Source organism: Phoenix dactylifera, chromosome 3 (assembly GCF_051530095.1).
Source record: "Phoenix dactylifera cultivar Ajwa chromosome 3, Ajwa_hap1_PhDact_Kaust_v1.1, whole genome shotgun sequence".
NCBI lineage: Eukaryota > Viridiplantae > Streptophyta > Magnoliopsida > Arecales > Arecaceae > Phoenix > Phoenix dactylifera.
Window position 1 is genome coordinate 1782007 of NC_143192.1, and position 102549 is coordinate 1884555.

At 37.0% G+C, this 102549-nt stretch overlaps 7 protein-coding genes across 9 annotated transcripts; 3 read left to right on the forward strand and 4 right to left on the reverse strand.

Annotated features, from left to right (window-relative positions):
* Positions 1-12631: 12631 nt before the first annotated feature.
* Positions 12632-15347, reverse strand: LOC103708723 (putative serine/threonine-protein kinase PBL25). Of its 2 annotated transcripts, XM_089929393.1 has the most exons (7): positions 14985-15346; positions 14720-14920; positions 14541-14609; positions 14118-14177; positions 13953-14015; positions 13549-13871; positions 12632-13418 (listed from the first exon to the last, which is right to left on the reverse strand). In XM_089929393.1, exons 1-7 carry the CDS (start codon positions 15211-15213, stop codon positions 12981-12983), a joined length of 1383 nt encoding a protein of 460 aa, XP_089785519.1. In that variant the 5' UTR covers positions 15214-15346; the 3' UTR covers positions 12632-12980. The 2 variants fall into 2 exon arrangements, with proteins under 2 accessions (XP_089785519.1, XP_089785520.1); XM_089929394.1 differs by lacking the exon at positions 14118-14177 and having other exon boundaries at positions 14985-15347.
* A 3713-nt stretch (positions 15348-19060) lies between these two features.
* LOC120110023 (E3 ubiquitin-protein ligase ATL23-like) lies at positions 19061-19465 on the forward strand. Its single transcript, XM_039123985.1, has one exon. The coding sequence runs from the start codon at positions 19061-19063 to the stop codon at positions 19463-19465; it is 405 nt and encodes a 134-aa protein (XP_038979913.1).
* A 1811-nt stretch (positions 19466-21276) lies between these two features.
* Positions 21277-35083, forward strand: LOC103708679 (uncharacterized). 2 transcript variants are annotated; one of them, XM_008793724.4, is made up of 13 exons: positions 21277-21535; positions 21667-21727; positions 30492-30598; positions 31283-31351; positions 31467-31521; positions 31658-31705; positions 31844-32001; positions 32208-32446; positions 32714-32804; positions 32887-33015; positions 33150-33303; positions 34526-34620; positions 34708-35083. In XM_008793724.4, exons 1-13 carry the CDS (start codon positions 21350-21352, stop codon positions 34888-34890), a joined length of 1575 nt encoding a protein of 524 aa, XP_008791946.3. In that variant the 5' UTR covers positions 21277-21349; the 3' UTR covers positions 34891-35083. The 2 variants fall into 2 exon arrangements, with proteins under 2 accessions (XP_008791946.3, XP_088573524.2); XM_088717398.2 differs by having other exon boundaries at positions 32714-32771.
* A 2559-nt stretch (positions 35084-37642) lies between these two features.
* On the reverse strand, positions 37643-50271 carry LOC103708680 (Mannose-P-dolichol utilization defect 1 protein). The gene is made up of 8 exons (XM_008793727.5): positions 49870-50271; positions 47255-47408; positions 47043-47115; positions 46787-46853; positions 46513-46572; positions 42030-42090; positions 41019-41060; positions 37643-38241 (listed from the first exon to the last, which is right to left on the reverse strand). Exons 1-8 carry the CDS (start codon positions 50020-50022, stop codon positions 38135-38137), a joined length of 717 nt encoding a protein of 238 aa, XP_008791949.3. The 5' UTR covers positions 50023-50271; the 3' UTR covers positions 37643-38134.
* A 3341-nt stretch (positions 50272-53612) lies between these two features.
* Positions 53613-56584, reverse strand: LOC103714528 (NEP1-interacting protein 1-like). The gene is made up of 5 exons (XM_008801810.6): positions 56238-56584; positions 55298-55476; positions 54333-54416; positions 54073-54240; positions 53613-53973 (listed from the first exon to the last, which is right to left on the reverse strand). Exons 1-5 carry the CDS (start codon positions 56425-56427, stop codon positions 53851-53853), a joined length of 744 nt encoding a protein of 247 aa, XP_008800032.3. The 5' UTR covers positions 56428-56584; the 3' UTR covers positions 53613-53850.
* Positions 56585-65694: 9110 nt separating this feature from the next.
* Positions 65695-77560, reverse strand: LOC103714529 (calcium-dependent protein kinase 33). The gene is given in 9 exon segments (XM_089929395.1): positions 65695-66116; positions 66200-66299; positions 66908-67054; positions 67056-67279; positions 67356-67471; positions 67687-67839; positions 67915-68058; positions 70049-71327; positions 77346-77560. Coding segments are annotated over 8 exon segments (1620 nt in total). The 5' UTR covers positions 70725-71327; positions 77346-77560; the 3' UTR covers positions 65695-66056.
* Positions 77561-88813: 11253 nt separating this feature from the next.
* LOC103714530 (aconitate hydratase, cytoplasmic-like) lies at positions 88814-101801 on the forward strand. The gene is made up of 20 exons (XM_008801812.6): positions 88814-89452; positions 89563-89667; positions 89800-89960; positions 90564-90656; positions 91763-91948; positions 92085-92246; positions 93190-93334; positions 93485-93627; positions 93710-93766; positions 93878-93957; positions 94095-94170; positions 94710-94895; positions 95955-96022; positions 96116-96234; positions 96330-96451; positions 100048-100146; positions 100239-100718; positions 100854-100952; positions 101065-101307; positions 101414-101801. Exons 1-20 carry the CDS (start codon positions 89158-89160, stop codon positions 101486-101488), a joined length of 2994 nt encoding a protein of 997 aa, XP_008800034.4. The 5' UTR covers positions 88814-89157; the 3' UTR covers positions 101489-101801.
* Positions 101802-102549: the final 748 nt, after the last annotated feature.

Consider the following 102549-nt stretch of genomic DNA (forward strand, 5'->3'; position numbering starts at 1 on the left):
TGAGAGACAGGTCAGATTGAGTAAATTACCAACTCTAGAAAATGCACCATTATCTAGTTTCAAGAAAGATGTGCCCTTCTGCCCAAGACTTTCCTTCATTGGTAGTGTCTACAGTAGGCCTAGGGTTAGGCTCTGATTAAATGGAGCCCAGCTTCTGTGTTCATGGAACCGCAGGCAAGGTTGTGGACATTGAATGGCCTTAGGATTCAGAAGTCACATGTGTGCAACTGGCACTGACCCACCCAAGTATAAATCATACCAAACCTTTTTCTTGTTTTTAACAATGTGTTTTAATTAATGTGCTCCATAAACCATTCATCTCTTCTTGGACACCATTATTGACCAGCATAGCAGTCATGGTTGGTTATTATTAGGCCAAAGAAGTTTATAAAACAAAATTTTCTTTAACTTCAGCATTGACCTCTTGGAGTAAAGGAATTAGTAATTACGATGTTACAATAAAATCTCATGATTCTGAGCATTCTATAACTAATAGATATATCGGAATACTACTTCAAAAATAAATATTATCTTTTGGGCATATATGTGGAAAACAATTGTGTTTTTCTTTTTCTATCGTTGAAGAAGATGACCGCCGGGCTTTTCATCCAAAAATATGGAAATCGTGTCGAATACTTGGTACACATGCTAGGGTTCTAACATGAATCTTCCTCTTATCTGAAGAGGGGGCGGCTGCTGGACTATAGCTTTATTTACTGAAGTAATTTATATGTTGATATTTAATTATTGTACGATGTTATTGCAAATGATGAAAGTTCGTAATATATGCTTAGGTATGGTTTTTTATAAATAACTAAAATTTTAAGTCCACGATTGTTTGAGGATCTTAATCTTGGAGGAAAGGGAGAGGTAAATAGTCGAGATCAGGATAATAAAAACATGATGGAAACTAGAACTAGGATTATTAAAACATGATGGGTAATATGAGAAGCATATGTGGACCATGATCTTTAGTTAAATAGTTATCAATATTTCACTTTAATTGTTTGTCTAAGAAATTTGACCAATATGTACTCTTTAATTTTTTTTGATGTTAATTTAACAAAATGTCACTATTATAAGGAAATTGATTCCACTCTGATTTCAAACAAATCTTCATGACAAGAACTAGTCATGCAGAAACAGCATATTTTAGCTTTGTTTTTTTTTATATTAATGGAAATGGAGGAAACAAGATGCTTCCCCAAGATTTATTAAAGAGCAGGGAATTCATACCCCCCCCCCCCCCCCCCCCCCAAAAAAAAAAAAAAAAAAAAAAAAACAGAGAGAGGTTGGCAGAGAAGAAATTTAGGAAGGGAATGCATGAGAAAGAGAATAGTTCAGCATCAATGATTAAAAAAGGTTGAGTAGTCGCTATAATTGCACCAAGCTTTTCCTAAGCATAAATTACCCAGCATCACAATATCTGTTGAAGAACCGATGTTAAAGAAGCCTTTCGGAAAGAAAGATTCTTGAGTTTCTCTCGTGCCAAATTTGCGAAGAAAATGCCATGGGAGTCGGTCCCAACCCTTTCCTATGTTTAGAAGAAATCCACTAGAATATTTTACCTTTGTTTGACCACACCTTTTCTCTGCCTTCAACCACATAATTTGAACCCATGGAAAGAAAGACACATCATTAGTTGGAAAGTGATACGTAATGAACTTAAAAACAAGTATTCTATCATGTGATTATGTAATCAAATTTGTTGTCATTTACCGAGGCTTGACCTGTCGCGCTTTATGATGATTGGGAACGTAGAAGTTCTACAAGTTGGCAGAATGTTATGCAATCAAATGAACAAATAATGGCCAAAAGGACAAGGGGAATGCATGCATGTTATTATTCAAACTTCGCTTGGAGAGGGGGATGCATTAACTTGGAAGGAGGAGAGAAGGCATTAAAAGAAGGATTCTGTATATAAAAGAATGAAAGCCCATTTGCTGCTCTCCTAAAGAAAAAGAAAAAAAGCAAATAGAAAACCCATTTCTTACTTCAGGCTCTGAAGACAAAATCACAATCTTAACAAAGAAATAGCTGGAAAGTAATTTCCCAAGCCAAAGGTAACAAAAGAAGATAAGAGAAAGAGGGTAAATAACCAGAAGAAAGGAGAGAGGGTAAATGGAACTGGTGGAACTTGAGCTCAAATGTTATCCATTTGTTGATAATGAAAAGTCTAATTGTCCATCACTTAAATATTTTTGAAGATGAAATCTAAGAAACTCGATTTATGTAAATAGTAAAGTATGCGTACTCTAGTGAACTTTCTCCATTAAAAAAAAAAGAAAAAAAAAGAAGAAAAAAAGAAAACTCTAGTGAAGTGGGCACATGCTAAGTCACACCCCTCTTTTAGGGCGAGAAGATTTTTGGTTTTGAGTCTTGCGAGATGGGTCCCTAAAATTTGGAGGTAAGAGGTAATTTAAGCCATAAAGCCCTTCTCTTCCTTTCTCTCACTTATTGTAGGAAGATCCATCCCTAGATCAAGGTATCATAGTATAAAGTCTCTTTTGTATTTTAAGAAGCTTGGCATGTTTTGTAATCGGGCCAAACTCCAATTAACTTATTTAATGAGCCAAACCAAAGGAGCTCATATACATCTCATTTAAAATATAAATGAGGGAATAAGATCCCTTGGTGCCTTCAGGTACATACATTAAGCAATTTTGCATCATTATATTTTATCGTAAAATCTTATTTATAATATAAACATTAGTTTGTAAGTAGTAATTAGCATAAATATAATGCATAATATATGTTAAAGTATTTATTTTTTCCTATTTCAAGTTTAACAAAGCTAAGTCAAAACAAGCCGAGCATGGCTCTAAATCATCTCATTTAATTCTCGAGCAAGCCAAGTTCAAGCAAAACATGACCTGCTTACAAATAGCTTATTCTTTCGAGAACCCTAATTATGGTAATATCTTTATATCATTGATCATTGGCAAGCGCGAGTGGTAACTCTTGTTTGAGTTCTTTATAGCTTTATCTTCTAAAGTAAATATTTAGCCTCAAGTTATCTGCTCTAAATTTGCTCCATACATTCTTACTGACATCTGCACACACTTTTTTGTTGTTGAGAAATTTAAGTTATTCTGACAGAGGATATATTTTATAAATTTTAGGTAGGCTGTAGTGCTTGGTGAGGAACAGGTATTATTTTTGGTCTCCAGTTGGTTTGGGTCTAGTCAGACATGCTTGAATTTGATATATCTTTGATACCATAAGCTTTATTATACTCAATGTAGTTTGAATGGATTGTCAAGTTAATCCAATCCACTTTCAGCTCTACTACTAGTCATCATGTCACAGTTCAATCAACTTTAAGCATGATGTTATACGAACTAATTTATTATATCTAGCTCCAAATCAAATCACATCTTTCCACATTATTTTTTCCTCTTAGAATCATACCTGACAGCAAAATCGAAGCCTGCATTCTTGTTTCATGTCATAAAATAAGTGATTCCGGATAATCAACTGCGAAAATTTCAATCATTTGGTAGCAAATTCAGAAGAATCTGCAGTCGGCCAATTCATCACTGCATGCATCCAAGTCCAAGTATAGAACACCCAGAATTGCACAACAATTATCCTAAAGTTCAGCATGTTCATGGTGTATACCCCATATTTACTGTGCAGAGCTCACAAAAGGCACCATATCCGTTTGACTCTGCCTTGCCCTAGTTAGCTTCCAAGCAGGTGGATCTAACTAGGCCTTGTGATAAAAATCCAAGATCCACCAAACATTTCCATGACAGGATTTTAATATAAACTTAGGCATTATTTTTTATCATCCCCGGTCGGCTTATTGGATGAAGCCATTATTTCTTTATTGGGTGGCATTGGATGAAACCAAACTGTGTTGTATATAGTGAGATAGGTTGGTCAAATGTCATCCATGGATGTTACTGGACAAATTACTATTATATAAGGTGATGACATCCATGAACAAAAATCTCACCCTTAAGCATTGAACATGCACCAAACTAAATATATATAACATAACTCTTTGGTATTATAATGTTTTGAGCAAGTTACTATCTGGGATGGGTTCATTCGACTAATTTCCATGATTAGGACAGCTCACATGGTTTGATTATTTTGGCATGTCGTATCAATCTCAGTTGAAGAAGAATTTCCTCTTTAATTTATGTATGAAGTCTAAAAAGTTATTGCTTTATCCCATGAATTTGCTGCATAAATCTTGTATGGATCTTGGCCAGCAGCTTCACAAAGCTTAGAGGGGGAAGAAACCAGTTCCTCCTGTTCTTGAATGAGAAAGCTTCCTTCTTTATTTGTTTATAGCCTTTCAATTAAGGTGGCTGGAGACTTTATTTAGATTCAAAGCCATAGAGAACAATGGCTTGTGCATATCTTGTTCACTTGAATTTCTTCACCAACATGATCATCCCTAAAAGATTTCTTCCTCGAGCTAATATTAAAGAAGTTTGAGTTGTTTCTATATTATTGGAATCAATATCAAGAGGATTAACATGCAGCTTTGAGTAAACAGACTTTAGCTTCTTGTTTTTTTTGTTTTTTCTAGCGAGCTGAAATGGAAAAAGAATGTTTGTGATCAAGGTATAGCCTTAAATTAATGCTGCTTATAGAGATATTCACTTTTCCTATGGTTATTGGATTGTTTGGCTCATGACTTTCATCCAAAACATTGGAGCCACCACAAGCTGCTAATGTTGGCCAGAGATTGTGTGCACCAGCTAGGTTGATGAAGGAAGATCGAAAGTGATCAAACCATAAACCAGCCATGTAGTTTTCCAATCAACACCTTGCTGCTGGCTTAGCCTTCTCACACAAGGTTGTTTAACTTTACATGTTCATGCTTCTGGTTTTCTTGGACCTTTAAGATTGATATGGTTTTGAAAAGATGATATCTGTTAAGAAATGATCCAATATCAACATTCAAAGAAAGATTTACATTAAATATCAAATGCGGTATACGTTAAGATTCAAGACATTTTTTTGAGTGAGAAAAAGATTCAAGACTTCAAATAATCTAAATTTTTTGTTAGTGTAAGTGATTTCAGTCATCTTAAAAGGAAAAGCAGGTAGGGAGCGACAAATACTAGATTAGAAGATTAATAAGGAATGGAATTTCAAGCCTACATTGTTATGCATTAATAAATAAATAAATAAAACTTGTTATGACTTAGAAGCCAAAAAATTTATACTACTTGTTAGTAAATATTATATCGAGTAATAAATTTTTCCCCTTTGATGAACCACTGGTCGGTGCTGCAACAGGGGAAAAAACCTAGAAGACACTAGGCAGTCAAAGGAAAAGCTCCATGCACCATGAAATGATTTGGCTAGATCTTCATGAACCTCACCAACCTCTATAAATTGCAATAATCCCCTTGTGCTTCATGGTATGAGGAACTCTATGTTAACTAAACAGTTATAATCTACTTCCTTTAATTTGATATGTTCTATTTATTTATGTAATTTGGTTGGAGAATTCGGTACGGTGTACAAGAGTTCATAATAAACAAATGTTGATATATGGCAAGAATTTAAACTTGATCTACCAGATTTGACTTCTAAGTGGTAGGCCTAATTTTTCCCCTGCTAAACTTGGCGTGTACCTAAGATGCTTCTCTTCAGGGAGTCTATATTCAGACTATAAGATTATTAATAGGTTAACCAGACCTAATATCAGACTGCAGCCATCTTCAGAGCATGCACTTTGTGATTTAGGAGAGGCCATGTTTAAGAGGTTTCAAGCTTGATTCATCAAATGACTCTGGTTCTTTTGCAGACTAGTCTTCAGAACATTATACTTATGTTTAATTACTATAGCAATTAATGTTCAACCTGTAATCTGTAGTAACTTGGCTTCAACCCAATAAAATGCATTCATTTCAATCAATCAAAATCCCTTTTTCTGAGTATTTTTGCAGAAATGGGCCTTGTTTTGCAGAATAAGACCTACATTTACATGAGAATGGGATTCGAAGCCATGCCCTTAGAAGGTGCACTTTCTTCATTTATTGCAGAAAGAACAGAAGTTGTAGAAAAATATTGTTATCTAGAAGAAAGTACAAGTCCATGACACTGTGAAGACTCGTATTAGACAAATTATTAGTTTATTCAACAGCTTAAAAAGCAATGTTTAACCACTTGGAACCTGTTTGGATATTCCTCCAAAAATCACACACAGAGAGAGAGAGAGAGAGAGAGAGAGAGAGAGAGAGAGAGAGAGAGAGAGATAGTATTTCAAGATGATAAAATTTTCCATCACAAATCATATCGATCAAAGGTTAGACAATTAAAATAAAGATGATTTTTTTTATATTTTTAGTTAATTTTTTGTTTCTTTTAGAAGTAGTCCTACTAGACTTAAAAAACTATTTTCTATTATAATCTCTTTATTTTCTCTTAGATTAATTATATCTTGTGAGAATTGGGAAAGTCTATGAGTCTTAGAAAATCTCTACTATAAAAATCCCATGTACTCCTTTCATTGGCATTATAATCAATTGATTAAAAATTTTTTAACCTTTCTTGTGAGTGTTCTTGATTTATAAGACTATAGCAACCATTATGTGACTCAAAAGCTATTCTTTATTGGTGCAGCTGTGGAAGGCTCTACATAAAGTTAGTACGACATCGATGGGGTTGTGAGATTGGTAAGACTCAAGTCGATCAAGTGATTTGGTTTGCGAGAATCCAAATTATCTATCCCAGTTTAATTTATCTAGGATAGATAAATTATACTTGTAGATATACCTCTTTTGCTTCTTGTGTTTCAGTTATCATTTATCTATGTCAAGTTTTTGAGTTTGAATTACTTTTATAGTTATTTTCTTATTTATTTTTTAATAATTAATAAAAATATAAAAATATATTTATTATTTTTTCTTTTTAGAAAATTATAATTTTCTTAGGTAGGATAGGCTTTGCTTGATAGAATATGCAATGGTGGTGGAAACACAAGAACATGGAAAGAAAATACTTTATATAAGATAATGGAGTAGTACAACTTTTCTTCAAAGAGGAATACAATTTTTCTCTCTCAAGCCCTCTCTATCTACCACTCCTTTCTTTTTTCTTCCATGCATTCTTCTTCATGATAGCCACATATTTATAGGCACTAGAAGTGACCTTTTAACTCCCCTAATAAGTACATCATAATGAGACCTTTTAGATTATCCATATGACCCTTTGGATACTTCATATGACCCTTTGGATACTTCATATGACCCTTTGAATTCCTCAGCATAATTAAGTTTATCAACTTCCAACACCCCCCCTTAAACTTAATTGTTCTTTCTTTATCATACCAAGAGAACTTTTAAACTTGATGAAGAGGTCTACTTTCAAGGGTTTAGTGAATATATCAGCCACTTGATCTTGAGTCTTCACATATTGTAGCACTACCTCTTTATTCTTCACATGTTCCCGGATTGAATGAAAACGAATATCATTATGTTTACTTCTTTGATGATACACCGGATTCTTTCCTAGTGCAATGGCTGATTTGCTATCAATGTTTATCTTAGTGGGCTTCTTTTGCTCAGAGCCAACTTCCTTTAGCAACTTTCTTAGCCATATTGCATGTGATACACATGCAGATGCAGCAACATATTCAGCTTCACATGTAGAAAGAGTAACAATAGGTTGTTTCTTTGACATCCATGAAAATACTGCATTTCTCATAAAAAATGCGAATCCAGAAGTACTCTTACGGTCATCCATGTCTCCAGCCCAATCACTATCTGAGTAGCCAACAAGTTCAAAATTATCAAGATGAGAATAAAATAGTCCATCAGTAATAGTACCTCGGATGTACCGAAGAATCATCTTTGCTGCCTTCCAATGCATTGATTTGGGCTCTTCCATAAATCTGCTGACTAAGCCGACTGCATATAATATGTCCGGCCTTGTACAGGTCATATACCTCAAACTTCCCACTAAGCTTCTGTAGAGAATAGGGTCAACAACCTTTCCTTCATCTTCTTTTGATATTTTTGCTCCACAATCAACGGGGGTGCTTATAGGATTACAATCTTCCATTTTGAATATCTTCAAGATTTCTTTAGCATAACCTTCTTGGGATATGAAAATTCCTTCTTCATGTTGTTGGACTTCCAAACCAAGAAAGTATGTCATGAGTCCCATGTCTGTCATCTCAAATTCCTTCATCATAGCATGCTTGAATTCTTCAATCATTTGTGGATCGTTACCTGTAAAGATGAGATCATCCACATACAAACAAACAAGTAATATGTTAGAATTTTTTTCTTTTTCATACACAGCATACTCAGAGGAACATTGCTTGAAGCCGTTTGCTTTGAAGTAGCTGTCAATCCTTGAGTTCCAAGCTCTTGGAGCTTGTTTTAAGCCATAAAGTGCCTTCTTTAGCTTTAAAACCTTCTCTTTGCATTCCTTCTTCACATACCCTTTAGGTTGCTCAACATATACTTCTTCTTCAAAAAGGCCGACTTCACATCTAGTTGGTAGATTCTCCAATTGTTTTGTGCTGTTAAGAAAATTACCAGGCGAATTGTCTCCATACGAGCTACGGGAGCAAATACCTCCTCGTAGTCAATCCCGGCTTGCTATTTGTAGCCTTTAGCTACTAAGCGAGCCTTGTATTTTTCTATCTTTCCTTCTGCGTTCTTCTTTACCTTTCATTCTTTTGGATTGCTTTCATTTCTTCATCCATGGCCGTCTTCCAGTTTTCATTCTTTACTGCTTCTTCAAAAGAGATTACATCCTCATCAGCATATAAACAAATGAGATTAAGAGGTCTTGTTACCTCATAGAGATCTTGAATGCTTCTTGTCTTTCTGAAATCCTCACTTAAAGATGGAGATCTCGTGCTAGGTGAAGAGAGAGGTGAGGAATCTTCAGCTTGAGCCTTTTCATCTTCTTCTTCTTCTTGTACTTCCACCAAGTTGGTGCTCCAATTCCAACTTCCTTCTTCGTTGAACTTCACATCTCGGCTTACAATAGTCTTCTTTGTCTTTGGATCAAAGAGTCTATATGCCTTGGACCTCTGGTCATATCCTATAAAGATGCAAGGATAACTCTTATCATCAAGCTTGCTTCTTCTTTGATCTGGGATGTGTGCATAGGCAATACAACCAAATACTCTTAGATGAGATACATTTGGCTTATAGCCATTCCATGCTTCTTGAGGGGTTCTTCCATCAAGATTCTTTGTTGGGCAGCGGTTGAGGATGTACACCGCACAATTTACGGCTTCTGCCCAAAACTCTTTTGGCATTTTCTTTGTGTTCAGCGTGCTTCTCACCATGTCAAGAATGGTTCGATTCTTCCTTTCTGCTACACCATTCTGCTGGGGTGAGTATGCGGCAGTTAAGGTCCTCCAAATGTCTTGAGATTTGCAGAATTCTTCGAACTCCTTCGAGGTATACTCTCCTCCTCGATCTGATCTCAAAGCTTTGATTTTGCACCCAGTTTGGTTCTCCACAAAAGCTTTGAATTTTTTGAATATCTCCAGGGCCTCCCGTTTCTCCTTCAAGAGATACACCCAAGTTTTCCTGCTAAAGTCATCAATAAATGTTAGAAAATAACGACGACCTCCAAATGAGGCCGGTGTGATGGGACCACAAATATCCGTATGGATGAGTTGCAAAGGTTTTTTGGTTCGATGAAGTGACTCCTTTGGGAAACTTGTTCTTGACTGTTTTCCAATAATACATGCTTCACTTATTTCTTCACAAGTATTCTCCATGAGAGGTAACCCCTTCACCATCGCCTTTGAGGAGAGGAGCTTCAAAGAGCTAAAGTTCAAATGCCCGAACCTCAAGTGCCATAGCCACATGTTATTCTTCATGCATGCACTTAAGCACTTTGTATTGATATACTTAATGTTCAACACGAACATTCGGTTCTTGGTCATAGGTACTTTTGCAATCAACTGATCATGTTTATTCAAGTACAGGCATCCTCCTTTCATGCAAACATTAAAGCCTTTTTCTAATAATTGACCAAGACTTAAGATATTTGTTTTCATATTAGGCACATAGTAAACATTAGAAACGAACTGTTGAGAACCATCCTTGAGTTGGATTAGGATCTTACCTATCCCCTTCACTTGAATTTTTGAGGCATCTCCAAAAGAAACGTTGCCTTCCACTGTCTCATCTAACTCTTTAAAGATATGTTTGTGCCCACACATATGATTGCTTGCACCGGTATCCAAGTACCATTTATTCTCATTGGAGGCTTCTTCTCCCTTCTCTGCTAGTAGTAGCACACCATTTTCTCCTTCCTCTTTCCTTGCATAGTTGGCCTTCTCATGCACTTGATTATTCTTATTATGGTAACATTCTGAGGAAAAATGACCATATTTGCCACAAATAAAGCATTTAACATTTCTTTTATCATACCTTCGTCCTCCTCTTGAGAAACCTCCTTGCCTTTTTCCATCTTGAGTGCTTTCTTCATTTGATGGAAATCCTAGGCCTCCTCGTCCTCTGCCACGTCCAAAGGAACCTCGTCCTTGTCCACGGCCTCGTCCATGATGATATCCACGGCTGTAACCATGACCATGGTTTTTATGTTTGTCTTCGTCAGTTGGGCATTCCTTCTTTTCACTGATAGTGAGCTTGCTTTTTAGGGCTTGCTCCAAAGGTTCTTCTTTTCGCAACAAGATCCTCTGCTCATGGACTTGTAGAGAACCCATGAGCTCATCAATTGTCATAGTATCCACATCTTTGGACTCTTCAATTGCTGTCACAACATAGTCAAACTTTTGATCCAAGGATCTTAGGATCTTCTCCACCACACGCTTGTCCTCTATATTCTCACCATTTCTCCTCATTTGGTTTACAATAGATAGAGCCTTTGTGAAGTAATCCGAAATGGATTCTCCTTCCTTCATCTTCAAAGTCTCGAACTCGCCTCTCAATATTTGGAGGCGCACCTTCTTCACTTTCTCAACACCCTTATGGGCTTTCTCGAGGATCTCCCATGCTTGCTTTGAGTTGGTAGCACCAGCAATCTTCTCAAAAGCGGCTTCATCTAAGCCTTGATAAATAAAGTAGAGAGCCTTCTTATCTTTCTTCAAAGTCTCTCGTTGTTGCGCTCTATCTCCGTCTTCTTCATAGCCCTTTTCGACTATGTCCCAAATATCTTGAGATCCAAGTAATGCCTTCATTTGGATACTCCAATTCATAGTTGGTATTGGTGAGACGAGGAATAGGAAGCATCCCGGTAGCCATGACCTGGCTCTGATACCACTTTGATAGAATATGCAATGGTGGTGGAAACACAAGAACATGGAAAGAAAATACTTTATATAAGATAATGGAGTAGTACAACTTTTTTTCAAAGAGGAATACAATTTTTCTCTCTCAAGCCCTCTCTATCTACCACTCCTTTCTTTTTTCTTCCATGCATTCTTCTTCATGATAGCCACATATTTATAGGCACTAGAAGTGACCTTTTAACTCCCCTAATAAATACATCATAATGAGACCTTTTAGATTATCCATATGACCCTTTGGATACTTCATATGACCCTTTGGATACTTCATATGACCCTTTGAATTCCTCAGCATAATTAAGTTTATCAACTTCCAACATTGCTCAGGTTCTAAAGAATTTATTCTAGCAGTCTGTACCCCGGGTGGTTTATTGCTCATAGGCATCTTTAAAAAAATTCTTCTACAACTTAAATTAGGTCAACTCTTTTATCTTGGCAGACACCATATGGACATGATTGAACAAATCCTAAAATCCTTTGGACAGTTCACAATCCAGCACATCAAATCCTTTACCCTTTTCCTTTTGGTGTTTATAGTACAATTCTTTTTCTGTATTGAAAGAGTACATGGATTTGGGAATAGATAGGTAGTGGTTTGGGTGGGTTTGATAGGCTTGGAAGTGGAGCATGCATGCACTGCATATAAGTGAATGATATGGGCTTATTTGGTGATTCTACAAACAGGAGTTTTTTCTTTAGGTATAGTGGATTATTTATCATATATGAATAATATTCCAATATATTCTATGTTATATATATTACATGCTAATGATTAGTATAATAATGTAAACTAACACTATTTAATTGCATAACATAGAGATGTTATCTTATTAAAACATGATAACATATTATAATTGTATTATTATGTTATGTTGATTTATTATTATATTATAACATATAAGCTATAACAAATTAATATATATTATAATATAATAATATTTTAATAATGTATAGTTAATACCAATAAAATATTATCAGTATTATTTTTGCATTATCTTGTAATAATATTATATAGTATATTATAACAAACCAGAATATATTATTCAAGATGTTAACTTGACAAGATTTGCTTTGTTTGCTCAAGATTTTGATTGTCTAAATATAGAAATTAAAAGTATTCCTGATGAATCCCCATAATAGATGTACTGGGAGTGAGAAAATCATTCCTAATCTCCAATCCTGATAAACAAACATGGTCTAATAATGAAAGAAGCTTTCTAAATAGATGCTCAACCAAACATAAGTTACTCTATAATGTACCACTTTTCTATGTTTAACCAAATATGCAAAAACCACTTTTCTAATTATCAACTTTCTAAAAAAATTATTTCAGTAAAGAAAATTTTTTTCCATGAACCAAACGTGCACCAGTGCTTTTACCCCTTCAACCCTTCTTTTTCATTTAGCCCCTACCCAAAAACAACATTCATGGAGAGACAGACTATCACATCCATAGGAACATCCAAAAATATTATCGCCTCAGATTGTACTTCTTTCTTCAAGAAATTTACTCGAGGCTTCAAAAACATAAAAACTGCTTAACCTTTAAACCATTTTGTTGTTATTTGGAGCTCAACTTTTTTAGAAGCCAAGGTTTTCAGTCCTTGCTCTCAAAGCTCCTAACAAGTATGCGGAAGGAATGTCTACTCATATACATATAGACTGTAAATATGAAATGATAAAAGTTTTAAGTAGTTTGGCAGTGTTCTTCTTACAATAACAATCAGCCGGTTGTTGTACTCGCACAGATTCCATCAGTTTCTTCCTCATAAATCCCTGCTAACTCACCCTTCTCGACGACGTCGGAGCTGATGCTATCGACGTCGAGGCACCTCATACTTGCACTATGGATCGTCAGATCATCTGTCTCTAAATGAAATCTTTGCAACCCAACACCATCAATGCTGAAACTATTGGATTCTTCGCTTGCTATCGATCTCCATGGACCCCTTGATAGTTGATTCTGAGACAAGGATGTGGAACTTACTGCCTCTAGTTCTTGCACAACTTGGCTCATAGTTGGTCGATCCTTAGGCTTATCGACGACACATCTGAGGCCTAATTGACCCATCTTGAGCATCATCTCCATGTTGCATGCTTCCAGTGGCAAATTGCCATCTACTATCTCTTCTACAATACCTTTCTCTATGCTAGGCCTTGCCTATGTAATGAAGAGCACCCACAGATTAGAAGTTTGCACATCATTTTAAAAGAATAAGCTGAATCATTCTTGTTATCTATCACAATCTTATGCTTGGTCTATGCAGGATATAAACTCTCAGATCACTCACCCAATCAATGATATGGCATTGAGATTGTGGCCTTGAGGTATCAACTGCAGGTCTTGCAGCCACAAGTTGCAAGAGTATGACTCCGAAGCTATAGACATCACTGAAGGGAGTCAAGTGAAAGCTGGAGCAGTAGGCTGGATCAAGGTAGCCAGGTGTTCCCTTGATCTGGCTACTAACATGGGATTCGTCGCGGACAGGCCCTGATTTCACCAACCCAAAATCTGAAACCTTGGCTTCGAATCGGTCGCCCACCAATATGTTGCTTGGCTTGATGTCCCTGTGAATTATGCTCGGGCGGACGCCTTCATGAAGATGAGCTATGCCTATCAAGACAATTTTTCTTCCTTTACCTATCAAATAAATAGTGATTGGTAATTGGTGTCTCCAGAGTTCATATGACCTACCTTTTGCTGCTCCAATGGCTATGTTTACTCTTTGCCTCCAAGTTAAAGTTTTCCTTCTCCTTCCTACAAAAGTCATTGGTTACCCCTCACATTAGTACTTTGAAGTGCGAAAACCAAATATTTATGATTTTTCCATGTAGGAAATGAAAGCAAAACCAATCTCACCAGCTATGTATTCAAGTAGAGAACCATGGGGAACATATTCATAAACCAATATCTTTTGATCTGCATGATGGAAATAGAATAGGGGCACAGAAAGCTTTTAGCTTGGGAGCGAATACAAATAATTTGGTAAGCTTTATGGTTCTAAACTTCTCAAAAGCTTTATGATTTCAAGTGCCTACCGTCCATTCTTTAGTTTCAAAACTTCTCATTGGAGTAGAGAAATAATAAAATCGGCACATCAGTTTTTGGTTAGAATTATATGTGGCATATCAATTGGCTAGGATTTGATTGTAAACTTTTGCCTTCACCTAAAGTTGAACAGGTAGATTCTGAAAATTTAGTGCTACAACAACAACAACAACAACAAAATCCGCAGGTAACCTTGTCAAAGATCTAGTTTAGATTTAAGGCTTCAGGTGATACCTGCTTCTTCACAATAGCCAACCAAACCAACAAGATTCCTGTGCTTGACCCTCGAAAGCAGCTCCACCTCTGTTCCAACGGCATCTCTCTTTGTTAGCAGATTATTATTGAAATCAAAGATTGACCATAAACTCATGCAGCTTGCATTCAAATTTCCAAAGCATAAAGAACTACGATACCATTTCTGAACTCTTGAGTACTTGGATATGAATCAGCATGTGGTTTCTTGACAGCAAGAGTTCCTTCTGAATCAAAAATGCCCTCGTAAACATCCCCGAAGGCACCCGATCCAAGCAAGCACTCGTTACTAAAAGACTTGGTGGCCTTCTCTAGTTCGGCAAGACGGAACCGCCTGAGTTCTACCTTTTCCTGTCTACTGTCTGCAAAAATTTGCATCAAATTAGCATAAGGATGATATAAGCAACACTCTTCATAGATTCTCACATAGTAAGGGAGGGATCCTCTGATCACATCCAGAAGCATTATTCTTCTTGTTTCTTCTGAAGTAACCCCTCTTGATGCAGAAGTATACACATAAGCCAGTTAATGCAACTGCTACACCTGCAACAAATGCCACCCACAATTGAATACTAGGAAATCTAGCTGGGCCCCTGGCAACCTCTGCGAAAGCCGGCAATGGCGAAGCCATGGGAGACAAGTATTGAAGCTTCATGGTTCCCTCGATAAGATGTTAATAGGATCCTGTTCTCATCTTGAAGTGATTTGAGAATAAGAAGCAGGAGAATGGAGCATGCAGGTGAAAGCATCCAGAAGGCAGTCTCACAGGTCCTTGCTGAAAATTTTAGTATGTTGATTTGAGTCAAGATGTAGACTTGGTCCCTTCCTAGGACGGCACATAAGCCAGTAGACTAGAGTAATTTATTATGAGGTGCTCAAAAGATCACTACTTTTATATCCTAATTACTCCATCTCCGAATTAAGAACTGAGGAATGATAGGCCAGAGGAAATAAAATGGTAAACTAAAGTCTGGTCGTTGGACGAGCTACATCATGGAAATGAGATTAGTATGGAGGGTCACAGAGACCAGGGAAGGGAACTCTTATTTTCATGTAATCTATTAGAAAGAAAGCAATCCTGGTATTTTTTTTCCCCCTTCTTTTGATTATTTTACTATTAATTGGGAGATTATGACATCAAGTCATGTCTTCTTCTTCTTGTCTCTTGTATCATTTTAGTTTGTTGCATCATTTTGTATCCTCCCACTGTTTTGGACTTAGAAGTTTTCTTAGGCCTATCAATTGGATTCTTAGAAATCATAAAGAATGGAGAAATAAATTGCAGGTAATAGAATGTGAATCAAGGAAAAGATAAGCATGAGGTATTAAATAGGTACTTTATTTTGCAGGCCACAAGCATGTTGGACACTGGAATTCATCATTTAAATAGCTCGGTTTTTTTTTTCTTTTACCGGAAATTGTTGATGGTTTTGATTCAAAATCAATAACAACACAAGCACCCCCTCGAACATTGGGATTATGTGTTGGTTGTGCTCCATGCATGGGCTACAAGAGTTTTTTCTTTTTCTTTTTCTTTTTTTTGGTTACATCGGCAACTCACACACACCGGTGTGAGCACAGCCCAAAAGGGCTAGAAGAGTTAGGGGTAGAAATATAACCTGAGCAAGTTAGGCATAATTGGCAAGAAGGGGTTGAGGATGCAAGAAATGAGAGAGAGTACCAGGGTTGCACTGTATCAATGGGCTTGGCTATCCTTGAAAGTTAATCCAGTAGCCTTTAATCCAAAGCCCATTTTTGAGACAGCGACACATGGGCTGGCTAGAGTAATTAATTAATTAATTAATCATAAGGCCCCCAAAAGCTAGAAAAATAAATTATTTTATATTATTTTACTTTTTTTTCTTTTTTCATTTTATATTAACAAAAATAATAACTTGTTGGTACACATGGTGATCTTCTTTCTTGAAAAAGTAGATGTCACTGACAATGGAGTTGCAAGATAGAAGGACGAAGCAATAAAAAAGAACTCTCATACATAATGGAGAATAGAACTAGAAATTGCAATGAATTCAAAATATTCTTTATAATTGCTACACTTTTCTTTCTTATTTATCCTCAAACCTTTGTAGCCTTTCTACAAATATCTCCACATTTATTTCTTGCAAATAAGAAAAATAATAAAATATTTTTATAATATGCCTCTTAATAAGATATATGACTCATCTTGATGTTAGCTGACTCAATAAGATCTCCATGATTATTTTCTAATTAGTAATTTAGTAAATTCTAAGAGGCCCAAATTTAAGAGTAAGACAAGTCTTAAACTTAACTAATTTTGGCCTTCCTAAAAAATTGACAAGTCATACACATCTTACTGTTCCTTCTCTCTCACGTACATAAAATCATCTTGGACTCTCTCTATTCATACTTTAAGGTAATCCATACGTTTTCTTCTATTAGCATAAAATTTTGACAAATGAATTTTTTTTCTAATAATAGTAGAACGCTACAAAATAAGAAACGTTTTTTTTTTAACTGTACAATCTTAAAAAATCTAAAACAGCCGATTCCTATTCTAAAACTATTTAAAACATGTGGAACTTCATATGAACATATACGAAGTTTAGTACCTTGAAGTATGTATAAGTTATTTTTTATGCAAATATTATTTATTATAATAATAACTATTTTTTATTAGTCATAAAAGAAGCTTACATTAAGTTATGATTTTATATTATAAGAATACAGCATCACAATACTCTTTTGTTCTCATATTAAATGGACTGGGGAGAGAAATCACTCCCTTCTTCAAAATTTAAGAAAAAACTCCGAAAAAAATCTCACGAGAGGCCACGTAATTGATGACTGCATGCCACAACTGACTTAGGATCGAATCTAATGCCAGAGTCTTTATTCGTTCGGTCAGCATTCAACATATATTGGTTCAAGAACGGGTCAACCAAGTTGATGATATACACATCATCACTTGTTTTGGAAATAAACTAAAATGAGTACTACTAGACCGACATGCACAAGTTGCTATGGCTGTATTGTATGACTCATGAAAAATGTTGTCCTAGTATAGTCCTTTTCAAATACATACAACTTGGATTTCTATTTTTGATAATTTTGCTACATATAGCTCCGTGATAAGGAGCTTATGGTGGCTTGCACTTTAAAAAGAAAAGCACCACTGAAGCTCCAGCGGTCTCAACTTCAAGTGATTCCTTAGGGCTTGTTTGGTTCGCGAAAAAATAAAGAAAAAAAATGTGATCAACAGGAAAGTAATGAGATGCTTCTTGTTTGGTTGAAGTTTTTATTTTTTTTCAAAAAAAACTCTTTAGCATTAAAGATCTAATTTTTATTAAAGGTATAATAAAAATTATACATAACTTTTTCAGAAAAGTGGATGGTCAACTAAACATAAGTACTTTAGAAATTTGTCACTTTTTCATGATCAATCAAACATGCCAAAATACTTTTCTAGACATACTCTTCCTAGAAATTTGTTTTTCAAAAATTATATTTATAAGAGGAAAAATGTTTTCCGTGAACCAAACGGGTTCTTAGTGCAAGCCTGCAAGTATTCCTGGCGTGAAATATTTGCCCAATGACACCTCGTCACACGTGTGCCTGTGCATGCACACCAGCTGGGTCCCACGCCAAGCGCTCATCCCTGGTGCCGCCACGTCCCCAAAGCCAAGCACCTCACCGGCATCAGAATCCCGCAAAAAATCGTGCACCTCGAAGAATCCACCCAAGCTTTTAGCTGCTAAGCTGGCACTGGACATGTCGGCATTTCTTCGTTGAGTTTGCTGAGTTATCGTTGGTTTTAACGATGACATTTTGCCACGCGGCTGCCAGCTCAGCAGGGAGGCATTAATGGCACAGCAAGGCCTGCCTAGGTGCCGTATCCTGCACGAAACAACGATTCACCTTCCACCATACTAATCTGCTATTGGATCACCATCTGCACAAATTTCAAAGCACTACGAATCATACCATACATAAATCTGCATAGATGAATTTTTCTTCGCACATTTTTAATATAAATATATTTTAAAAAAATGAAGAATAATATATTAAGAGCATTTTAAGCAGCTTTTTTTTACTGATCCATAAATTTTTCAAAGTGATCGATCATGAGGTTATCTAATTTATAGCTCTATCAGCCTTCCCATAAGCGTGCTAGTTTATGGCGGGTAAGACGGCATGGGCACCGCCGAAGCCAGGCGAGATACGCTGGACGCCGCCAGTTAATACTGAATGCAACTTTGGTACGTTCCATATTAGGATTCCAGAAATTAGTAAATATTTGACGAGGGCCAGGTGCACCCCACTCTTCTAGATACAGTGTCGGTGCAGCACCAAGGACGGTTCACCGGCACCATCCGCGGCCCATCAGACGGCCGTTCTTCGTTTCCATGGCGCCGCCTGGCAGAAATAAATAGCGAGGAAGAGCGGCGCCCCTCCGTCGTCACTCCGAAGAAACTAAGAACGTAAGCAAAGCCGAGAGAGAGAGAGAGAGAGGGAGAGGGGAGATGACTTGGATCGTGGTCTTGGCTCTGTTTCTGGTGGGCACGTGGATGAGCCTGGTGTTCTTCGTGTACGTGTTGATGCTGTCGTGCGGGGGGCTCTGGGCGGCGGCGGAGGAGGCGGCGGCGGCGGAGGGGAAGGAGAGAGGTTTGACGGAGGAGGAGCTGGAGAAGCTGGAGGAGGGGAAGGTGGGGGCGGGGGGTGCGGCGGAGTGCGCGGTGTGCCTGGAGGAGATCGTGGAAGGGCAGGTGGCGCGGGTGCTGCCGGGGTGCCGCCACGCCTTCCACCGCCCCTGCGCCGACGCATGGCTCCAAGCCCATCCGGCCTGCCCCCTCTGTAGAGCTCGCCTCCTCCCCACTCCCTCTCAACCCCAACTCCAAGTCGCTTCTCCTCCTACTCCTCCTCCTTGATGCCAATATTACTCTCTTTCAGTCACTAGATCACTTACCAATATTACCACTGTATTTTTGTGGTTCTCTCTACATTCATATTTAGGTTCTAAGTATTTGTTGCGATAGAAGAAATTCTTTGTTATTTCTTTTATTAATTGGAGAACTAATGTAGGAGTTTTTCTTAGTGGAGTGATTCGAGATTCAGGTTCTATGTACGTAGTTTTGGTCTATTTCTTCATCTTGCTGGATTTATGTTTTCTTTGTGCCTCGTTTTGTTGTGTCTCGGTTGATGATTTCTTCAGAGGATTTTTTGGAACGTACTCTGCATTGGAGTGCCTCAAGAAAGCTCTTTTTGTGAGTTGTTGTATTTCTTGTCCGTTCTGTTGAGGTTGGAAGTTTGGAAACCAAGCAGTCATACTGCGTGCAATGGAAACTGTAACATCCAGGCCTTTTAAAGCCTGATACCGAGGTGGGCCAGGTCAATTTGACCGGCCCAGAGCCTGCTTTTGGCCTAGAAAACAAACAAACAAACAAAAAAATCAGGAGCCGCATGTGCTCAGCACGTGCGACATCTCCTTCCTTCCGACTTCGCCAAAGAAATCTGGTGCCAAGGCAGATTCCAGCCTGCTCCATCTCTAGTTAGATCTCTTCTTAGGTTCTTTTCGATCCCACCAAAAAATCTAAGCCTCCAATCGAAGCCCATGGCCAGATTTCTTCAAATCCTTCTCCGATTGCCAATAGTCGTTCGTGCCGCCACCGCTGCCATTCACCACTGGAAAGCTAGGTAAGAATTCAGAAATCCTTGGATAATCCTTCTCTCCCGCTTCCACAACCTAATGTTGTAACCCATTGCTTACAAGTAGGGCTGTCGATGGGCCTAATGACCTGGCCCAATAAAAACCAGGTGGGTTTAGAATTTTACCTTGGAATCCCAATTTCGCTCAAAAAATTTAGCTCTTAATGAATAGGGCCTAGCCTAACTCGGACCTAGCCTAGCCCAAACATTTTGCAAAGCCAGGGTGGGCTTGGGTTTGGGACCATTGGTACATAGTCTTCATAGAAAGAGGAAAGTAGAGAGATCTATTTTGGACCAAATGATGTTACCTGTAAATTTGAAGCTTATCACTTTTAATCCAGATATTCCGTCAAATTAGTGGAAGTCAGACGGTTGTGTATTAACCAGCATATCAAATAAGAGTCTTAGTGGACTGCTTTGATCAATTAACAACCAACTTAGATCAATTTATTACCACCAACTTGGCTAATTTGATCAATTGACGCTCCCTACCATAATTATCCGAACCAAATCGACATGGACTCAGCGAAGGGCCTAAGTGACTGCACACTGGTCCAACTGCAGGTTAACCAGCTAGATCAAAGTCAAGAAAATTTTAATAATTTAAATTAATTACAACTATATTGATTATATTTTATATATCATGATAATATCGCAACTCAGCAATGCATTTTATTGGATTAACTCGTTTACTTGAAAAGATTATCCAGTTTATTGAAAATCCACCAAGTTGAGCCCAACCAAATCAGATTTAGCAGCAAGTTCGAGCATTTAAAATCAAATTCGGTCAAAACATTAGATAGAACTAAATTTAAGTTGGTCCGATCCAATTTTGATGGCCATTTCCCTTGCCCTAATAGGCATTATATGTACATACCTTAATTTTTATTAGATTATATTTAGACAATTAATTACAATATCCTCATTCAAAAATTGGACCATCACATTACACATGAAGATGCATAAAAAGATGACAACTTGTGTGAGTCAACCAAAAAAAGCACAACATGATGACCATGCTCCTCCCTCCACCACAACTACAAATAGTAATTTATTATTCAAGTTGAGAAGGTAGCGGAGGAGATTTGGGGGTAGCCGTTGGCGCAATGTGGGCTACTACGAGTGCTGCCGTCTCCGGGGTCGTCGGCGCACGCTTCCCGCCTCTCCTCATCCGGGATGGCTACCGTTGCCGGGCCGGAGCCTCCTCCGGTCCCAAGCCCAACCGGAAGAAGGTGGTCGTCGTCGGCGCCGGCTGGGCCGGCCTCGCTTCCGCTCACCACCTCTCCAAGCAGGTCCTCTCTCTCTCTCTCTCTCTCTGGGCACTGGCTTTTGTTAATCCAATTTGGAAAACTAAATCAAGAGGATCCTTTCATTAAGTTTTCTAGTCTTCTTGGTGGTTTTTACGATGATAACTTGGCTTCAGGGGTTTGATGTTACCCTTCTCGAAGCTGGGAGCGGCCCCGCTGAGGAAGTTGGAGTGAGAGGTAAGCTGGATGTTGCTCTGGTGTTTTCTTTTAATAATTATCCATATGAATATTTATGCTTGTTGATTTTCTTCGGAGAATTTTAAACTTATCGATTACATGAGATCCGATGTTAGGAATTAAGTTGAAATTAGGTATTCCTTGTATCAATTTGGTGGACTTTTTGTTGCATCTTTTTATTTGCTTCCTTATTTTGTTGATTTTTTAATTCAAATTTTTTGATATTATAATATTTGATCTAGGGAATTAAGCAAAAATTTGGCATCTGCTCACTTTTTTTGCAAACAAAAACACATTTTTTTGAATTTCAAATTGATTAAAGAAAAACTTTAAAAGTTTTATTTCTTAAGGTTGCTAGTTAGGGGAGTCATAGTATTCTAGCTTTCTTCACACCGAAGGAAAATCCTCTTGTCACCCTTTCTCCTGGTCCCCTGACTGAGGTCGTACTAGCAGCAAACATCGTTCTTTTATCTTTTAAATTTGTGAGGATATGCGAAGCTGCTGTTGTAGAAATTTAATCAGGTGTTCTACATAAGGGAGGTCACCATTCCATAATCGATTTCCTTACTTATCACTGCAATTTACCAGGTAGGACCATGATATTAGAAGTACTTGTTCTATTAGGCATGCAGGATATAGTTAATGAAACGAGTGGAAAGAAAGTTTCCTTTTTTGCAAGGAAAATGGTCTTCGAAAGTAGTTTTCTTTTCAGAAAAGGTTTTCCATTTTTTTGTTACAAAAATCCAGAAAAGCTTACCTCTTGAATTGCACCAAAATCCTTTGGACAACTAAAGGTAATATCAGGGATTCTTCTGGAAAAATAGGGTTGGCTTTTTATTTTTTGGTTTCTTTTCCGTTTCCAATATCCAAACATCAAGAAAAGAACATGAAATGTGTGGTTTGGTTTTTCAACAAAGGTAGTGATGGTCTCTAGGCACGACATGTTCTAGCCTGTGACATTGTTGGGGATACATGCTGAAATCTACCCTGATGCCCTAGAAAAGAATTCTGAGCAAATGTGCATGTGAAAATTTTACCAGCAGAGAACATGGTAGTCATTAACAACAAAAGTTTGCAACTATGTTGGAGGAGAGAAAGCTGCCTCTTTGTGCTACTGATATGGAAAGTGTGATATCAAGGTAGGCAACAAATGCTACACTGCATAACTACCACAGATGAGGGAAGTTGGCTATTTGCATCATTCCATGGATGAACATGTCTAAAAAAGCTATTTTTTAGGAATTCTTTTCGAGTACCTAACATGATATCCATGTGAATCCACCTGATGTCTTGAAGGGACAATACATGTCATCAAAAAAGTTGAAAGAGAGGCTGCTCTAGGATTTAAGCCAAAGAAGTAAGAACGATGATGCATGCTATCTTTTTCTTCCAATTACAATTGCTATACGTGCTAGAATATCATTGTAATCCTCTTAAAATCATTCATCATCAACAAGCATATATCTTCCAAGAATTTCAATAATTGACTTAGTTTTATTGAGTTATTTATGTAGTTCGAGAACTCCTTTGGATGACATAATCAACACAACTTGCCTAAAGAGACGAGGTTTACCTTTCATGCTTCCAATGGAAGAATTCTAAGAACCATAAATTTGATTATCTAGAATCGAGTTTTCTTCACAACCTCTTTTTAGGTCTGTATTGTTAAAGTCACATGGTCAAGATAATTGGCCTTGACCATAATCTTGACTAAAAAACCTTGTCAATTACTTTGATCTGAATTTATGGATCAAATCATGAGCCAACAAAATTTAGGCTTTTTTATAAAATGTAGAAGGCGAGCTATTGACTGAATGTAAAATATTTGAGGAATATGAGAGTGATGGTGTTTCTTGAGTATTTGTAAATTTTCTTTGGCGATTGACAAGAAAAGTATCAAAATGATTACAAGAATTTAAAAATATATAAAAAATTTATAGAGATACAATCATGGTCATTAACTGGATCTATGAATCCTTGTCAACACTATTATCTTAATATAGTTGAAATCTTGCAAAACATTTTTAATTGAACTATCTTTCCTAATAGGGCCTATTGTTGATTGATTTTCATGATTTTTGTAGGATCTTCAAGATCTTCTGATTGATTCCCATTTTTCGTTTGCAACCAAATATAATGCTTCTCGAGACATAGGTTCTTTGAAGATTCAAAATGTTGACGGTGAGAGGCAATGAATCATGTCATAAGCAAGCCAAGCACCACTTTTCATGAACAAAAGCCAATTTAATTTAGTGGTAGTGGAACTTATGGCTCAATATTTAGCCTCAATGCTAGACTAGTTACAATCCCAGGAACAACTGAACACCATAATAGAAAAATTAAAGAATAAAATTGGAATGACACACTAAGATTTAATGTCGTTCACCCAAAATCCTGGCTACGTTCACCGAGGAAGCAAGAGATCCGCTATAGAGTATAAGGCTTCTTACAAAAGCCAACAAATCTTGCTGAGGAAGCTTTATGGAAGAAGCACACCATTGAGAGGCTGCCAGATGTCGAGACCTGAAATAAACCACCAAGAAAATAATTTTTTTCCTTATTTCTCTTTTTCTCTCTCTTCCTTTTTTTCTCTCTCTTTCTCTCCACTCACCGCCAACCACCCCTCATGCAGTGTTTTGCTAGACCTAAAGGATGCCCAAGTCCCACATTATATACTAAAGGTCTCTAGCTTGGCTTCAATTGCCATGCTAGTCAAGACGATAACCAAAAATCTCCATCCACCATCTCTCAAACAACATCCCTTTTCTCTTGGGTAACTAGCTCACTCTAGCTTCCCATGAACCCAAGCCCTACTTGAATCCAGTTGTCCCGTCATCTGTAGCTCTCTATCAGAAACTCCTAGGGAAATCGCATGCATCACCATGGCAAAAATGACCCTCGATGGCTGCCTATCTATAACTGTCCTGAGCATCACATCTTCACCTTGCTGTATGCATGATCAGAACTTCACCTACAACCATGTATCTAATCAACCGGTATATTTTACCTCACTTCTTTCCCTTCAGCACCATGATGCCACGTGTCACCTTCATAATTCCACCTTGCGCCGAGTACTCAATCTCTGGTGTCTAGTAAGCAAAAATAGATTCCTCTGTATCTTGGAAATGTTCCGTACCTCGCTTAGAGTATGCATTGCTCCAAATACTTGGATCTTTATTGTACCAACACCGTCGATCTCACTAGTTGAACCATGGCCCAACTGAATAGTACTTTTCTTTGTTTCAACGGAATTGAACCAATCCTCCTTGGAGCAAACATGGTAAGAACTACTTGAATTCAAAATTCACGCATTATCAATAGGTCTATATACCAGCACTGGTTCTCAAGAACCATCATTGTTCTTCTACTTTTATGTATGTTGCGAGCACAATTCCCTAATGTAGCCGTACTCCTTACAGTGATAGCATTGCACCTTGCTTTTATCTCTAGACTTGGATCTTGACAATGCAACGCCAAATCCCTTTTCTAGTGATCTTTCTCCCTCTACCAAAGCATTACTTGAAGAACCCACTTGGATACTTTTGCTTCGAGTCTCCTTAGTGAATAATATTGACACCACTAAATCCATGCTGAGAGTTGCCACACCATTGAAGTTCTGAGCAGATCATCCAAAAATTAGGCATCAAACTGAGCAATATCACAACTTTCTCCAACTCTTTCATCACGACCTCAACTGCCGAAAATCTTTTGTAATAAAGATCACTCTTGCATCCTTAAGGTGTACAACTGCTTTCGAAGAAAAGTCTTATTCGAGTTAGACTTTCGCTCATACATGCTCCTCATCTTGTCCCATAATCCTTTATCAGCGGTCTACGAGGATACATTAAACAAGATAGGCTAAACAAGTGCTAGGTAATGATCAACCATCGTCATGGTCTTTTTTTGGCGAACTCTTTATCCATCATTGTAGCAGGCTTCATCTCTTTGCCTTCAAGCAAGACATCACTCCCATCTTCATTAATATGGCTTGCATCTTTAATTTCCACAATGCAAAGTTGGTGCCTTTAAATCTTGCAATTTCAAATTAGTTGATCTGTTTGCCATCTCGAACAATCTACTATTTGTCTCCACTTCAACTTCAAGCATTGATATCAATTGTTACAGCCTTAGGAATAGCTGAATAAAATAATAGAAAAATAATAGAGAACAAATTTAGCACAACGCACCAAGATTTAACGTGGTTCATCCATAATCTTAGCTATGTCCGCTGGGGGAACAAGAGATCCACCATATTAAATTGAGTAAATGGATTCTTATAAAAGCTCATAGGGAGAAATAGTCTAGAGAAAATAATACAAGAAAGACCGATACAAGAGAAGAATTTGCCAAGAAATCTTTCATAGAAGAAGCACGTCACTGAGAGGTTGTTGAGACGTCAAGAGCCTAGATAAACCACCAAGAAAATAACTCTTTTCCTTATCAATCTCTTTTTCTCTATCTTCTTCTATTTCTCTTCTACCCATCTTTCTATCTTCTTTCTCTCTGCTCACAGCCAAACACCCCTCTTGCAGTGTTTGACTGTATCTAAAAGGATGCCCAATTCCCATTATATATACTAGAGGTCTCTAGCATGTATTCTTTGTAAAGTAGGAACCAGACAAGTTCCAGTCCCAATCCCGGTTGGACTTATATGATGACATGGCAAAGAAGCTACGATTCTCAACAAGACCAAGGCTTCTTTTCTCTCCAAGAGATGCAATTCACTTCTAAGAAGCTACACATTCCTATGGCGGAGCATTGTGCAAATGGATAGCAAGCCCAGTCAGCATCTAAGATGCATAGAGATCCAATGTATTATTGGCCATAATATGAAGGGCATAAGTGAGTGTCCGAAGTACATATGACAAAATTCTGTACACTTGTTGATAGTATACTATTGCGGGGGACACTATGGGCTGACAAGCATTATTCACTGAACAGAAGTCAGGTCTAGTCATGGTGTTCTTTTTTTCAAAAAAAATACAATTCATGATTAAGTACTGAAGATCACAGGGTACTGCGAAAATAAGTGGTAGAATCTGGTGGAAGGGCTGCAAACTTAGTCCCCATGACTATGGAGATAAGATTACAAGAGTCCAACTGTGCAAGAGCAAGATCACAACTATATTTAACTTGTGTTAGGAACAACATTAGAGATCAATGCACTTGGATTCCAAGAAAATAATGAAGTGGCCCATCTTCCATGGCAAATACTTCACCCTGGTGAGAAATAAATGAATTGAGAAAGTCCAGATTATCTCCTGTTAGATAATTTTGTCCACAGAAGGTGGTAGAATAATTTATTTAGCATACCCAAGGACAATCAAAATTTTAAAGGTAAGCTATAGGTGGTGTTTCAGAAAAAGCCTCACCACAAGAGAAGGAGCTGAAACAGTCAAATTATGTGTGTGGGTCTGTTTAAGCCCATATGAAAACCCTGCTTAATGTTGCAGACATATGAGCCTAGGTGAGTCTAGAAATCCCGGCATTTGCTCCATGAAAAGTGGCTCTAAAAGATAACCATGCAAATACATCTTTTACACCTATCTGACGAATTGGCTACTGATGTATATTAGCAAGAGTAAGAATAGCTTGAATACTTCCTGTCTGATAATGAGACTAAAAGCCTCAATAAGATTGAGTCCTCTCCACAAGTTGAATTCAAGCTCTTTGGACATGAATAATATTTTTCTTGTTGCCTCAAATTTGTTGGACTTGAGTTGTACCTGCCGTTCAATGCATATCCTTCTAGCTTTAAAGCCTCAGTTACTTTTCTCATTTCTCAAACTTCCATGTGCTTGAAAACATCACGATATTTGAGATCCAATCGAGAGAGTCGTTAGGAATGCCGATTCCCTATTTGTTTTCCTGTCACATATTTTCTCTCCCTGAGATGATGATTTTACACATTTTGATGAAAGTCTTCACAGTCTGGAAACATGCAAGGGGCATAGATCCAAGGGCGGCCCAATGCAATTAGAGGCCTAAGGCAAACTCACTAAGAGAGGCTTTTTATTAAATAAAAATGATAAAAAAATTTAATAAGTGTAAAATACTTTAAAATTTTATTTAAAAATAATTCGTCAAGCTTTTTGAGATGCAAAATTACTAACCAAACTTAATTTTACCAGCTACACTTAATTCTACAAAATTTGGCAATACGAGTTACAAGCACATTTACAACCCGTTATAACTGTAACATAGAAAGGATAACATTCTTTAAAAGAAAGAGCAGACTAGCACTCTAGAAGAAATTAACAGATTGTTTGAACCTTACAATATTGATGATATTTGAAGAATCTTTAACAAATTGTAAGTGCAACAGAAGAATCTTACAATATTGATGATATTTGAACCTTAACAAATGGGAGGATTCATTAACAAAATGTGAAGTCATTAAATGATAGCAGGCTTTCATAACTAGAAGTTAATAAATAACAGTGCACCACAATCCAAATTTAGATGACAAAGTACTGGGCCTTAAAGAAACCTAAACAAGATAAGCAAGTCAGATCTACAAACCAAAACTGGAACATTTATTTTGTTATAACCTAGAAGAATTGTTTCAACTGCAATTGTAGAACCTATTGAATATATGACAATAATCATAGTGTCAAATAATGGCTGAAGCTGCTAATGTGTGGATGAAGATTAAGGTCCTACTTTCTAAGTGAAATCTAGAGTAATTAGGAACTTTGGGAGCTTTAGCTAGCTTCTCAATCAGCAAGGACCTTCTTGTTGGATCTGCATTAGCATTGCCTGAGTGGCAGTAGCAATTTATATTATGACGAAAAACCAACATCATAACCTATGAAGCTCTCTACTTTCTCCAAAGCTAGCATTCTATTTTTTGGTTCATAAAGAACAGCGAGGATAACATCACATTCACATGTTCATACAAGCTCCAAATCCTCACAGTCAAACTGTCAAACAGATGGCGTGCCATCAAAACTACTAAACGGGGATAACAGCTTAACAGATAACAAGCTCCAAATCCTCACAGTCAAACTGTCAAACAGATGGCGTGCCATCAAAACTACTGAATGGGGATAACAGCTTAATAGATAACAAGTTCCAAATCCTCACAGTCAAGATGGCGTGCCATCAAAACTACTAAACGGGGACAACAACTTAACAGATAACAAGCTCCAAAAAAGTCCAACAGGCATTCTGATACCACCAGTACATGCATATGAAAATCAAACAAAAAAAAAACAAAAAACCTTGAACTTCATAAACATGAAACAAGTTAATCAAGGAACTTGGGTTACTGGAGCACAATGAGGAAAGCATGTACTGAAGTCTTTACAGGGAAATATCTGAAGAGCACCTGCCACCTAGAGGCTGGAGAGGACAGCGAACGGGCGAAGGACGGAAGAAGTGAAGAACTAAGGAGGATGGAGGAGGAGGAAGTAAACTGTGAACCGAGGAACCAGGTAGCAGGAACAGGAAGGAAGAACCGAAGATTGAAGAAGAAGAGTTTAGAACTTTAGAGGGCCCTGGACTCTGGTTATCTGGGAAGACTGGGATTCTGGTGACTACGGCGGATGGAAAAGATGGGCTATGGTGGTCCTATGGGCTATGGACGGCAGCCGGCAGGAGGACAGAGGACGGGCTAAGATGTCTGGATTGTAGCCTTGTAGGCAGCAGGTAGCTGTGCTGCCATGCTGGAGTAGCTCGTAGGCTTCCGAGTTCCGACTACGACTCGGTTCGTAGGCAGCCATGTTGGCTCGTAGGAGACTCCGGAGGCCTTCCTTTCGGCCGAGGCCTTAGGCGACCGCCTCGATCGCCTAAGGCTTGGGCCGCCCCTGCATAGATCTCACGAAAACAAAATCTGGTGTTGCATTAATCAGTTTTTTGTCCTTTTATTTGAAAAAGAAAAAAGCATCATTTCAATCCTAAACATTAAGCCAACCTTAAAATTTGAATAGCAAAGAAGGCTCTTAACTTCTGATACTTTTCTGCAATTAATGTGGTGTAAGACTGGAAAGAGTAAAATAGAAAAGGTTTTGAGAAAATTAAAAGAGGAGTTGATGGAGTTACAAAGAAGATTCAAGACTAAGCAATCTTGGTTTCTAGGAGGAATTTCATTATTCTGAGAATAAAGACTAAGAGGATTCCTTGTATATATTTCGTTTTGCTCTTTCCTTCTTTGCTTTTCATTTCTCAATGGACCTGAAAAAAAATGCTCCTATTTCCTAGAGAAAGAAGAAAAATAGTCAAGACTTGTTTTCCTGACTCTGCCAAATATCGATCTTCTTCTTGGGACTGCAATCTACAATATAGGGAAGGGAATCCGTGGATTCTCAATATGTAACTTTATGTCAAACCATTTTATGGCTACATGCTAAGTCTGGTAAAGGCACATCTACAAGCTAAAAGCAGTCCATTCCTATTTTCCCTCTTACAGCTATTATAGCATATTAATCTTCCTTATAAATCAAAGCTAGGTGGTGTTCTTGTAAATATTGTTGGACACCTGTATGCAAATGATGCTTAAAGAAAGGGCTTTGAACAAGATGATGAAGGGGATGGTGCATATCAAACTAATTTTGCAAAGACAACATTGTTGAGTTGCATCTGTGGCAGATAATGCTGGAAATGAGTGGTTGCCCAATCATTTCAGAAAAGACGACATTTGCATGTATGTGTTTTGCATTTTTAAAGATTTCAATTTTTCTTCTAGTGTAAAGAATGGAGTTTCTTTTTTTTCCTTTAATTTTTCGTTCTTAATTGATTTTTAAACCTTTTTGCACATCTGCAGGATTTTGGTATCCTTTTCGAAATATATTTTCTTTAGCTGATGAGCTTGGCATCCAGCCATTCACCAAGTGGACCAGATCAGCATATTACTCCCCAGAAGGCATGGAGGTATTGTTTATTTGTATATACTCCGTGCAAGTGAATGTGTCTCTTTCTTCAAAATTTTGCAGAGAAAATCCATTTTATTTTCATTTTAACAAAGGATCATTTATATTTGTTGATTTTTATTTCTTTATTTTCCTGAATTGTTCCATTCTTTGAACTTTACTTGATTGTTCGGTCCGAACCTCAAATCAATGCATGCATTAGTTGATGCAAAGATATTCATGATTGAGGATTTAAGTACATGTACAGACCAGTTGATACCGGTTGTTCCTCGTTGGTTTTTACTGACACATGATACATCATCTTACTAGTGCTATGTCAGCATGAAGATAATACTGCATACCAATATGGATATGGCACTATACCATACTGGCAACTTGCCGGTATGGTACCAGTACATATACTAGAACCGGTACTTCAAGCCTTGTTTGTAATGGATGCACACAAAATACTCATAAATACACGTGCAAATATATTATTATAATTGTTGAGGCAGGGGCATTGTAGTTTAATAAAGTTCAAAATGGACTACTTTTGTCCAAACAAAAAAGTGACTCATTTTTGCAGAAAATAAAAATAGTGGTTTTGGCTTCCATAATTCCTTTCTGTCTTTCTTTTCTTCCTTTTTGGTGTTATTACTATATCCTTTTACTGTACAAAAACTGGCTCTCTAACACCATCATGCAGGCTGAATTTCCTATATTTCAAGATATGCCCCGCTTACCAACTCCTTTTGGAGCCCTCGTATACCCCCAAGTATGTTATACAATACCTTCATCTTTTCTGCTAACATTGTTGAGAACCAGGCTGGAGTTCTTTCTGTATCTATATTTCCTCTTGGTTATATAAGGCCTTTATTCTTTTGGGACAGTTTTTTCAGCTTCCTTTGGTGGATCGGTTGACATCAGTTCCTCTTATGCTTGCAGGTATGGATTCAAGGCTTTGTTTTGTTACTTAAGGGCCAACCCCTATTAAAGCACAATAGTTCTGTAGTTTGCTATTATAGTTAATAACAGTTTCTCCTGAACTTTTTGCCATCTAATATGCATTAATGGCATGCAGTCATTGACTTTGACAACACTGACGCTGCCTGGAGAAAATATGATTCAAGTGAGTGAATATCTGGATCACCTGTGGAATAAAGAAGTTACATTTGTGGCAGCTAATTGTGAGCATATAGGTTATAGCTAAAGAAAAGCTCAGAAGTTGACAAATTCTTCAGACTAACCAGGAAAATTTCCATGGTAGTGACTGCAAGGGAACTTTTCAAACAATATGGTTGCTCAGCGAATCTCTACCAAAAGGCTTTTGAACCCCTACTTCAGGTTGGCCTATTTGCTCCTGCAGAACAATGTAGTGCCGCTGCAACCTTGGGAATGCTATACTATTACATACTGTCCCATCAGGTTAGATTTATTCACTTCCTTAGCAGTATTGACAATGATATTTATATCTAGACTCTAAATAAAATGGGAAGAGTGTGATGATATTTTCAGATCTTCTTGCAGTAGTACATTTTATGCTGACAATTGGTATGCTGGATATTCTTTTCCATGCTTTTATCACCTTTCTAAGGTCTTGAGAGACTTCTATCTTCTTTGTCCTTGTACAGCAAAACTTTGATGTTACTTGGTGTCGCGGGACAGTTGAGGAAATTTTTTTTTTGCCATGGCTGGAGTCAATGAAAGTAAAAGGCTTAAAATTTCGTGGCAACAAAATGGTGACAGATTTTATGGTAAATGAGGATACTGGATGTATTTCAGGAGTTGTATGTGGGAGGGAGATTTATGAGGCCGATGCATTTATCCTTGCTGTAGGAGTTTCTACTCTTCAGTCCACTGTAATCAGCAGGTACCACTTAGTTCATATCATCTTCCAGAAAGTGTCAATTGCTTCAATCTTAACTTTTTTTTTTTATGTGATCCCTGGTTGTGTTTCAGTTAGATTACCACCTAGTATTACAAGGTAAACTATCCTCTGAATTCCCAATGTCCTGTTCTTGTAAAGCCTGCAATAAGCCAATAACAATTTCTGTTCATGTGCCATTGTAATGGAACCTCTCTTTATAATATGTGATATATGATAATTTCAGATCTCTGATCAGTGGTTTCCCTGTAGTTCTGCGCTACAATCACGGCAGGAGTTTCTGAATGTTCTTAGCTTGGATACAATTGATGTACTCTCTGTTAAACTATGGTTTGATAGGAAGGTTTGCAAAATATGATGCTTCTTCTCCTAGGCAGAAGGCATTTTTCAAGTAAAACCATAGTACTGACTCCAAATACTATTAGGTTGACATTCCGAAGGAAGCAAATGTTTGCTTTGGTTTTGAGGATTCAACTGGATGCACTTTCTTTGTCTTGAACAAAATTTATGATGAATATAAAGAAGAACCAGCAACGGTGTTGGAGGCTGAGTTTGTGAGTTCCAATCCCGTTGAAACTGATAATCTTTGACTGCCAGCAATAATTCACTTACGGTTTATTTGTAAAAATAGAAATAAAAATGCATTAATTTTTTGACATCTTGCATGTGTATGTTTCCTTCACTGCAGTACAATGCCACTCGGGTTTTGCTTCTAAGTGATGAGCAGATTGTTGCAAAAGTAGTATCATACCTTTCGATATGCGTAAAAGAATTTCAAGAAGCCATAGTACTGCAGCATATTGTTGTCAGATTCCCCAAATCTGCAACTCATTTTTCTCCAGGTAATATTATTATAGCTAAACTCTAGTTAACTTATGATGAATGTTTTGCAGTTTCTGTTGTTTGGTAAGTGAAACTTGCACCAGATAATATAGCAACAATAGCCTTAGCTCATAAACTGTAGCCACATAGCTAGGGACAAATTTTATGGCTAGATAACCAATTAGTACATTTGAGAATCGCATGATCTATAATACCATTGACATCTCATGCTTATGTAAGTTTATTCTTACGAGGATTGTAAGTCCAAACATCTTTCTCATCAAGCTGGCAAGCTTGTCTCTTGTGTACATTTTACATGATCATACTGACAAACCACCCTTCTTATAGCTTTCTGTAATGCACTAATTTTTCAAATATTGCTACTCTTACAACATTTATTTCGAGAACAAGAAGTCTGAGTATTGTTCTAAAGTTGGGAACAAGATATAGGCAACACAAGGAAAAACTTTTGGAATTGGTCTAGTGTGGAAAAATCTAAGAACCAACTATGAAAGCTGAAAAGGGAATCTTGGATTTGAGGACTTGTTCATGACTGCATGAGAGTCACTGGTATTCAGGTCGAGTTTAGGTCTATAACTCAATCAGGATTGAATTATGTGGCTGGGATGTCATGAGATGAAATCCACATTACCTGAGTAACACTAGCTATAGTTAACAGTCTTTGCCTTGCCCATCTACCTCTCTCTCTCTCTCTCTCTTGTTCTTTTGATTGCATAGATCAGACAAACTAGCCAAAGGTACACCAGTAGGCCTTCTGCACTGCCTCAGTCTTCTGGACCAAGCAGATGGTGGTGAAGAGCCCCAGAAACCCATATCCCATTTGTAAAGAGCACCCCCATCAAGCAACATCCAACCAGGGACTAAGCCCAGCCTGTACAACAGAAAATCCCAGAAGAAAACAGATCCTCTGATAAAATAAGGGAACTAATAAAACATTCCTGGGTGCGAGATGTCGACATCTCGCACCTCAAAGTATCTCATCACTTCTGCTTCGACATCTCGCACCTCAAAGTATCTCATCACTTCTGCTCTAGATGATCTTCCTCACTGCTGTTCTCTAACTGATGGCCGATAACCAGTAGCAAGACTACAAAAAACACTTATGTTTATTGCTTGCTGCTATAGAAGCCAATATGATCAACTAAAATAGAGAGAATTCTAGCTAGATTATAGAGGATATCCATGTAAACTCAAATCTGCTCATCGATTGTGAGTTCGCAGGTTCTTATAAGTACATGTTGCGGGGTTCAACTACCTTTCCAAATTTGTTTATGGCCGGCGATTGGATAGTCACTCGACATGGGTCCTGGTCACAGGTGAGGAAATGAAAATTTGATATGAGTAGATGCTTCATCTTTATACCAACAACACATGAAAGACATGTCATTTATTGTCTTTGGCAGGAGAAAGCATATGTGACTGGACTGGAAGCTGCTAACAGGGTGGTAGACTACCTTGGTGAGGGTGAGTTTGCCAAAATAATTGCTGTGGAGGAAGATGAGCCTCATATTGAAACGCTGCGCAGTCTTAACAGAAGGGTCAATGAGCTAAGGGCTCAAATCCCCTTCTCTGATTTTTTTCTCTAGAAGAAAACTCATAACATTTTATCAGCACAAGATCATATGTATGTTAAAAAATAAATAAATAAATAAACTAATAATATATTGATTGGCATATAAATTAATTTATATTGGGTATTTGCCCTTTGATTGCATCATGCAAAGAAAGAATGAGCAAGCATTAACAAAGTTGGTTTGGGTACACATACTTTTGATCTAATTTCCTGTTCTCACTTACTAATGTTGTACTACTTGGGAGTTTCCCTTGTCTCAGAGGGTGATTGGCAACAAAATCTTCTAAACAAAGACTTTCCCTGGGGGTTGCACGCCTTAGCAACTAGAGATTCTTGGTTCAAGTCTTGGTTAGTGTATTTCAAATTATTCAAGCCTACACGATTATAATGTGTTGGCTTCCTTTCTTTTTTCTCTCCCTCATTAGAAAAAAAAAAGAGAGAGAAATCTAATGTGCATTATAAGATAGATCTACAAAGAAAAAGCTTTTCGCCATGAATGACATGGAAAAAATTGAAAAAAATGTCTTTGTGGAATCCTTCTAGGATCCTGTTTGCCCTAGACATATCAACCCAAGACAGGTTGATTTTTGACCATACAAGTACATAAAAAGAAGCCTTTTACATTTTAATATGATTCTGTGTTTCAAAAAATTAAAATTTATTTGCTTCTAGTAGAGTGGTATTTTATAATTTCACAAGAGCAGTTTAAAGACCTTACTTACGACTATATTTTTGTTCTTTAGGCTTTTATCCAATGAAATTTATTTAGATTTTTTTAAATGTTTGGAATATCATGAGCTTTGCAAAAGTTCTCTTCCATGTAATGGAAACTGATTCTTGAACACAAAATTACATAACTTTGCGGACTCGGGGTTTTGCCTTCCTAATTTCCCATGTTGGCAGTCCATGAGGTTGGATTCCCTCATGTTTGGCATTGCTTTAAGAAAGAAAAAATCTTTTGATTTTTAAAGTAAAAATTACAAATTATGTAAATCAAGTGTTTGGTAATATCATCTAGTAGTATTCAGCTTCCAACTTCTTTTGTGAGATTGATCCATATCATCTAAATATGGTAAATCATCCATGAAAAGTATGTGATTACCAAATGTCAAAACTCTAATAAGTTTTTTATATGCTGGCAAATGGGTCTACAATATCTTGAATCAAACAATGATTTGAGTCATCTTTTATTTTTAAAACAAAAAAAATCTCATTCGTACTCATAACTCAAATTGGCTAATCTTGATAGAATTCGAAAGAAAATCTTTAAATATTTATTAAGCCTTCTCTAACCTCTTTTGTTTGTCTCATCTCTAATCTATTTTTAATCTCTAATCTATTTTTATTCCTTATTCTGATTCAATTATTCAAGCTATTAAAAATAATATTTACTTGTTCCAAAATTCATTATCTTTGCTTCATGAAATCATTGAGTTTAGCCATTACGTTCTAAGCCCATACTTTTATTAAAGATGAATATAGTTGGTAAACATAGTTTCTATTAAACATATCCTCTTCTAGTTAAATGATGTTGCATTAAATAGCAAAATGACTAGTACAAATAATTACGAGAAAACTAAATTTTCTTGGAGATAAATTTTAAGTTCTATACCTACTTCACCATATATCACATTATCTGATTTCTCTCATATTGGAAGATAGATTTGGTCAAAAATTTTCCAAAAATGACAAACTTCTATTTGACTAGACATTTTAGAGGCTTAAACATTCTCAAAATAAGGTCGACGAGAGACCAATAGGCCTTAAGACTAGTTGTCATGTCATAAATTTGAAAAATTATTTATTTATTAAAAAAAATACTATTAACAAAAACTATATATGAAAGTTGTGGCTTCCAAAAAATTTCATAAATTACTAGTTAAATTTAAATATAGTGGATCTTCCTTCAGTCAACAAGCTAGAAAATGACAAAAAGAGCACGAAGAGTAAGAAACATCTAGTGGATTTGTCCCCCCTTTTGGACATATTTCTGAACTGTGGTATCTTTAGCTTATATATTTCTTACAGAGTCATAATTCTTCAACAAAACTTTTTATTAACTTTCAAAGAAAAATCTTCAATTTGCTTGATTTTCTCTACCATCCCAACAATATCACTTTGACAATATTATAATTATTTTATGACATAAACTTTTATATACGATATATTATATATTAGTTTCCTATTTTAATATAGTAATATTGTTATAACAATAACAATATACAATTATAATATTGTAATATATAATTATATATATTATACCATTTCGGCAATTCCTGATTTTCTTGTAGTATTATCAGTCATCACCTATGATGCCGTATAATACATATGCTGTTATTATCCTTATATCAAGATAATAGTTATAGCATTTACGATGTATAGCATATATTATGATAATGTTTTATAATATTAATGATAATATATTATCATACTAATATAAGATAAATGTATAAGAAGTAACAGAAAATATGATTATATATATATATATGACATTTTGAAATCAAGATGCATTTCTTTCTGACTTTGGCGTTCAATTTTTATATAGAGAATATCTTTCCACGTTTTATAAATATATGTGCTTTTCAATCTTTGCCTACTACCACACGTGCTCTCTTCTCCTTTCTCAATTAGATCAAACTTCTTTCATAAAACTTCTTCAAAACAAATAACAATGAGTGTGTTGTTCTGGAATACTCAAAAGCCGATTAAATTCAAAAAGAAACATTACTTTCAATAACATACTCTAGGACATGCCATGAAGCAACTTAAAAGAAACTGCATACATTCAGAATTAAAATTAAAAGAAAAAAAGAAAAAAAAATCTGTCATTGATTTAATAACACATCAAGCCCGCCTAGTATCTCTGGAGGATAGACTAGAAAGCGTAGCATATGGCAAATACAGTGCCCATGGTTTACCCACAAAGAACATGTGATCGAGGACCAAGATCCTGGCAATTAAAATAGTTTGAAGTAGATCTCATAAACATACTCTGTTTTGAATCATGTATTTCTTTTCCTTTTGCATTCATTCTAAGGTTATCGAAGGAGTGCATTTATATAAGAAGGGTGCAGATACAAAGGGGAAGCAAGAAAACCTCCACTCTGAGAAGCCATCTTGAGAATGCCCACAGCAACCAACTACATCCGGGTGGAGATGAAAAGATGCGAGGGTGAAGATGCGTGGACTCCAGTCCTGAGACTTTGCGCAATAACAAAGGATGATATTGCAGCCCCAAGCATATAAAGTCTGATGATTCACTGTACTTTCTTCTCTTTCTTTGCAGGCGGCGGCGTTTGATACATAAGTATCTGACTTAATATGGTGCCGTTCATCACGATGCCAATGACAGAACCCAAAACCACTTTGAACAAATTAAGGGCAACAAGCATGCAGATCCACTAGCAAAAAAATGTACATGCAGAGAAGCATCTTTTTTGCATGAATTTAACTACGTAGGTTGAAAGAATACAAACGCATTGTCATGTATATACACATATATATCTCGCCAACTACCAAACAGACATCACGAAAGGCTAAATGCAACTGAAATTTCAAAACTTATAAATGGTGCAATTGAAGACAGTAATTTGATCGAGCAGTTAGAGTACAAGCAAAAAGGTAATTATACAAAAGACTGCAGACTGAATTACCAGTACAACGTAGGAAATGATGGCGAGGAGTAAAGCAATTCTACACGATAAAATATCTTATGCAATACCTTCTTTTAAGTGCAATGGGAGGGCAAGTCCCCCTGACATCATTGAGGTAATGGAATAGTGCATTGCATCTCTCACAATGTCAATTTTAACAAGAAGCAGTACAACACATTACTTGCAGGTCCATTAGTTTTAGCAATAACAGGTAGCTGGTCATTCCTGTCCCTGAAAATCTTATACTAGCCAACACTGATAAGAATCAGATCAACAAATTAGCTCCTCCAAATTGTCAAACTGCTCCAATACTTATATAACCCATTAATCCAAGCAATATCCCACTTAAGCAGTTGTTACATATGGTGATTTACCTTGTGTCCAACAAAGAGGCAACACTTATGTGCTCTTGCAAAGGAATGCGGTCTTACTCCTCAAAAATTTGCTTACTTAGGAAAAGAGTGATTCTAAATTATTTCCACGGCTGAAGAGATAAAATCCCCATATGAAACCAATACATGGACCATCATACCTAGTGCTCATGAAACATTTTTTCACTAACAAGTTTGTCTTGAATGAAAAGCACAAAATGATTAGATTGACTGCTTCAAATCATGTTGTGTCACCCTGAGGCGAAGAATAGGGTAGGGATACCTAGTGCCAATGAAGCATTTTTTTGGTAGCAAGTTTGTCTTCAATGGCAAGTACAAAATGACTAAATTGACCACTTCAAATCATGTTGTGTCACTGTGAGGATAAAATCAAAAATAGGGTAGAGACTATTATGCATTTCCATCCTTGCAGTCAAGATGGGAACAATATAACCCACACTTGCTCTATCAACTACCTTTGGCCAATATTCCAACACAACATCATGAATTCATTATAACTAAGACATCTATATGAAAAGGTAAAGAAGCATCTTCAGAAAGCCACATACCAAGGATTTAGGATCTCTAAAATATTTCCTGGGTATTGAGGTGGCAAGATCCAAAGCTAGCAATAGTTTGTCTCAAATGAAATATGTTTTGGATCTTTTGACAGAGAACGGAACACTTGGTGCATGATTGATGGATAATCCTATCAATCCAAGCATAAAGTTTATACTGGATCAAGGAGTTTTGTTACTTGACACTGGGATAGACAGAAGATCAGTAAGGAAGCTTATTTACTTTACTATTAAAAGACCAGGCAATACATTTGCAGTTAGTCTGGTCAACCAATTCATGCACTTTCCTCGAACCTCATGCTGGGACACAGTTGTTCGTGTACTGAGGTACCTGAAAGGATCACCAGGAAAATAAGCCATTGATAAACCCATTGGAAATATCTTCGTTGAACATTTTCTGAAACTGATTGGGCAGGATCTCCTTGAGATAGAAGGTCCACTACAGGGTATTTTATTTTTATTGGAGGAAACTTGGTGACTTGGAGAAGTAAGAAGCAAGGAGTTGTGGTTAAATCAAGTGCTGAGCAGAGTATAGAGCAAATGGATCATAAAGTTTGTGAACTTATGTGGTTAAAAACTTGAAGAATCAGGCTTTGTTATTGACAAACCAAGGAAAATATATTGTGAGAACCAGGCAGCGACTCATATAGTAAGTAATCCTATCTTTCATGGGTGAACGAAGCATATGGAAGTGGATTAACATTTTATTAGACAAAAAGTGGAGGAATAGAAGATTGTTACTCCTTTTGTAGCACAGGAAGTCAACTTGTTGATATTCTTACAAAGTCTCTTTGGTACTCTCACCATTACACTATTTGTTCCAAGCTGAGCATGGGAGAGATATATGCTCCACCTTGAGGGGGAGTGTTAGTTTTGTCTTTTGTTGATATTATAGTGTTTTATTTGTTATTATGGGCCTTGTTTATGGGCCAACTTATTGGAACTGATTAGATTTGACTGATTCTTTACTGCAGGGTATTTTCATCAAGTTGATATGTGTACACCCTAACACAATAAAAGAAACGTGGGTGCAAAGAGGAGGGACGACCTGGAGTTACTTCTCTTTTCTTTCTCTTTATTTCTTACTTCCTTTTTTCTTGCTGTGCAGATCTGAAATCTTCTTGCTGCTAGATTAATAAACAGACCTTGTGTCCATAGATGATGAAAGACAAAACATTTAGAGCATGGATCGATTAGTCAACATTTTGTCATGTGCCTTCAAAAACACTATTCAAGACACTATTGAGCACTTTGCATTATAAATATAAACATGAAGCAAAACAGCAAGAAAATTATAGTCATGCCACAAAGAGAATAAATAAAGAATGCTGTGCAAGTGCAGAAACCAAAGGAATGTCAAACAAATGTCATTAAAGATCAATTAGGTAGGTTGAAGTGATCCAGATATCACATATCAAAAAAGATAACATAAAAGCACTCATACTCACAAAATGATACAGCAAAACGCTACCATATAAAGCTAAAATAAGAGAAATGAGTGAAAATTATGAAGTACAAATTGAAAAAAAAAAAGGATACCACTTAACGGAGCCTTTTCCTGAATGCTAGTAAAAACTCGTACTGCAAATTAAGAAACAGAGTATTAAGTCAAGATACCAAAAAATGTGGATTAGAAGTTTATGACTTGAAAATGGAAACCATCTGTGCTTCAGTTAAGGCTCGGGATTAATATAATAAGAACAAGGGTTCAAATATGTTATTTGGAAAAATATTCAAGAGAAATTTGAGAATATGTTGGAACATTTGGGTAAGAAGTTAAGGTTCCTTCTCTGGTTGCTTTAGAAGTACAGGGAAAGAAAGTAAGGAAACCTTTTTTTCATTTGTTTGGAGAAAAGTTTCAATGGACAACAATAAGGAGAAAACGAAGGTCAAATTCTTTTTTTATATCCACTGTACCACTTAGTCTGCAATTTTACCACTTAGACAAGAAAAGATAAATTTCTCAATTTCTTTTCCTTTTTTCCAAATCAACCTTTATTCTCTTTCTTTCCTTCCTTTTCTTAGCAACCAAAGAAAGCCTAAGTCATATAAAGAGAATTAAAATATAGTTTATACAAAAAGAAGAATTTGATGGTGTGTTTGAGTGCACAGTAAAATCATGAAATTTTCAGAGGAAGTTAATTGAGATTACTGTTTACAATTCTATAATTTTGGGTGTATAACCTGGCAAAAAAATTTCAGAAAAGACCCAAAATAATGAAAGTGGAAATTTTCTTCGACAAGAGCTTTCAATTCATGTTTTTCTCCCCTTATCATCTTACATTTTTTCCATGTTTCTGAGCTTTTATCTTGGCAACAAACAAACAACTAAAAAATCTCACTATCACAATTTAAAAATATTAAAATTAGTCAAAAGGACCAGATCATAATTTTAAAATTAAAACCTCTAAAAAACAGATTGTACATATATTTCATGAAAAATTAAAAGCACTTGTCGTGTGCAAATTTAGTTGGTCTTAAAAAATGTATATTTTTGAAAAGATATGATAATATCAAGTTGTTTTGCTTATCAGTTTCGATGATACTGACCAACAGAACCGCCAAAGTTCATGAACGATGTTAAGAAGCTTAGTTCCCCAGTGCTCTTGTTCTGCAACAAATTAAGTCATGTCATAAACTATGAGAATAAACAAAGATTCACAAACACAACATAACCATAAGGCAAACTTCATAACTTAAGGCAAAAGAAGTAAAAGTTCTAGGATATGAAAGCAGTGATTTGTTTCATTTCAAGCATTAGATTGTCATCAATCACAAATGTGTGAAGCAATCTGTCATATGAACATTTTATGAAATGAAAGTGATGATGAGGTTATAATTGTGTCAAATTTTGATAATTCAAAAGTCTAGCGAAAAAAGTATATGATCTCATAAGGATGAAGTGTTATGGGGCATGCAAATGTTCTGTCGTTCAAAGAGTGTACATGAAAACATCTTGAGAGATTCAAGGTTTATTAATACTTTACAGGCTGAAATCTAGGGAGTAAATAATTTTGTTGAATTTTGTATGGTTTTTTTTAAGCTTATTACAAGTTCAAGTACACAAAATATGGTTTGATATATTTGCCTCAGTTATGTTTCACAACAAAGGTATGAGTTTTTTTTAAATAATTAAAGTGTAAGATTCAACTAGATAAGTCAAAGCTTCGGAATTAAGTATTCAGATGTTGATCCTTAATTATAAAACCAACAAAAATAGTCTAGGTCACAAAAGATATAAGATTAACTACAAAGTTTGATGTTAGTTTTATGTTAGCATTTCTTCATCTTACTTTTACAATGGTAACTTTCAGCATTAGTATGTGCTAACAACCTATGACACAGAGTGACGGCATTAGGAAAGATGCTCGCAATCAACTAACACAGAGAAAGAATTCGAAAATAAGGTTCAGAAGACTAGGACAAGTTATTAGTGATCCATGTACCTTTAATCTTAACATGCAAGTTGGATACTTTTGTTGGCACTAATTACAAGCATAAGTACATGTTACTACTAAAAATTTTAACATGGAATGATCTAACTAAAGTCTACATCTAATAAAGATTTAAATTAATAAATTACCGTTTAAACAAAGGCCTGATGCTCAAGGACTTTTTGACAATGTAATTTTCCAAAATCATTTAAAACATGCAACCTTTTACGATCGAAGAAGCAAGAAATCATGATGGAGATCCAAGATCATCTCATGATACATCAAAGGGCCACGGGATTTAAGATTCTTCTCAGATTTGAATTTGCTTGTCAATTAGTTGCCAATTTGCTATTTTCCTTTTATTTCTTATTAATTTAGTCATTGATAAGTTTATTTGGCATGAAAGGTTGAGACTATAAGACCTCAAACTTTAGTAGATGGATTGTGGGTCAAGTTACTGTAGTGTTGCTGCTCATGACTCTGTTCACGCCACAGGAACCATGCTTTATGGGGGCTAGTTTTGGGGTTACAAAAATTCTTAGGGTTTGTTTTTCTTATATAACTGGGTCTTACGGTTATGTAATTAGGTTTTATGCAAAAGATGAATAGAATATCAGCTCTTTTTCTCTCCTATGATGTGATGCTGTAGAAGCGTGAGGCTTGCAAACCTAGATATGAGTCCATTATCTTCTTCTATCTTTCCCTTTTCCATTTTCATGATAATCTATTTCTTTTAGTTCTTTCTAATTATATGTTTTTTCCTAGTTTTAGATAGATCCCAAATTGCTTTTCTTGACACCTAAACAGCCCACCATCTCATCATAAATTTGCTGCAAAGATCATTTGCTTGACAGCCCCTTTCAAACCCTGCGTTTCTTTGTTTTATATCTTAGCTCATCACTTAAACGCTACATGGTAGATCCTTGGACTAGATTCTGTTTAACTAATCCTTCTTTCAACTTACCTTGCTAATTCATTGATATGAAAACCCGATATGTTTCTGATGGATAGCAAGGCATTTAGCCTATTCCCAAGCACCACCAAACCCTCTTATTCCTTATTTGAGCTCTAATTTCATATTCTCTAGATTCATTACTGCATCCATTATCAATTTTGGCGACCACCCAGCTTTCATAGTTCAATTTAAATCAAATGCCAGGTTTGATTAGGATTTTTCCGAAACCAACAGATATCAGCCCAAGCCTAAACCCTCGTTGATACCCCTCCCACAGATTGTCCTACACCATCAGCTTTAGTAGTGGAGGCCATGTAAATTTGGGTGTGTCCTGGGAACATGAGATGCTAAGAATAAGGGCACGTTGGTAGGACTACTATGCCAACAGGGCCAGTACAAGTAGAGTAAAAGTTTCTACCTAGTGAAAGTACTCAACTAGTAAGGCTTCTCTATACATATTGAACCATAATGAGTTGTCAAAGCCATACACATTTCATGGTGGGACCACAAGATGAGGCTCTTTTACATTTTCCTCTGGGCTCTGCTGATATTCATCTCGTATATGTCCACAGATTGGCAATGGGGCACGAAAAGTCTAATAAAAGAGTTACAGAGAAGGATTAATATTTATCATTAGTCTTGTCAAGCATGCATAAAATGTTTATCTGGGATTTGGTGGATGTTTCTGAAAAACAAAGGGATGGTTAATGTCTCTAAAAGATAGGAGTGCCTGTAACCTCTTGTTCTAAAATATTGGAGATTCTGAAGCTGCTTATTCCATCAGCCTATCGAGCCATGTGAAATAGTCTTTGTTCCATGAAAAAATAGCACCATGCGAGTCTCCCCCTACTGAAGGAGATCCAAGTTTTAGACAAGAAGTTATGGGATAGGTTGTTTAAGGACAACAAAATCGTTGTTGGAACAGGGGTTATTTGAGCTATTGAAAGTTCTCATATGGAAGAAATATTGAGGCTTTTAAATAGCAGTGGGATTAAGGATTCTAACCCATGGCTTAGTTTGTTGGCATGAAAACTGTAACTTTAAGGTCATAGGTTCAAGCTAGAGTGACCTGCCAAAAGTCAGTCATGCTTGCAATGGAGTTACTCATGTAAACTTGAGGATGCTTAAACAAATGTACATGATATCACATACTTTATGGGTGACAAAAATCTCTCTATATGATATCCCACATATAGGTAGAAAAACTATTTACAGCCTTCCATCTACCCTGTCAATGTGGCATAAAAAGGGAGAGGGAGCTGAGAGACTGCTGATTCAAGACTACAATATTTTTGAGATACCACAAATCATTCTCCAAAGGATTGCACAATCATATACATGGATCTAGTTGAATATCCATCCCCAACTCAAATGCTGAAGTGTGATCCCAGCTTTCTCACGTCCACATTTTGGACATTCCTCAAATATCATAATTCTGTATCCATGCACCAACTAAAAATTCATCCCAGTATATCATGTCCATAAAATGCAATCTATTCTCCCAATGCTAATCTTTCTTACCAGGAAACCAATTTTTCATTCAAGTAGGAGTTTCATGGGAACTAAAATGCGAAAGTGGCACAATTCTTTTCAAAAACTCTCCAAAACAAATGAGAAAAAAAGGTTTCTTTCAAGAAATATACTTACAATGGATGAGATTTATAAAGAAATGTAGCAAGGAGGAGAGACCTGATTGTTACCCTTTGCTACTCTTTATCACCTACCATAACCAAGGTCTTACATATTGTGGGATGGGGCCTGTCCTAGCTTTTCTGTGGAATAAGACACCCTACGTCCCTACACTCAAGACAGCAGGACAGTGGATGTCCCGTCCCATCCTGATCCATTTCTCAACTCATTCCGTCTTGGCACTCGGGACTACCATATTCCAACCTACCATCCCACTAGGATCTAAAACCTCAGCTCTAAACTATCACTCAAAGGTCTAGAACCCTAGTCATTCAAAACAGGAAAGAGGATGAGAAAATTTTAATTAAAAATTTTTCTTAAACATATTGAAAAGATCGCCCCTTTCATTCACTTAAAGCAAGAGATTAGAGACATCAAAAGAGAAGCTTCTTCATAAATATACAGAGACTATACTTGTATGATTGTATCTATTTGTCAAATTGAACCCAAGTTGAGAAATCAGTAGGACTCCACTTAAAACAAGTTCCTTATTCCTCTTCTTTTGGTTTCCACACATTTGAGCATGTCTTCTTGCAATATATTTTTTACTTCCGTTATGATCATGATTTTCATTTCCTGCATTAGGATCTCTTTTTACGACCATTTCCATAGATTGCTTTCATATTGTTTTTAACATATCCCTCATCGACAACTATGCTAGTAACTTCAAGAGTCTTATAACAGGAATATGTAGCCACTTCAAAACTCAAAAATTTCCTACTCCAACCGTTCAAATCTTCATCATATTTTCTTCCCTACTACCCACCTAATACTAACTCCTAGGCAGACTTAGCATTTTTCTCACTAACAATAATTATTTATCAGAAAGATTAGGGGGGAAGAAAAAGATGAAATTTTTCCAAATATACACATAGAGTAATTATAGCCAAGAGGTAGACTGACCATTGTGTCTAGTCCAACCACAAAAAAAGTGAAATTATAAAAAAAAACTTACAGTATAGTTTTTCCATATTTGTGGAACTCTAGCGAAGAAGAATATGGCATGTTGCAAAGCCTGCAAACAAATGAATGTTTATTAGACAGGCCATAATAAGTAGTAAAACACGCACACACACGAGCACACACACAAACACAAACACACACACACACACACACACACACACACACACACACAGAGAGAGAGAGAGCTAAATGAATCTAGCATGTGAGCTTGTTCTATACACAAGGCACATGTAACTCTGAGATGTATAGCATTGGTAGCAACTCACATATAGGGCTTCGAAAAGAATTGGGTCAATTTGCCCAGCTAATACGGTTGGTGCTAGAGCACAATATCTAACAGACCGTTACTTAAGGAAAGCAGATAACAGCACCATGATCTCCCAGAACAGAGACTGGAATTTTGAGGATTTGAATCCTGATTCCCAAAGCGTGCTATGAGTAATGAGATGTACCAATATATTTCAGCCATTTCCTAAGCAATTTCAGTGATGCAGATATCTAGATATCGGTTATGCAGGATACAGCAGAGCTCTGATCAATGTTTTGGTTCCAAGTGGCTGGGAATAGTAGTAGATAATCGCAACTAAAATTATAGCTGCAAACAAAAACCAAATAGGCATCTATTAAAGTCCATGACAAAATTAAGTTAATATTAGAATTCGAAGACAAAAAATGGTCAGACGTTATATCGAATTTGTCCACCCAACATCCTTTAATTAGTAGAAAATGCATACCTTGAACTAATAGGAAGGCTAGCTCTCCATAAGCTGAAAATGGAAGCCCTTTGTGAATACAATATGACAAAGCAATTGTATAACCAATTACTTCAAGCTCAAAAGCCGCAACACTAAGTCCCCTAACACTTTTGTGCTTCAATATGATATATATCTGCAAGAACAAAAGAAGGATCAAGTGTAAGATCATGATAGAAATGGAACTATAGCATCCTAAACAACAACTGAAGCATGTCATTGAAAAGATAGTTTCCTAACTAGGACAGAAAAGCTATTCCTGTCACCAATTCAAACAACAAAGGTACAAATGAAGCCTTGACTTTGCAGAATACACATGAATGGTCATGAAACAAATTTGCATGTGATAAGATCACAACCTCATTTAAAATTACAAGTCAATGGTAAAGACAGATCATCTATAGGGCCATAATGCGCTAGTATGTTAGAGGAAAAGTACATCTATAATGGGAGCAGGGAAAGTTGTATGTTCTTTCAGTCTTGCATAAACGACGACAGACTATTAGCGCTCACAATTATCTCCAAAAGTAGAAGAAACCACTATGCCAATAATAGCAGACAAATGCAATGAGCATACATATCAAGATTCCCTCCAGCAACTCAATCAGAGGTGATTGAAAGACTGCTAGCACAACAAAAAAATACTATACAGTCAAAGATAATGATAGAACCAGGTCATGAATAAGGAAGCTCAAATCTCACATGCAGAATTATTCAATATATATTTGATATTTCTCACTCATTACTGTGTACCATATTCACGATTGTAGAAAAACTGAAATGGCTATGACATTGTTTAAAAGCTGTACAAGTCTCAGTGCATGTCTAGACACCAAGCACTTAGGTTGTTTGCAATTGCCCATGAGAGGTAAACATACAATTTAATGCAAATAGCATAAGGAGAAGATTTCGTTATCCTTGGGAAGAAAACCAGTTATTCTAGATAATGGCTTCTGTCTACCCTCCTCCATACCTCAGTCAACCCCTTCTTTCTATCTCTTTATTAATTCTTGTCTCTGTCTCTCTTCCATATAATCTTCAAAAGAGTAGGGGTATTGGAGGAAAACAAAAATACCAAAGAAACTATAAAGCTAGGTTATGTTCCTTGTCACTATTATAGCCAAAGACAAGAAGATTATCTGAAATTCTGTTTTAATGAATGCATTTCTTTTCCATTTTTATATCTTATCTTGTTTCTTTAAATCAATGACACATGGATTTTTGTTGATGTTCTTCTTTATCTACTTTTATCATGCAAATGCCAGATAGCTGACCAAGACATTATATGGCCTTTGATTAATAAAAAGGAACAAATATCACAAAAAAGAAAGATTGCCTAAGGGTCTAGTTTCCGATGTCCTTCCAGTATTCCTAGTTCTAAATGAACAGAGCGAATTTGTCTAAGCTGTTTGTTTTAGATTTGCTTAAGGTATTAAATCCAAATTTGATCAGCTAGAAAAGACAGGAAAAAAAGGAATGAAATGACCTGCAAAGGCAGGTTCATTTGAACTAAAAGTATATGATTGTCAAGCCTGAATGTAAAGCTGCTCCAATAAACTACAGACAATTCTTGAGAATGAAGCAAGAAAGGGAGCCATTTTTTTGGTCTTCAAAACATATGATAGGGATCTGATTATGTCTTACACTTATGAATCATATGAGTTTGGCTTAATAGGTGGGCTTGAAAATCTGAAATATTCTAAATTAACTAACCTCTTGATCAAATTGGAGATCCCCCCCTTCAGCAAATTTGATCAAAAAGGCTTCAAGATGTGGTATAATGATTATTTGGTGCATTTAAACAGAGGATTTACTAAGAACCTCACTTGAATACAGGGATAGGACAAAGGACTTAGCATAAAGATGAGTTATAAATTTGAGCCTCTCACTCTAACAAGAACACGGCTACATGAAAAAGAAAAATGTCGAAATATAGATGGCACTAATTTTAAAATAATTGTTAGTCTCCAAACATTAGATAATTGAATACCTTCATTTACAAATTGTACACAGTTCAATTCAACAAATATTTTGCCATGTTCAGAATTCTGTTCATCGGATCGCACAACAGAACAATGTCCCTGATCCGAGATTATAATGTATATGGGCTCTATAGATTCTTGAACCTCTTCCACATGCAGCCGGATTGGTTACAATCCCTTGTGCTTTTAATTCAAAAAAAAAAAAAAAACAAGAAGATCACGAGATCCATTCAAGAAGCGTTTAATTGAAGGAAAGAAAACATATATATCATTTTTTTTAATAATTTAAAACAAGGTCAAATTTGAGCACTCTCCTATCCACTTCAATCGTTGGAACGAACGTTTTAGCGCAATCAAAACAGAAAAGTAATTCTTTATTTTAAAAAACACCTAATTTCTTCTCTGAAGGCAAGAAAATTAGATCAAATCCAAGAAAACAAGAAAAAAAAATATGACACTTTTTCGGTAATCTTCAAGAGCATGAAACCGACGGCCAAGATTACATTTTGAGCACAACTTCCGATTCTTGAGAAGAGTATCCCCAATTGCAACCCAAGAATCCGAACAGGGGGGCAAGAGGAATAGGAGATCGGGACCGGGTTAGGGTTTGGGGACCTGGGGGAGTTTGACCGTGGTGGAGGCGGCGACGATGCAGTAGCCGAGGATCTTGGAGATGAGGGGAAGGAGGCAGTCCTTCTCCGGGAACTTCCCCGCCGTCAGCGACGCCAGCACGCAACCAAAATTTATGCCCAATATTTCCATTTCCATCGCTCTCTCTTTCTCTTCTCCGTTCGCTTTTGCCTCTCCGGCGAGACCGAGGAAGGAAGGAGGGTTGGTTATGGCGTTGCAGCGGGGTTTTTGGGAATAAAGTTGCTTGTATATTTTATTTTATAAAAACTGTGTGATTTTTTTTTCAGTGCATCAGGGACCGTCCAGAGGATTGATTTTAGGTGGGGTACAGGAGATGTACGCAGAGTTCTTTCCGTAAAAGAAAATTTTACTTAAATAAACTTGGTTACTCTTAGCATCCGCTTGGCTCGCAAGTAGTTGAAGCAGAAATATTTTCCTTGAGAAGTTGATGGAGAACCCATATGATATTTGTTTTTAAATTAAGTATTTATTATTTTTTAAAAATATATATATGAAATATCTATTAGATATTTGATAAAAAAATTATATCCATTCTATCTACAAATTTAAAAATATTTTAAAAAAGTTAAATTTTAGCTGGTAGGAATTATATTTTTTTCAAATTTTCAGAAAATTAGATTTTTCCGAGTTAAGCATGAATTTTTGTTTTTCATAAAATATGGAAACTTAATTCTATAGAAAAGCTACTTTTTCATATCTTTCTTTGAAAATTCCATCTAAATATAAGGCATTTCTTCATTTTTCAATTAACCATACTTTCTCTCTCATCTTCTAGCAAACCAATTGAGTCCTCAAGTAGGTTTCCAACCGGATTCGATCAAGTTTAGATTGAACGATAGAATCCTATATTCATAATCCGAACATTAAATGTGATTTACTACCACTAAAATACTTTTTTACAATAAATTATATAATTTGAAAATTTTAGACTATGCTTCAAGTGATCAAAAAATTAGACAGTTTAAATAACACGAAACAATATATGGGCTATGAAACTTTAAATGATATGATTTTTTATGTATAAATAATTTGAGATAATAGATCACATCCAACAGCTTGGGTCATCGACATAAGACTTTATCGTCCAATTTAGATTTGACCATATTTAAATGAAGATCTATTTGAGTGCAGCCAAATCTATGTCTAATTAATATGCCCAAAATCACGTAGACTTGCTTGACGCCTAATGGGAGGCTTTCCTTTTTATACACTGTTAGTACACAAGGAGCATTTGGAGGATGATTAAAAGTAAGATGGGCAGGCCATCAACAATTACCTTTAAGGGGAAAGAATGCAAAAGAGAAGAAGGTTAAAAGACAACAAAAAGCATGAGCAAAGTTTGGAGATGAAAGGAATTACCAGGTATTTCTAAACAAGAAAACTTCTTCCATACTGATGAGAACCTTCTGCGGTCAACTATATGCGGCTAAAGTTGTAGTGAGACATGATATAATTCCAAGTAGCTAAGACTCTTTTGTAATCTCCTAACTTCTGTAATTCTTTATAACTTCTAATAAGTTGGTGCGAGGTCACCCTCCCTTTTTCTCAAAAAAATAAGTGAGAAAAAAAAAACATGGAGCAGCAATTAAACCTATATCGTTTGCATCTATCATGAAGATTGTCATCCTCATAAAAATATTTAGTCCCATACATCATGTGAGTCTTTTTGCTTGTTTCCTAACAAGCTTGACAACAACGATAACGCTATGGGGTGAAAGTAGATAGTATAATTTGTGCGATTTTTAAAGTTGGTTAAATTATTAATCATCATGTCACGAGAAAACATAACTAGTAAATAATCTCCACCTCTCTATAATTAACTTAAATACAAAATTTTCATATCATGAATCATTGATACATGGCTTTATATGGAGCTGAAATGAAGATACCGCCAATATATAACTTTACAATTTTAAGGTCAATATTAAAATTCCAGAATATATTTCTATCAAATTAGTTCTAAATGCCCATGCCTAAAAAAGGGTCACTTAACTCATTATTTCTTCCGCATGGAATGCACATTTCCATAAAATTCTTCGCATCAGAACCAAGTTTTTATAGCCAACCAGGGTCTTTTACAATACCACAATTTTCTAAAGAGAACTAATAAAATTCTCAATTAGTTTCTAACTAATACTATTATCTCCGATCGATCGACTCTTCAATCATTTAAATATTGAGAGGTTGCCATAGGACTATGATGCTGTTGCTGCATCACTCCTGCCGTAATTTCTTGCTCTTCGTTACTTCCTGTTAATGGGGCTTCCCCTGATCAAACTTGCTCCCTTCTTCTTCAAGTAGGTGGAGGTTTTTTTGAGCCCCTCCCTTTTTTTTTAATCTTCCCAAAACTAATATATATGTACATATATCTATATAATATTAATTTGAGGGTGCATTAACTCAACACCAGGGGAGACTGACATGGTGAAATGCACATTTACACCTGCTTCAATGATGTATTCATGATTGCAGACTGGCCATCAACTTCTAAACATGAATACTTAAAACCATTGACCCCTTTCATAGAGAAGGATGGCCGGGTGAAATTTTGGGACCAAGCAAGGAGGAGATAGAAGGCAAAGCTTTTGAATTTGCTAGATACATTAGAGCCTCCTATATAAGATCATATATAGGTGTATGTTAGATAAATCTTGAATATTTATACAAGACCAAAAAAATTAAATAATATCTTTTAGCTAGTGTTTTTTGGATGAAATTTTAGATAATGACAAACAGTATCAGAGTTGGTCCAGCCTATAAATCTATATAAAGTAGAAAATACTATAGCATAAATATCTTTGGACTAACCAAGAGTTGACTGTGATATTTACAATTTAATTTTCGGTTCTTTTGATTGGATTTAAATAGATTTAGGTTGTTAGCCTAACGAAAAAGAGGCTAGAGCTTTAAAAAAAAAGTATATGAGGATTTGTACATACGTATATTAAGTTCCATATCGGTCATAAACTGAGTAAATGCTCAATATTTATATAGAATTAAGGAATCTAAATAATACCTTCCGACTAGTCTTTTTAGATGAGTTTTTTTATCATAACAATTTATAAATGGATGACTGTGAGTTTAGAGAGGGCAGTGCATCACTATTAGTTCATAAAATAGAATTTTTTATATCAATACAGTTATTTTAGGATTTGTCTTATAAAATATATAAATAGAATTGATGAAGAATTACTAAACTTTAGTGATAAAAGCAACTAAAAAGATAAGAAAAAATCAATTATGGCATACAAAATATGAAAGCCCCGCCATCCCACAATTAATACTAACAAGGCTTACTCTTTTTTCTTGAGAACCAGGTGCGCTACTCTTTCCTATTACTTTAATAAATCGAAACCAATCATTTTGATGAAAGCCTGAAACCAACTTGAATGTTTCTTTCACATGTCTATACAAGCCGAACACTTTCTTCAATGATTCAATTAATACAATTCCAAATTTTCCTCATTCCTAATCATTTGTAACTATAAATTTCATACTATTTTCCAACATTTACTTTGACATAATATTCTCTTTAAGGCTAATATTATAATCCATACTTCCCTGGATTCCCTGTTTTTAAGATGGGGGAAATGCTAAAAACAAATTATACATGAAATAGTTAGCTGAAATAAGCGGCAGGCAAAAATGTTAAAAATTGTTAATCTACAAATTAATATATCTATAATAAAAAAGAGTCCAAGACCATATCTTTTAATAGATATATAGATATGGTAAAGGAAGCAGAGCTTCATTTCATAATCCACAACTCTCTAGCCCCGGAAAAGGGGGAAAATAACAAGACATGTGTAAAAGAATTAGAATAGCCCTAGATGTATAGCATCTCACATACATCCATCCATACATACATATATATATACACACATACATATATATGTATGTATATATGTATATATAATTATATATGTGTGTAGGTTTGTATTCCTTCTAAATATCCCTTCTGCATAGAGGGCAAGAACCATGTCTAGTAAGCCAGTTATCTATGCATGGTAAATGGAATATGTGCCGACACTTAGGCAAGCTCCTCGCCGTCTCTCCAATTTGGAAGTCCTGCAAAGGAAATCCAGTCACTTAGTCACCACTAATTAGGAAGCTAACTCTCAATTAAATTACCACAGATCCAAATAATCTACAAAGATGAATCCTAACCTGCAGGCACACTGAACAGCAGATTCTATCACCTGAGGCATCCACATTGTCATCTGAAGTAATTTTAATCTTTGGAAGCTTGTCTACAGAATCCTCCGACATTCCCCCGGTACCTCCAGTTTCAAAGAAATCACGAATCTCAATGTAGGGTGAATCCATAGCACTCATCTGCACTCAAAGAACAACCAGAATTATACAAGGTAATATAACAGCTGTTCTTCATTTCAATTGCTAGAATTCAGCTCCAAACAAGTGGGTACCTGACTCTGTACTGCACTTTGGACAGCTGGTCCAACCTTGTCTCGAACAAGCCTTCCACTCAAAAGACTAGAGATGATGTCCATCTGTTAAGAATCAAATTATAACAAAATGTTCAAATGAATATCTAATAACAAGCCTTGGCTTTGAATCAACCTTCCTTCTAAGGTGAGGCTTTAGTATGACATAAGCAATTCTCTCTCTCAAAAATAAAGGTGGACTTGAACAATGTTAGAGCTTGTGTATTGCTGAATTAGATGAATCATGCTACCATTTAGTTTGCAAATACAAATAGGTTGCTCTCATATAAATGTTAAATATTTTCAGCCTTTTTACTCTTCAAAGACTCGCTTGAATGCTTTCAACCTACTAGAACAATGTTAGAGCTTGTGTCTTGTTGAATTAGAGGAATCATGCAACCATTTGGTTTGCAAATACAAATAGGTTGCTCTCCTATAAATGTTTCATAATTTCAGCCTTTTTACTCTTCAAAGACTCACTTGCATGCTTTCAACTTACTAGAACAATGTTAGAGTTTGTGTCTTGTTGAATTAGAGGAATCATGATACCATTTGGCTTGCAAATAAAAATCAGTTGCTCTCCTATAAATGTTTCATAATTTCAGCTTTTTTACTCATCAAAGACTCACTTGAATGCCTTCAACTTACTAGAACAATGTTAGAGCTTGTGTCTTGTTGAATTAGAGGAATCATGCAACCATTTGGTTTGCAAATAAAAATCGGTTGCTCTCCTATAAATGTTTCATAATTTCAGCTTTTCTACTCTTCAAAGTTCACTTGAATGCTTTCAAGTTACTAGAACAATGTTAGAGCTTGTGTCTTGTTGAATTAGAGGAACCTGCAACCATTTGGTTTGCAAATACAAATAGGTTGCTCTCCTATAAATGTTTAATAATAATTTCAGCCTTTTTACTCTTCAAAGACTCACTTGAATGCTTTCAACCTACCAAGTATAGGATACTCCAAATCCCTGATTCATTGGAATTCCAAAGATCAAGAGATGATTCGACAGTCTCGATTGAGAAAACAGCTCCAGAAATAGCCCCAATTCCAGCACCTCGGAATAATCCACTCTCAGTCGCTAGGCCGATCAAAGCACCCGTCACAGCCCCTACGAATGAACCAACTGCACAAAAATAAAAGGAAAAACAACTATCAGCTAATGCTTCACAAAGCATTTGCAACAAGTCTCATTGACCTCCACTGTGTGCAAAATGTAATTGGAGCTTAAATAGCTTTGCAAATAAAACAAGTAAAGAAAAGAGAGGAAAAAGAAGAAAGAAAATGTTACAAGACCCAGAGAATGGCAAACAAAGCAAGTTGTGAAGAAAATTGCATTACCCTATGAAACAATAACCCTGAAATCAACCAAGGAAAAGAAAGATTGCAGCATTCTGGGTACTCTGCTCCCAGTTTATCTTTGATCAATTGGTTTGGTTATTCTGAGAACTGGATTCTGGTTTGGAATATGTTGTTATTGATTTCATTACCTCATTGAAAATGAATTTAATAGGCTTTGCCTATCCTTCCTCCCAATATATATATATATATATATATATACATGGCAAATAGACCATCTAACCCATCAAAAAATAACAAATACTCACATTAGAAATCAAAAATCTGATATACATTAAAACAACAAACCACTTTATCAAAGATTCAATCAGTGCTGATCCTGGTCCGATGTCAGAAATTTCAGGTAAGTAAAAAAGACAGAACAGAAAAATACAACAGAGTAACAAGAACCAAAAGGAAGTCCCTACAGCATCACCAGCTTAAAAAAATCCCATGACAGCTATACCAACAAGCCATACACCATTGGTATGAACAAAGTGCAGGAAAAAAAAACAGAGGAGAGAGAGAAAGAGAGCGAGAGAGACCAACCTATGGCAAAAACACAGGTAACTATAGCACAGATCACCCTTCTAACCATCTCAGAAACCATGGAGCTGTAGCTACCACCTCCTCCTTCTCCCCAGGTCCCAGAAGAAGTAGAAGAGGAGGAGGAGGAGGAGGAGGAGGAAGAAGAAGAAGAAGAGGAAGCAGTAGTAGAAGAAGGAGTAAAGAAATCCATGTCAAGGGGTAATTGAGAACGAATCAAGCCAAGGCGGAGGTATTGAAATAGATTTATAGGAAGTGGAGAAAAGGAGGAAGAGGCGGTTGGTTTCCAAGAAGAAGAGGAACGGAGGAAAAGTAGCCCGGGAGAGGGACACAGCGAGGAAAGAAAGAAAAGGCCAGCCGCGCATTTATTGTAGGTTGTGTGCGAGTCATAGACATCGGTGACGCTTTCAACTGCAGCTTTTTGTATTCGTATGGCCGTCGTCTTTTGCGAGCGTGGACTGTGGAAGAGGAAGGAAGGAAGCTTCCGTTGGACCTGGACAAAATGGCTTGAAGAGGCCAATTGCCTTTGGCCTTGGCTTGGGATGAGGCACCACCCCGCCTTTGGCACGGACAAAAAGAAGAGGATCACATAATGACCGTAGGAACTAATCACAAAGTGACCTTCCATTTACCACTAGAACATCCTACCAAACCAAAGGGATATTGACACCTAACTTAGATGGGATGGAAGGGTACAAGGATGCACGGGAAGTTGGTGGACTTTCCCCTCCTGGGAGAAACCAATACGTACTACGTATGAGAATCAATAATGGCCAAAGGTGGCAAAGCAGGTAACAAACAGAGACAGCTCGGGGAGGGTAAAGTTAGTGCTTTTCTCATGAAAAATTTAAGAGGTCTCGTTTGGTTAGAACGAAAAGTATGATCAACCAAAAAAAAAAAAACTCTATATTTGATTAAAATTTAAAATAAATAAATAATATTTTTTATGAAAATAAATTTTAATATTTTATAGGAAAAAAAATCTATGAGGAGTATAGAAAAGAATTTTCATTTGTTGAAAATTAAAAATAATTAAGATGCTCTTAAATAGAATAAGATAAAATTTAATTGAACATATAAAATTATTTTTCTAAATATCATATATTCATATGTCAGTATAAATAAATATTTTTTTTTAAAGAATAAATGAGTTCAGAACGAGAAATGAATGTAATTCTAGTAGGTAGATGGTACCTTAGGGGTCCAAGCTACATGCAAAAGCTAGCTATAACTATATTTTAGTACGTGCTCTGTCTTTTCTTCGACTTTCTCACTTTGCTGACAAAACTTGCACTCGGAAATAAATGGAGACAGCTCATGGAAGGTAAAGTTTACTTCTCCCAGGGAAAAGTTTAGAATGAGATGTGGGAGTAACTCTAGTGGGTGGATCGTATTTTCTATAGTTATAGCAGGGGTCCAAACTAGGGAAAAGCCGGCTGTAACCATATTTTAGCATGTTCTCTTTGTTTCTTCTTCAACTTTCTCATGTTGATGACAAAACTTGCATTGGGAAATAAATAGAGACAGCTCATGGAGGGTAAAGTAAACTTTTCCCTGGGAAAAGTTTAAAATGAGAAGTGAGAGTAACTCTGGTGGTTGGATAATATTTACTATAGTCATAGCAAGAGTCCAAGCTTGGCACAAGCTAGCTATAACTATATTTAAGTATGTGCTCTCTTCTTCCTCAACTTTGTCACTTTGGTGACAAAACTTGCATTGGGAAGTAAATAGAGACAGCTCATGGAGGGTAAAGTTTAACTTTCCCAAGGAAAAGTTTTGAATGAGAAGTGAGAGTAACTCTAGTGGGTGGATCATATCTTCTATAGTTGCAGCAAGAGTCCAAGCTTGGCAAAAGCTAGCAATAACTATATTTTAGTATGTGCTCTCTCTGTTTCTTCTTCAGCTTTCTCACTCTAGTGATAAAACTTACAGTGTTTTGTGACCTAAACGATGCACACAAGTTAAGACAAGAGAGTAGATGGGCATTCGTAACATTATAAATCAGTGCAGTTTTGCAGTGTGACAAGTTTAGTAAACCCTCTCAGTAGAATATTATATTATGAGGTTGGTGACAAAACCAAGGTTCTTCCATCGGACTTCATGCTGCCGACAGGACTTGTTCAAACTTCAAACCATTGTTTAACTTAGAGCAGTTTCATGCATTGACCAATCCCATAAGAAAGAAACAAACATTATATTTTATTTAGCTTATCTTTGCAGGCACAAATAAGAAAGTTAACAAAAGTCGTTGCTCTAATATGATCTGTCCACAAGATTTTTCTGGATTAATATGAAATATATCAAAGAAATTGTTTCATTAGATGGATATTGGCAGCAACTAGGCAGGCAAGATGGGGAATATATTAATATGTCATGCTTATTGACTGCGAAAAGTTTTTGTTATCTTGTCTTGAGAGTATATAATAGAGGATTAATTAATGGAAGTGGGTTATATTTGGCATTGGGGGCACAAATATAGAAGCTTGCTCTAGAGCATATCAGAGACTGGCATAGTTTACCAAACTCTATAGGTGGCTTCAAAGAAAACAATCTCCACAAGTACTGGTACCTTGAAGTAATGGAGGACTAGGGTCTAGATGAACAGGAAGATAAACAAGGAACCTCATGGTGAATTATAGATTTGATGTTGGGGACTCCAAGAAACTGAGATTTCTCTTTGGTGTCTGCGCTGAGGAGATTAGAGATAAGACTTGTATGTGATTACCGATACTTAATGAAGCTTCATGAAGCATATAACTTGATTAAGGTAATGAGTCAGACAGATTTTTCCGAAAAAATTCTGAATGGTATGCTCTTGGCTTTTGATGTGCAAAGAGATTGCAGTGAAAGCCATGCATAGATTCTAAGTTAAAAAAAAAAAAGTCATGCATAGATTTGTGCAAGGACAGAAATTTATGGCGCATATATAGTCTACTGACCAAACTTTAACGAAGTTAATTATTGCTAAACATATATATGATGAAAGCCTTGGATTCTCTCCTTATGTTCGCCATGTTATATGTTTGTGGACATGCAAATCATAAAAAGTAAGTCCCCTTCTAATCTGAAAGACTGTGAATTATGATGTTGATTGAAGATTTTAAATGGTTTAAAAATCAGGTGTGATGGCTCATCAAACTTTATGCAAACACTTGTGCTACTGAAGAATTAACTAATGAATCATGATCGCAAAGTAGGTTGTCCTAATCAGCCCCTCCTTTCTAAAAATTAATGTTTCCTCTCTTTGAAGAAGAGTAATGTCTATCAAATTAGCTTTCTTTACCTGCGTTTTCTCTTTGAAAAGTTTTAGATGTCTCCATGTAAGTCTGTTTTTAATTGAAGCCATCAACGAAGTGACCGAGTCCCACTTGTCTTAGGGGGGGATGCAACTTAATCTGCAATTTGGGAAGATGGTTGGTATTTATTGCAATCCTAAGGATATGTTTGGTTGCAAGAAAAATCATCTTGAAAACTTATACCAAAAGGAAATCTCATTTTTCATGTCTTTGTTTCGCTAGAGAATTAATAAACGTAGAAAACTTATACTTGGATCTCTAGCCAAGTTTTATTTTCCATTGAAAAGCATTAGTTTTTTTGTTTTCATTTCCATAGATCTCTAGTAATAATCTGCAAACTCTAGATAACTCTTTCTCAAGGAAATATATATCCCAAAAGAATTTTTTCGTTTTGCATACCACACTGTAAGTGTCAAAGGCTTCAATATCTCCAAATTATGGGGTCTTTCAGACCATCATTTTCTTATAACAAAAATAATGGCCCCTATATTTTGCCTAATTCATTGAGTTATAGCTATATAATAGAATAGATAAGATGATTAATTATTTAAGGCCTTATATTTCGTGTGTGTTCTTGGATACATCCACAAGTCTCCTAGGATACATCTGGGACCCATGAATTGAATTGACAAGGATGGATGGCATGTGAAACTTATCAATTAGCATCGAGTTTCCTTTCAGGAATGGCATCGCATGAGAGTTACTAAATGCTTTGCAGGGAAGCAAAGCCCCTCGCAAGTCACAGGAAATCCCTTCCCAACTTTGGTTGTCTCCTTCAGCATTCTTCTATTGATGTGCATGGAGGAGGACATGGAAAGCTTCCCCCTCTCTTTAATTTCCACTCACAGCCAGACCAAAGACCTCCGGACTTCAAATCAAGGTGACTGTAGGCAGGGGCGGCCCGATACATTTGGGGGCCTAAGGCGAATCCAATGAATGAGGCCTTTTTTTTAATAATAAATTTTTTTAATAAATATAAAATATTTAAAAAAATAATATGAAAATAGATAGCTATCAAGTACACTATTTCAACAAAGATACATGAATCTAACAAAAGTAGACAAAAAGTTTTTTCAGTTTAATATAATTTTTGAATGGAAACACAGAAATGTAATTGCCGGGCCATAAAACTGATTAAATAATTGAGATAATCCTGGGCAATACTGTTTACCATGTCAAGCAAGAGCAGGATAAGAAAAGGTCATCCCGTGGCACTTCATGGTCAAGGTAAAGAAAAGAATTTGTCCAGAAAGAAGCCTCTCTATAAGAAAAGGTAGGGGCATTATGGGAAATTCACTCCATCTAATTAATAAAAGTCCCGTCCCACCATCTCCCCTTCAAGTGAGTACCCAAGCAGCAACTGCAACATCACAGCACAGGGAGAAGAAACCCAGAGGAGAAAATTAAAAGAATCTCCACCCTCCAAGAACTCAAGAAGTCCATCTCCAATCCCTCTATCTTTCTTCCCGATGGCCCAGCTGGATCAGGAGTAATGTGAGGGAAGGAAAACCAAGACTAAAACCAAAAAAGAGAAGGGATGAAAGATAAGAGTGGCTTCAGGCGTGTATCAAGCCAACCAAATCCCTCCTCCTCCTCTCTCTCTCTCCACCCAAAACAAAACTACTGTCCCCAACTTCCCAAATTGCCTCTCTGCAGGCCAGGAAACTCTCCACCTCCCTTCCATCAAGGGGGAAGACTCGTAGCCTTCCATCAAGGGGGAAGCTCCTGTTCCTGTTTTCACATGGGGCCTTTGCTTCCTTTTGGTCACGCCTCCCGGAGGCCCTCCATTGGCCTGAGGCCTTAGGCGACCGCCTCGGTCGCCTAACGCTCGGGCCGGCACTGACTGTAGGCACTTATCCCATTGGATTTTTTTGCATGGATACCTTCTACATATCGAATTTTGCATGGATATCCTTCCAAAATTAATATTTACATATGTACCCTCATAAAACTCTGTTATTACACAAATGCTCCTAATATAACTGTTGTTCTAACGGTATTAAGAAAAATCATATTTATATTAATTAAAAATAAAATAAAATTTTAGAATTATGCTATTGTCTCTGTCTTTTTCTTTTGTCATCGGGGTTGCAATCGCGATCCCATATAAATATTTCTGTTTCCACGTCTACCCATTAAGGGTTTTTTAGTTATTTTAATATAGAATCGTTAATTTTTTAACGGCGTTAGATGATATGGGGACATATGCAAAAATAAGAATAAAAAAAAGATAGAATAACAAAACAAGTATTTTAAGAGGGTATACATGTAAATATTAATTTGAAAGGATATTCATACAAAATTCGATATTTAGGAGGGTATTCATGCAAAAAAATCCTATCGCATTATATAAAAGACCCCCACAAAAGCTGTATTTACTGTTATATAACTGCTATAAGGGTTGTTATTTATTATTCATAATGCTTTATTTCAAATTTTTAATGTTGAAGTAATGACTGCTAAAAAATGACTTATATACTGATATTATTTTCAGATAATTGTTTGTTTAATGGAAATCATTAGATTTCAGATGGTACATGCTATCTTGGAAAGAAATTTACAACAAAAAAAAGTTGAGTATCGAAAAGGAGTATTGTTTTATTTAAAAGGATTTTTTACATGAATATTCTTCTAAAAATTTAAATTTGCATAAATACCCTCTTAAAATTTATATTTATTTCTATAACCTCATAAAATACTATTTTTGGACAGATACCCTTAATATAACGATTCTTCCAACATCGTTAATAAAAACTATATTTATTTTAATTAAAAATAAAATTAAATTTTGAAATTACTTTTTTGTCCTCCATCGTGATCGTTTTATAAATGTTTCTTTTTGCACATCTACCCATTAAGGGTATTTTAGTTATTTTAATTTGAAATAGTTAATTTTTTAACGATGTTAGATGGCATGGGTACATATGTAAAATAAAAATAAAAAAGAACAGAATACCAAAGGCTTACTCCCATTTCTCTCTACTCTACTCTATCTTTCGTCGCCGGTTGGTCTGGGGATCAGGAGGTTTGGGTGGAGGGGCAGGGGCGAAGAGCGAGGAGTCAGAAGTTCAATCGGATCGATGTTGGGCGGTTTTGTTTTTGGAAAGAGCTCGAAGCACAAGAGTGAGAGCGGTGAAATTTCGAACCGGTGGTCCTTAGATAAGGGAGTGCTTTTCAAGCACGACTGGTATAAGGCTTCGCCGTTTGAGAACCCTGATCCTGATCCTAGCTTTCACTCTTTGGGCTTCTAGTCTTGGATGAAACAGTAGAATAGCAAAACAAGTGTTTTACGAGGGTATATATACAAATATCAATTTTTGGATGGTATTCATGTAAAATTTGATATTTAGAAGAATATTCATGCAAAAAAAATTATTTTCTTAAAAAAAGTACATATACAAATAGCAGCTATTATTATTTGCAGCAGTACAATAGACTGCTATTTTGTTTTATATACATAATGTAAGGCAGCTTCAAAATGATTTGAGCCTTTTGAAGATGGTTTATGAGATGAGAGGGTTTTTGATGCCGAGTTCCTTTTTATCTTTCGCCGAATCATGTGGTTGATGATGATTGAGAATTTTTATTTTCTACAAAAAAAAAAAAGGGGAAGAAACATGAGCTGGCTCAAGATGAAAGGTACAACGGAAGCCAAGTCAATGTCCAATTAATAATTTTCAATAATAAAATACTGGACAAGAAATTTTTAGTTGGTCTTTAAAGAAAAACAGATTTAAAAAGATAATTTTCTCATTGGTGAATGAATTGCACTATTAAAATCTGACCCAAATTCTTGAGCTAGTAAATGGATTGACTCATTGGTATGAGAAAATGATGGGTGTTATTTGGGTTATTAAGAGAGAACATGGAGAAGCCGATAGGCAAAAGAGAACCTGAATTTTTTAACTACTAGGTTGGTAGGCCCATAAATACATGAATCTGGACTCTTTTTTAACACTATCTTTCACATGTTGAGTCTCAAAAGATGGATCATGTTGATTGGCAAGTGGGAATTGAATGTAAAAATATCCATAGGCAAAAGGGACAGCTAACTCTATGACCTTATTAAAGTCTAACCAAAAAAATGTAAACCAATGGATGGATAGACCCATAAGTATATGAGATCAACAAAAGTTTGTAAACTATCAAGTCTGGAGCAATTCTTTTTCTTTAATACCCCCTCTTTCATATTTAAGCTAAAAAAGATAGGTTTGAGCTAAAATGATAGGCATCATGTTGATTCGGAAAAGAGCCTCATCTCTTGCTTGTTAATCCACATGTGGCAGCTCAAGAGCGATTGAGAAACAATCTCATATCAGATAAGTTAACGACTCTAGTTGGTCACGTATACGCTTGATCGAGATTTTGAATATTACCGTGGAACCTATACCATTTCTCCACTAATGTTGAAACTAATATATTCCAAAAAAAATTGAAATAACCATTGATATTGAAACATACAGCTAGTATGGTGCCATTTGAATGTATCAACATTGTTCGGTATGATCGATATATTTAGATACAGTTGTTTCGGCATTCTGGCATCTATATTGGTGCTTGTTTTGCATGAAAACGGTCTGATATTATTTACATTATTCTATTTTAGTGATTTTTGAAACTATACTTTTGAATCTATCGACTTACTAGTTTAAATGTTTGGATTGAACTTTAATATACATAAATTTTGAAAATAAGCTACACAATTCTCATCGACTCTAAGAAAATAGATCTAGTGGTTTTGTAAAAAGTTATTCATAAACTTTGAATATATATATATATATATATATATATATATATATATCACAAATTTTGAAAATAAATTATACAATTTTCTTATAATAGTATGAGTGAGTGAATTTTTTGAAAAAAAGAAAAAGGTATGAGTGAGTACTCCAACGTAAAGTGCCTAGGGTATTATCACAATAGATGGAGGAAAACATCATGATGGGGAGAATATTGGCTATCTTGACCTTGTTGTTTTGATCTCCCTTACCTCGGCCTTGACCAAGGTGAATGACCCTCGTATTGACTATTGACTGATGTGATATTTTGGTCGGCCCAACTGTGGAGTAACACTGAAGATCATTAAGAGAGCTACAGTTATTATCTCGGTAATGGTCTTGCCAACTTGGCCAGAAATACATGATCAACGTAATTAACCCCGCGTGTATACCGCGAGGAGCTGTTCCCATACATTAAATGCATGAGGCCAGCTGTCACTAAGCAATTATTGCACTTTCCGACAATTAAGGTAATGATTCTCATCCCATCCTATATATAGGGGTGAGCAAAGGACCTTCAGGTAAGCGCACTCAAACCCTCTGCCACTTTTATCTCTCTTATTTTTCTACTAACTTAACTATCAGAGGATCCTCCACCGAAAACCCTCCAGTAGGTCAGGTTCATCTTCCGGAGCAATGTTGATTACCCTTCAATATCTTCAAGAACTTCTTCGACTCCTAGACGACTTGCCTTTCTTCTTGGTTCCGACCGACCTCGGGTGGCAACCGACCCTGGCTCGGATTCTAGCAACAACACATCCCATTTTGCATATTATCGTACAATTTTTTTTCCAATTATCACAGCAAGAGCAAGCAAAGAAAACATAGCAACCAAGTTGTGAATATCAAAACTACTTCAAACTTTTTCTTCCAAAATTTCCTAGAAAAAATGGCTTTGTCAATTCAAAAAGATCAGTATGTCCGGAAGCAAAAGAACTATAATTCTATAGTTCATTGTACCACTGCTGCAGCTCTACAACACAGTGGAATAGATGATGTTCCCAATTATAGCCTTAGAATAAGCCATGTTATAAACCCTCACCACACTGTGGTGTTGTAGTTAATTAAAAATAGCCCTGGAATTTGATTTGAGCAACTTGCAAGTGGCTTGATCTACTCAAGACTAGCTCCAAAATTCAATATCTGCTGCATTGGAGTTTAGCTAACTAGTTAGGCCAACTCAGGATCAATTTTGGTCTAAACTTTAGTAGGTATGTTTTGGATTAATCCATGGACATCTCCGCTCACATGTCCATGCGAAGGACCTTGTCAAATGACAGACAAATAGCCTAACTGCTTCATTCCATGCCCAACTCCAGCAAAAAGAACATACATCTAGTAAATTACTTACAGAATTCTGTTTGCTGATTGCTGCACTTCTCGTAACGGTATTTAAATTAAATTTTAAGATTTAGAAGTCACCACTGTAAGAGACGAAACGCTTTTAGAAATTTATAAATACTAGATCGAAAGTGTCTATTAGTTCAGACATTCTTGGATAATCTCCCAACATTATTAATGATATCGGAGTGACGAAGATGCTCTTGATATTTGAAGACCAAGTTTGCCATGTATTCTCAGATTTTGCCAACATGTACTGACTTATGTATTTATAACTCAAGATGCCTTAAAACTGAGCATGGAGCTTTTGGTTTACTTAGTTATTCAGTATGCAAGGAATGCTGTTTAGGCACAGCGTTGTTCAGAAATCTTGTCAACTGGTATGTATTCTGCTTCCTTTAAGATCACATATGGTTTCCTCTCCTCATCATTGCCACAAATTCTTCATAGTTAATCCTTCCATCCTGTCGACATCCAAAGAAGCAGTATCAGACATGGCAACAGATTGCTTTTGTCAGGTATATGAAAGAAGAAAATGATTGCATACATTATCTATATCGACGTCCTCAATTATTTCAGTGATGGTTGCCTCATCACCCATTCCATATTGCGACAAGGCTTGTCTCAGTTCATCTCTTGTTATATACCTAAGAAGTATAATGGACATCAGATCAAGCAGTTTCCATTTAATGTGAACTGAGTAACAAAAATCTGTTGATTTTCTAATACTCGTGACCGTGAATCATGACTCTTTTCTTCTGATCAGTAATCAGAAATATATGCGAAGAGTAGAACTCGAACCAGAATATAAAAGTGGTTAAAAAACAGGCTATAGATCATTATCCTTTCCATTATATTATACTAAAAGTTGATCCATTTGCCATGATGTGTTTACAATGATAGGAAGGTGAAAACATATGGCAGATTAATGGATACAATAGTATTTCCAAAATGAGATAATTACATGCAATGGAAATGAATCGATGGGCTTTCTGTCCTCTTACAAAAATAAATAACTGCATGTAGTGGCATTTTGGATCAATTTAATAATTCGAAAAGGAGCCCAATAACAATGGATGGCTGTGACTAAGAACAGAAGTGGGGTGACTGCAGGGCCTTATATAAATTCCTTTGAGTTATGATAATGTTAAGAAAACAATCACAGGATGATTTTTATTCTTTCCTTGCTATGCGAAATATCCAGGCACTAAAGAAGCAAAACTCAAGTTATTGGATGCAGCAAGATAATGCCTACCCACTTCCATCCGTATCAAAGTATTGAAAAGCCTTAAGCAAGTCCTCATCCTTTTCCAGTCGATGTCGATGCATTGTAGCAGTAATGAATTCCATGTAATCAATAGTCCCATTCTTGTCTACATCAGCCTGAGACAAAAATACCAAATGTCAAGATCACAGAAACATATTACGGGGAACAGGAACTCTGGTAAGGCAATCGTACTGCATCCATAAGTTGTCTGATTTCTGCTTCGCCAAGCCGTGATCCTAGCCTAGACAGACCAACCTTCAATTCTTCATATGTAATTGTACCGCTCTTATCAGTATCGATGTTTCTGAACATTTGCTTCAGACCCTTCTTCTCCTCTTCTGAGAGGTTCTCTGCGATGACCTTTAATAGCCAAGAAGTGTGTATGTTAGCAATAGCAAAATGCAAGTATAACAGCACCTTTTTTCAGGAAGATGACCTTTAGAGCAAGTTTCTTTAGTTTGTTCATTGCCCTGAACTGCTTCATTCGGATTAGAACTGCACTATCGATAGGTTTATCCGATGCTTCACCATCTTTTCTGAGCCATGGATGTTCTGCTCATTATTTAAATCCAAATTGCCATGATGGTCAAGTGAACAAATATATAGACTATAAATGCATAATACATACATTAGCTCTTGTAAATTGGAATGTGAACCATGATCGTTGAAAATCTTAGTGCACCCTAGAGAGCTTAAAACATGAACATGCTGCCACGATGGAAGAGTTTAAGCTTTTACATGTTCCTCCTAAGCGACAATATACTAACCAAGGGCTTGGGCGGCAGTGATACGTTTCACAGGATCTTTCGTCAACATCTTTGATATGAGGTCCTTTGCATTTTCAGATATTGTAGGCCATGGTGGATTTCTGAGGTCGGCTTCACTGTGTAATATGGCATCAAATATACCTTTCTCGGTTTCTGTATTCATTTTCAAATCCTAATATGTTAGCAAACAAGTGCAGCATATGAATAAGAGGTGATGGTTGTTGGTACCTGCCCAGAATGGCGGCACGCCGCATAAAAGAATATACAAGATGACTCCAGCACTCCACATATCAATCTCCCTCCCATAATTTCGCTGCAAAACCTCTGGGGCGACGTAATATGCACTTCCTACAATTTCCTTATAAACTTTACCTGACAAATCATTCAAAGAGGCACATATGTTTAGCAGATGTTTTCAGCATTCGAGTCTTGTTCTGTAACACTAATTTCCCAAGATATATTTTGAGGAAACAAATATTAGTAATGTCAAATTGGTCTGGCAAAAGAAGCCATGCCTGCCATCTTGAAGAAGTATATGGCCTTCTCTGACAATAGAGACGAGCTTTTCAAAGCTGTTCCAATTTCACAGGCTTGTCCCTCATAAATTAATTCTGGGCAATAATCTTTATTCTAGATCTCCTAGGATATCGAACTATGTATGGCAAACTATTCCTAAATGTGATTATTTCCATGCTTCCACAGTCTCTGAAGCATTAATCATTGCCTCAAAATTCTGGATGAGACACCAAGGGAAAATGAACTGAGAAATCCAGTATTGCTTATAGTAAAGATAAGCAACCAAACTCTTTCTTTTTGGTAATTTATATGTCCTACCACTGACTCGTACATTCTTCATGGGCACAAGACATTTCAGAACCATTCATATAGAGTATCTAGCTCATCCTCCTAAGATCATCATAGACAAACCAGCCATATCTGTTGTAGAAAACAAGATTCGAATTCTGAATTGAAGATTGATAAGACTCCTAGTATCACAAGCACCAGCCTCTCTATGCAAGGGCAGAATAAGAGGTTGTTCTTCAGCTTGTGAAGGATAGGAGGTGGCTTGGCACTTTAAGACATGTTTCCCTTTTTGGAGGTGATTGAATAGTCGCTGGAGATAGTGGCACATTTCCTTGAGACTTTGCCCTAGCAATTTAACATTTCATTATTTATCTTATTGAGCTACAAAAACTAATAAAGAGTATTTGCACTAAGTTAAAGAGTATTTGTATTTAGATGTCATTTTTCTCCAAGGACAAAGCATGGTATCTTTGACAGTTCATCCAAGCTCCATGAAATAGCACTTCTCAAATTTTTCTGCTGGTAAAGAAGAATTCGAGATAGTCATCGTTGAGCTGCAAACCCTTCTATCATCTGTAAGGTGTTCGCCTTAATTGATAAAAGTATAATCCAGTAAGTTTGAGAACATCTTAATAATTGGCATTCAAATGTTGACATCAGACCAGTGTTGACTGATGTCAACTTCGAGCTCAAAGAAGTCAACCAGTAAACATGGAAAGACAGCATAACCATTTCGTTTTGAGTCTTGAGTACCTATACTAAAGATCAATAATTCAAATAAGATATGGACATCAGATTATTTGACCAAAATCTGTAGCATGCAATAGATTCATTTTGTGTGTTCTCACAAGGTATTTTTCATGTGTCACCATCTTCAAGTTATGGGACTATGTATCTTAATTTTCTGATACCTGGTGCAGGCTTATTCATTAAAGGCTACTGATTTCTATTGATGTTCACGAACACCAAAGTTTATCTGATGACACTCAGAAAGAATGCCAATCTTGCATCTTTTGAATTAAAAGAGAAACTACTAATCTTTTTGTACATTTCTTCATAGACATCAATCTTGAAATATATTTATGAAGCCTCAGTAATGACATCAATCTTACATCTTTCGAATCTAAAAATTCACTAATTATTATTTCTTATACAGCCAGTCTTCATAACCAGCAATAATGACACCTATTATTTAAACTTCAGCAAGAGCAGAAATATTACATCATTTGAATCCAAATATCACTAATAAAGAAAAAAAAATTAAAACAACTACTAAATTTACTTTCTTTGAAGATTATTTCTTCCATGAAAAATCAAAATTTCCATCAAAATGTCAAAGTCCTTCAGCTGAGTAATAAAAGACTGCGTTATTAAATCCATGAAACATTGCAATATAAAAAAAATCATCTCCAACTTATAAAACTACATGTGTGATTTTTTTTTTCTAAGAAAAGAATAACAGTTTTCAAAATTCCCTTCAATCATAATTAAATAATGAACTTTCATCCCTGCCCATTCAGTTTCTAAATCCCAACCCTGCAACAATTCACAAACTAACCTTCTTCGATGAACACAGAGAGCCCAAAATCAGTGGCCTTGAGCTCGGAGTCCTAGTCTTTACTGGCAAGCAAGAAGTTCTCCGGCTTGAGGTCCCGGTGCAACACCCCCATGAAGTGACACACATGCACCACAGTCACAATGTCCCTACATACCGCAGCAGCCTTTTGCTCTGAGTAGTTCCCCTTCGATATGATCCGGTCGAAGAGCTCCCCACCAGAGCACAGCTCCATAACAAGGTGCACGCTGTGCCGGTCCTCATACGCACCCTTGAACTCTACAATGTTGGGCTGCCCGGTGAGGTGCTGGAGGATCAGCACCTCCCTCCGGAGGTCCTCAATGTCGCTCCTGCTCAAAAGCTTGCGCTTCGACACCGACTTGCAAGCATACTTGAGACTTGTAGCCTTCTCAGTGCATAGATAGGTGATCCCAAACTGGCCCCTGCCAAGCTCTTTTTCAAGCGTGAACAGGGAGTTGATGTCAACCATGGGCTTCTCGAGGATGAACCCAATTTGAGCCGAGGAGGGTGTTCTCGAAATGGAGGTGGACGAGGCGGTGGGCTTCGGTTGTCGTGCATCTTGCTTGGGGAAGGAACGTCGACGTGAAGCTCCAGTGGAGGACTTGCCGGAGCCAGAGGTGATTGGAATTTCATAGGTTTTCTGGAAGCAATTGCCCATGGAGAGAGCGGTTTGTTTTTCTTCCTCCTTGGCCTCTTGGTTGGTGTAATTGGCTGGGATGAATCAATGGATGATGGGTCATAGTTTTGCTTCAGTGGAGAAGATTCTCTGCTTCCTTTCTTTTTCCTCCTATAATTCTACTTTGCTTTCCTTTCACTTCTCCTTATCTTTACCCTCGCCTTCTTCCATCCTTTTGCTTGGCTTTGGCAAAAGGGGAGGACAAAAGAGCCAGCTGATCTTCCAAATGGGTGTACAAAGATTCCAAGCATGCCGTCAGATCAAGCAAAGTTTGTTATTCTTCAGGGGACAGTGGGGATGAAGTGGAGAACCATCATCCTCTTAGGAGGTAAGCTTACCACCCGTCAACCTTTTCAGTTTTCGGAGAAAAAGATTTAAATTTCTGTTAGGAGAAGAGGAAGCGACCGTTAACATTCCCGCCACAATTACTGATCTTTCCCATGCCCATATTTCTTGGAGGGGAGGGCTCAGAACACAACTGATGGTATAGAGCCCAAAACTTATAGTTCAGACTGGCTGCCAAGGAAATCTGACCTTGTTTCGAGCATTTCGGGATGCCGAATTACAGGCTTAAAGCAGCTCAGCCTGGATGCAATAAGTTATTCTTGCATTGGGAGGATCTATGAATGGTTATGCTGATAAGGATTTATAGAGTAGATAAGGTCCTGCACTGAATAATTCCTCATGCAAGTGGGCAGAAGATGCGTTCAAGCAAAAAACTAGAAAAACTGAGAGATACCGGATTGCACTGCCAATGGATGAACCTTCTCATAGATCTCAATGAACTAATCTATTATGTTTTTTAGGTCAATCAAATTGGATATATTTTAAGCATTCGGATTTGGTTGTAATACCAGCAAGTCTAGGCTGAATTATTTGGGATCAACTTTTGTGGGACTCTGTTCAGTTGCCATTGAGTTTTAAGGAAACTGATATCCATAAACAAAATCAGATTTCAGGCTTTACTAAAAGCATATTAGGTTTCAATTTTCATGAAATTCATTTCTCAGTTTTTTTGAGAATTGCGACCTCTCTGAAACGAAGTTTATATAAATCAAATAACAATATGATTTATTCTTGATCAACTCTTTGATATATATCCAAGTTATCATATGGACCATATAAAATGTTTTTGACTACTTGTCAGATAGTACATATAATAGAAAACATGGTGCAAGGATGATTCCAGAGTTATTTCTAGCAACTAATAAATTACATACTATAAATAAGCTCGATCATATGATGTTATTCTTAAGTTAACACTCTTATGGAAGATTTTTTAACAACTTAATATATATATATATATATATATATATATATATATATATATATATATTAAGTTGTTAAAAAATCTTCCATAAAGATCTGACATGAGAAAAACAGCTTGATAGCTGAAAATCAAGGTACCAAAGATTTCAAAAATTAGTATTAGGGGATACATTTGTCCATCGAACTGGTTATTCAACTCATATTTCAGACTACTTGGATGAATAGACTTGCTAGATTTGTATAATCTCCAAATATCTGTTTAATTATAAGCTGAAAAAAAGAAAATTAAGTTTTCTCAAAGAAAAAAAAAATTAAAGAAGGAAGACAAGTTGAAATCGGGTACATTAAGAAAGCAAATGGATAATTAGAACCATGATTCGTCGTCTCGATACTCAGATCCCACACTAGTACCATCTAATTACAGTATCAGTACGATACGAGACGGCGAAACGTGCCGAATGTCAATACGATACGAGATTACGTACCAGTTTAATACTGCTTCTATACGGCACTGACCGATAGGGCAAACCTTGATTAGAACATTAGTATAAAATCATTCATTCGGTGGTTCAATGATTTTAAAAAATCAGAAAATTGCTTTCTTCTGTATTTTAAATGCCCCTCGCCAAAGACAGATGAAGGGATTGGAAGCATGCACTTCATTTCATATAATTTGTTTGAACTTCTTATCGCTGTATAAGATGCCTCTGCTATCAATTTCTTGACACGTAGGCTAGCTTTTGGCTAAGGCATATACCTGAGACAGACTTTGTACGGATCCTTCACTTTTTTTTTTCTTTTTTTTTTTGGCTAAGGACCTTCACTTTTAGCTTAACAGCTGAAAAGGGATTTTTTTTCCACTTTTAGGAGGATATGGATTCTTGTACTCCAGTCACCTTCAAAGGACACCATCTTGATGAAAGATTAGTATTCTAGGAATACAAAAAAGAAGTGATTCAGGTATGGCCCAAATCTAAGAAAGATTACATTCCCAAAGAATTGTTATTGGTGGAAGATGCTTGGAATATGTAGGCATGAGCCCACTAAAAGCCATGGGCACAGGATACTCTCACTTTTCTACTTTCTTTACCTACAGAGCAGGACCAAGACATTTTTGTTTACTTTGAATTGATGTTTTTCTTTTTATTAAGTCTTACCTCTAGCCTCTCAAGGCCTGATGATAACTCAGTTTTATTAATTCTCTCCAGGTTCTCATATTTCACACTTCACAGTGTATGAAGGGATGCATCAAGGCCTATAATTTTGCATAAACTAGAACATCTCTCTTGGACCTCTAGCCCAGCATCCTCCTTGACTACAGTGGTGCAGATTAAAGCATGTGTTACACCAAATCTTTTAGACAAGGTTTTTCTTCTTGCATAGCAATGGATTGTCATATAGACTGATTGGATTATCTGTGATTACCAAGGGAAAAAAAAGTGGTGGGAAAAAGTAATGTTGTGATCACCAATAATGTATATGGGTTTTAATTGCCAGCCAGACTTTGCTCAACCAGAGAATGGAAACAGTGACTGCAAAGTTTTGAAAGTCAGATGATTAACTTTGTGCAAAGTTGAATCCAGAAAACAGACTTAATACTTTTGCAAAAATAATATGCACTAGTTATGAACATTGTTTGCACAAATTTTGAACATAAGCTGGCTATTTTTTGGGGCAACCTAGAAATGGCTAGCGTTCAGCTCTGTTGCATACTTAACCAAGCTTGACTCAAGCATCAGCGAACCAAACTTAGGAGGCTCCTTTTTTCTTTCAAAGAACCACCATCAGAGTTCAAAAACTTGGAGAGAAATGCCAACCAGCTAAGGCTGCTAAGCAAAGGCTAGTGGGCAAGCTCAAAATTACTTTCAAGTCCAAGTATACCTAGGTTCGATCATACTCAGTTTCAGGTTTCAAAATCTGATGGAATTGGATTTAAAGTTTTTGCTTCATAAATTTTTAAAGCTACTGAATTCGAGCTTTGTAGAATTTGGTATTGTTTCATAAATTTTCCTTTTGACTTTAAGTTATAATCGCACATTTTCCATCTAATCGACTATGTAATGCCTTTACCCACTTGTACAATATTATAATAGACACAAGATGGTAGAAGGGTGATTACTGAGTTATTTTTCCACTAGTAGTTTACATATTGCAAATAAGCTTATCTATTTTGGCAAGCTATGATGATATAAAGTTACTCTGGAGTTAGCACTCTTTTGAAGATATTATAAGAACTTAGAAATAAAAACAATATAAAAAGATCCAACTTCGAAAATACAACTTGAGAGCTGTGGACCAAGGTCCCAAAGATTTCGAAAATTAGTATTAAAGGTGTCCATTGAACTGGTGTGATTCAACTCATTTCGGACAACTTTGATGAATAGTCTTGCTAGATCTGTATGTTGTCAAAATATGGGAAACTGAAAGAAACAATATTTTAAGCAAGTCAGATAAGATAAGATCGGATGCATTAAGAAGGCAAACAAAAATCTTAGGAATATTATTGCATTTTTACCTCTTTAATAAGACTATCCATCATTACAATGGTCTGACAATGTAATAACTCAGAAAAATTCTCTGTTTTATGTTGTAGATACCCCTCACCAGAAGCAGGTAATGCATTTCATATACTTTGTTTGAACTTCTTATCACTGTATAAGATGACTATGTTATCAATTTCTTAGCAGGTAGGCTAGGCTCGAGCTGAGGCATATGGATTCTTGATACTGCAATCAGCTTCAAATGACATCATAAAAAAAACAATCAGTGGCAAAGGGTATGTCTCACTTCATACTCAAATCCAAGAAAGATTGCTTTCCTAAAAGGAATGGTTATCAAAAAAAGATGCTCGGGATATTTGGGCCAAATAAAGAAGAGCACCGACCGATTAAAAGCCATGGAGGCATGGCCAGAAGATTCTCAAATTTTGCTACTCTCTTACCTCTGAAACAAGACCAAGATTCTCTGTTTACTTTTAAGGGCATAGATGCTTTCTCTTCAGTCTATCTCTATCCTCTCATGACTTCATTAGAACTAAGTTATATACTTTTATCAAGCTAGTCCAAGGTTCTCATGTTTCACACCAGCGCATAGAGGGGTGTACCAAATCCAAAGGCACTGCATAATTTAGCAAATCACCCTTGGACCTAGAAGACAAACTAGTGTGAATTTTGGATGCAGCATATAGTTATAGCTGATCTGATTTCAACAGAAATGGACAGTCATATCAGTAGATTGGATTAGTTTCGATCACTTCTCATGTATATGGGTATCAAGTGGCAGTCAGATGTCCATAGCAAGTCTTTAGCAATTTAAAAGACCTACTGCTAGACATGAACTGCCAACAGGCCAACTTTCATTCATAAAAAAATGAAGGCGCAAAAACTATTTAGAAGCAAGAACAAATTCAGATGCGACCAAATTATGAATGAAACCAGAAAAGTATAAGCATGCTGTGTAACGATCAAAACTGAGTGCAAGTACATTAAAACAAATTAAAAAAATATTCATCCTGAGAGCACAACCATCCATTAGTACAAGCATGCGGATTATTTTCTGAGGTTTTGTGAAACATATAACCAAAAAAAATGTCTTCTGGGAAATGGGTTTTATGAATAATAGGAAGGATTTGTTGCTCACAAAACTCATCTTTCTCATTTTATGATCTGCATGTTAAAGCAACCTAACAAGTATTTTTTGTAAACCTCACTTGTTCTTTCTATATATTTGTTTTAGTAAAACTTAATAACCAAACAGCCTCTACATAGAAAACTCTAAAATTATGACCTTTTGGTTGCATACAATTTGTCTTTGGTAACAATGCATGAGTTGCTGATTTACACGGACTACATGGTATCAATGTCCAACATCATCAAATGTCCGAAGAAATCTGTAACAAAAGAAAAAAAAAAATCCAAAGGCAAAGGCCATATAACTGGCCCAGAATTTACCTATTGCTTCAGTTTGGACTTGTACCATACATGTGGCCGATACCAAAATTAACATAAGTAGTTTGATTTCTTTCTGTGAAATAGGAAGATTAAGCTTAGGTGATTTTATTTCTTTGTGCGAGATTGCAAATTTGCCACCTTTTGCTATCACTGCCCATTTAGAGTTGAAAAATATTGGTATCTGCTGGCAGTTTGTTGTATACTAATGATATGAGCTTCACACACCAGTCACAACCTGCCCTGTAGCTAGGCTATGGAAACTCTTACATTTGGAATGGTAGATGATCTAATGCTCAAAAAGAAAAAAAAAATGCTAAGAAAACCTAGGACCATAGACTTTATTGAACTTCTCACAATTCAACCTTCTTAAATCTAGCTAAAAATAACAGTGGTCATTAGAAAAGGAGATCAATCGGCATGCTTTTTTATTTATTTGTAACCACCATTTCTGTTTATCTCCTGTTACATATTCTAAATATTAATTTATCAAACGAGGGATACATTGCAAATCATAAATAAAAATGAAAGAGAAGTACATGTCATATCTATCACTTCCAAATTCCTGAACAATAACATAAAGAAAAGAAACATTTGAGATGTTCTGAACAACAAATAATGATCAAAACAAATAAACCAGTATTTTGATGAGTAGATGTAAAGGCTTCTGATTGCACACGTCTGCAGTGAAAGAGGAAGAACCAATAATACCAACTGACGCCCACTCTTTTTAGATCTACAGTTTTATGGACAATCTTTGTTGATGCAGGCTACCTTTGAGTCATCTTGAAAGCACGTGCGTAAAGAAGAAACCAGTTGAATACTTTGCTCATATATCAGTTCCAGGTTCATGGACATATATCCCGTAAGATATGCTGAAATTACCATTTTGACCAAAATACCCTAAACATTTCAGCTCTCCCTTGCAATCATAAGGGAAGCAAGTATTTTTTTTCATTTTCTTTTTTTTTTGCCTTCTACAAAATAAATATGCACTTTGCAAGCTGATGTTTATCTGGTTCAAAAACATAATCTTCTGCTAAATCTTCTATCAATAATCCATCTTTCTCAACATAAAATATCTAATTATCCATGAACAAATAAACAAGTAAAATTAAAATCTTTCTAAACAAGAGAGCAACAATAAAAGAGCTACATGAGAGGAGATGGTAAATCATCGTAGCTCAAATATAGTGCTCTCTTTAGAACTGCCGATACCTCCGATTCCTACGCAAACAAATCATTCTGCCAGTCTTTTATTTGATTTCCATCTAAGTAACATCTTAACACAAGCATGAATCTCAAACCTTCCATTATAGTTAACACTGATCTCATGAGGGGAAAGAACCCTACGGACGAAACAAAGCATTGAGAAGCAACAGCTTACCAATGAAATCTTAGTAGATCCGTGGTCTTCCAGCAATCCTTTGAACTTTTCCTAGACTAAGAGTTGCAACCTCTCATATATTAAAAACCCCACACAAAGATGGTGAATTGATTTCTCTCTGGCAGAGGGAAGAAGATCACTCCTTTGTCCCAAGATGATGAGCCGGCACAGTAATAGGAAGGAGGTCTCTTGTTTTGTCCCTGTTGACCTTCATCGCTCCACCTGGTCCGTTGGATTCCCAGATAGTAATATCCAAGGGACAGTAATGGCAAGGCACAACTCGAGACAATTAGGGTTTCCTGATGGGCCGTTCCGGCCCATTAGGTCCCACGCTCAGCCTGTTCGGCGTCCGGTCGCCGTGGCAGAGATTGGGCTTTAGAAATGCACCAAAGAAAGAGAGAGAGTTTAGGTTTCAAACCCTTTTTTTAGTTATTTTGGTAGTTTAGGTTTCAACCCTTCTATTCTCTAGAAGCCACAGATCTTTCCAATTATTCATCCAAGCATTCATTTTCTGTCTGGCTTTTAATTTTCTTTTCTTTATTTTTTTTCTCTAGATTTACCCAACAACGCCTGTTCGAGTTTGGGTGGTTTTCAAAAAATATTTATGTTATATTATATATTATAGAAAATAATGGTGGATAGTAACAAGTAACTTTATTTCACAAAAGATGTTGTTTTAAAATATTATTTTATTTACACAAAAATGAAAGATACAATTTATTTGCATAAAAATTAATATATATATATAGCCAATATAAATAGTGAAAATATGATTTATGTCTATATTTTTAATTTTATATCATGAGCTCAGTGCAATTATAGCTAAATTATACTAATTTTAAAATTTACTTATTGTGTTATAACATAATGAGATTGTTATTTTAAAATTATCATATATTCCAAAAATAATGGCTTTAAATGGATGAATATAATTCTGTAATGACTTTTAGTGAATTCAATAAATATGTATTTATTTCTTACTTTTATCTTCCTTGATCATTAACTAAAGGGGGGACATAGATTGGTAACTTCAAAATCTCACTTAATTTTTGTTGATACCAAAGGTTGGCATGTATGGTGCACATTCAAACTACTAGTCTACCATGAACAATCATGTTTCATGATCTCCCAATCTAATAAAATTATATTTCACTGTTGTATAAATACATATATAATTGCAATATGTGCACTTCTATTATTTCTCAGTGTTGAAGAAAAGGAGTTAATGAGTGTGATAAAGAATATTGTATTCATCAAGTTTAACCATACTCTATAAAGCTTCGTTAACATAATATAAATGTTTGGATTAATAAATAACTCCTGAGAAAAAAATAGAGTCATGTTATGCACAGATATTCAGTAATTTTTATTTAATTTACAATATTCATTTTATAATCAATTGTATCATAATTAATATTTTTTACTATGTGTCAAATAATCTACTATAATTATAAAGATTTTGTTTATATGGAAGAATATAAAATGAGAGCAAAATTGATAAAATATGATTATTTTTAATGAAGATGCACTTTACAATGTCACATGCAAATACCTAGGCATGCATAAAAATGTTTATTGAACTAAATCAAGCTTATTCCATTCATTGCATTTTTCTACATGCATTTGATTTATGATTCATCTAAAAGAATTAAATTTTTCATCAATTAAAGATACATACCTTTTCTGTCACCTGTTAGCTCTGTCCGCCATGGGTTAGCGACATAAAGTGCGAATAAAGGTTTATCAGGACATTTTTCTTCGACAACTGAACTATCATCACCGTTCGACAATGTCATCGCGGATCCAGTGGTCGTAAAGTCATATCTTGAGGTTATGGAGGAGTGTGAGGTGACCATATCAAAAGAAAAGTTCGTCCTTAACGTGAGTGCTCTAGAATTTGCTATAATTTTATATGCAAAAATAAATTATTATGTCTATATAAATAATATTTTTATGTCTCACATATGCAATGCACATGCCTTTTTATTAGTATATTGATAGTGTGATCGCAAAAGAAAGGGTGATAGTCATAGACCTAATTAACATCCATTGCCACCATCTTGCAAGCATAATATATCGAAAATATATGAGTTCTCGAGTTGCAACCATGCATGCATTCGCATGATAAACAAGCCTACTAGTTTTCGATGAAAAGTTGTTGGCAATCTATATTTTGTCAAGCATTTAACTACTTCCTTTTCTATTAGTTGTCTACATATGAAAGATATTGATTCAATAAAAAGTGGAGCATGATGACTAGGTTCATGAAGAGGAAATGTTCTCTGAAACTACTTGTCTTCTTGGAGCTCCAACAACCACATTGATATGCCATATCTCGAATGATTAGGAGAGGATTCAATGCCTTCCACTTTGAAAGTGAATCCTAGGTTCTTCGGTGTTAAGCATGCGGATTTTTTTTTTTTTTAAAAACCATGGCTGAACCTGATCGGGTTGCCTATGTACCCCTTCATAAGGGGGATCAAGCCATACGTAGTTCTTTTTAAGTTTTAAAACGCAGCGGAAAAATCGAATCAAACAATTTAATTCATACATGCTTACAAGATCAAATCTAGAAATCAGCACCTTAAGAACACATAGGATTATGCCGGAATCGTTTAAACAATTATGCTAAAACTTTTATGCATGATTAACTATCAGATCTGAAACTTAAGAACTCTATTCCGATTAATCTCCGAATATCCATTGAATGGATTCTGGAGATATCTCCGTGAGGAGCCCCAAAAGAGGGTAAAACCTCGGGGAATCAGACCTAGATCTTGACACCATAATAAAAGATTAATGTAGGATTAATACCTTTTATGATGGATGAAACTTGTGGATCTGATCCTTGACTTCGCAGCCACGCACACGAATGGCCTCTACGAGAAGTCTACGCGAAGTTCCTGAAGAGATCCAATCCTGCGGAAGTGCTAGCTTGCGCAGAATTTCTTGAGGCTGAAATTTGATCTTCCAAACACTATCAACTTTTGATCCGCCTTCTTGGAAGAACTTGGAGGAAAGGTTTAAAGGGATTGAAGAGGACTTAGATCTGATCTAAAGACTCTTATCAGGGACCCCTAACACTAATGGCGCGATGGACTTAGAGGAGGAAGAAGTCAGCTAGATTGAATGCAGAATTTTTTCATGCATGAACTAGGGTTCCTCTCTTTTCTTTTCCCTTTTTTCTTCTTCTTTTTCTCTCTTTTTTCCTTGAATTCGACCACCAGATGATGGAGGTCCTTTTAATGTTGCTCTCCTACCTAACTTCATGCCAACCATCCCATATTTGTGGAGGATTTTGTGGGGTTTTGAATTTTGAATTCAAAATTCAAGTTCATGTGCCATTACATGATGAAGCTTGATCTAATCTAAACCATTCATCATGTTGCCACTTCCCTCTTTCAATTTCGAAATTCCCATGCCCCTAATCAGATTAGAGGGTCACGTGGTGATTTTGTGGTGATTAAATTCGAAATTCAACCTTAATTAGAAGTGAGATAAAGATAAGGATGGCATATGTCATGAAGAGAGAGAATTTGATCTTATCCAATTCTTTTCATGAATTTATCTCTCCATTTCGACCCATCTAATGATGAAAGAGGTCCCTGATGTTGCCAAGTGTCCCATGGCACCATTAAATAAATTAAATTAATTTTTAATCATATTAAAAATCAATTTATGGCGCCATGCATGGATATGTGATAAGTGGATTTCAAGATCCGAATAGTTTCAGATCAAACCCATTTAATTTAATTAAATCCTAACAATTAGAATGATTCAATTACCATGGGTTGAACCTAATCCAATTAGGTCAATCCCTAATTAAGCACAAATTTAATCTAATTTAATTTGGTCAACCTAAGTCCTCTTGATTCAGACCTAATCCAATCAGGTCAAAAACCCTGATTGAGCCCAGAATTGAATCTAATTCAATTTGGCTCATCCTTAGTCTAATTACTCAATCCAATTGAGTTCATTAGCAATCTAATTACTAATTAATCCTCTGATAATTACTTTAATTATTTTATAAGATAATTTTCCAATCGAATTGACCAAATTACCCCTGAATGATTCTTAATCATTCATCAGCCTTCTTGATCAATCAGGAATCTTCTATGCATGTGACCTCATAGGTTCGAACCTAAGCCGGTAGTATAGGAACGACTTCCTACACTAATCGATGTGACCATCTAGCAATGGTACCCGACGTCCGAATAGGCCGAATATATGCGAAGCAAATATTCTGGAACCCTGAACTATGGTTACTGTATAATTCAATCCCTTTGACTCTTAATGCCAGGATGACTTAGAGCTCACTGTCAACCCTATAATTAGTACATCCATTATGTGATTAACTTTAGATATCCCGTGACTCCTCACTGAGATTACCCTGGCCAAGGTTTTGCTAAATTAGTCACAAGACATTATCTCCTGTTTGCAGGAGGGGTCAATTCCATCTTGACTCACAACTGACTACGCAAGTACTTGACTGCACCCAGTGACCTTCCGTCACTGAATTAGAAATTCAGGTAGTCCGGTACCAAAGTACAGTGAGTTGCTTGCTAGTCACAGGTTGCGGTCTCAGGTCAGAGGGCCAAACTTATACCCATATCCACTCGGAACATCTCTCGACAGTAGAGCGTTCCGGAATTAGTCACGTTCAGTGAAATGTACTCCTACACTTCACCTGTATGGCATACCAGTGTCTCCACACTCCTTGGTTAAGAGGACAACCAACGTATATGTCATACAACGACCTAATCTCGATAATGTTGTCGTCCCAGTAACAACATATCATTTGGTCGCGAACAAGTTTAAGGACTCAGAGATAAATCCTCCTTTATCATAACATAAGTCCTAAGGACTTCATCATAGAAGAGTTCATTTGAAGATGAAATGATGAATAATGCCAAATAATACTTTATTAATTTGTCAATTCATTTACAAAATTCAATCATCAATATGCTGACGATTGACATTTAGGATACAATTCCCAACACACTTTTCTCCTCCACTGCTTTCTCTATTTACTTGGATTTAATCATCGCCAGGATCTCACACATGCAATATGTCACGCCCCGGATCCGGATCCGTGACACGGTCGTGCTATTGCCGACTACCGCCCGCAATAGCACGCAGCCTCATACCTGGGTAACAGGGTAGTCAAACCAACCAAATCTTTTCATATGAAAGCATTCTTAATACAACATGCTGGTCAGTACCCAAATACAGAGCTTCTATGTAGTTTATGTACACAAAAGTATACTTGCTTTACCCCAAAAGAAAGAAGCCCTGATACCAGATTAACGTGTCTCTGGCAGCTATCAGTGGTAAGGATCTGAAAGAAAAAGTAAATGAACGGATATGAGCTACACAGCTCAGTAAGTAATCCTGCATAATCCTACCGGATCAACCAGTAGGCTAAACATATAAATCAGGGTTTGAGAAGCTGACATGCATGTTTATCTAATAATCATCATGGCATAATATGTATGCAATTTAAACAAAGCAGTAGTGCAAATCACAAAATTTTCATGAAACCGTGCCCCCCCCCCCCGGCATGCCGTGGTCCTTTTTCTCTCGGATGCTACTGCGAAGTCAGACTCGACCACTGGCGGGGCCAGCTCAGTTACTATTCAGCCACTGGCGGGGCAGCTCAGTTACTATTCAGCCACTGGCGGGGCAAGCTCAGTTACTATTCAGCCACTGGCGGGGCAGGCCCAATTCCAATTCAGCCACTGGCGGGGCAGGCTCAGTTACTATTCAGCCACTGGCGGGGCAGCTCAGTTACTATTCAGCCACTGGCGGGGCAAGCTCAGTTACTATTCAGCCACTGACGGCTCAGTCATTCTCAGTAGCATCTTTGAGCCCATTATAGTGCCTCTGGGCTAGCTAAGACTTTATAAACTTACATGCATAATTAAAATATCAGTATCATCATGTTGTATACATAGCCATAGCTTCTGGGATCATGCAAGTTACTTATGCATTGTAACATATCATGCATGAAACATATATACTTAAAATAAATGCGTAGGAAACATTAATGACATGATCCATAACAGGATTAGGACAGGTTACTTACATTCTTCACTAATCATGCATACAATTCAAATTGTATAAAAAAAAACACTGGTTCATCTTATAAAACGTAATACAAGATCTACGATAGGATTAAGACAGATTACTTACTTCAATTCGCTTTCCAAATTGCTCAAGTCCAGGTGACAAATCCTTAATCACCTAAAACAACATAATAGGGATTACATTATTCCCCATTTATTTATTATAAAATCTCTTAGTTCATCATATTATGAATTTACTTGCTTGGATCCCATCCAAGGATTTAGCCCAAGTCCAATTTGAAGCCTTTGGGGTTCGATTTAAAACCAGATTGGGTCTGCTGGAACTAACTCAATTTAATTGGGTTCGGACCCAAATCAATTTGGGCTTAATTCGGTTCGGATTTGACCCAATTTGCAGTTTGGGCTCGTCCAGACTTGGCCCAATTTAATTAGGCTCGGGTTCAGGTTCAATTGGCTAAATCAATTTCTTATTATTGGGCTTAACGGGTTTCGGACCCAAACCCGATTCCGGCCCGTTAACCCACTCTTTTCTTTTCTCTTCTCTTTTTCTTTCTTTTCTTTTCTTTTTCTTTTCTTTTCTTTTCTTTTTGTTTCTCTTTTTCTTTCTTTTTCTTCACCGTTTCTTCTTTTTTTTTTCTTCTCCTTCCCGAAGCTTCCTTTCATCCCGATCTCCCATTCCTCCTCTTCTCTCCTCTCCGGCGAAGGGAGGTCGATAGTCTCCTCCTCACGGGGAGGGGGTCGGACCGCGATCGGTGACGCCCGCAGCCGAGCTCTCGGCTTCTTCGGTCGAGCCCGCGGCCGAGCTCTCGGCTTCCCCGGCCGAGCCCGCGGCCGAGCTCTCGGCTTCCCCGGTCGAGCCCGCACCGGCGACGCTCACGGCCGTACACGGGCAAGTCCCCTCCTCCTCTCCTTTTTCTCTCTCTCCTTGGTTCCGATCGGAAGCCCTAGCCATTTCGGCCGGTCCTCCGGTCTTCTTCTTCTCCTCCGGCCGGATCTACGGCCTCTTCCTCCTCTCTCTTTCTTTCTTTCTTTCTTTCTTCTTCCCTTCTTCCTTTTCTTTTCTTTGGTCCTTCCCTCCGGCACCACCACCTCTTGCCGGAGAAGAGGTGGTGGTCCGGCCGGGGCTGGCGGCCCTGTGAGTCCAGCCCGACCCGGGGCTTGTGGGTTTTTCTCCCTCTCCTGTGCCGGCCTCCTCCCCTCTGTTTCACTGTTGACACAGAGGGGGAGAGCACCCCACAGAGGGGTTTCTTTTCTTCTGTTAAACCCTACCCTAATGCTCCTTACCTTGGCCGGTTGCAGTCGGGCAGTACCTCCCCCTGGTAGTCCCTCCTTCCTCTTGGAGCTTCAGGGCTCCTTCGCCTTCGGCTCCAGGGCTTCGGCTTTCTCACTCTCTCGTTCAGTATTCTAGGGGGTCTGTCACTTGGGGTTGCCGGCAGAGGCTTAAATAATTTGTTTAGAGGATGAAACCCCCCTCTGAGAGGTCCCATCCTCTCCTTTCCTCCATACTCCGGGACTGGCCGCCGCCCCCCTGTCTCCGGCGTGCCGGCATCGGCTGCCAGCAGGGGGTGAGGTGACCCTTCCCTGTCAGTCTTATCCCTTCGTTTTTTTTTTATAACCATTATAATAACCATTATAATAATACTGCCCACAGTGAAATTTGGGCCCAACCCTTAACTGGGCCTATTTCTTATTGGGCCTAGTAGGTTCTGGGCCCGGACATTACACAATATGACCAAAATAAAAGAGGGGAAAAAATAGAAGCCTGGATTGCATCAAGAATAAAATAACAAATAAAAAGATGATGGAGCAGTTGCTTTTTTTTTTAGGTGATAGTGGAGTAGTTGCTTTAAAAAAATAATAAATAAAAAGAGGGAATCATTCATGAGGGGAAGAAAAGAGTATTGTACCAGCAGTAGAGGTTAGGCTATGGTGGAGAACTAGAGCTGGAGGCTTGCCCATTGTTGATATTCTAGTGGCAGGGGACTTGGAACAAGAGAAAAAAAATGTTCGCTTAAGGGTAGAGACCACTATATAGTCAAGAATTGGGTTGTGACTCTGAGATACAATCTCCAAAGTTTTATCTATGCTCTAAGTAATAAAGATGAGGTCAAGAAGTTCTAGATTCTTGCTTGAATTAGATTCAGTTTTTAAGATACATTCGGTTCGCTGTGTTGTTGTTTGGGCTCCAACCACTAGGTGAATCATTTCATTTGGAGATAATGCTTCCATCTCGAGATTTTTTTTTCTCTTCCTTTGCTCCAATTTTTTCTTGTACCATTTGTCGAGAATTCGTATCCCAAAATCTTAAGTTGTTAAAAGAAGCATGGCTAATAAACCATGCAACACCATTTGTATTAGCTAATGTGGGACTATAACAATCTTTCCCACTCTATCTTGTGACGTCCACATCATGGTTGCCTCCTACTCGAGACAATAGATACCCATTACTCATATCCTAGTCGACTCTAATATTCCTTGGTAAAGGGCTCACATGACTAATAAAGGTGGCGATGCACCACGAGCCTAATTCCGGTACTGCTTTGTTGCTGACTTGCAAACCAAAAATTTAAGTTGTTAGGCTCAAGCTAATAAACTCATGTAGCACCTATTTTCTTTATTAATGCAGGCATATTGGACACCTTAACACTTAAACACCAACATTTCCCAAACAACCATCTCCACTTGTTAGAGAAATTCGATGGTCATCAAGTTGGATTTATTGCTCCATGTGCAACCATTTCACTCTCTACCTCTATTCACTACTATTACCATTCGCCATATCTCTTACATTGCCTTGCAATAAAATTCTTCAAGTCATTCACAACAATAGCAGCTCATCTATTCTCATGAACAATGCAAGTTCAATTATTATTAATAGTTTTTTTTTTATTTTTTGCTACAACGAATGACTCATACACTTCTAGTATGAATATATCTAAAAAAGTTAAAAAGTAACAAGTCTTGGAAGAGTGATCATCCACATCCGAGACCACCCAATCCGCATCTCCATTGGCCTTCCTGTAGACATACTTGGCTTAAAAGACATCGTCTTTACCTACCATGGCCCAAATATTCCAGAGTAATGGATGGCAGCCACCCATACCACCGATGCATTCCTAGATCCAGCCGATCACCATAGTCGAGTCACCCTTAAGCAAGACTGTATTGGCCTATAGAACATGTCGGGCTTGACCCACACCAGCTCAAATGTTGCCCTCAGCTCTGCCTTAGAAATAGAAATGTCAAAAATCTGGCTTCCATCAGCAATAACTACCCTAGAGTCAAAGCCTCTGATTATGAAGCTTGCACTACCCCTCCTACCACCATCCAGCATGCATCCGTCAAAGTTAATCTTGAGGAAACTAGGGGTGAGGGCTCCCAAGTGAACAGTCCGTGGCACTATAAGAGTAGATGTAGAGCCCCAGATATCCCGAGCTGTTAAAGGCCTATCCGATGGACTTGTATGGGTGATCTCCACTGCCTGCACATGGGCCCGCTCTATAACAAATCTAGAAGTAGAATTGCTTTCTCTAAAGGTCCGAGCGTTCCTAACTAACCAAATATGGTGGTAAGTAATATAAGTTGCCCCAATGGCCCAATACCGGATTTGAGAAGTGGCGGCCTACTGTCTAAGTGCTTGGGTGAAAGGGCCTAACTAGCACTGAGTATTTGGCGAGATATCGATGAGCCTCCAAACTCTCATAGCTCGATCGCACTGAAACAGGACGTAGTCCATGGTCTCATCCACCTGGCACCCTGGGCAGTGTGGTAGGATGCCTAGTCCATGCCTGCTCAGGACAGATCTCATTGGTAGTCGGCTCGAAACCACCTGGTAGAGGAACAAGGCAACCCTCGGGTGAAAACTGAACCTCCAAATTCGAGTGCAATCTTGCCTCGAGTGCTGTTCACACTAAAGAAGGCTGTAGATGTCTCTTACTCTGACCTAGGGCTACAGGATGCACACCAAACTCTCACATCCAAACCAGCACTCTCTAGAACTGCCAGTGACTGGACTCTCTCCGTGAGGTGCTCACCAAACAGATAGCCGATCCGTCTAGTATTCCACCCTGCCCCGTTAAGGTAGAGGAGATCGCAAACCCGTAGACCTCATGGCCTCAACGTTGACCATGGTTGACCGCATCCTAATTGGGAGATTCAGCAATCATCGAGATCCCATGGATGCGACAGACAGGATGTTGTCCATGTGCGAAATATTCACATATGATATTCACGTCGTACTCTAGCCAGTTCCTTCTGGTCGACCCACATGCCCCAATTCTCTAGTGGTGGATAAGCTCTTCCACCGGATATACACAAAAATAGAGAGGAGGCAGGAAGTAGAGGAGGTAAGAAACAACAATACTCTAACAAACTGAGAGACAATTTTTTTCTCTTTTCTGAAAATAATACTGACTTAGGTATTGGAGAGTCCCGTCGAATATGTTCTTTAGGGAGAACTTTTTTTTTCTATACTGTTTTAGATTGAAGTGCTACCATCTAATAAGAATCTATACTGAACAGCCAACCATTGAGCTTTCCAATATCATCACGTTTTGCCATGGTGCACAATCCTGTACCGGATAAACAACAGTAGGTAGTTAACAACTTGCCAACGTTTTAATGCATTGGGGAGGAAAGCAAACGTTTCGAACTTTTATGGTGGCGTCAACCCAGAGTCGTGCCCCTATTTACTTTTAATTTTTTTTTGCTGAAACATTACTTTTAATTTTCCTTGAAGAAAAGTCCCGCTAGAATGTGGCATGGGCCCCGACACGAAAATTTAAGTCAACGTGACACCTTCTAGACCGTCCAATTTGGGCCCACTCGCTGCAAACCCGGTCCCGATTCCCGAACGATATAATTGATATGGTTACACCGAACATTCCTGTTGAACTCCGTTTATGCTTACTCGTGGCCTCGGTTTCCGACGTGCAGCAAGAGAAGCTCGAAACAGGCGTATTTTTTTCGAAAAAGGTACGTTCATTCATCAAAATTGCCATTTTTATGGAGGAGCGGTCGCATTTAGGAGACGCCTACGAGCACGAACTATTGGCCAGCGCCGCATCACTGAACGCCACGTCATATATCCGTGGACCCCACCATATTATTCCTTAGACCCAAGCTTCGGGGACCCAGTTGGACAACCCAGATGTTCCATTACCACGTTTCAGCTGAGGATTGGTAACCTTGTTGGGCGTCGTAGCAAATGCCAAGAGTACGAGACTCAAACGGCAAAGCTGGGCGTTCTTTTAGGTCGGTGACATTTGTGTGTCCCATTTGAGAATAAGACACCCACTTCTGCAACCTCCGATTCCATCTCTGAGTATGCTGGGACCCACGAAACATGGACAACACGGCGATATCAAAGCTGGGCGTTGTTTTAGGCCGGTCACATTTGTGTGTCTCATTATTTTTTCATACCAATACGAGCACGCGAGGGCGGCGCTCCGGAGAAATTTGACCTTTGCGGCCATGTCATGGGCCCCCAAAACCCCGTGGCGCGCTCCAACCACGAGTCACCTTCTCCTTTCTCTTCGTTCTTTCCCCCTCTACTCGCTGCGTCTCTCTTCCCCCCATTATAAACCCACCATCGTCCCTCTCCCCCCACCTCGCCTCCTCTCTTTCCACTTCTCTTCTCTGTTGTTCTTTAATTTATTCTCGTAATATAATCGTCGTCCTCGACGCACTATTTCTCCTACCCCCGGATCCGCCTATAAATAGGCCTCATGACTGTGATAGCTGGGGCCCTCACCCGATCGTCGTACTCTCGCCTTTCCTTCTCCCTCTCCGCCGCCGCCGCCAAGTCCTCTTCCCACCTAACCTCGCCTCCTCCGTCATCTCCTCCCTCCCCCTCAAACCCTAACCTAAGATCTCATTGTCCTCCACCGTCTTCTCCGCCGTCGCCCGTCTCGTCGTTCGCTCGGCACTTCGGGGACTGGCGGTCGCCGCTCAGCCACCGGGCCCAGATCCGCTCATCCGCCGCCGTCGCCGAGCGCTTCGAGCGCCGCTTCGCCACCATGGGTATCTAATCTGTCTTTTTATCCTTCAGAACTGTTTCTTGAATCGGATTAGAGATGGATCTGATCTTGTTTGATGGTTTGTTGGTTCTTGATGCGCTTCTTGATCGATAGCTACCCGGAACTCGTATGAGAGCATCTTGACCTCCCTCTCCAAGCCTGGAGGAGGCGAGTTTGGGAAGTACTACAGCTTGCCGGCGCTGAATGATCCTCGGATCGGTGAGTCTTTTGATGGCTTTTGGTGGAATCTGATGCGGACTTTTCTTTTTCTTTTTTTTTGTTTTCTTATTTCGAAAAGGATTTTCTTCTGATTCTATGGTTGGACGAATTTGGGAAATGATGGTGTTTTAGATCGGCTTCCGTATTCTATAAGGATTCTTTTGGAATCGGCGATCCGGAACTGTGACGAGTTCCAGGTGACAGGGAAGGATGTGGAGAAGATCTTGGACTGGGAGAGCAGTGCCGCAAAGCAAGTCGAGATTCCCTTCAAGCCTGCTCGTGTCCTGCTTCAGGTACTTATCTCTCTCCACTTCATCCTATTTCCTCTTTCAAATGTTATGCTAGAACATTTTCGATCCAAAGTAGTTTCTTGATTTTCGCTAGTTTATTAAGGAGTCATCATATTACTCTGCTTCAATTCGATGTTTTGTTTTTTAAATAAAATTTATTGACTGTTTGTCAAGCTGCCTCTTTTCCCAATTGGAAGTCTCATAGTTCCCTTTTTTTTCTTATGGAAAATTCCAAGGGAAAAAAATTAATTTTTGACAGAAATATCTATGCTACATGACAAGGACCTAAATGAACAGTTATATAAACTCTAAAATCTCATTCTGTTGTATTGTCTTTGTCAAAAAGGTTGACCTCTTCCTTTTTTTCCTTACGGGTCTACTCATGCTTCATTTATTGCTATATTTATCATTTTACTTTCTACAATTCAGCAAAATTGTCTCATTTGTTAGGAAATTCTTAAATTATTTTTTTTGTAAAGGATATGTGACAGCGCTGTAGTTAATGTACTGTATTTCATTTGAAATTCTTGGTTGGTTTCTTTTATACCACTTCCGGTCTGGATACTTAACAAAAGTGCTCGGGTGTTTTATTAACTTTTCTGTCAGGACTTCACTGGTGTTCCAGCTGTTGTTGATCTTGCATGTATGCGGGACGCTATGAATAAACTAGGCAGTGATTCAAATAAGATCAACCCATTGGTAAGTATATGTTGCTCTGCGTCACATGTATATTCTAAAAGTAATTTCAAGCAATCCAGATTTAAGTTAGATATGTGCTCTACATTTTTTTTTCTTGGACTTGTCTGTTCTGATATGATGTATTTTTTTTTCTAGTGTTGAAAGATACTTTTTTTTTGATACTTTCTTTTTACTGATAAAGAAGACCTTATCAATTACCAAACCTTCCATAAAACTTAATATATCTTATTCAAGGATAGATTTTCTCATAGTTGCTTTTATTTTATGATTTTCTGGTTATTTCTGCTATTTGCTATGCTGACAGCTAAGATTTTTGTTAGGAAAGAATAGCTACTTGGCAACATGGTGATGTTAGCCCTGGATGCATGGTTTTGTAGATCTTAATTTTACTAAATGAAATGTTGGACATGGGGACGGGGAGTTTGTTAGGTCTTGAAGACTCACTTGTACTCCTATCATTTGACAGTTAAAACTGGTTATCTGCGATTCTATGCAGTAATTGGAATACAAAAATTATAAAATATTAGTTTGTTAAGCTATGTATTATAATTATAAAATAATTATACAAAAATTATAAAATTATAAAATCCCCTGAGGAGGCGTTGGAGTAGAACTAAGGTCTGCTGCATGAGAACCCCTATTCTACAGTTTGAGTTCATGACTTAAATGATTGGGTTTGTATGACAGTTGCTGTTGGATGTGGTTGCATGGTCACTGGTACCATCACGCCTATTCAACCTTGTCTAGTTTGGTGCATCTGAAGCCTTTGATTGGTTGATCGTGTCATTTCATTCACCTGGCCTGAAATTTTGTCTGTACAAAATTGCAGAATTAAAAGAAATTTTTAGTCTATGGGGTATATTGACATCTGCTGTTAGTGATATGTAGCAGCAATAAAGTTATAAAATGGGGGAACAGAATAAAGTTGAGCTTGCTAGCACTGTTCATTTTATTAGTGATTTGTATGAGCAAGAGATTGAAAGAATAATGGCAAGAAATTGAAGGTGCATTTTAGTAGCATATATATTTATTGATATGATTTTCTTCTTCTTGTTCCAATTTGTCCTTTTGGGTACAATTTAAGACTTGAAAGTTTTTCTGTGCAGGTTCCTGTCGATCTTGTCATCGATCACTCAGTGCAGGTTGATGTGGCAAGATCAGAAAATGCAGTTCAGGCTAATATGGAACTTGAATTTCAACGCAATAAGGAAAGATTTGGATTTTTGAAGTGGGGATCCAATGCATTTCATAACATGCTTGTTGTTCCACCTGGATCTGGTATTGTCCACCAGGTAATTGGCTTTTATTGGTCATGAAGAGTGTGGAGCAGCTGTTCTAATTTTAAGCTATGATTTATGAAATGTAATCTTAAGATGATAATTCTACCTTTCTATTACTTGCTTAAAGTTCTAAAATGATGTTTTGTAGGTCAACTTGGAATACCTTGCCCGTGTTGTGTTTAACAATGGGGGGATTCTATATCCTGACAGTGTGGTAGGCACTGACTCGCACACGACTATGATCGATGGATTAGGCGTTGCTGGCTGGGGAGTTGGTGGAATAGAAGCAGAAGCTGCAATGCTTGGTCAGGTAAATAAAGTTACTTTTTAGCCATTGAACACTATTTCTCAGCTTGTTCTATGCTTGCAATCACTTTTCTCTTGTCTTCATATTCTTGACAAATCATCATCTTTGCTTTCTTTGTTGGTTTGTCTGTGTGTTCATGCATACATAAAGATTTCATATCCTTCTGGAATGTTTATGTTTTAAATGGCTAATCATTCTTTTCTCTACTCACAACACATCTTAAACCATTAACCACCTTTGCCTACAGTTCGACTGTAAAAATAACTGAACGATGGTTATGATGTCTGAAAATGTAAGCCTTCTGTTATTTATAATGATTTCCTGGCGTGGAGATAATGTGCACATACATTTGGCATTCACTATTTTCTTTTAACATTTCTCTAATCAAGAGACCTAAAGCAGTAGGAAGATTAAAAAGCTCCTCAAAATCAATAAATAACCACATAATTGATTGCTTCAGATTGAAACTTCCTCCTTTGCAAAAGATTCACCTTCAAATTCCAACGTGTTCATAACAAATATGTAAATGGGTTAAAAAAGTGTTGGAAAGGTTGTTTTGCAAACAGCCTGATAAGTGCGATCACAAATCCAGCTTTAATAAGGTTATGAAACTTCCCCAAGTATGTCAAGGGGTAATAACTTCCATGCATTTACGAAAAGAATCATGGTTGGGCGACATGCTACCTTAGTCATTTCTTTATTTGGTACCTGTTTGCACATTTTTGGTCATTGTATTTATTTGCAATTTATTGTCTGTGAAATTTGGTGTCTTACCTGACCCGTAAAACCTTGAACTGTTTGGGTTAAACGATGTCTGGATATGCTTGTCAACTGTTTTTTGTTTACGGATGCACCCTTTTTTTCTATTTTCTCTCCCCACTCCAAGTGATGATCACCAAAAATCTTGCAGTTTATCACTATAATTTTTATTTTCCTCTTAGTGCAGCCAATGAGTATGGTGCTGCCTGGAGTTGTTGGGTTCAAATTATCTGGAAAATTGAATAACGGTGTGACAGCCACCGACTTGGTTTTGACAGTAACACAAATGCTTCGGAAGCATGGTGTTGTTGGAAAGTTTGTGGAGTTCTATGGTAAATGGGTGAACCAATCTATTCCCTACTTTTTTTAAAAGTCTTCTCTTCAGATTGTTTTTGCAATTATTTCAAATGTTTTCAGCATTATCCACTGTGTTTGTGCTCGCTTAACTTATGTCTTTAATCACTTATGTAACTTATCTACAGGGGAAGGCATGAGTAAGCTATCTCTGGCAGACCGTGCCACTATTGCAAATATGTCTCCTGAATATGGAGCAACAATGGGTTTCTTTCCAGTAGATCATGTCACACTGCAATACTTGAAACTGACTGGCAGAAGCGATGACACTGTAAGTCATTGTTACCGTCTGCAATTGCTATTATGGTAACCTGTTTTGTTCAAGGAATAATAATTATCTTGACAACTTTTAGGTGGCGATGATCGAGTCCTATTTGCGGGCTAATAAGATGTTTGTTGACTATAGCCAGGTATCTCTACCTTCTGATGTTAAATTGATAGCTTGTTTAATTTGATTTAGTTTATTTATTGTCTATTTTGTAATGCATACTTGCTGAATGAGTTTTAATTTCTGAACTCAGCCCCAAACAGAAAGAGTGTACTCATCTTATCTAGAGTTGAATTTGGAAGACGTGGAACCATGTGTATCAGGGCCTAAGAGGTCAGGGTCTTTTTATTTTGGTTTAATGTGGATTTTTCTTTGGGGGCTAGCACAGAGTTACTATTTTGCAAGCTTAAGTTAACTAAATCTCCTGTTTTCTTGTACTGACCACTTTTCTCAAATAATCTGCTTGGCAGACCTCATGATCGAGTTCCCTTGAAGGAAATGAAAGCAGATTGGCATTCATGCTTAGATAACAAAGTAGGATTCAAGGTAAGGCGACTGGTATTTTGTCTTTTCCCCCCATGGATACAGCACCGAAACTTGCTGTCATTGTAAATGGATGTCGTTATGTCCATTTTGGCTGCCTAGAAAACATCAATATCACCTTGTCTTAATCTATGCTGTACTGACCTAACTGGATCGCTAATGTGCTTTTCTTGTTAATTTGTGTCGACAAACAATGCTGTTCTCATTATGTCCACACAATTATTAATAGGAACCTAAGGATGATGTACATTCTTTGAATCTCTCTGTCTCCCTCTCTCCCCATGTGTTTGCATCCATGCACGCACCCGTGGGTGCCCACATACATGTAAAATGAAGCAGTGTTATGCATTTTGTGGGAATTGTCTAGCAGATGGCCCATATATACTTGTTTCATTATTATCATGTACTTACTATCACAAATCTATTGTAGAGTTTCTTTTGATACATAGTTTTATAAGAATAAAGAGATATGCACAATATTTGCAATTTAGGTTGGAAAATGTTGTCGTGTTTTATAATGTTGATCTGACATGATGTTGCAGGGCTTTGCTGTGCCAAAAGAAACCCAAAATAAAGTTGCAGAGTTTTCTTTCCATGGGCTGCCAGCTCAGATAAAGCATGGTGATGTTGTCATAGCAGCTATCACCAGTTGCACAAACACATCAAATCCTAGTGTAATGCTTGGAGCTGCGTTGGTTGCAAAGAAGGCTTGTGAACAGGGACTTGAGGTTGAACACTACCCTCCACGTTTCAGCATGGTGTATCTTTTAATTTGTGTATTAGTTTCTTCAGGTGACTGGGACTTCAATATCAAAGTCTTGTTGATAGTTACACCACATAGCATATAGTTCGTTTAGCTTTATTCATATGACAGTAGCATAATACGATAATGGCCAAAACACCTCATAAGAAAGAGATAACATATGTATATTTTCTTACATTTGCTTTAATGGAAAAACAACTATCATATACAGACATACCTCATCCTTCTGATATCACCTGTTGAAGAGATGTACTATTCGAAACATCTTCACTTTGATGACATTACAATCTATTTGCTTTCATATTTTTAAGAGCCCAGAGTTTTGAACATTCCCTGATATTAAATTACATACTGACAGTAGCAACTATTGTCTAATGACATGGCGATCTTTTTCACTGCAGTTTCTTGCTTAAGGATGATCAGTTAAGATTGTACTAATTAGCCTGTAGGTATTCTGTCACATCCATACTGTGATTAATGATGAAAAATCTCTCATGCATTTCAGCCTTTCAATGTAACAGTGCACCAAGGGTAAGCTCTAGAGGATGAGTATATGATAAAACTCATAGATGTTATCATACAATTGAAAGAATGGAAAAAGAAATAATGAAAATATATCTGATTGGACATATGTTAGCAAACAACTAAATTGAGTTGAACATGGTCATCATTAATTGCTTACCTTCCAGTTACAATGCTTCTATGAAATAATTTAGCAGCCAATGGTAAAAACAATGTGTCTTCCTGAATGTTTTTCCTAATACTTTGCTATCTGGTTCTTTGCTGGAATTTTGTTTGTTTTCTTCACGTATTTGACTATGTATTTATACCCAACAATTGTTTTCCTTGTTGGTTCCTATATAGTGTAATAAATGGCCAAGTTGATAGTCCATCTATGATGCTTGTAAGTAAATTGTTAAATAGGAGAATGCTTGCTTGTATTTACAAATTTCAAATATTTATTTGCAGATCCCACAAGATTTGTTCCCTGGTTGTGCTAATGGTTTTTGTCATTGTGGATCAGGTAAAGCCATGGATCAAGACAAGTCTCGCTCCAGGTTCTGGAGTTGTGACCAGATACTTGGAAAGGAGGTATTTTTTGAAGATCGTAAAGCAGAGAATTATATTTTATATTTAAATTTCTCAATTGTGCCTAGCCTTACATGCTGGGTTCTGCCTTTGCAGTGGTTTGCAGAAGTATTTAAATCAGCTCGGTTTCAATATTGTTGGGTATGGATGCACAACCTGCATTGGGAATTCTGGTGACCTTGATGAAACAGTATCAGCTGCTATCTCTGAGAATGGTAATGTTTCTGTTTATTGATTGACATAGTTAATTGTCCTATCTTTGCTACATGTTCATGTATATGTAGTTCTGAAGTTGGTTGTGTATTTGCAGACATCGTTGCTGCAGCTGTGTTATCTGGGAATAGAAACTTTGAGGGACGTGTACATCCTTTTACTAGAGCAAATTATCTTGCTTCCCCTCCTTTGGTGGTAGCTTATGCTCTTGCTGGGACGGTACGTAATCATAGTAGTAGTTCTGCCATTTTGTGCCAGTACACTGATGGCCTGAATGCTTGCTCATTTTAAGCTGCGATAAAGAATGTTTGGCTGGTCTGTTTCCTAATTTATGGAATTCTGGTTATTTTACATTCTGATTAGCCATTTTATTAGATGAATCATTTCCTTGGCAGTTCATATTATATCTGGACATGTCATCAACTAAAATCTGTTTAGAGTTCTTTGGTTTCATATTTTATGCCCCCATAGACATGGTACTGTTATTTATGTTGCTGATGATTACAATTACAAAACATTCCTCTATGGAAGCACTATAGGAAGGAACTATGTATGACCAATAAAAGCGGCAACCACCACAATTGGGCCAATTATTTGTTCGTGGACTGATAAAATCAGGAATTTAGATGGCTAAATTTAGTTACAGTTTTAGGATTTTATTCTGAAACTTGCTGTAGTTTTCATATTAGATTGTAGGCTTTCTCCTCCCTTTTAGTTGGTTTTTCTGTCCTAATATGAGTGGATTTATTGTCTAAAATGCCTATGTCAGGTCTAGGTTGGGTTAAGAAAGCTTTAATTCATGATACTTGTATTTCAAGTGATTTGAATGGCATTTCATCAGGGGCAGAACCAGGATTCATGTCCTTTTTTTGGGGGGGGGGGGCAAGTTTCTTAATGATAATTTATCTAGATGCATGCCATATATAATATATGATTTGCATCATAAATTAGACTTTCTATAACATGGCCAGCTAATTGATTCTTTTTTTGAAAATAAGGAATCAAAAAGTTTAGCAGGGTTAAAATGAAGGACAACAATTTCAAACATGACATCATAGAAAACAATGTATTTCAAGAGGTTATGAGATAGCTATTAGTCTTCTACTACGTATCCAAAGACTTGGCATGTATGCTGAAAATGTGAAAGAACAGAGGTACAAATAGATGCATCAGCATATGGTGAAAGTAATTAAAACCATGTTTCTAACAAAACTTGTTCCCACATAAGATAACTTCACATATTCTAGTGAGATATTTTATAACATGTTCGGAAAAACTGATGCAGTTATTAAGGTAGTTGGACTCCTTAATGCTTATATTGAGGAACTTGGGCAAGCAGAAGCAGGGGAGGCAATCTTTTGCATTTTGTGACTATGAGGGAGAATATTTGAGAGGAAAAGGGTAGGAAGACTGCCCCACAGAGAGATATCAAGTTCTCCGCTACTACTGGACAAAGAAGATAAGCAGATTTTTTGAGGGTTTTAAGCAAATGGTGGAGATTCTTTAAGAATTTTTATTTTTTGGTCTCTTTATCTGGTTAGATATGGACAGGGAAATTTCTAAAAAGACAACATTTGACACAGTTTTAGGGGAGTGGGGTAAGAAGTTCCCATATGTGGAAGGAACATGGTTGTCTCCTTTGCATGAAAGGACATGCCTTCATACATGCATGGGGACTGGTGGATCGTCCACTGCACAGCTCTCAAAGTGCTCCATACTTTGTCATCCATCCATCTGCACAAATTTCAAAGCAATCAGTGGACGATCCAACGGTCGCTGGGTGCGATGGATGGCATGACCTTCTTTCGTGTGTAGGATACTATCATGATTCTGTTCGGAAGTAGAGGATGTGTGGCGGGGCCCATGAGATTTAAAGTGATTGCCATTAAACAGAGTGATGCATAGATTGAGGAACTGTTTCAAGAAGGCCATCCCTGGAATGCAAATAGCCAGTCTGAAAGAGGAGTCTTCTCTCCTTTTTTTTTTTTGCCCTCTTTTGTGTTTGTATTTTTTTTTTGAAGAGGGGGGGGGGGGGGTCCTAGATACATCTGCATCTCCTCCATCAGTGATCTTTTATATATCGCCTTACCCTCTTCTCTCTCTCTCTCTCACACACACACACACACACACACACACAGAGAGAGACACTTTTCTGACTGTCACAATAGGATATTCAGATCCATCCAGATGTGATAATCTATTTCAGCATGTAACTATAAAATTTGTGGCCCAACACTAAAGTGCTGTGTCAGCAACCTAGTAATATTTGAATAGCTGCATTGTATGTGTTTTATCTTTTTTCATTCTCTATTATAATCTTAATGCAATCCAAAGTCTCAAAGGGAATCTTCTTATTGTGGTGGGGTTGGGAGGATCTAGATATATCTCCTCCACTGTTGATCTTCTATATTTCCCCTCACCCTTTTTTACTCTCTTTCCCATGTTTCTGTCACCGAGAATATTCAGATCCATCCAGATGTCAAATCTATTTCAGCATGAAGAATATTATTCGTGGCCCTGTTGCTTAAGCGTTGCATCACCAAACCTAGTAATATTGAAATAACTACACTATGTGTGTGTTAATTTTTCCTTTTTGTCATAATCTTAATGTAATCAATTGTAGGAAAATGGTGTCTAGCGGCCTTGTGTCATAATATCCGGTCCAGTGTTGTAAATTGTACAAAGTAGCTGGTCCAATCACTATAATAACTTGTGTCTTTTTTTTTAGTACCTTATGACTACAGGCACAGTTTGGAAGTATCTTATGACTATAAGAATACTTGTATTTCTTCCCCATTGACTGCACTATGAATTACAATAATGAACTAGGTGTTCAGCAACCAGTAATTAGGTCCTAAGCTTTATTTTATCATGGGCACATGATGCAAATTCTGTAAGTGGGTAGGCATGCAGCAAGATGATGGATACATGAAATGTTATGCAAGAGAAGAGAGAGAGAGAGAGAGATGAAATATGAACTAAATTCTTCAAAACAAAGCAATATGAAAGGAAGAATAAACTTGCTGGAACCAGTTGAGAAGAGGAATCCACATTAAAACAAAATTCTAAATTTAGTCAGTGTTCAACTAAGTTGTCAACTATGACTTGATAGACGTGTATCTAACATGTATCCACATTGTATAGTGATGATTAGACAGTCATGTGATACTATATTGAGCATATGAAATATGCTGCACAGAATTTATGGTTTTTGATGTTCTGGCACCTGTTTCTGTCGCTGTGTAAGATTTTGTCTGTTATAAAGGACCAATTTTTCTTTATAGTGATTATGTCACAAGTCAGTCCTACTTCTACCTGAATGCACAAGCAAATCTTAGCCTGTAATTATATCATCTATAGCATGAACATACATTAGTGTAGCTGTTAATCAATGTATATGTTTGCTTGTTTCTTGAACGTATGATTTGACATCTGGGTTTTTGATGCTTCTGAAAACTTATGTTTGTTGATGTGTAAGAAAAATATATCTCCTCAAAACAATTATTTTTAGTTGCTAGCTTATAATTGTGGTATTGATTTTCATAACCATTTCTCTATATCATGAGTTCAATAGGCAGTATAACAGTTGTTCTTTGGCCAGTGGTATTTGATACATACAGGAATCATGAATCCTAATTCCTACCTGTGTTACTAAATTGTCTAAACTTCTACTTTGCCTGATGCTGTTTACTTTTCTTAGAAAGTACTCCCTTCTATTATGATTCTAATTGAAGCTGGTAGTAAGGGAGTGTTAGGTTTTCAGGATCCTAAAATTCAGATATATATGCCTTAACTAACTATGAGTTACTTTTCAGGTTGATATTGATTTTGAAACAGAACCTATAGGTACCTCGAAAGATGGAAAGAAGGTTTACTTCCAGGATATTTGGCCATCCAATGAAGAGATAGCAAATGTAAGCTATTCAGCCATTGCTTTCTGTTTGTACCAAGATGACTCATCAGAAACTAACACAGGCTTCAAATTTTGAGATTTGAATTTCTTCAGGTTGTGCAATCCAGTGTGCTTCCAGACATGTTTAAGGGTACATATGAAGCAATTACCAAAGGAAATCCCATGTGGAATCAGCTATCAGTGCCATCCAGCACACTCTACACATGGGACCCTTCGTCAACATACATTCACGAGCCTCCTTATTTCAAGGACATGACCATGTCTCCTCCTGGTCCGCATCCTGTGAGGGATGCATATTGCTTGCTAAACTTTGGAGATAGTATCACAACGGACCACATTTCACCAGCTGGGAGCATTCACAAAGATAGCCCTGCTGCCAAGTTTTTGATGGATCGAGGTGTTGAAAGGAAAGACTTCAACTCGTATGGTAGCCGCCGTGGTAATGATGAGGTGATGGCAAGGGGAACATTTGCCAATATTCGTATTGTGAACAAGTTTTTGAAGGGAGAAGTAGGGCCTAAAACAATTCACATTCCTACAGGGGAGAAACTGTCTGTATTTGATGCTGCTGTGGTAACTTATACAAAACCTTTCAGATGTTAATTTTTAGGATTTCATATATTATTGTTAAATTTTTGTATATCATTGTTGCTCTAGTTCTAATATTTTCCAAAATGCATTACTTGAGTAATTATGCATTGTGAACAGAGGTACAAAAGTGAGGGGCATGACACGGTCATTTTGGCTGGTGCGGAATATGGAAGTGGAAGTTCTCGTGATTGGGCTGCAAAGGGGCCAATGCTGCTGGTAAATATTTTGTAAATTCCTTTCTTTGTCAGCACGAAAAACAGTCTTCCCTGGGTATCTGTCTTTACCAACCTACTATATCATTGGCATGTTTTTAAATGGTTGGTTGCAGGGTGTGAAAGCAGTGATCGCCAAGAGCTTCGAGAGAATCCACCGTAGCAACCTTGTGGGCATGGGAATAATTCCACTATGTTTTAAGCCTGGTGAAGATGCAGAGACCCTTGGCTTAACAGGCCATGAACGTTACACCATTAACCTGCCAAGCAGTGTGAGTGACATCAAACCTGGTCAAGATGTCACAGTTGTGACAGACAATGGCAAGTCATTTACATGTATTGTCCGCTTTGATACTGAGGTATGAAGAGAATTGCTAGTGAAATATAATGTTATTAACAATTTTTGCTAGTTGCTGCCATGTTTGGAGGTTGTGCATCTATTCACAAAGCTTCTTATTGATACAGGTTGAACTGGCATATTACAATCATGGTGGAATTCTGCCGTTTGTCATTAGAAATCTGATCAATGCGAAGCATTAGATCAAATGGTGTCTGGACATGAAGGTAAAATGAGGGGATATGATCTTGTATAACAGTGTTGTTATTCGTTCAAGGTGTTTCAGTTTTGTGCCTTGTGGCATACAATTTATGTTCTGTAGTCTTGGGTTTTTTATTCAAACCTGCCCAAGAAATAAATAGCATGAACGGGAGGAAAAGGACATGCGAGATGGCCAGGTGTGTTATTGAGATAGATGTTTCATATATTCGCAGCACGAGACGCGTACGTTGTGTGCTTCATGAGATTCATGTTCATTATTCACAGTTAAAATGCAGACCATCTTGATTTGTCATACTTGTTCCGTCATTCTTGTTTTGGCATTATATCTATATCCAGCAATTTTCCATGCATAGTTGAGGAATCTTTGAATTTGGAGAGAAATTGGGTATTGACTATTTAGTTGATCTCCCTGTTTTTCAAAAGGTCATCATCAGCATCAGTACAGTCAGAACTTGAATTGCTAGTCACATATTTGGTAATTAAAAGTATGCATGCCAGCGTCCTACTCTGCTTTAGTTATGAAAATCCTCAGGTGAAGTATGTTTTCATTCGTTTCTGCATATCTAGTTCACCGCATGTCAACCGTTTCTATCTGCTGTTTCGTTATTGAGGTCTATGAGCTGCATGGTTACTTGGTACAATTGAAAGGGCTGAAATTACTTTCCCCCAACATATTAAATTTCATATTCCTACAGTTTTCGTCCTGTGCTCGGACAGTCCTGCTATTCAATCCATACGTCTTCAAGGACCTAAATAGTGTTACTGCCAACTCGTGTGGACCTTTAGTTATAAAGGGCCTTCATCAATCAAATAACTGGTTGTTTATTTTATCTTCTAGTTAATTTCCTTATCTTTAGTTATCCATTGGGTGGTAGTCGTTAGCATGGTGCCATAGTTTTTGTGCTCTTTCTCGAGAAGGTAGCAATATAGTGGTGAAAGTTATTTGAAGATCAAAGCAGTACAACCTATTAACATCCATCCTTTTCCTGTTCATACACTGATGGCATGCCCGTGTATTGTTCTAGGCCCATGCTCCTTCTCC

Coding starts and splice junctions, on each gene's coding strand:
- LOC103708723 (XM_089929393.1), bottom strand. CDS start 15,213: ATGAAGCTTCAATACTTGTCTCCCATGGCTTCGCCATTGCCGGCTTTC. Junction 14,178..14,540: donor TGGCTATTGTGAAGAAGCAG/GTATCACCTGAA, acceptor TCCATCATGCAG/ATCAAAAGATATTGGTTTAT. Junction 13,872..13,952: donor AGCCATTGGAGCAGCAAAAG/GTAGGTCATATG, acceptor TTGTCTTGATAG/GCATAGCTCATCTTCATGAA.
- LOC120110023 (XM_039123985.1), top strand. CDS start 19,061: ATGACTTGGATCGTGGTCTTGGCTCTGTTTCTGGTGGGCACGTGGATG.
- LOC103708679 (XM_008793724.4), top strand. CDS start 21,350: ATGTGGGCTACTACGAGTGCTGCCGTCTCCGGGGTCGTCGGCGCACGC. Junction 31,706..31,843: donor CTGGAGAAAATATGATTCAA/GTGAGTGAATAT, acceptor TTTCCATGGTAG/TGACTGCAAGGGAACTTTTC. Junction 32,447..32,713: donor CAGTCCACTGTAATCAGCAG/GTACCACTTAGT, acceptor GTTTCCCTGTAG/TTCTGCGCTACAATCACGGC.
- LOC103708680 (XM_008793727.5), bottom strand. CDS start 50,022: ATGGAAATGGAAATATTGGGCATAAATTTTGGTTGCGTGCTGGCGTCG. Junction 46,573..46,786: donor TTCTTTTCGAAGCCCTATAT/GTGAGTTGCTAC, acceptor ATTTGTTTGCAG/GCTTTGCAACATGCCATATT. Junction 42,091..46,512: donor AAATATGGAAAAACTATACT/GTAAGTTTTTTT, acceptor AATTTGTTGCAG/AACAAGAGCACTGGGGAACT.
- LOC103714528 (XM_008801810.6), bottom strand. CDS start 56,427: ATGGATTTCTTTACTCCTTCTTCTACTACTGCTTCCTCTTCTTCTTCT. Junction 55,477..56,237: donor TACCTGTGTTTTTGCCATAG/GTTGGTCTCTCT, acceptor ATTTTTGTGCAG/TTGGTTCATTCGTAGGGGCT. Junction 54,241..54,332: donor AAAGTGCAGTACAGAGTCAG/GTACCCACTTGT, acceptor CTTTGAGTGCAG/ATGAGTGCTATGGATTCACC.
- LOC103714530 (XM_008801812.6), top strand. CDS start 89,158: ATGACTGTGATAGCTGGGGCCCTCACCCGATCGTCGTACTCTCGCCTT. Junction 89,453..89,562: donor GCGCCGCTTCGCCACCATGG/GTATCTAATCTG, acceptor CTTGATCGATAG/CTACCCGGAACTCGTATGAG. Junction 96,023..96,115: donor ACCAGATACTTGGAAAGGAG/GTATTTTTTGAA, acceptor CTGCCTTTGCAG/TGGTTTGCAGAAGTATTTAA.